The sequence below is a fragment of the Dendropsophus ebraccatus genome, chromosome 11, assembly GCF_027789765.1.
Source record: "Dendropsophus ebraccatus isolate aDenEbr1 chromosome 11, aDenEbr1.pat, whole genome shotgun sequence".
Lineage (NCBI taxonomy): Eukaryota > Metazoa > Chordata > Amphibia > Anura > Hylidae > Dendropsophus > Dendropsophus ebraccatus.
The window spans coordinates 59,717,690-59,825,268 of NC_091464.1; the positions used below are offsets into that span (position 1 = coordinate 59,717,690).

Sequence of the window (107,579 nt, forward strand, 5' to 3'; positions counted from 1 at the left end):
TATTCTGCATGTGGAGCTAAGCAGAATCAGAGAGCGAGGAGCTGTGAGTTATGGACGGAGGTCATCACTTCCCGCTCCTCCTGAATTAATCAGGGCTCCCTCGCTTTCTCATGAGTCAATAAGTGTTTAAATCAGTCTGACGAGGAAGCTGCACAAACCAGTGAAATACTGCAAAGAATTTTTATTTACTATTTACCATGTAATTGCCCCTAATGGAAACTGACTGGAGAGGGCTTCTGTGCAACAAGTGTATGTGGGCTCCCTTAAAGGCGGAACTTCCATCGAGAGCCAAAATGCACGGGGCATAACTAAGAGAATGCAGAGGGTCTGTCCACTGAGGGCCCCATGCTCTCAAAAAGGGACCCCAAAAGCTCTATTTGTCTCTTATCTTTACTCCATAGAGAATGAATTGAGCAGCAGCATGCACATGTGACCTGTAGCTCCATTCAGGTCCCCTTTCTTGGGATTGCAGGAGTCTGACCACTGGAGTCCCTTAGGTGTGCCCTATCCTGTACACACTGTGGATAGGACATAATTACCCCAGATGAGAATACCCATTTAAAGGGTAACTATCATTTCAGGACCACAGCAGCATACACTAAAAAACTCCTGCATGTGGGCAGTCATTTTATGACGCGAACAGGGAACTACCGGAGGCGTCTTTGACTGCATTCAGTATTTCAGAGACCACATAAAAATCACCCGGCTGCCACATGCTCCACACGCCAAACGCAATATAACAAAAGGTCATCTTTCTGCGATGCTTGAAGAACACAGTGCTGCTCCCCACCATGTTACACATGGTCATCTGCCATGAAGCTGACACTTGACTCACTCTAATAAAACGTCAAACTTATTAAGTCAAGGAAATCTACCAAATGACCCCAGGCAAAAGTGGCTACTATATCAGTAACTGGGACCTCGTACTACCCTAGGAGGACACTAAGGGCATACGGCGGTCAGATCGGAGGGATCTATGCGTGAGTACGAGTATCTTCTCTTCTCCTCTGTTACGCTATCCCTACGGACTAGGACTACGAACAAACTTCGGACATTATCGTGTTTAAGGTATCAGACTCTGGTCTGTCATTTTGCACCTGTAACCACACACCAGGTTACCTTTGGGTTACTCAAACTTCAAGGGCAGTGTCTGCTTTTCCAGGAGAGGGTTCCAACGCCCCTCAAGGCTACCGTGACAAGTAACTACGTGACCCTACATCCACAGAGCTGCCACAACACCGCACAAGCCTGGCATACGGCTCAGAGACCTAGTAGAATCCTTTAAGACTAAAGAATTTTCATCCTGGTACCTGTCTCCTACACCAATGCTGGTAAACCCCATTGCAGAAAAGATATGCCGCCCCCTCCTTTACATTGTAATCTCCCACCACAACAGCTAGTGCCTCCTATTAGGGACCTTTTATTTCTGGCCACATCGCAAAGAGTCATTCCCCCTAAAGGGGTTATCCAGGCTTATAAAAACATGTCCACTTTCCTCCAGAAACAGTACCATTCCTGTTCTCAGTTCGATTGTGGGCTTTGCAGTACAGTTCCATTAAAGTGAATAGAGCTAAAATGTCACACCACACACGACCTTAGGACTGGAGTGGTGCTGTTTTTGCAAGAAGGTAGCTGTGCCTTTTATATTCCTGGATAACCCCTTTATTTTTGGTAAAAAATAGCTCTTCCCAAAGTACAATATCTTGTGTTTGCAGTTATGATATGTTAGACACTTTTGCCTGGTGTCATCCGGTTAATTTCCTTGACTTCATAAGTTTGACGTTTGATCAGAGTGAGACAAGCGTCAGCTTCATGGCAGATGACTATGGGTAACGTGGCGAGGAGCAGCACTGTGTTCTCCAAGCATTGCAGAAAGATGACCTTTTGTTATATTGCATTTGGCATGCGGAGGATGTGGCAGCCGGGTGATTTTTATGTGGTCTCTGAAATACTGAAAAATCTCTTTCTCTTAAACCATATAGAAATCTGTAAAACCAATAGTGTCCACACACACACATATATAGCTTAACAAAAAATAAAGGGGAACTTTATATTTTAATTTTACTATTAAAATGACAGTACCCAATAAAACACATTTTACTGTACTGTATTTGTGTCATCAGTGGAGTCAACACAACGGCTAACCTGAAACTGTCTGACATTACTCAATAAGCCGTTGTAAAATGAGTAATCGTCTTACACATACAGTATGTCTAAACGAGATATCACACATTTCATGAAGATGAGGAAATTAGAATCATAGTGATCAGGAAGACGTTAGATTATTGGTAGCCTGCCCCTGATATCTATCAGAGAACATCCATCCTCTAATGATAATAAGAGGTCAAAGACGTCCCGATAATTAAAAAGCAATCTGATTAAATGAAAAACCCCGGTCAATACAAGAAATTGTCAGCGACAGACAAGTATCTATTGTGCAGGTCAATGGTGTGCTGAGATACAGACATGTGGAGTGGTCGTGTAAATCTGATCACTTAAATGTGAATCATGGATGGAAACACAGAGGTTAAGAAAGAACAAAAAAACATAAAAATAATCCTGAAGAAGCAACAGTGATAATGCTGTTTCCCAATATCTGCGTCCCAGCTGCTGTAGTATATAGTCATTGCCATTTTTGTGTACACTGTTAAGGGCGGGCAAGGGTTAATACTTAACGATGTGCAAAGGGCATATTAAGGTGGTGCAAGGGTTAATACTTTGCTTTTTGCTGCCACCACTGGTGAGCTAAGTTTGTAAAGGATATGTGAAACATTGGTCACATGACCTTTCTTCAGCCCAGCTTCTGCTAGAAGAGTTGTTGGAAGGAGGAGTCTTTTAGGTTCAACTCTATTTCCTAGGTTAGATTTAATCACTGCAACCAAGTCTAATTTACACAGAGAGATTTATCTGACAGATTTTTAAAGCCAAAGCAAGGAACAGACTAATAACAGAGAACAGGTCATAAAGGAAAGACTGAGAATTCTCCTCTTTTCAAATCCGTTCCTGGCTTTGGCAACAAAAATCTGTCAGATAAATCCGTCTAAAAATTCTTGTCAGTCCTCGTGAGACCAGGGAAGGAGTAGGATGTGTAAGATCTAGTCTAGTTAAAGTCTGGTCCTGGCCAGAAAACTCTTAAGCTCTAGATAGACTAGTTAGTATGCCCTGTGAGGAGGAAAGGATTTAGGCTTATGGTGCGTTTACACAGAGAAATTTATCTGACAGATTTTTTAAGCCAAAGCCAGGAACAGAGTATAAACAGAGTGCAGGTCATAAAGGAAAGACTGAGATTCCCTGTCTTTTCAAGTCCATTCCTGACTTTGGCTTCCAAAATTGGTCAGATAAATCTGCCTGTGTAAATGCACCATTAGTCCAGTCTCTACAATCCTGTTCTTGCTCCAAGGAGGAATTGGCTGTGCAAGGACTCTTCTGCCAACACTTAAAGGGGTACTCCAGCATGGGGGCACTTTTGCGCTGGGACCGGGGACGAGGTGGCCGAGGGAAAAGATCACCTCGTCCCCGTTCCTAGTGCAAAAGTGCCCCTACGCTGGAGTACCGCTTTAACACTTACATACGTGTACAGACCCGCAGTTACACAAGGTTGTATGGGTCCATAAGGGGCTATATGAGGTTGGCCAACCATAAAGTCTCCCTGCCTATATTAGAGACTTTGTGGTACTCTAAGCTGCCCTGGATCATCCCACCCATCTTCTTCATGGGCACCACACTGCTAATGACTTCAATATCTATTAATCTGTAAAGACCCAGTAGGTGTGGGCCTGCTGTATTACCTTACCGGTTTGACTTTGGGCCAAACTCAGGAGCAGAATTAAGCATCTTCCAGGTTTTCATCCTTTATCCCACTCCTGGATGTGGAAGCTGGAGCTTCCATTGGGGAGGGTACTAGGAACACTTTGAGTCGTGTGTTGGAATCTAGGGGGAGTAAGCTACCACTCAGGCCCCGTGACAAGTGTTGCAGCAGTACCACAACACCTATAGTTCCTACATTCAATGCTTGCAGCCCCCTGGGTTACCACAATAGTGTGCCAGACCAGGGACACTACACTCTCTTCCTACCTGGTACATAATATCCCATTACCACAAACAGATGTTCACCCCCTTAGTAAGATGTATATTTCAGGTTATTTAGGTTAATAAGAAGAGAAAGCACATGGAGTAAAGTCTTTTGGCTTTATTATCTCATTAATATTGAGGGCTGACATTTTCATTAGACGCGGTACACTCAGTAATCATCAGATAGGGGACGGCAGATAGAATCTATGAAGACATAAATACACATATTTGTCATCACATTGCGGTAACGACATCAATAACATAATTTGTTTCTTACTGTTAGATGAAAAATATACATATAAAAATCCAGTGCATGTGAACGAGGTGTTATACCCTGGAACGAAATGTTATTACAGTAATAAAGATTATATTATTATATTAAAGCTACACAAAAATGACTGGTGCGGTGTCTGGGGGGGAAGGACTAATAGACCGGGGAATGGTCGACCTTTATTCATAGCATGGTTCTATGGGAGTAGCAAACTGATGCTTGCTATTACAGAACAAAGCTCTAAGCACTTGGACACCTAGAACAATGACATTTTAAATGTACTGTGAAACCTTAATATGATCTTGAGGAATGGTACACAATCCCTTGAGGTACAAGAAAAATGACCCTGGGTGTCCTGTGTAACGACAGGAGTTGTGGATCCGCTGAACCACCGCTAGCAATGACGTAAGCTGCACTAGGGAGTCTAAGGGGCCACTGGTTTTCACCGGTGCCAATTGCAAGGTGGGCTGGGCTTGCTAGCAGAGGCGGGCGAGGTGCAGCTGGTGACATGTAGGCAGCAGGCAGGACTCACGGCTGGAAGCAGGGCTGGTACCATGAGCTGCAATCACTGTGCAGGAGCATTGGCGGCAGGAACCAAGGAAGAGCCGGGTTGACACGCTAGGAAGCATGCAGAGGCTCCAACAGAGGGGGTCAGGGAGGTGCAAGGATTTATAGGGGAGTGTTAGGTGCTGTAACCAATTAGGGACGTACTGTCCCTTTAAATCTGTGAAAGTCAGTGAAGGCACGATTTAAGAGGCGGGATGCGCACACCGGCCACTGTATGTGCAGGGGCCGAAGAAGCGGCGCTGGGCATGTGGGCTCCCGTGTCCGCAGGAGGAGAGGAGCCGGGAGAGCAGCCCTAACATCCTGTACATGCTTTATGTACAAAACCATTACCACTATTTTATATAATCACCTCGTAATTATTATTCATGTAATCAATGGAGCCGTCATAGAGGGGCATGGATTTCCTCCCACTGGGGGCGGGCCGGGCCGCCTCCAGTGCTTCAGCCTAATAGACCAGCACTGTATGCGGGAACTGAGCCACGGTTCAAAAAAAATTACCGCAGCACCGGCTTCCCCGTGCTGGCGCGGTTCTATTCATATGCAACACCCAAAGTACCTGATGGTCCTTTCACTTAAAAAAACTTTGTAAATCTGTTAGATGTTGGTGTTTTTGTGATTTTTCTGGTAAAGGTTGGTGTTATTATTGTCATTTTTAGTTTATAGTCACAATAAATGTGTATTTTTTCTTTATCTGGAGTCCAATGTGATTTGCACAGCTCAGAAAATTCCTGTCTCCATATCTGACCCCTGGTCTGGTCCATCGTGCTATACTTCATCCTTTAATATTGATGGCGGGGTCTATGTCAGGAAACTGATCCGGTATGTTATATAGGTCTGTTCTGTTGAATGTACATCACACGTGTGTGACATGTCTTATTGTTTTCAGTCGATTGTCCGTCCATTTCTGAGAAGGATCCTGCATGGAAAATAAAGATAAAAAAAAAGGTTTAAAAAAATAATCTATTGCTCCATAAAGGAAATAAAACTGCTTTTCTTTTAGTCTGTACAGCATTACACTTGTCAGGTTAAAATGTTGTGCTCCAGAGCTGCTCTTCCTACTTTACTGACTACAGTCAGCCATATTGAAGGCTACGGAGGGTTGTTTTTAGTCACTTAGCTACTCTGTAGTGTTCACTAAGCTTTATGCCACCTGGGTAAAGTAGTGTACCTCTGTCAGGTATCGCACAGAGACAGAGCTGCTGCTAAAGCTTACTCTAAGGCCTGGTCTGAGGGCCTTGGATTCCGTACAAGTCTTATCTCCCTAGCCATGTCAGGCTAGTGTCTAGAGGTGGTGAGGCCACAGTTAAGCGACAGAAGGGACTACCCTGTTTATGCTGGGGAACTACTCTCTCAGAAGCACTGCACAAGGTCTGCAGCAGGTACTCAAGAAGCATTGCACAGAGTCTTCAGGAGGTACTTTAACCGTGAGTTTATTCAGAACCCCACAAGATGTGTATACAGGAGACATGTGTATACAGCATACAGGAGACATGTGTATACAGCATACATTATATGTGAGAAAGGGGGCCATACAAGGAACTATATATATATACATATGTGGACCAGTGGGAGCAGTATCTGGGGTCACTATGTAGGGAGCATCATATGTGGCAGCATATGTGGGGTGGGGGTATAATAGGAGCAGTAAAAGAGGGGACCATAAGGAGCAGTATATGGGCGCGCCATAGGGAGCGGTGTATGGGGAAAATGGTGTCTTTCCAGGGGCGGATTAACTTTACCTTAGGACCCGGGCTGTTTACCAAGCCTGGACCCCCCCCACACACACCTCATTGTAACTTTGGCAGCACTAGCGCACTGTTCATAGTACAGGATAGATAATGTCATAATGCCCTGATATGTGCAAAATCGAGGTAAAAAAGCAGCGATTGTTTGCAAATCATGGCTACTGCCCAAAACGTACCTATTATAATCCGCTATTGGGTCTCTGAGGCTAACAGTGTTATTGGGTCTCTGAGGCTGGCACTATTAGTGGATCTCTCTATGACACCACCTCTGAGTCTACGGCTGGTACTAATATATGTGTGGTATATACACTTCTGTAGTGATAGGTGTGGGCGGGGGTGAACAGAAAAACCAAGAATCGGCCCTGTGTTTATTTATCTATCGACTATCTGTCTATCTATCTATCTATCTATCTATCTATCTATACAACTTTTTGGATTTGCATTTTGGATTGGTTGCTATGGTAACTGCTCCACTGCTCTTCTGCACAAGGTTTGATAAATTTCCCCCATTGTATGTATTATACCTATAGCCATGCCCCTACTATCTGCTTAACATTGTGCATTACAAAAAGCAATCGGGTAGGAGTGACAGCCACACTACAGACAATGCAAACCTCTCCACTATAATAGATGACACATTCTAAAACAAAACAGTCACTCTAGCACTATGATATTATAACCGGAAGACACTGAATATTTCGCCGATTCTGCAGTGAAGATCCATCTTATAGGATTTGGAAGCTGCAGCTGTTTATATTGGTGTGGAGGATGGATGGAAGGAATTATTTTTATATATGTTTGGCATAGACCGCCATTGTTCTGTTCTTCCTAAAATGATTGCAGTCAGGCAGATGAGAATAGCAGCAGGAAGGGAACATGAGGGGACAGAGGAAGTCAATAGATGTCGCAGAAGGATGGCATTACAAAGATAAGGGTTTATGATTACTGCAGAGTATCAGTCATAGATCGATCTATCTATCTATTATATATCTACTATCTATCTATCTATTATATATCTATTATATATCATCTATCTATCTATCTATCTATCTATGGGGAAGCTCTGCCCCCATTTCAGAATCTGTCTCCTGAGTGCCGGTAGAATGTAGGTTTTCTCCGATGGCATATGTCGGAGACCCACAGAGTCCACAGAAATTAAGTGCTCCATTGGTGCAATGTGACGAGGTGTAGAATTCTGTCTGAGGACAACAGAAGCTCAGGACAGCACATCGGCCTTGATGTTTTTCTGAAACTGATCAAGCAGGTCAAGCTTGACACCCTGTAGAAGATTGAACAGTTCCGTGATCAAGGGGTATTGATTCTTTAAAGTTATCCTGTGAAGGCCCCTATAGTTGATGCATGGCCAGAGGAAGCCATGTTTGTTTGCACCAAGAAGAACCATTACCAGCAGGAAAAGAGGATTTTCGAATAAAGGCTTTTTGTAAATTCTCCTTACTATAGGCCGACATAGCTTGTTTTTCATTTTTTGGCAAGTGGGTACACCCTTCCACGTGGAGGGCTGGTACCAGGCAGAAGGTCAATAGGACAATCATTAAGTCAATGAGGCGGAAGGGTTTTGCCCTGCCCTTTTCTGAAAAGACATCAGCGAAGTCCTTTTACATAGCAGATAAAGCTGGCAAAGGCTTAGAGGAGATCTGAGAAAAACTGGTTGGGCACGGAGCCTCAAAGCAGCGTGAATGGCAGACAGGGCCCCAATGAATTACCTTTTCCAAATTTCAGTCCAGCATGATGTTGCAACCTTAATAGACCCAGGAGAATAGTGGCGGAAGAATGAGACATAATGTAAAATATGACCTTTGCCGTAGAGAACTGTATAGACATGCTCAGTGGTTCCCCAGTGATTGAAGAAGATGACATTTTAAGTCCATTTCACAGGTTTTAAATGAAATTCAAGAGTAATCAGCAAACTGGATTAGCAAAGTCAGGCATGGAGAGGAGTTATTTACACCTAGAGAAGTCTCTCCTAAATTCACTAGGTGTAGAAGTTTTTCAGATGCTGTGGACGTAGAGGACAGTTCAAGCCGAAGTGCTCCGGGCTGGCCCAATACAGGCATAGATTCTACTCTCGACGTCTGGACCTTTCAGTCAAATCCTTGTCCATCTGCATGGGTTCCACAGTGCGAGGCTGTGGTTGTGGAGAAGGAGCCACTAAAACTTGGGAGCAGGGTGAAATGAATGGCTTAGACAAACCGTTTTGCATTCCTGGTGGAGCTCCTCCTCTCTCTATGAAAAATGGACATCAATACAAGTAGCTAGATGAATCAAGTCCAACAGGGATGAAGGAAGATCACAGCTGTATAGAACATCCTTCACCCGGCTGGCAAGGCCCTTATTGAAGGTGGCAACTAGCACAGTATTATTACAATCAAGTTCTATGGCCACAATACAAAACTGGACTGCATTATCCCCCATTGAGGAGTTCTCTTAATGCAAATTCATGTCTTTGAGGATAAGGCCCATGCAGTTTCTTCAAAGACCGATTAGAATTCAGACAGGAAGGCCTGGAGGTTAGCAGTAATGGGATCATCACAGTCCCAGAGAGGAGTGGCCCAGGCCAAGGCCCTGCCGGAGAGAGGACTTGGGACAAAAGCCACCTGAGAGTGTTGAGTCGAATGGAGTCTCCATGGAGGAGAAGATGGGGGTGGTAGTTGCAGCTGCATTAGGAGCTGTTGAGCGATCTGCTGTGTGAACACCTGGGAGACATCAGAGACGTCAGGCACCTTGGAGGGATCCATGGCCGGATATTACTGTTACGGTTTAGGATAGTGGATTGGCTTACCCTCCACAACAGATGGTGTAAGCCGCACCAAGGAGCAACGTCTAAGGGGCAACTGGTCTTCACCAGAGTCTGCCGCATCCCAATTCATCAGAAGTGAAGATCATCCAGCCATTCTGTGACACAGGAAACACTGGAAAAGGCATATATATATATATATATATATATATATATATATATATATATATATATATATATATATATATCAGTATACCAGTCCCCCATTAGTATAGGAGTGCACTGCTTTAAATCTAACAGAGCTGTCGAATGCACATCCTAGGAGGTGGGGACACATGCGCCGGCCCGAGGAAGAAGAGCAGGGAGCATGGACGCATGAGAAAGGGATGGTTTGCCAAGGACACACAGAGGAAAAGTGGAGGCACGAGTGCTCCCGTGGTTGGGGCTGCAGGTGTAGCCAGGGATACGGGCAACTGTGACAGAAATATAGCTCACCAAAAAGCCAGTTTCTCAGAGTCAAACGTATTCTAGATGATGATGCCATATTGGATGATGTGTTAGGTAAGACATCTAATAACTTTCTAAAAAGAGGATACGTTAACTCTCTGGTGTGTCAGAATCAGACTGATGATGTCCGTACTATAACCCGTTATGACCTTTTAGTCCCACAGAGACAAAGAGAGAATTCCATTTGTCTCCACACATTGCTCTGTGAGCCCTAAATTTTTAAGAAGCATTGGCTGGTCATTAAAAATAGTCCCCCTCAGACAGAGGAATTCCAAAGTCCTCTGCTGATGTCATATAGAAAAGCCAAGAATCTAAGGGATCCATCGTTTAGTTCTGAAGTAACCAATGTGTCTAATATAGGCTCTACCTTCCTAGGCTCACGTACTGTGGGATCATACTTTTGCCTGGAGAGCTTTTAACCCTTTAAGGACGGAGCCTTTTTTTGCTCTCTCATTTTCTCCTTGTGTTTAAAAAACCCCATAGCGCTTGCATTATTTCACCTACAGACCCATATGAGCCCTTATTATTTGTGACACTAATTGTAGTTTGCATTGACTGACTTAATTTTTCCATAAAATATGCTGCACAACCAGAAAAAAAAATTGTTTGTGCAGTGAAATTGAAAAAAAGGCATTTTCTTTTTTTATTGGGGGGGGGGGGGTTGTGTTGACACTGTCCGCCCCATCGTTAAACTAACATGTTATTTATGTTCCTTAAAGGACAACGCCTATGAAAAACTTTTTCCCAGTAATTAAAGCACATTACAAAGTTATATAACTATGTAATGTGCTTCAATCACCTATCTGCCCCTTCCCTATCTTTTCCCCCCTCAACCCCCCACCAGTAAGTGCAGGGAACTCACACAGACCTAATTACTGTTGTCACCAGGCTCTTATCTCAGCTCATTCTTGTGATGATGAGTCATCAGCACGAAGGCTGCTCTAGCTCCTGTTACACCAGCCTCCCCTGCCTTGTCAGGTGACTCTGCTTGCTCAGCTCCGAGTCATGTCACTTGCTTATCTTCCCTCCTTGACTGACTCCCAGCACATTGCCAGCTACAGGACCCCCCTCCTGCTGCCGAGTGGACTCAGTGAGTGAAGGTGTCACTTGTTTATCTTCCCTCCGTGACTGACTCCCGGTAGATGAGCTGCACAGACCCCGTCTTATCTCTCTCCTGCTGCCCTGACCTAATTAGGGACGGCCATCCTGCGAAGTGAAAGTATGTGTGTGCAGCTTCAGTGCAGGGGCTGACAACCTGTGAGATTATATAGCAGCCTGATTGAAGAGAGAGAGAGAGAGAGGGGGGGGTCATGTTTAGTGTATGATGGGAGTTGAAGTGAATGGAGGGGCAGGCACTTGCAACGTCACAGCAGCCAAAGTGCATCATGGGAAGCTGAAACCAGGAAGTAAGGAAGAAATGAAGACCAAGAATGGAAATCAGGGGGTATGCAGACGGTGGGAAATTCAAACAGTAACAGATCAGGAGGGATGATAAGTAAAAAAACTATGTTTCTGATTGTTTTTGTTTTTTTTTCTTAGCACGGGAGTTGTCCTTTAAATCGGTACTATTACAACGATATGTAACTTGTACAACTTTTGTTTTATTTGATGGCTTTTAAAAAATTAAAATCTTTAAGAAAGATTGCTCTACTCCCATCCTTATAGCACTTTTATTTTTTGGTCTATGGGGCTGTGTGAGGTGTCATTTTTTGCGCCATGATGTGTTCTTTCTATTGGTACCTTGATACCTGCATATATGGGACTTTTGGACAGCTTTTTATTACAATTTTTTGGGATTTGATGTGCCCAAAAATCATTAATTTTGCACTTAAGCAGTTTTTTGCACTTACTCCGTCTGCCGCCCGAGATTGGGAATGTGATAATTTAATATTTTGGGCAATTATGCACGCGGTGATATCAAATATGTATGTTTATTTATTTATTTTCATTTATAAATATGAAAAGGAGGGTGATTCAGACTTTTATTAGGGGAGGGGATTTCTTATTGATGAAAAAACCTTTTAGTAGTTTTTTTAACTTTAACTTTTAGTCCCCCTGGGGGACTTTTATTATTAGTGCAGTGATCTCTCATAGAGATCACTGCAGTGTACTTACAATACACTGAGATCAATAAGATCAGTGTTAGATTGCTTAGGGCTGCTATTGCCGAGCCGTGACGGGTAAGCAGAAGGGATTGCACCTCCGCGATCGCATTGCGGGGGGGGGAAGGGATCCCCACTAGACACCAGCGAAGGGGCTGCAACTATATTTAGATGCAGCTGTCAGCTTTGACAGCTGCATCTAATTAGCTAGTTCGCCGGACACCGAGATCGGCCGCGGCAGCTAATGCGTGCGGTTCCTGGCTGTACAAAACAGCCGGGTGCTGCGCGCTGAAGAGAGGGACATACAGGACATACAGCAGCTGATAAGTACTGGAAGACTTGAGATTTTTAAATACAAGTAAATTAAAAATCTATATAACTTTCTGACACCAGTTAATTTGAAAGAAAAAGGTTTTTGCTGCATAATTCCTTTAATTGCAGGTTCATGCATAAAGACACCAACTTTGTGCATCCGGATATGAGTAAATCTTATCAAACGGTACTTGACCTGTAACTCTGTATTTGTGGTATATGCCTTATAGTATCCTTGCAACTTTCTCTATGAAACTACATACAATGCCAAAACAAGATTAACCCTTTCCCGCACTAGGACGTAACTGTACGTCCTAGCGCGGGTGGGGGTGTTCGGAGCGGGGCCGCGCGGCGACCCTGCTCTGAACCGCCGTGGTCCCGGGTGCCGCATGTAGCCTGGGGCCGCGGCTATTACCTGTGTCCGCTAATTAAGTCTTCAGATGCAGCTGTCAAAGTTGACAGCTGCATCTGAAGACTTCAGAGCAGCTCTTCCCTGGTGTCTAGTGGGGAGATTGCTCCCCCGTGACGTTGTCACGGAGGAGCGATCTCCGTGACTGATGCCGGCCGGGGTCTCCGCCAAGATGGCGCTGATCCCAGCTCGGCATTCGGTTACTTCCGGCTGCAGCAGCCGGAAGCAAACGAGTGCCGATCTCATCGATCTATGCTGCATATCTATGCAGCATAGATCTGATTGAGAGATCAGTGCACTTATACTAGAAGTCCCCCAGGGGGGCTTCTAGTATAAGTGAAAAAGTAAAAAATAAAGTGTCATTATTAATAAAAAGCCCCCTCCCCTAATAAAAGTCAAAATCACCCCCCTTTTCCCATTTTATAAATAAAAATAAATAAATAAACATGTTTGGTATTGCCGCATGCGTAATTGCCTAAACTATTAATTTATCACAATCCCGATCTCGTACGGTAAACGGCGTAAGCGCCAAAAAATCCCAAAGTGCAAAATTGCGCATTTTTGGTAGCATCAAGTCCAGAAAAATTGTAATAAAAAGCGATCAAAAAGTCGTATATGCGCAATCAAGCTACCGATAGAAAGAACACATCATGGCGCAAAAAGTGACACCTCACACAGCCCCATAGACCTAAGGATAAAAGCGCTATAAGCCTGGGAATGGAGCGATTTTAAGGAACATACATTTGTTAACAATGGTTTGAATTTTTTACAGGCCATCAGATACAATAAAAGTTATACATATCATTGTAATCGTAATGACTTGAGGAACATACATAACATGTCAGTTTTTCCATAGGAGACACAGCGTAAAAACGAAGCCCCCCCCAAAGAAAAAGATATATTATTTTTTTTATTTCACCACGCATATAATTTTTTTCTGATTTCGCAGCATATTTAATGCAAAAATTCAGCCTGTCATTGTAAAGTACAATTAGTGATGCAAAAAATAAGGGCTCATGTGGGTCTGTAGGTGTAAAAATGCAAGTGCTATGGCCTATTAAGGACAAGGAGGAAAAAACGAAAACGCAGAAAAGAAAATTAGCCTGGTCTGGAAGGGGTTAAATCAATGCAGATACACTATACACATGAATGGATCTTTAGTCTCAAAACATTAAAACCTAATGGAGTAAATACAAGATACTCCCTAAATACAGCAATAACACTTACCATGTTCTGTTGGGTTGTGGTGGGGGTTCTTCCTTGATTGTGTCTCGGGTATTGGTTCTTTTCCTGTCAGAGAATGTGGGCATGAATACACTTGCTATATATATATATATATATATATCATTCCTAATAGTGATTTCTTCTACCTTAGATTCAAAGTATTCAAGCTACTGGTGGAGGCAAAAGATTGGAAATGATCTCTTTGAAGAGTCAACCTCTGTTTGTTGTAAAGACCAGGACTATATTCAGACCGATGTTGCTGACGTGTGGTATGTCCATTTTATTTATTTACAGTTATCAAAAATAATTTTATTAGGTTTACACATTGTTATATTTTTTTGTTTTACTTGCCATAGTTGGTGCACATGGTCCGGAGGAGTGTTACATTAGGCTTGTTGCTACACCCAACCACCACAGATTTAAGATCTGTTCCAGTCCTTGCTAGGCAGTGAGGTTAGATATGGACTTAGCCTATTGGGCCTTGAGGAGGAGCCTATACACGGACTCACTTCAGGTGCCTGTGTGCTGATATGTAGGCCAGTACAATTGTAATATGAATGCTTAAAGGGGTTGTCCGGCGCTAAAAAATTATTCACAGAATAACACACATTACAAAGTTATACAACTTTGTAATGTATGTTATGTCTGTGAATGGCCCCCTTCCCCGTGTCCCACCACCCCCACCCGTGTACCCGGAAGTGTGGTGCGCTATACATACCTGTCACGTGCCGACCACGGTCTCCGATCCTCAGCAGTGACGTCTTCTTCAGGCGGCCAGCGGATCTTCCCGAGTGCTGGCCGCCCTCTGCAGCGTCATCCGAAGCTCAGACGCGATTGGCTGAGCATAACTGTGCTCAGCCAATCGCAGCTGAGCAGCTGATGACGTGGCCTGAGCTTCGGATGACGCTGCAGAGGGCGGCCAGCACTCGGGAAGATCCGCTGGCTGCCCGAAGAAGACGTCACTGCTGAGGATCGGAGACCGTGGTCGGCACATGTCAGGTATGTATATCGCACCACACTTCCGGGTACACGGGTGGGGGTGGTGGGACACGGGAAGGGGGCCATTCACAGACATAACATACATTACAAAGTTGTATAACTTTGTAATGTGTGTTATTCTGTGAATAATTTTTTAGCGCCGGACAACCCCTTTAATACCTCAGATTTCCCTTGACCATTTTGATTAAGCTATGACTTGCTATGGTTTCCCCTGTCTGGTATATGCAATGTGTCAATTACACAACATCCACCACAGCAAGGATTACATCCTATGCATTCTCTTGTTGTTGTCCCACCTTCATATGCTGTGATCGGGCTGCTGCTACATAGTCCTTCCTCTTTACACATCAGCAATAGATCAGTGTCCTGCGCATTGCCTACTGGTTATCAATACATGCATATATCTCCTAATGTGTTACTGTCCAATCATACAGCTCCTTTAGGGGTATTTATTCTGTGTTAGAACTAGTTTGAGGGAGATTAATCGAAGTGCTTAGTCAAGAGAGTGTACAGAAGAGAGTTCCTAATGAGTAGCGCTTTCCAGGGCCTGGCCTGGAGACCAGGACCCACTTGTATAGACATTATATGAAAGACTATTCCTATTTCTTCAGCACCTCAATCCTAGCCATTTCAGGCTAGTGGCTTCTACAATGAGGCTGCAATAGGCCGGGAAAACAGGAATCCTAACCACGCTGGGGGGCTATTGTCTTGTCTTCTGAAAGTGTGCAAAAGTCTGCAAAAAGTACTACAAGAGCCAGCAGTTAGGTAACAGAAATTAAAGCCAAGATGACTGCTGCAGCGTGCTAGGTTTTCTTAGAGCATGGGTCTCGAACTCGCGGACGGCGAGCCAACTGCGGCCCTCGGGACACTAGTTTGCGGCCCCCACCTCAACGGTAAGTTTACTGTAAGTGCGGCCCGGGGGCGCTCCGGCAGAGAGGTGCACTGCACATGTAATTACAAATAGAAGATAGATGTGCCGTGTTATTGCCAGAGCGCCCCCTCCCCCGCCCTCCTCCCGCAGTGCTCAGCTCCAGCGCCGGAGTGTGTGGGGGAGGGCTGGGAGTGATAGTTCTGTGTGTGGGGAGGGCTGGGACTGATAGTTCTGTGGGGGGGGGGGGGGGAGTTCTGTGGGGTGGGAGGGCTTGGAGTGATAATTCTGTGTGTGGAGGAGAGCTGGGAGTTATAGTTCTGTGTGTGGAGGAGGACTGGGAGTAATAGTTTTGTGGGGGGGCTGGGAGTGATAGTTCTGTGGGAGGGGGAGGGCTGGGAGTGATAGTTCTGTGGGAGGGGGAGGGCTGGGAGTGATAGTTCTGTGTGTGTGGAGGGCTGGGAGTGATAGTTCTGTTGGGGGGGCTGGGAGTGATAGTTCTGTGTGTGGGGAGGGCTGGGAGTGATAGTTCTGTGGGGGGAGGGCTGGGAGTGATACTTCTGTGTGGAGGAGGGCTGGGAGTGATAGTTCTGTGTGTGGAGGAGGGCTGGGAGTGATAGTTCTGTGGGGGGGCTGGGAGTGATAGTTCTGTGGTAGGGGGAGGGCTGGGAGTGATAGTTCTGTGGGAGGGGAGGGCTGGGAGTGATAGTTCTGTGGTAGGGGGAGGGCTGGGAGTGATAGTTCTGGGGGGGGAGGGCTGGGAGTGATAGTTCTGTGTGGGGGAGGGCTGGGAGTGATAGTTCTGAGTATGGGGAAGGGCTAGGGGTTTTAACAGATGAAAAAATAAAAACATTTGATGACATTGGAATGTTTTTGTAAGAGCTTTTCTTGTGGAAAACCTAATGCGGCCCAGCCTCACCCAGACTCTACCTCCAGCGGCCCCCGGTTAAATTGAGTTTGAGACCCCTGTCTTAGAGGGTCTTTCCTGATATCTAGCTTAACCCACTAGGTGGGGCCTGTGTTCCTGGATCTGTGTCACTTGGTGCCCTTGGAACAGAAAAAAAGGAAAAATTGGCCGCACATCTATGACTATTCACACTGCAGGTTGCACGCTGCTCGTGGCTTAAGTACAGACAAAAAAAACAGAAGGTGCAGCAACAACCCACAGGTGCAAGGGCTTACCGTATATACTCCTCCCATCGTACACGCGGTAAACACCTGCTCTGTAGATATTGAAAAATGAGGATCTTAGCAAACTATTTGATCAAACAGAGTGTACCATGTCGTTAAGGCGTCCTCGAGACATGGTCCCTACTCTAGCATTTTCACACTAGCAATGGCCTCTCCTGGGCTGAATAAGCCTACAACTGGGCAGATAGGAGCCAAATGATCTCTTTTATAGCACCGTTGGGACATGGGTGGAGTGCAGGCCAACAGGAGGCAGCCACACCCCCCACATTCAACATAAAAAAAAGGAAAAATTGGCCGCACATCTATGACTCTATTCACATTGCAGGTGCAAGGGCCTACCGTATATACTCCTCCCAGCGTACACACGGTAAACACCTGCTCTGTAGATATGTGGGGTGTGTGCTCTGTTGAATGTGGGGGGGGTGGCTACCTCCTGTTGGCCTGCACTCCACCCATGTCCCAAGGGTGCTTTAAAAGAGATCATTGGCTCCTATCTGCCCAATTGTAGGCTTATTCAGCCCAGGAGAGGCCATTGCTAGTGTGAAAATGCTAGAGTAGGGACCATGTCTTAAGGACGTCTTAACGTGGCGACATGGTACACTCTGTTTGATCAAATAGTTTGCCCACCTTGACAAGTGCCTAAGTGGTACACTAACTTCTGCCCAGGCTAACACCACCTGTCTGTCTATCTATTTATCTATCTTCTCTCTATCTACTTATATCCATCTATCTATATCCATTTGACTGGGGGGTAGCATATCATATTGGTAAACCTAGTCTTACCTTGATGCTAAAATTGGTTGAGGTAGATAAATCATCATAGTTAACCGAGTTGCTACCACTATAGGAGCCATAACCTAGGGAAGATACAAAGGACACATATTTCATTAAATCAGAAATATTCACATTTATTACAAAAGGGTTAGTAATCGCTGGTCTGCTGGATACATGGCTCTACACAGCTACATCATCGAGCAGCCCTTGCTCTTGAATTTTTTTACATGTTAAAAGACTGCGATCAGTGAGCGAGTAAAGTAAAGTGGTGATGAAGTAGTGATAGAGTTTCGCCACTAGATGTTGCTATCACAGATGTTTGTACACAGATGCTGCACGGCTGAAGTATGGAAAGGGTTATTGTTTGTGTGTCACATGGATCTGTGAACCTATAGGAGTCTCTTCTTCTTCTGTCCTATCATCTCTCACTTTACATCTTCTTACGCACTCTTCACCCACTCACAGCGCCTCTTAAATACGCTGGAGATAGGAAGTCACATGGGTGACAGGAAGTGTAGGTCTTTCGTGTTTTACGTTGTAGGGGAAGAACACAAGCTAAAATGCTCCCTACAGTGGTCCCTTTGGGCCCTGGCCCTCAACCAGGTCCCCTCACGCTAAAGGGTCAGTCTTAGTCAGGTCCCCGTATGGGTAGGAAGCAAGACAAGACACAGCTAACAGTTTCTCCTAAGTTTACTCTACACAACACTGTGCAGTGTAAAACTCCTACAGGAGAGGACAAGTCAGAGATCGTCTCGGCCCACGCCGTGGACTAGGAGAATCACAGCAGGAAAGTATCCACAGACAGCAAAAAGCTAGGAACTGATCCAGATAGAGCAAAGTTGCTAAGAGCCTAGGAACTCTATCTTGCAGCGTGGTTATCAGCAGGGAACCTTCAGCATTTTGCTCATACCAGATAACAGGGTCTGGGGCTTGTGTCAACCTCATAGGACGGGTTACCTGACACTGGTGGGCAAAAGGTGGTGCAAAGACCCAAAGGTCAAAACACAGGCACAAGTATTCTCTTCTTCTTCTAAAGTATTCTTTTATCTCATCCTCCAACATCTCGGAAGAGCACAGTACTACTTGGGTCGGGACTCTCATGACATCCTCCTCTCTGCTCCTCTGATTCTTTGTATCTCTCAGCATGCTACTCAGTCAGCACGACTATACTCTCCACTATACTCCTATCACAGAACTGCATCCTGTTTTACCAAGGGTGCTACCGAGTGTATTATCAAGTGTATTAGCAAGTGTTTTATCAAGAAAAACCTAGCCTGTCAATACACAGCTGCATACTCTGCTGTACACCAGAAGTTTCAAAGTAAACAAGACTCTGTGATTCTTTGCCCCACACCAAAACTGTGTACACTACATCCTTGAGACATTTCCCCTTTCTGTGGGTGGCAGTACCGATAGTCCAGGAGGGTCACTACACCACTCCGGCCCACCATGATAACAACCCATGGGACCCTGTAGCAACCCGGCAGGTCACTGACCACAGGGGAACAAGGTGTAACCGACCCTTTAAATTAAAAGCAGGTGGGCCACCATACCTGTGTGCCCAACCGGCACTGGCATCACGACACATCTCAGGGTCTGGCTACATCTCGGCAAACCACGACCGAAGTGGTGTCACACCTCAAAATCTAGCAAGTAATCGGCTGTTCCTCCGCCATAACACCTCTGGAGGTCACCACAATCAGCTCAACTTACTTTGCTGTAGTGACACAGGCTCGGGTGTATATGCATAGTTTTTTTCTCCAAGGCTGGTTTTGTTAACAGTGCTGAGATTATTGTTGTCCTTCATATCTGGGGCCTTCCTAGTTAAAAAAAAAAAAAAAAAAATGGTAGTAATGATGCCCCTTTTAATTTTATAGATACAATATGATTTTGTCAAAATGTGTCACCCGGTGATTCTCCACCACTGTAGTACTCAACAAGTGCAGAAACATCTCCTGTATACAAACTCACAAAAATATTCCATATAAAAACTCAAGAAAAAGTGTGTGAACCCTCTAAAATTACCTTCTTAACCCTAATTACCCTGACAGTTATCTACAGCAGATAACAGATAATATCACTGAACAGATAACCCACAGATAGTTGTACTGTTCTTGTTTTTTTATTGAGCACACTGAGTTAGGGCCCTATTACACCAACAGATTATCTGACAGATTTTTTTAAGACAAAATCAGGAATTGATTTGAAAAGAGGAGAAATCTCAGTCTTTCCTTTTTTACCTGTTCTCTGTTTATAGTCCATTCCTGGCTTTGGCTCAAAAAAATCTGTCAGATAATCTGTTGGTGTAATAGGGCCCTAAGGCTGCCTTTGCACTGAGAGATTTATTTGGGAGATTTTTGAAGCCAAAGCCAGGAATGGATTTGAAAAGAGGCAAAATCTTTCAATATGACCTGTTCACTGTTTATAGTCTGTTCCTGGCTTTGGCTTCAAAAATCTGTCAGATAAATCTTTTGTGTAAAGGAACTCTTAGGGCCCTATTACACACACAGATATCGGCCTGGTTCCTGCATACAGCCTCATTCTATTCCCGGGGTGAAGCACTAGAGCAGGGGTACTCAACAACTTTTAGTCAAGGTCCACTTACCGGGGTCTATTGTCAGGTGAAAGTACGAGCTGAACATCAGTAGGAAACGTGTTTTGTTAATTTTCACAAACGTTCAACTATTTACATACAGAATTGCTGCTTATTAGCGGGAAAACTGTCATTTTTTCTCTCTCACCAGCACTTTGATATTAGGTACAAAGGGGGTGACTGCCCTGGTAATATATAACCCCCCCGTTGCTCCCCCAGTAGTATATAGCCCCCCTGTAAGCTCTCCCCCAGCAGTATATAGCCCCCTGTTGCTCCCCCAGTGGTATATAGCCCCCCTGTGCGCTCTCCCCCAGTAGTATATAGCCCCCCTGTGCGCTCTCCCCCAGTAGTATATAGCCCCCTGTGCGCTCTCCCCCAGTAGTATATAGCCCCCCTGTGCGCTCTTCCTCTGTAGTATATAGCCCCCTGTGAGCTCCCCCCAGTAGTATATAGCCCCCTGTGAGCTACCCCAGTAGTATATAGCCCCCTGTGAGCTACCCCCAGTAGTATATAGCCACCCTGTGAGCTTCCCCCAGTAGTATATAGCCACCCTGTGAGCTTCCCCCAGTAGTATATAGCCCCCCCTGTGAGGTCCCCCCAGTATATAGTCCCCCTGTGCTCTCCCCCTGTAGTATATAGCCCCCTGTGAGCTCCCCCCAGTAGTATATAGCCCCCTGTGAGCTGCCCCCAGTAGTATATAGCCCCCTGTAGTATATAGCCCCCTGTGAGCTTCCCCCAGTAGTATATAGCCCCCCCATGCTCTCCCCAAGTAGTATATAGCCCCCCCTGTGAGGTCCCTCCAGTAGTATATAGCCCCCCTGTGAGCTCCCCCCAGTAGTATATAGCCCCCCTGTGCGCTTCCCACAGTAGTATATAGCCCCCCAGTAGTATATAGCCCCCCTGTGCACTGTCCCCCTGTAGTATATAGCCCCCTGTGAGCTCCCCCCAGTAGTATATAGCCCCCTGTGCTCTCCCCCTGTAGTATATAGCTCCCTGTGAGCTTCCCCCATGAGTATATAGCCCCCCAGTGCGCTCTACCCTTATAGATAGCCCCCAGACAAAAAAACAAACAACCCACAACTCACCTAGCACCTCGCTCCCCTGCCGCGCCTGTCTTCTTTTCTCCTGTCGTCCATCCCCCGGCTGATACGCGCTCTGTAGAGATGTCCCGGGGATTCCCCAGCAGAGCGCGCACCAGTGACCTCAGTATACGCCGCTGGCCTGAACTTCCGGTAGAGCAGGCAGATGACGTACACTGAGGTCACTGATGCGCGCTCTGCTGGGGAATCCCCGGGACATCCCTACAGAGCGCGTATCAGCCGGGGGCCGGACCGACACTACCCCCAGCCCCACAGGCGTACTGACATCTAAGGACAGTACGCCTATGGGGCGCAGGGGCGCTGGGCCCCCCTAACCCACTGTAACTATGGCGGCACTAGCCATAGTACAGTATAGATAATGTCATGATGTCCTGATTAGTGCAAAATTGCCATAAAAAAACTGTGATTTTTTGCAAATCATGGCGGAAGTGTAGCCAGGAGACAGTACACCACTGAAAGTATAAGTCTTTTTGGGTGGTCATGGGCCCCCCAGAAGCTCAGGGCCCCGGGCTGCCGCCCGGAATGCCCCTATTATAATCCACTACTGATGTGGCGGGAGGCATTGCGGTGGGGAGCGGGACCTCCTAACTGGCCTGGATCCGGTCCGTCCCGGGCGGTTAGGAGGTCTGACCAGGGGTCCGGACAGCTGGCCTCCGCCAGTTGAGGACCCCTGCACTAGAGGCTGACCGGCTCCCTCCCAGTGGGAGGACAACCTCCCTGGAATACTCACCACCAGCCGTGGTTCAGGTGTGCGGCAGGTCAGGCGTGCAGTGGCATCGGCGGGTCAGCATGGGATCAGGTGTGCAGCGGGTCAGGCGTACCATGGAGGTAGCAGGTCAGGTGTGCGGCGGAACACGTGAAGGACGTGGGGGCCATGGACCAGGCTGTCTGTAGTGCCAGTTTCGGAGGTCCACCAGGGGATTAGATGAGTCCTGGGTGGCGGCGGGGTTGGTAATACTTTTAAAGGGCCCCTTACTTTTGGGGGTGCCCTAGTTTAGAGTAGGGGGTGCCTTACTTTAAGGGGGATGCCTTACTTTAGTTTAGAGGGTAAAGTAGGTGGGGTGTCTTATTTTAGGAGAGTGTTTTATTTTCAGGGAAACACGGTAACACATCCTCACTAGTATATCCCATATAACACATAGTCAATAGTGTAGGCCATATATATAACACATAATCACTAGTATATTCCATGTAGCACAAGGTCACTATTATATTCCATATAACATAGTCACTTCGATATTCCGTATAACACATGATCACTAGTATATCCCAAAGAACACATACTGTAGTCACTAGTATATCCCATATAAAACAAAATCACTAGTATATTCTATTTAACACATAGAGGGACATTTATTAAGGAGTCTAATAAGTGCAACTATTCTAATGGGGATTGGTGTGTATTTTGTTCTAATATCTTGTGACTGATTCATTAACATGTAGCACTGCCATAGTAAATGCATCTAAATAAAAAGGCGCAAAAAAGGTGCAACCATGAGAAAATTGTGCAGTTTTATTCACCTGGTTCTGACCAGACGTAAGCTTGCGCCTGTTTATGCGACTTTTTAAAAAGTCGCAAATGATAAATTGGGCGCTAATCCTGGATTATGTGAACTTTTAGGTGAATACTTAAAACAGGCAGATTAAAAAAAAGTTGCATCTAAAAATATTTACCTGTCGAATACTGGTTCATAAATAGAACTTAGACCAAAAATGGGTGAAAAATGCAATTATTCACCAAAAATTTGGCGCAAACCCCTTGATAAATGTCCCCCCTAGTCACTAGTGTATCCCATATAACATATAGTCATTAGTATATTCCTTATAACACATAGGGGGAGATTTATGAAAGGGTGCAAATATATACCGGGTGTAAACTGCCCACAGCAACCAATCACAGCTCAGCTTTTAGCTCTGGTAGAAAAAAAGAGGAGCTGTGATTGGTTGCTGTGGACAGTTTACACCAGGTGTATATTTACACCCTTTCATAAATCTCCCCCATAGTGACTACGATATTCCATATAACACAGTCACTACAATATTCCATATAACACATAATCACTAGTATATCTCATATAACACATCGGGGGACATTTATCAAGGGGTTTGCGCCTAATTTTTGGTGAATAATTGCATTTTTCACCCATTTTTGGTCTAAGTTCTATTTATGAACCAGTATTTGACAGGTAAATATTTTTAGCTGCAACTTTTTTGTAAACTGCCTGTTTTAAGTATTCACCCAAAAGTTTGCATAATCCGGGGATTAGCGCCCAATTTATCATTTGCGACTTTTCCAATAATTTCCAATAATAATAATTTCCAATCTAATGTGTTTATTCAAATTTATGTAAATTGTCTAATAGCATAGTAAATGTGTCTTAAAAATAATGGTCTTTTAATTAATCTAATAAATTCACCTGGTTCGGAGCAGACGTAGCGATGCGCCAATATATGCGACTTTTTTAAAAAAATTGCGCAGTTAATAAATTTAGCTAAAAAAGAATTCTGGCGCACTTTCGATCTAATTAACAACAAAAAATCTCATTCAAAAAGTCGCATCTAATTTGGATAGTCTTGTCTAAAAAAGCTTCATAAATTCATATTAGACTTATTTTGATAAATGTCCCCCATAGTCTTTAGTATATCCCACATAACACATCTACACCCCTGCAGCTTTTCACATGGATTGGAAATCTCTAGACCACAATAAAAGTGAACCCCGGATTACCCCATGCATCATGAATAACATCAGCTAATATTTTATATTGAGGACATATATCTCACAGTAAATTACGGCAGTGTGATCTACCGCTCTCTGCCGGATGGTGATAGATGACTTACCACGCATCGCTCCGGTAGCCGCTCTCTGTGAAGAGGAGGAAAGAAAATGTCAGGAGAGCAGTAAAATGTATGGAAATAATAATTTATGCTAGATAGATACGATGGATAAAAGACAAAGATCACAGGGCGATGGGCGACGCCGCACATACAGCCTGAAGAGAATTAGTCTCCATGAAGCTGAAAGAGGCATAAATTAGGTGCAACTAAATATTTACACAACGCATTTCCTTCTTTGTTAGATGTTCAGTAATAAAGCGGCAGCTCTGCGGGATCTATAAAAATCTATTTTTGACTCTTTGATCCGGCACGGTTGCTATTTTGTTATTCTGGAAAAGAAAATCACTGGCAGCTCTGCAGTGCTAAAACCCAATCAAACAGCCCCTTATATCTCAGCATCCTGGACTCCTGTGGGACATTAAAGCACAACTTAAAAAAGCTGAATAATTTGGGGATTATATATTCTATATAGAAGCAATGCACTGATTGGTGTTCTATAGTGATATAAGATATGGGCACAGATTAGTGTAGAACACATCTCCTGAAGTATCTGCATCGCAAGTGGTGTATAGTCTAGATCAGACAGCCCCCTAACAAAACCAGATCAGACCAGATAAGTAAATACGGACCCCAGATCAGACCCTCCTAAACAAATGCAAAATCAGATCATACCCCTAAACTAATATAAATGACACACCAGACACCCAAAACAAATACAGCAACCAGACTAGATTCCTTGAATAAATGCAGACCACTAGAATACTAATGCCAAACCAGACTACCTAAATAAATGCAGACACCAGATCAGACCTGCTAAATAAATACAGACCCCAGATCAGACCTGCTAAATAAATACAGACCCTTGATCAGACCTGCTAAATAAATACAGAACCCAGATCAGACCCGCTAAATAGATACAGACCCCAGATCAGACCTGCTAAATAAATACAGACCCTTGATCAGACCTGCTAAATAAATACAGAACCCAGATCAGACCCGCTAAATAGATACAGACCCCAGATCAGACCTGCTAAATAAATACAGACCCCAGATCAGACCTGCTAAATAGATACAGACCCCAGATCAGACCTGCTAAATAAATACAGACCCCAGATCAGACCTGCTAAATAAATACAGACCCCAGATCAGACCTGCTAAATAAATACAGACCCCTGATCAGACCCTCTAAAAAAATGAAAACCCCCAGATCTGACCCACTAAATAAATATAGACCCCAGACTAAATTCCCTAAATAGAAATCCAAGTCCAGACCCCCTAAACAAATATAGAACCCAGATTAGACTAGACAGATTAGACCCTTTAAAAATGTAAAAACTTAGACCAGACCCCTCTAAACAAATACAGACCCCCAGTTCAGACCCTCTAAATAAATATTAACCCCCAGACTCCAAAACCCAAATCAGACCCTCTAAAAAATTAAAAACCCTGACCAAACCATCTAAACAAATACAGACCTCAGGCTGTTCCACCTCTAGATAAATGCGGAGACACTAGACAAGACCAAATATAGACCCCAGAACAGACAACTAAAGCCCCTATTACACCGGGCGACGGAGAGGAGCAAATGAGCGCTATCAGCTATTAGATGTGTCAGCAGCGAGCGGGTGAGTAGAGTGTGGGCCACGGAGAGCTGCGGGGGGGGGGGGGGGGCTTCCCGGGTGATTGCTAGATTGTCCGGGCAGCCCATTGCAGATAGCAGTGGTCTGCTGCCGCCACTCCAATTCCACGGAGCACTGCTATATTAGTCGTTTGTCTTTCAACAAACGACGGCGGGATTCTGACGGCGATATCTCGGCAACGGGAGCGGGTCCATGAGCGGAACTTCATGCACGGGGTAAGTCTCCACCGGGGGGTCAGCTGGGCTCTGCCCCGTCACAGGGAGTGAAAGGTTCCCTTTAAGTCGTCTCTGTGCACCAGCATGCCCAGTTTACAGACTGACAGCTGGGGTATGCTAATAAAAATTACAGATTGGTATCTTATATATTGATAACTTTAAAGGCATTTTACACAGGCAGATTATTGGGCAGGAGATTTGCAAGAAACCCTCCTGCAGCCGATAATTGGCTGAATGTGTCTTTTGAGCAAGCTGGCTGTATTGGCTGTATCCGATTGTGTTTTAAGGCCCCGCCTCCTTTGGAATGATTGACAGTCAGAGGAGGCGGGGCCTGAAGATTTAGCTGGCAGCCAGAGGGCTGGAGAGGCCACATGCCAGATCACAAGCAGCGTGGTAAGTATAAACTGCTTGTGATATGATAACTGACAGAACAGATATATACAGGGCTGCACAAATAATACAGTGACCATTCCTGAGCCTAGGCACTCGATTTCTCATGGCGTGAGAAAGTTCTGCAGTCCCCCTGCAGCCGAGACATTGTGACATGTAAAAGGACCCTTAGGGGTGAAGGAGGTTAGAGGTGACAGAGTCTCTTTAAACAAATACAGACGCAAGATCACAGTTCCATCCCATAATGGTTTCCTAAAATAATCCCCTGCCTGGAGTCAAACATCTTATTTTGTGCCATTACGCTTCACTGTGGATTCTTTATTTACCTGCTTTCTTCTTTTTCCTTTTTTTACAACAATATAAGATGAGTATGATGATGGCGATGAGGAGCAGTAACCCTCCAAGAGACGCGAAGACAGCGATGAGGATGATGTCTGTCTGACTAAGTGAAGAGCTGCTACCTAATTGGGACATAAATACCACATTATTTTCATGTTCTGGATAACATATAAATTCTGATGATCTGTATAAATCCATATGCAGAGAGCTCCCCCTAATGGTGGCAGTTTGCAGCCAAACTTTTATTAATTTAACTACGACTTTTATGGTTGGGCCCATCATGCAGAGCAAATAAGAATGGGGGACCAGCCTAAAGCCCCTATTACACCGGGCGACTGTAAGGAGTGGCGGGTGAGAGCCGGGGGGCCGCGGAGAGGTGCGGGGGGGATTGGGGGAGCTGCCCGGGTAGATCGTCCGGACTGCCCATAGCATGTAGCAGCGGTCTCATATTCCACAGAGCGACGGCAGCAGATCGCTGCTATATGAGTTGTTTGTCTTTCAACATGTTGAAAGACAAACGACTACAACGATTAGCTGTCATTGTTCATGTTGGCTGAGCGTTGTGTTCTATTACACAGCTGAATATGGCCAATAATACTTCTGTGTAATAGGGCCTTAAGGATGATGTGACCCTGGTAAGTAGGTCTCAGTCATCACCTGGAGGATGATAAATATAAGGGCCACACTTACCTGGTATATGTTCCTGGACTGTAATGTTGACTGTCACTGACTGTGGTTGGGTCAGAGTCTGTAGTGAGGCCAAACAGGTGAGGCTGACATCAAATTGTGGAGTAATTGTGAAAGTGCTCAGAGCCGTCACATAGTTATTGGCGTCTGTGGAGTATGTAGTGGAGTAATATAAAGTATCTGCAGCGGTATTATTCATCTGCCAGGTGATGGATGGCGCTGGATACCACTGTGCCGCTTCGCAGATCATGCTGACTGTGGAGTTTGGAGTCACAGTGACACCTCCAGTTGTTATTCGAAGAGAACCGCTCACTGAGAAGACAGTACGATTTAGTTTAGATAGATGGATATGTTTTGGATAGATAGATCTAAGATAGATAGATAGATATTGGATAGATAGATAGATAGATAGATAGATAGATAGATAGATAGATAGATAGATAGATAGATAGATAATGAAAGAGTGAGAGAGAGAGATGACATACATATATAGATGGATAAGGATAGACAGACCTTTGGCTGTGATAGAGCAGATTTTTACCAATACCACCTATGTGGGTAGTCATATGTATATATGCACTACTTAGTATTATAATAATATATACTATACACACCCTGTACAGACAGGTAGCCATCTTTAAATGATGATGAGAGGCTGCTGCACCTGACCACTCCGGAGTTGCTCTTGTTGACGTTGATGATGGTGATCTCTGAGGTGAAGGCCCCGTTGATGGAGTTTGTGCTGTTCTGTACTATGATGGTGTGATCTTTGGTGGTTGTGGTGTCACTGGGGGTTATACCCACGATGAGGACGTCCTGTAAGTACCATGTGATGATTGTCCACCCCGATGCCACCGTGCACTGGAAGCTAGCGTTAGAACCAGTGAGCACGGTGACATTTTGCGGACCTTCAATGATGTTTGTACAAGACGCAAAACCTGAGAAGACAGAGAAAGACATTTAGTTAACGTTTTTCTGTAAACACTTTGACATGGTAACACCTAACGCCCAGGGCCATATTTACCACTAGGCACCCGGATCCAGTGCCTAGGGCAGCACCTTGCAGGGGGAAAGATACAGTTTTTTTTTTGGCCTCCCACCTCCTGGGGGTGGGGTGTTGGTGGTATTGGTCAGGTCTGGTATGGCGTTGTTATCCAGTCACAGTATGGCAATGTTATGCAGTCGTAGTATGGCAGAATTTTTCAGGTCTGCTGTGGAGGTGTTATCCAGTCACAGTATGGGGGTGTTGTCCAGGTCTAGTATGGCGATGTTATACAGTCACAGTATGGCGGTGTTGGTCAGGTCTAGTATGGCTGTGTTATGCAGTCACAGTATGGTGGTATTGGTAAGGTCTAGTATGGCGGTGTTATCCAGTCACAGTATAGGGGTATTGGTCAGGTCTGGTATGGCAAAGGTCACAGAGCACGCCCAGAGAACTTTCCCATTTATGTCAATAGGACGATCCTTGCTATAGTTGCCTATGTCCATGAGGCTTACTGTAAAGCACAGCACTAAGTGCTGTTAAAAACAACTTAGGCAGCCCCATAGTAATGTAGAGAAAAAAAAAATTAAAAATAGTTACAACTAAAAAATGGAAACAGATTAGAAAAATAGTTAATCTAGGTGATACATTTAATTTAAGTTGGCCTTAGATAGCAGATGTTGACATATAAGTGATATAAAAGGAGTAGTATGAACTTAACTAATGGAAAGGTAAGGAAGGACACATCTGTAATTCCAACTGCATTCAGTCACCACTAGGGGAACTCTGCATATATGCAGCTATTATTTTAAGGGAACTTTAAAGGGCACTCATTATGAAAATGAGAAGCGATGATTCCAATGGAAATCACTGTTTCCTATGGACATTGGACTCATGTCTTCTCATTTGCATATTGGGCATACAGACGAGCGGGTGGCGCTTTCTCCACAGTGGGTCAGGCATTGGGACTGGCTGAAGGGGGTAAGTATTGGAGGCTCTATCGGGGGGGTCGGGTGGTTTCTGCCCCGGGTGCTGGGCTGACAGATTCCCTTTAATAAGAACTGTAATTTGTATAAATTGAGCTCCCCTAGTGGCAGCAACAGGAATTGCAGCATTAGTTTTCTCATGGTTTTTATTACATTTGCTGATTTATTTCTGCATTGACAAGAGTTAACTGTTCTGCTATTGCTTCCTGCCAGTCTCATTTTCCTTGTTTTTCTGTTTTCCTTTTTATATTTTTCACTGTCAGGGGTTCAGCATTTAGCACAATGTCACACCGTCAAATTTCTATTTCCTAGAGGGACAGGAGGCTAAGGCTCAGAATGATCCTAATATATCAAAGTCTGAAAATAATGACAAGAAACCCAATGGTTATTGTATTGCTGAGGCGTGTTACTAAGTGCAATGGGTAAGCTTCTCTGGAATTTGGACACATTTTAACAACTAAATTAATAAATAAACAAATAACATTCTATTATTTATAAGGCCCACCCACCATCCTTAGTATGTGCTAGTCCTCACGATTCCCTAGTCAAACCAATAATACATCTGTAGCTGGGATGGGAAACCTTCAGCCCTCCAGCTGTTTCAAAACCACAATGCCCATCATGCCTGGAAAGCCAAAGTGGTCTAGGCATGATGGGAAACCAGATGAAAGTAAGCCATCCCTGATCAATGTATAGCACAACTGAAGGAGGAAAACATGGGGTGGAGGGGGTCTTAGTTTAGCCCTTATAATACACTGTGTCTATGGCATAATCAATATTTATTATCTTACTTTGTATCAGCAACAGAATGGTGATCCACACAAAGTGTGTCCTGTATTCCTCCATCACTTCTCCTGTCTCTTACTTCTGGGAACAAGAATTGATTTGTGATTAAAAATAACATTACATGGTCGGAATTCATGTCTTATAATTTAGATTTGTTAAAAATCTAAGTTCATTAAAAGAAACTAATTTGTATATCATACAGTAGATGTGCAACAGTGTGGAGATGACCTGAGACATGACCAAGGCAGTCATGTACTTATTATTTAGTCATGTATTAGATGATTATACTGTAATTTACACCCTATGGCTGGGTTCACACTACGTATATTTCAGTCAGTATTGTGGTCCTCATATTGCAACCAAAACCAGGAGTGGATTAAAAACACAAAAAGGATCTGTTCACACAATGTTGAAATTGAGTGGATGGCCGCCATTTAATGGCAAATATTTGCTGTTATTGTAAAACAACGGCTGTTATATTGAAATAATGGCCATTATTTACTGTTATATGACGGCCATCCAATCAATTTTACCATTGTGTGAACAGAGCCTTTCTGTGTTTTTAATCCACTCCTGGTTTTGGTTGCAATATGAGGACCACAATACTGACTGAAATATACGTAGTGTGAACCCAGCTTAAAAATACACATGTATTGAGCTACATCCTGTATTATACCCCAGAGCTGCACTCACTATTCTGCTGGTGGGGTCACTGTGTACATACATTACATTACTTATCCTGTAATAATACTTCTTTACATCCTGTATTATACTCCAGAGCTGCACTGACTATTCTGCTGGTGGGGTCACTGTATACATACATTACCTATCCTGTACTGATCCTGAGTTACATCCTGTATTATACTCCAGAGCTGCACTGACTATTCTGCTGGTGGGGTCACTGTGTACATACATTACATTACTTATCCTGTACTGGTCCTGTATTATACTCCAGAGCTGCACTCAATATTCTGCTGGTCGAGTCACTGTATACATATATTACATGGTGGGGTCACTGCGTACATACATTACATTACTTATCCTGTACTAATCCTTAGTTACATCCTGTATTATCCTCCAAAGCTGCACTTACTATTCTGCTGGTGGTGTCACTGTGTACATACATTACATTACTTATCCTGTAGTGATCCTGAGTTACATCCTGTATTATACTCCAGAGCTGCACTCACTATTCTGCTGGGGGTGTCACTGTGTACATACATTACATTACTTATCCTGTACTAATCCTTAGTTACTGTACATCTTGTATTATCCTCCAAAGCTGCACTCACTATTCTGCTGGTGGGGTCACTGTGTACATACATTACATTACTTATCCTGTACTGATACTGAGTTACATCCTGTATTATACTCCAGAGCTGCACTCACTATTCTGCTGGTGGAGTCACTGTGTACATACATTACATTACTTATCCTGTACTGATCCTGAGTTACATCCTGTAATTCTTTTATTAGAAAAATATAAAAATTAACAAACAAGGCATATCTCGCCATAACTTAAACATATCAGTAAATTACATAATTAAATGACATTAAATAACCATTATTACAGTATAAAAGCAAAACAAAATCACCATTACATTTTTGCCACCAAGCCAGCCCAGCATTAATAGTAACTATTCATACATAAAAAAAAAAAAAAAAAAAAAAAAAAAAAGTCAATCCAGACAATTTAAGCCATAAAACGTAAACTACAAAGCCATCCTCGGCTGTAATCTTAAATAAAGAGAAGCCGCCCTGGCTAGAGAAAGAACAAAACCAAAACTCCCAAACCTGGGTTAAAAGTAAATAAACAAAACTATACATATATACACACACATACTGTATATACACACACAAAAAAAAAAAAAAAAAAAAAAGCCATCCAGGCGTAACCAAATAAAGCACATAACATATAATCATATAACCACAGATATTGTAAAAACATAAATCAATAAGGGGGGGGGGGGGGACAAAAAAAAAAAAAAAAAAACTAACTAACTGGTTACTCCAGCACAACACATGAGCCCGGCTGCCCTGTAAAATTAACACAGAACCTATACAACACTAATAACAGCAAAACAGAACACACAACTCTTATCTATTACCCACGTGCCCCACCACCTACCCTTAGACCCCAGTGTGAGCTCAGTTCATGGAGTCAAAGTTCAGTCCATTTTTAACATCAGCTCCATTCAGTTCTCAGCTGCCCACAGACCCCCTCCCCCCATACCCCCCCTCCCAACCTATTCTGTATCCCCTCATATATACAATATATACAATGACTATAATGTCAATAAAGTTCATATGACTTATTCAGCCATAACCCTGCCAACACTTATCACATAACATATATAAACATATATAAACATAAACATAGCACACCATAATAACATAACAATACACAATTATAATAAGGCCCAAGTTCAGTAGCCTGTAAGCCCTTTATACCTACTGCTGACCAGAAAAACAAAACAAAAATCTAAAGTGGCATGTACCAACCCTCCACCGGGATCGGAGGATGGCAGACCGGGTACAAGAAATTTATAAACTATCCCTTACTATCTTACCCTGCTCTCCCCCTACCTCTAACCCTAAGTTTAAACTGACCCTACAAGCTTTCCCTACGGCTGTCCCTACCTAATCTCTCCCTAACCATAATTATTGTCCCTCACCCAGTGGGCTCAGTACCTAGGGCACAGCGAAAGAAAAACCTCTCCACAGGAGAGAAGCCCTACTGGTACCCAGCCTGCCATACTCCAAAGACCTGATCTTCCCGAGGTCACCAGTGATGTTCCTACAGACCTCCACCTCGGAGAGGACTCTACGCTGTGTAGATACTAGACACCGTGCGTTCCACGTGTGGTACCTAACTACTATGCTGACTAAAAATAACGTGCAGCGATCTCGGCCACCCAGGTTCCTGAATACTCCATAAGCCCACTCCGGATAGGTGAGGCTGACTAACTGACTCCAACCTATGGAGGCGCCCACCCTGGTGTAAACCCCTATATTGAAGGGACAATGAAGCAGGAAATGATCCATGCTTTCCAGCGTATTACCACACTCCTCACGGGGACACCCCCGATCATCGGAGCTCCTGCACTTCAAGTTGTCCCTCACATATAGCTTCCCCTGGAAGCAGCGCCAGGCCAAATCCCAAAACTTCTGAGGGATCCGTTTCGAATTTAAAAGACTAAGCCCAACCTCTAGATCCCGACCTGGGCAATCCCTGAGCGCCAAGGGCTTCTGGAAATGGGTCAACAGAACCCTTTGGTCAAGGAATTTCCTCGACTGAGTCCTGATTTCCCACATTCCCAGACCCCATCGGCGTATCATCTTCAGAGTCGGGGTAGCGTAAGCCGGAAGATACCCATGGGGTGTACGAAGGTCCTTCACTCGCCCTCCTGTCTCCCATTCCTGGAAGAAAGGCCGAAACCATTCCCTGCAGGAGAGTACCCACGGAGGAGCCCTCTCTTTCCAGAGGTTTGCGATGTTAGCTTTCAAGAAGGTGTTCACTAAGAACACCACTGGGTTCACCATAGACAAACCCCCAAGTCTCCTCGTACGGTACGTAACCTCTCTCTTGACCAGGTTCAGCCTATTCCCCCATAACAGCTGGAAGAACAGGCTGTAGATCCTAGTATAGGAAGCCTCTGGCAAGATACATACACTGCCCAGGTAGATGAACAAAGGGAGCAGGTACGATTTGATCAGGTGTACCCTTTCCCTGAGGGTCAAAGACCAACCCTTCCACTGGTCCACCTTCTGAGCGGCATTCTGGAGCCTACTATCCCAGTTTTTAGTGGGGTAATCACCCTGACCGAATGTAATGCCTAGGATTTTTGCAGAGTCTTGGGGCCCTGGAAGGGTGTCCGGGAGATCAAACTCGGGATCTCCCCCTCCCAGCCAGAGACTTTCACACTTATCCGGGTTGATGCTGGACCCAGATGCCTCTGAGTAGCGGTCCACCTCCGACATCACCACATCGACCTCCTCTCTCGAGGATACGAAGATAGTGACATCATCAGCGTACGCTACCACTCTCAGGGTGGCTTCTGGCTCCTCCAGGCTCATCCCGACCCCTGCCAATGGTCCACAACCAACCCTCCTAATGAAAGGGTCGATCGCGAACACATACAACAGTGGGCTCAAAGGACAGCCCTGGCGAACACCAGACCCAACCTCAAAAGAGCGGCCAGACCAACCGTTCACCAGCGGGAAACTCTCTGCCCCTGCATACAAGGTCTTAAGCCAATTGACAAAAGTATCTGGTAGGCCATATCTCAGAAGGACAGACCAGAGGTACTTGTGGTTCACCCGATCAAATGCCTTGGCCTGATCCAGGGACAGCAAGTACCCCTTCCAAAGACCCGCACTACTCCGCTCCACTGCCTCCCTGACACTAAGGACAGCACTTAAGGTGCTTCGGCCTGGAACAGAGCAGTGCTGAGCCCCCGAAAGGAGCCGGGGTGCAAACTTCACCAGCCGATTAAACAGTATCTTGGCCAGAATCTTCCTGTCCGTATTGAGAAGAGCTATGGGCCTCCAATTCTCAATACGGCTCGAATCTTTACCCTTTGACAGAAGAATCAGGGCTGACCTCCTCATTGACCTCGGCAGAGTGCCCGAGGAAAGACACTCATTGAAGACCTCGGTCAAGAGGGGAACCAAGAGGTCCCTGAAGGTCTTATACCACTCAGATGTTAAGCCATCTGGACCTGGCGACTTCTTCAGGGCAAGCCCTTCAATCGCCAGTCTAACTTCCTCTTCCCTGATCTCTTCTGCCAAAACATCAAGAGAGGGGTCTACCCCTGGCTCAGGAATGGCTTCAGCCAGGAAACCCGACATCACATCCCGATCTAGATCCTTCCTCCCCAAGAGGTGTGAGTAAAAGGATCTGACGACCTCCAGGATCCCTGATCTGGACCGGTTCAGAGATCCCGTACTATCAACCAGTCCAGTCACGATCTTACTACTCACTGACATCTTACAGTTTCTGTAGGGGTCGGGCGAGCGGTACCTCCCGAAATCCCTCTCAAAAACTAAAGATGCGTGCCTATCATACTGACACCTCATGAGCAAGGCTTTCACTCTGGAGATCTCCTCTCTACTACCTCCAGTCGAGACGAGATGCTCGAGTTTCCTCCTCAAGCCCTGATACACCCGATACCTATTCAGGGACCTGAGGCTTGAGAGCTGGCGGAAGAACCTCGCAACCCGCTTCTTGAATATCTCCCACCACTCTGACTTACTACTACATAGGCCCAGCAGAGGTACCTGACTCTGAAGAAAATCCTCAAAGGACTGTCTTACCTCTGCTTCTTCCAGGAGGGACGAATTCAGCCTCCAGTAGCCTCTACCCATCCGGGGGGTCTCTGAAACATTCAGGGAAAACAAAATTAAACAGTGATCGGAGAACTCCACCTCAACCACGGACACTGCGGAAGAGACAGCTTCCTCCTTTAAATAAAACCTGTCTAATCTAGACCTGCAGCTACCTCGATGATAGGTGAAACCCGCGTGGCCTGAGGGGGTCCGGATGTGGGCATCCTCTAGGCGAGCTTCCCTAACTATACTAATCAGGGCCATGCTATCATAAGCCAGCTTGTCTTTGGCGCCTCTCCTGTCCTGAGACCTTGTGATAGTATTGAAGTCTCCACCAAAGACCACCTGCCGACTCGTAAAAAGAAAGGGCTTAATCCTCATAAAAAGGCTTTTACGGTCCCACTTAGTCTGTGGGGCATAGATGTTAATGAGCCTGAGCTCTTGCCCCTTCATGAGGACATCCAAGATCAGGCACCTCCCCATTTCCAACTCAATAACCCGTCTGCATTCTACAGGAGCGGTAAAAAGGACCGCCACCCCACTATACGGCTCAGCCGCAAGAGACCAGTGTGAAGGTCCATGCCTCCACTCTCGCTTAGCTTTTACTAGCAAGGCTTGATCTGTCAACCTGGTCTCCTGCAAAAACAAAATGTCGGCGTTAATACGACCGAGAAAATCAAAGGCTGCAAATCTAGCCGTATCAGACTTAATGCTGGCACAGTTAATGGATGCCAGCGTCAATGGGGTGAGTGCCGCCATCATGGGTCATCGAGTTGGATGGCCTAACTCACCTATTTCTTTCCCTTCTTCCCTCCCCCTTCTAAATCAGAGGAAGACCCCTTAGCTTCTTCTTTAGACCTCTTTAGTGTAGCAGTCATATCCATACTCTGATCCTCATCTCCAGACCCAGGGGCCACCTGCCCCCTCAAAGAACCAGCCTCAACAGGGGCAGGCTCAACGTCTCCTGGAGGCTCTACCGCCTCCCCTCCCTCCTCTGAAGAAGAAAAGGAAGGGGAACCATCAAGGGACTGATACCTATTAGAGAGAACAATCAGAGGGGGATTGGCCGGGGTTTCCTTTGACATTTGGCCTGTAACACCGGGTTTAGAGGGTAAAGTTGCCTTAGGCCTCTTCCCACTCTTCCCTTTGCTGCCCTTTTTCTCTTTTGGCCACTTCCTCCCACCTTCATCCAGACTCTCATACTGGGAAGAACTAGAGGAAATGGCATCCTGACCTTCCTCTCGGTGAAGTCTCCTGATCTCCTCATTTAACTCAGTGTCCTCCAGAGCCTCAGCCTGACCATCTGAGCCAGCGCCAGCAGCAGGACCCTGAACTACTACTGCCACCTGGGAACTTCCAGGGTCCCTGCTACTTCTGCGCCTTTCCTCTCGCTTTAGTTGAGAGGGGCTCTTATGCTTTTTCTTCACTGGCCCCGATGCCCCTTCACCTTTGCTGGTCCCCTCCCCCGTGGCAACCTCACGGCTCTCCCCAGCCTGGGCGGCTACAGCATTGGAGAAGGAACGTGGACACCGGCTAAATGGGTGACCTAAGTCACCACACAGGTTACACCTAATCCGGCCACAGGAGGCAGCCAGATGACCCTCCTCACCACACAGTGCACACACCAGCTTGGTACAGTTTGCACTAAAGTGTGTGGGATCGCCGCACCTGTGGCACAGCTTCGGTTGCCCCTGGTAGAAAACCTGGATCCTATCACGGCCAAGAAAGGCAGCTGATGGTATGTGGGCGACCGTGTTCCCTGAACGTTTGAGACGAACGGAAAACGTCCAGGCCCCAGACCAAATGCCATGCTCATCACAGTTTTTTCGGGGGACGTCCGTCACCTCCCCGTACCTGCTCAGCCAGGTCATTATGTCATAACAAGAAAGTGACTCGTTACGTGTGAGAACGGTCACTTTCTTCACAGCACTTTGGCGAGATACCGCCTTTACGGCAAAATCTCGCCATCCGGGCGCATCTTTCACCAACTCGTAGTTAGACCAGAACACCTCCAGCCCCTCTGGTCTAACAAAGCTGATGTCAAATTCGGAGGTGCCGTAGGGGTGAATCAGGGCAAAGATGTCACTCGCCCTGAAGCCCATCTGGAAGAGAAGCTCCACCACCTTCCCTCTCTGTGGGCACGCATCACTGCCTCTCCATACCAGACGGGCCACATTCCTACGGCCAGTCTCCTGCCCGGGTGTTTGGAGGGACCAGACCACCCCTCCATTATGCTCTCGGAAGGCCCCTAAACCATGTCTCTCTATGTAGAAAGACAGGTCGACCTCCCTTCCCTCTACTTGGAGTGTTCTCTCTCCTCTCCGCAATGCCTCCAGGAGGCGCCGTTGCAAGTGACCTTCCCCATTTGGGCCTGGAGGTGAGGATCTCCCCGATGCCCCAGCCGCCACACTTGCATAACTCCTAGTAGCAGCTGGGGGAGCAGCCGGACCAGTCCCTGCCTCACTAGCAACATTACCCACAGTATTCCCAACATTACTGCCATTAACCATGGTACCATCAGCATTTACAGAAATACAGGGACTACCATTCTCATCCTGCAAACCATCATTCTGATCATGCACAACACCACCCCTCCCAACTTGCATACTACTACTACCACCTCCATGCACACCACTACTACCACCTCCATGCACACCACTACTACCACCTCCATGCACACCACTACTACCACCTCCATCCACACCACTACTACCACCTCCATCCACACCACTACTACCACCTCCATCCACACCACTACTACCACCTTCATGCACACCACTACCACCTCTCTCATCAGCCATCACCACTTCCATAGCTTCTGCAGTATTAGCTGGGCTGGGCTTGTACACCAGGATGGCTGGTTTTAAAATGTCTTTAGCAGATTTTGATGTATTTACAGTCTTATTGTCTTTCCTCTTAGAGGTGGGCACAACAACAGACGCAACTTCTAGTGCCACCTCTTCTCTTATGCCACCTGCAGGATCAGCAGGGGCACAGGCATCCACACCGGACATGTGTCCTGACACAGCAGAGCCCGCTGCCCTGCCACTGCTCGGCCGCCCGAGCCCTTCACCAGCCTCCAGTGCCCGGACGTGCCCCACAGAGGAGCGTCCCCCAACACTGGAGCTTCTCGAATCGCCCTGCACCTTCATGTTCGGCCCCTTACTTGCTTTACTAACACTGCTCCCACTACAGATACCAGTGGAAGCGATGCCCGCCACCATCTTGCCATCTATCTCTCCTCTTTGCTGGCCCCGCTCCACATCAGAAACGGGGACTGGCAGGTTAGAGGAGCCAGCAGACTGGACTGACTTCTCAGCCCCCCCAGACTGCTGGAAAGGAGAAAATACAAAGCTTACTTGCTCCTCTTTACTTTTCTTCCTCTTCTTCCTCTTTTTCTTCCTTCCAGAGGAGTCTTCCCCCAGCTCCTCTCCAAAGGAGAAATTCTCCAGTCTTGTTGGAGACTCCTGCTGGATAATGGCTTTCAGCAGGCCTCCATCCATCTCCTCCTCAGACTCAGCAGACTCAGGTAGGGCCACCTGAGCAGCCTGAATGTAGTCACTCGCCTGGCTCTCTGGAACGCTGCTCTCATGCACAGTCATTTTCCTGGGTGCAGTCTCCTGGCTTTGGGACCTCTCTGTATCTCCCGCCTCAGCCATCTCCTCACCCGCACTCCTGGAAGACATCACTGGGGGATCCTGGGAAGCGCTTTGGGAAACGCACTGCGACATTTCTGCCACTTCTCCCGCTTCAGCTTCTTCCTCTCCCTCACTCTCTTCATCACTTGCCTCATAGTCCAGATTAGCACTCTTTCTTCTCATCTGCTCAAACCTTTCCTCATTGAGCATTTTCTCTTGGAAAGGCCCAGCACCTTCCAGAAGGATCTGCCTCTCACCTTCCAGCCTCTGGATCTCAGCTCTCAGGGCCTGTATACGCTGGGAGAGCACAGGCTTGCTCCTCTTGCTGGCTGTACCTGCATTGCTTCTCAGGAACCTGTGCTCCACCCGCAGCTCTCTCAGCTGTTTCCCCAGGTGCTGGTATTCCTGGAGCTTGGCCACAATCCTGGAAGTGAAGGTGTCCATAGACTCCTTGGGGCCTGAAACCCCCCACTCCACAACACTTGCTTGGGCCCTAGATGGATTAGGGCCACATGGCTCATCTTTCTTCCTCCCTCCTTTACTTTGTGAAGCCTTTTGGCTTCTGACTGGTGCCGACGGAGCCAGACCCACATTGCTGGGAGTGCGGCTAGATCTTCTTACCGAAGGCACCTCAGGAGCACTGGCTGGTAATGGATGATTCTCCCCACTCTCCGCCAGCCTGGACCGGAGAGTGGGAGTCCGGGACTCCATAGTGGGGGCTCCCTCCCAGGAACCTGCCACCTTCCTGGGAAAGGCAGATGGAATTCACCCTCTCTGCTCTGCTCTGGTTCTCAGGAGCTCACACAGGTACGTCTGCTCACCACGCCCTCCAGAGCTGCACTCACTATTCTGCTGGTGGAGTCACTGTGTACATACATTACATTACTTATCCTGTACTGATCCTGAGTTACATCCTGTATTATACTCCAGAGCTGCACTCACTATTCTGCTGGTGGGGTCACTTTGTACATACATTACATTACTTATCCTGTACTAATCCTTAGTTACATCTTGTATTATACTCCAGAGCTGCACTCAGTATTCTGCTGGTGGGGTCACTGTGTACATACATTACATTACTTATCCTGTACTAATCCTTAGTTACATCTTGTATTATCCTCCAAAGCTGCACTTACTATTCTGCTGGTGGAGTCAAATAGGCACAGAAAATCCTTTTAAATACACAGTTGTAGAAAACAACACCTTACCATGAGAACAGATGAAGCAGAGCTGAGTTTGCCATACAGAAACACTCTCCAGATGTCACTGCAGCTCAATATTAGTAAAAAAATAAACATAGTTAAATAACTAATTCAGCTCTGCTACATCTACACACTGAGTTTCAGCTGGAAAATACATAGAAAAGGACCTCAGGTTCACATGTAGGAGGCTGTTCCTGTAGCCGGCACTGACACTGCAGGGGGTGACCTTCCCAAGATCACAGCCCTGAATCTGGGCCGTCATCCAAGGTTTACAGTGCGGAATAGAAGAGTTCAGAGAAATTGGTCATTTTGTATTAAAACAGTAAAGATAGCGCAGATGGTGGAGGCTGATGGGGGTCATTGGTCTGCGGAGGATGGGCACTCACTCATCTTCTCACTTCTTAGTGCTAAAGGGCAACTCCAGTCAGCTATGAAAAGGCTTGGGGCAGCTCCGATTCATGTTCTTGACACCAGGGGGCAGTAATGTAGTAGTTGCTGCTGGTAAAGTTCGAACATTCTTCTTAGGCTGCAATCTGTTCAATGTATCCGTTTTTAATTGGTTCCTTTTAACGGATAGAAAAACGAAGTCAACACTACTTTTGTGTCCGTTAAAAAAAAAACGCATCCTTTTTTTTTTTTTTAAATGAAGGTCAATGGATAAACAGATCCAAATGGATGACATACAATTGCATCCGTTTTTCCATCCATTTTTTGCATCCGTTTTTTTCCATAAAACATATACGTTAAACAGATTGCAAAAACGCAGTGTGAACCCAGCCTTAGTTGGTCAAAATAAGCTAAATGGTCCTCTTAGCAGCTTGTACTAAATGTATATCTCACTAGGGGGCAACAGTGAGCAAAGATAGGTCCCAGGAAAAGAGGATGTGAAATATTTGCCCAATCCTGAGGCATGATAGAAGTGAGTCATAATAATTGGTATTTAGGACAATGGATAGACTATTAGGTGAATGGGCCCCATTATAACAGGCGGTGGTGACCAGACCCCCATGAGCAGCCCTGCGTCTAGCTGTCAGCAAAGGAAATGGCTTTTCTGAGCAGCTTCTGTAAAAGGAAACCTTAAATAACATGAAATTGAATGTAATATTTTCAGTGCTGCGGGCAGTCCTCAGCTGGACATCTATATACAGGTGTATAGTATACGATAGAGACATAATGTTCTGCCTCCGAGCTCCACTACATAATAGAGATAAAAACTTTTTTTTTAAAGATTCCTGTCAGTATAAGAAGAAACCCTCCCGGCTGCTATGGATCTGTGTGTCTGCGTCCCTTTTATTCGGTCTTGAGATTGGCCCCCCCATCAATCACAAAGTGAGGGCACATACTAGTGATAGCCATCACTTTATGAAAAGGCAGTGACTCTTTAAAGAACACATTAGCAGTTAGTTGTCACTAATTAGGGGCTTCTTATTCTTGGACAATCCCTTTTACACAATTCCCATGCACAGTAGTTATTTCTTGTACATGTATATTTTGATAGGTAGTAGGCAGTGTGCATGCTGGACAGAGGCATTGGGAATGCCAATGTAAGTACATTAATTGTAAAGAAGTATTACTTGCTATTATACGGCAATATTCGGGTAAAAGATACACGTAAAGCAAAATTTTCCATAGCCATAGATACAATACTGCGGGAATGTGAAGCTCAGCGGATGCTCATGCTAAGACAGAGTGTGGAAATGGAGCTCCACCTAGTGTTAAAAAGTGGAACAACAACAAAAAAAGTTTTATAAAGTGATTTCAGTTGAAGTGAAATCTGTTGGTTATAGTGCTATAAGAGACAAGATGAGAAGTAGATAGAGGTACTGGATCTCAATAAGCTAAATATATGAAGTCAAGGTTAAACTAACATGGTCTGTTGGGTCTGTTGGTGTCAAAGAGATGGAGATTATTATTCTCTGGGCCGTAGCGCCATTATGCCCCCGCAGTGGATCGTCAGCTCTCACAGACCCCGCCATCTTCCTGCAACTTCTGTTCCTGGAATGTCATGTCCCGAATGAGAAATGCCAGTTAAAGGGGAACTCCGGATAAGAAACAAAATTCAATTAAAATTAAATTAAAAGTTATATACTGTAGATGTGTCTATACAATGTATTTGCACAACTCAATTAGGTGAGTGCTTTTCCGTTGTAATTACGTGTGCTATCATCATCCCTTACTACACCAGGAGGCGCCCCTGTCCCTCTTCTTTTTCCCTATACAATGTATTACCATATCTGTGCGGTTCTGCCACACTGGTAGCTGATAGACATCCTGGAAGTGAAGAAAAATGGCCCCTGTGCCAATCCACATTGTCTCCTGCTCCCACTGCTCTCCCCCCTCAGAAGCATATATGCATATATGCAGAAGCATATAGCATTACTTACCTGTCTATCCCAGTTTTGAAACTACCAAAAATCTATTTGTTTTGGGGAGAAGGAGGTGTTCTGTATTGTGTTTCTGTACTTCCTGGTTGAGCAGTTCCCAGAATGCAGTACTGGTTCCAGAATGCATTGCTTTCCTTCAGCTGTTCATCACAGTCCACAGTCCTTGCAGCAACTCCTTCTGGCTGGTCAGAGATGGTGAATCACTCAGGGGATTGGGGGATCCAGCCAAGCCTCCTGTGACATCACACCCTGCCCCCTGTCTGCATCATCAGCCTGTGCTCAGCAAACACACACAATGTGAGACAGAGGCATGAAATATTTGTCTCCTGAGGTGGAAGAGCAGTGGGAGCAGGAGACAATGTGAATTGGCACAGAGGCCATTTTTCTTCACTTCCTATATTTTTATCAGCTACCAGTGTGGCAGAACCATACAGATACAGTAATACATTGTATAGACACATCTACAGTATATAACTTTTATTGTACTTTTAATAGAAAACAAATTTTCCTTATGTGGAGTTCCCCTTCAATGATTCTGACCAGCATCTGCAGCCTACACCTGAGCAGGCAAGGAGTGACAGAAGCAGCTCCTGCTGCAACTTAAGTTAGGGCTATGTTCACACATGTTGGAGTGTCATTGCAGTTCTGCAGCATTTTCACAAAGATGATGCAGTAACACAATTAAATGATGCTAAACGGCAGAGAGGATCAGAGCCGGCACTGCCAATCCCACCTGGAGAAAAACAAGTCATACACAGTATATCCCATGTAAGATAACATTGGATACAGTCCTTTATGTTTGGGCTTATAAAATCAGATGTGCACCAAATACATATATGTAAAGAACAATGCTTTTCTTTTTTGTCTTTTTTTGTAAAGTAATTTGCACTGTTCTTCTCCCTTATGGAGTTGATCACTTCCTGGTTTCCTCTCTGAACTGTATAATTGCTGTTGCCATGCAACAGTGCACTCTTTTCCCACAATCTCAAGTAATAAGCAGTTGACCTGAGCATGCTTTACCACAGGGGTGGGGAACCTTTTCTATTTCGAGGGCCGGTCGGGCATTAATAAAATCATTCGAGGGTCGCATACTGTGCGCAGCAGTTAGTTGCGTGGGTTAGCAGCACCCGGGGCAAGGCAAAGTATTGTTCCCCTAGTGCCCCTGCTATTGTAGTTAACCCTCTTTGATGCCCCTTGTACCTGATGTGAATCCTTATTGATGCCCTGTAACCAGAGTTAACCTCCAGTGATGCCCCTGGTAGCTGTAGTTAACCCCTTACTGATGTCCCTGGAAGTCTAGTTAACCCCCAGTGATGCCCCTTGTACTCTAGTTACCCCCAGTGATGCCCCTTGTAGTCTAGTTAACCCCCCAGTCATGCCCCTGGTAGCCTAGTTAACCCCCCAGTCATGTCCCTGGTGGCCTAGTTAACCCCCCCAGTCATGTCCCTGGTGGCCTAGTTAACCCCCCTCCCCAGTCATGCCCCTGGTAGCATAGTTAACCCCAGTGTCTGCCCAAAATAAAAAAATAAACATCCCACTCACCTTTCCTCTGCTCCCACGCTGCCCAGGTCCTCTTCTCTCCCCTCTATGACGCCATCGCGCGTAGCCCGCAGGAGAAGAAAGACGTGCAGCGCTCTAGTGGGGAAGGGGCCGGCACTCACAGCACCCTCCTGGCAGCTGTCACAGACACAGGAGGATGCGGTGGATGCCGGCTCCTTCCCCTTCAGAGCGCCGCATGTCACAGGGGAGCCGCGGGCAGCATCCGGAGGTGTTAGGAGCCGGATGCGGCCTGCGGGCCGGAGGTTCCCCACCCCTGCTTTACCAGTGGATGCCCTAAGATGGTCATAACCAAGAGGACAGAACTAAGCTGTTTATGTCAATGACACCATTTAATTTACCATATGATTCATTGAGAAACAAAAGAATAATGACTTGTGGGGTGAAATGGCATAAATAAATAAATTCTGCCATATATTTGTTTTTGTTCTTACAGCTTTTAACAATACACTGCAATACTAAAATATTCTATTGTTCTGTCATCTCATCAATCTCCTATTACATGTCGTACATCTCTGGCAGGGAGTATTAGAACCCTCTTTACTAGGCCTCTGGTTACCATGACAACCCACCGACACCCTGTGATTATGAAGCCATCTAAAAAATTAAATGGCTGGGATCACAGTTATCTTCACAGTTATCCCATAGAGGGGTACAACTTTTAGACCCGTGCCATATCATTCCCTACAGTGCACATCCACTATACAAATAAGGCAGATGATGCTAAGTGGTTAAGGCCATAGTTAAACCTGTATAGAAAAAGTATTCTCATACAAAGTACAGCTAAGCTAGAGATCGGATCTTGCGGCTCTCCAGCCATGGGGGATTCTGCACATCCAATAGAAACAGAAGTGCCACCCTCATAGCTGTGATGGTGTCTACATACATTTTACTGCCTGCAATAAACATGAATGGTTTCGGCAGGATGATTTGGTTTGAATTTATTGGTCTTGTAACTTTCTAACTTGACATTTATTGCCGTCTGCAACCTCCAATCTGTGGCCAATATCTAAGTCCCTTTACTAGAAAGATGAAATAACAGAATGGACATCTGCAGTGTCCCGCTACATGTTTTCTTTTCTTCTCTTACACCTTGGTAAAAGTGTATCACTCTAGTGTCACAGGTTAGGACAGGTTGGCCGCTGTTTCTTACTCCAACCACTAGATGTCACTCTTACACAGAACAGCTGCAAATAACACTTAGGTCTAGCTACACATACAATTCTTTTTCTTTAGTAACAACTTCCTTTAGTTACTTAGTTAGGCCCATCTATACGTGAGTACGAGGATTTCTTCAAACACTTCTCATCACTTCACCAAATCCCGGCTGAGTACAAAGAACATTAGTCAAGGGCCCTCCTATCCAGTCCCTATCTCCTATTGTTGTTTCCACTATCAACTTACCTATGTATTTGTTGGAGTATTGTTATTGACTATTTTTGCACTAAGTACTGTTTGTAACTGTTGCACTAAGATACCTTTTTCAAGTAAATTTTAGAAGTTGCTTAAGGTGGGATTCTGTCATCTCGCACCTACACTCCGCACCTCACACCTGTCCTAACCAAGGTTCGCTTGCCGTGTGTCTGGGGGGGGGGGTACAGATCTGGGCTACTATGACAAAAAGCCTCCAAAACACCAAATCGACCATCAGACCCAACATCAGTATCAGCAATCCGGGCCACGGCACCACTCCTCGTGGCGTCACAAACAGGATTCAACTGTTTTTGCACAAGTGGGACCTTCCTTTCAAAAGTGTATCAGAGACTTCCTTTATTAATTTCTGTTAAAATTTTGGTGTTTTGCAACTTTTGTGATGTGCGTTTTTGGTGCATTTCGGTGCGTTTTCTCTACCTAACCGCTCAACCAACTGCTGAGATCCTATACAGTGCTTTATGTTTGGTAGTAGTTCGACGACGCCAGTAAAAATGCAAGAAAGTATACATTCTACTGCAACTCATCCCAGAGCTGACTGCTGTACAGAGGCCTGGATTCAACTCATATAATGCTGAAATTGTTAAAATTCTCTAAAGTGGGGGAGCCCCCTGTTTCCAAAGAGACTTTGCTCAAGAGATTCTGCAAAAGATCCTTTCTGCTAAAAATTCTACAAACGTTGCTGTTGACTTTGCTATGTCACCAAGAGTTAACAGATCAACCGGGAAAACCAACGTGTGAAAAGCTACAAAAGTTCCCGCCAATCTACAAAAGTTCCCACAAAAGTACAGCGTTCCTGCCAAAGAGGCGGTGTTCCTACCAAACTGCAATAGAAGAATCCGCAGCACTCTTTTTCATGCAAAAGTGTTCAACAGTTTATTAACAGTGTGCAAAGGAATAGGCCAGGTGTGTATACAACATTAATCACCACACTGGTGAATATAGAATTATGAACTTTGTTTGGCGATTGGTTTAACATTTCGACCCTGCCAGGGTCTTTTTTAACTTTGCAGTAAGGCAGTATGTTCAAGAGTGTTCCTGGCACTCTCCTGGTGCGTGTCAAGCGCTGTGTGCCACGCATCAGGAGAGTGTCAGGAGCACTCCTGAACATACTGCCTTACTGCGACGTTAAAAAAGACCCTGGCAGGGTCGAAATGTCAAACCAGTCGCCAAACAAAGTTCATAATTCTATATTCACAAGTGTGGTGATTAATGTTGTATACATACCTGGCCTATTCCTTTGCATGCTGTTATTAAACTGTTGAACACTTTTTCATGAATAAGAGTGCTGCGGATTCTTCTATTACAGTATATTGGGGTAAAACCCGTCCGTAACAAGCACTGACTACCTTTACCCGTTGTGCACCTCTGTCTCTTCATACCTACCAAACTACGACACAGGTTCCTCATGGGAGGAGTAGGGAGTAAGTTTCCCCCCCCACACTGACATCACCAGTGGCGGCCATCTTGCTTTTTACCAACCTCATAGGAACACATGGGAGTTGTGAGAACCCAACCACCAGAAGTGACTGCCCCCTCTCACTTGCTCATAAGATGGGGGAGGAGAGACAGCAAACGGCAGCGGTTACAGCCAAAGCCCTACAAGAAATCACTGCAGCACTCTTGCAGTGGGCCCTCAATGCCACCTTGACGTCTACAGACATCGACCCCCCGCCACCACCATATCTGCTCATGGCCCTGCAGCAGATCAGAGCCAAGGATCCACCACTCCTGCCCCTGTGGACAAGCGGGCCACAAATGTACTTTGTTTTCACTACCTCCAATGAAGACAAGAGGAAAAACCATCTGGTGCCTGATGCTTCCGATTTTCCTCTGGCAGCTGGATACAGGTACCCTCTTACCAGACCCCCTATTACCATACCGTTGCCTTGGCCATTAGACACTGAAACACTACGAGAGCTGCCAGCGAAGTACAAGTTTGATGGGGGCCTTCCTGTCAACTTGTGGCTGAGAATGAGACCTGTGCACACCTCCGCCCTGCATCACCAATGATTGGACTCTTATTGACCTCTAGCCATATTTAAAAAGACTCCCCGGCATCTGCAGCTTTGTTGCTGTTATTGCACTAAGGATAACCTCCTACACCAGAGCCTCCACTGTACTGTGTTGTGGGCCACTCTACTGCTGGAGATTAGACTCCTCTGGGTGCCTGTTGTTCAGCTTCATCAAGGACTGTGTACCAGCAGAGCCTTCATAGGATGGTGTGGCTGGCCGCCATCTGGCTGCACCATCTTGCTGGGGAAAGACTCTACCTGAACCTACAGCCTGGTGTAGTTCCTGTGTTTTTCCCCTTTGTCAATTGTGTACCCTACTATGGACGATCTTACCATTGCCTAGTAGGGATGTTCTCTATTACTATGGACGATTTTCTTATTGCCTGGTTTCTAAGCTACTTACTTGCATTATGGACAATGGTTTAATTGCCTTTTGCATGCTGAAACTCTATATTGTATATATTGATGAGGTGTATGCAAAACTTTGCTGTGCCACTTTCCTTTTCCACTTTTCCCCAGGTGTTGCGCTGGAGACAGCTTTTCTTTAAGTGGGGGAGTATTTAGTATCCAACATGACAAGTAGCCACCAAAACACCAAACCCAGCAGGAGCCCCAACATCAGTACCAGAAACTCGGGCCACGACACATTGGGCAATAAGCTGAAGGGAACCAGTGTGAACGTGGCAGAAAGCTGAAACCACAGAAACCTTGTATGGGCCTGACTACTCTCACTCTGATTTCATACCTATTTAGTGTCCCAGTACAGGTTGTTCACTAAGTTTTATATTGCTTTTGTGAAAGTACCTCTGTCAGGTGCCACACCAAGGGCTAGGAGCTGTGATTACCTCAACCACTGTTTATTTTGCACTAGCACCTGTGAGCGGTTCTGTTACTGTACTTTATTGTATTGCAGTGAAATTATCCACAGTAAAGTTACAACTCCTGTTTAAGTGCTGGACTCTGTCTGTTTACTTGCGCCACACCTGCACCTGCACCCACACCTAGTGCTAAACCTTCAAGCGCAGTGCGTGTGTGTGTCTGGGGGTGGTATCGCCACTCCTCGCCACCATGACAAGGTTACCCCAAAGCCTACCAGCTGCCACAACACCTGATTTCAGTGCCAGGGCCACGGCACCTAGATGAGTTACACCAACATGGCTGCCACAATGCCTCCCTCAATCTCCCCTCAAAGAGGTTGTCCTATTACAGATGAATAGGAGCCACTTAAGCACCAAAGCAGGAAATGTACTATTACTAGTCAGTCATGCAGGTAATGCATCCAATTGATACAGGGATGGGAAACTTCTGGCCATCCATCTGTTGCAAAACTACATTTCCCATTGTGCCTGGACAGCCATAGCTAAAGCTTTGTCTGTCCAGGTATGATGGGAAATGTAGTTTTGCAACGGCTGGAGGGCCAAAGGTTTCCCATCTCTGTGATATAAGGATGACTCAGTTCTGCATGGGTGGGATCTCTATGTGACTCAGAGGAGGGTCTTCCAGCAGACACCCCCTTCCATATGCATGCATTGTTCATATTCCCTATAGTTGGGCACAAAAGTTTTGAGCAGCTTTGATTCAGAAGTCTTCTTGACTGAATAGTTACAATTACAGACTGTTTTTAACCTTATTTTCCCTTTATAGTCCTAATGGTAGGTGATAACAGAGAGTGTCTGACGTTACACTGTGTGCTTTATGATGTGTGATAAAGATAATAACTCTGCAATGCAAATCTACAAATAGAACCATACCCAACAAGGCATAAAATACACTTACATACAGTAGAAAATACCAATTTACAGATGTATTACACTGTCAGGAACATAATGGGCATAAAAAATGTTTGGCTATGTTATTATTATTATTATTATTATTATTATTATTATTATTATTCCTAGTATTATTATTATTATTATTATTATTATTATTATTATTTGTATCTAATCCTGAATTAGAATCCTTTACCTACCAGAAACCTACAAAGTATTTGACGTTTTGTTATTTCTTGATAGGATCCTAAAGGGGTGCTCCGGGCCGGGGGTATTTTGGTGGATCGCTGGGGAGGGGGTCGAAATTGAAGCCGGAGGTCACTTACCTCCTCCGTTCCAGCGCCAGTGCCCGGATTGCAACTACACAGGGCCCGTATCCTCACAAGGGCCACCTGGAGTGTCAGTGAAACATAGCCCTGCACTGCAAAGTATTTCCCTTGGCCTATACTTAGCACAGAGCTGGGATGTTTATTATATACAATCACCAGCAGGGGACACTGTGAGGGGGAGTAATATACTTACCTTTCTCCCTCAGATCCGTGCACTGACGGCGGTGACAAAGCCCTATGCATAAGGCGCTGGAATGGAACTGAAAGTGGCATTAAGGCAGTGCAATCTCTAGTGCAATGTCATGTGAAGGTGAACTATCAACACATTAAGACAAATCTACCTAATCTACCTGCTGATAGCTCCCTAGAGGACATGTGGCACTGACCATAAGGTATGTCTCTTACCTTCATCCTCCGTGCCAAACCGATGCTGTCAGTTGTGCCAAGTATATTCAAAAAATATATATCAGAGGGGTCAGCTGTAGCATTTAAACATTACAAAGAAGTCAACAAAACCTGTAAAAATGTAATAAAAGCAGCAAAAATTCACAATGAAAGGCAGGTAGCTATAGAAAGCAAAAGAAACCCCAAAAAATTCTTCAAATATATTAATGCAAAAAAACCAAGGTCAGAGCATGTAGGACCCCTTAAATAATGGCGACGGGGAATTAATAACTGGGGATCAGGAGAAAGCTGAGTTACTTAATGGGTTCTTCAGTTCTGTATATACAAAAGAGGATGGAGCTGTGGTGGGTGGGGCCAGTACTGAGGTGGGTGGGGCCAGTGCTGCTAACACATGTAATGTACTGAACTGGTTTACTATAGATATGGTCCAAGATAAATTAAACAAACTCAATGTAACCAAAGCTCCAGGGCCTGATGGATTGCACCCCAGAGTTCTTAGGGAACTCAGTTCTGTAATTTCACTACCCTTGTATGAAATATTCCGTGATTCTTTGCTTACTGGTATTGTGCCGAGGGACTGGCGTAAGGCAAATGTAGTGCCGATCTTCAAAAAGGGCTCTCGAACTTCCCCAGGTAACTATAGACCCGTAAGCTTAACGTCCATTGTGGGGAAACTATTTGAGGGGCTTATAAGGGACTACATCCAGGAATATGTAGTGGCTAATAGTATTATAAGTGATAACCAGCATGGTTTTACTAAGGACAGAAGCTGTCAAACCAACCTAATATGTTTCTATGAAGAGGTAAGTAGAAGCCTGGATGGCGGCGCGGCTGTGGATATCGTGTACCTGGATTTTGCAAAAGCGTTTGACACAGTTCCTCATGGACGTCTGATGGGTAAGTTAAAGTCTATCGGTTTGGAAAATTTAATGTGTAACTGGATTGAAAACTGGCTTAATAATCGTACCCAGAGAGTGGTGGTCAATGATTCCTACTCCGAATGGTCCCCGGTAATAAGTGGTGTACCCCAAGGGTCAGTACTGGGCCCTCTTCTGTTTAACTTGTTTATTAATGATATTGAGAATGGAATTAACAGCAATGTTTCTATCTTTGCAGATGACACCAAGCTTTGTAGTACAGTACAGTCTATGGAGGATGTGCAGATGTTACAGGATGACTTAGACACACTGAGTGTTTGGGCGTCCACTTGGCAAATGAGGTTCAATGTGGATAAATGTAAAGTTATGCACCTGGGTACTAATAACCCGCATGCATCATATGTCCTGGGGGGAGTTACTCTGGGAGAGTCGCTGATGGAGAAGGATCTGGGTGTACTTGTAGATAATAGACTACAGAACAGCACACAATGTCAGTCAGTGGCTTCTAAGGCCAGCAGGATATTGTCATGCATTAAAACAGGCATGGACTCTCGGGACAGGGATATAATATTACCGCTTTATAAAGCTTTGGTGCGGCCTCATCTGGAGTATGCCGTCCAGTTTTGGAACCCGATTCATAAAAAGGATGTTCTAGAGCTGGAGAGGGTACAAAGACGGGCAACTAAACTAATAAGGGGAATGGAGCATCTTAGTTATGAGGAGAGATTAAAAGAATTACATTTGTTTAGTCTGGAGAAGAGACGTTTAAGGGGAGATATGATTAACTTATTTAAATATATAAATGGCCCCTACAAGAGATATGGGGAAAAGATGTTCCAGGTAAAACCCCCTCAAAGGACAAGGGGGCATTGCCTCCGCCTGGAGAAAAAAAGGTTCAATCTCCGGAGGCGACAAGCCTTCTTTACCATGAGAACTGTGAATCTGTGGAACAGTCTACCACAGGATCTGGTCACAGCAAAAACAGTAGAGGGCTTCAAAACAGGGCTAGACAAGTTCTTAGACCAAAATAATATAAATGCATATGTATAGAACATATCACCCCTCCCCCTTCCCTGTATCTATCCCCTCCTTGGTTGAACTTGATGGACATGTGTCTTTTTTCAACCGTATTGACTATGTAACTATGTAACTATGTAACTATGTAAGTAAGCCATTAGGACACTAGGGGTTTGGCTACCACCCCTCTGAACACCAATATGGTCTGCCCTCTCCATTGATAATAATTAGAGGGGTGGACCAGCCGGGGCCGTAGTCATCCCCCTCATGGTAGAGGATTTAACAATTACAAGCAAGGGAACGCCACCAAGGATAAATGTAACAGACATACCTTCACCACTTCTCCCCCCACCGCTGCTTCGACTTTGAATTTGACTGTAGTAGTCCGGGTAACATTTCTGGCATCATGTGACTCCCCACTTCTCCCCCCACCGCTGTTTTGAGTTTGAATTTGACTTTGAATTTGACTGTAGCAGTTGGGGAAACTTTCCCTGTTTGACTTGCGTAAATGCGCACAGATGTGGTGCACCTTGGTGAGCAAGTCAGCCAAATTTGGGTAGGTTTTAAAGAACGGCAGCAACACTAGGTTGAAGACATGGGCCAGGCATGGTACATGTGTGAGGCTGCCGAGTTGCAGAGCCGCCACCAGATTCCGCCCCTTGTCACACGCAACCAAGCTCACTAATAATTACACAGGGTAATTAGCAGTGAGCTTGGATATGGCTTCAATAAGAGATAAATAAGTTAAAAAAATGAATAAACGTCGGCCTGTCAGCGCTGTCAGTTGACAGGCGGGTGCGCTTATTAGTGACTGATGATGCCACCAGCTGCATTGAAGACCCGCTCTGACAACACGCTAGGGACAGGGCAGCCCAGTACCTCCAAGTCAAACTCAAATTTAAAATCCAATCAGCGTTGGGGAGAAGTGGTGAGTCACATCCAAGCTCACTGCTAATTGCCCTGTGAAAGATGGTGGTGGCATATACTATATACTATATAGCTGCAGTTACCCACAGATTGTACAGTCATGGCCAAAAGTTTTGAGAATTATACAAATAATAATTTTTATAAAGTCTACTGCTTCAGTTTTTAAAATGGCAATTTGCATATACTCCAGAATGTTAAAAAAAGAGTGATCAGCTTAACAGCAATTACTTGCAAAGTCAATATTTGCCTAGAAAATGAACTTTATCCCCCAAACACATTTCAACATCATAGCAGCCCTGCCTTAAAAGGACCAGCTAACATCGTTTCAGTGATTGCTCCATTAACACAGGTGTGGGTGTTGATAAGAACAGGGCTGGACATCAATCTGTCATGATTAAGTAAGAATGACACCACTGGACACTTTAAAGGAGGCTGGTGCTTGGCATCATTGTTTCTCTTCTGTTAACCATGGTTATCTCTAAATAAACACGTGTAGTCATCATTGCACTGCACAAAAATGGCCTAACAGGGAAGAGTATCGCAGCTAGAAAGATTGCAACAATCAATCTATCGCATCATCAAGAACTTCAAGGAGAGAGGTTCCATTGTTGCCAAAAAGGCTCCAGGGCACTCAAGAAAGACCAGCAAGCACCAGGACCGTCTCTTAAAAGTGTTTCAGCTGCGGGATCGGGCTACCAACAGTGCAGAGCTTGCTCATTTTCTGCTGATGGATCCCCTTTCCGATTGTTTGGGACATGTGGAAAACAGCTTATTCAGAGAAGACGAGGTGAGCGCTACCACCAGTCTTGTCTCATGCCAACTGTAAAGCATCCTGAAACCATTCATGTGTGGGGTCAAGAGACGGGTGGACAAACAAAAAACAGCAAATTCTGACAAAATGCAAGCATTGATTGTGCAAGAATGGACTGCTATCAGTCAGGATTTGGTCCAGAAGTTGATTGAGAGCTTGCCAGGGAGAATTGCAGAAGTCCTGAAGAAAAAGGGTTAACACTGCAAATATTGACTTGCTGCATTAACTTGATTGCAATTATATTTCTGTATGTGATAACAACATCTGACAAACACACAGAAAAACAGAGGGCAGCAGATCATTTAAAAATATAACATTTGTGTTATTCTCAAAACTTTTGGCCCTGACTGTATACAACAACCTCCAGAAACTAGTGTGACCTGTATATTTTCCTATTTTTCATTTATGACTGCAGTCACATCAAAGCTCACTGCTAATTGCCCTGTGAAAGATGGTGGTATATACTATATTAAAGTAGTAATAATAATATAATACTACTGAGGACTTCTTAGGGGTCTGTATGCAACACCTGCTGTCCCCTTTCTGCCAGCAGCCGATCACCACAGTGTGCTGCTAAAATCTTGGTAGCTGCACTGCATGTCCCAGCCAGCAGTCTGGAGTCTGACTTTGAGCATAGTGTACCAGCAGGGATATCTGGCTATTCCCCTGTTTTGAGACTCGTAACTGAGACTCCACAAACCCTTCTTTTGCATATTTAAATTTATAGGGGGCAATGCATCAGTGGAGACTCTTCAGTGAGTACTCCATTTGATTTTTTTGTCACTGGTCTCCCTGAGCTCAGTGATTGCTGTGTTTTGTTGGTCTATTTTTCATTGCCCCTGTTAGCCAAAATCCTACTCCACACTGACGAAGGGCAACTACCCTGAAACGATCGTCTGTGGATGGATGCCTGCCTTGGTAAACCCTTGTCATGTCGCAATACTCGGCACAGAGTTAGACTTTGATGTAAAAAGGGTCACCCTGGTATTTCCCTATTTATGTTCCAATACTCGCAACCGAGTGGGACTTAAGGGGCTACGTATCAGGGTGGTTTGGTGTTCTCCCCACTGGGAGGCACCCCCTTGGCAATAGGCTTCCCTCACCTGGAGGGATATCTGGTTATTCCCGTGTTTTGAGACTCGTAACTGAGACTCCACGGACCCTTATTTTGCATATTTGATCATAGTGTAGGTGAAGGGGTGGATGTAGGGTGGGAGGTGCTCGTGCCTGGGGCCTGGGCGGGGGGACTGACAGAGCCAGTATGTGACACAGGGGAAGGAGCACTAACTAAGTCAACGGCCTTGGTTCAACTGAGTGGGATGTTTAGCACTCTTATGCCTACGCATGCTGGTAGTGGTTAGCCTGGTAGTGGTGGCTCCCCTGCTGATCCTGGCTTGGCACAGTTCGCACACTACAGTCCGTCGGTCATCCGCAGTTTCTTTAAAAAACCTCCCAGACTTGCTGATCTACTTGCTCTGGCCCTGCTTCTCCCTCTGCCCACCCCTCTTCCTCTTCCAACGTGTCCTGTGGCTGAACTTGACTCCTCCTCAGAACTGTCACTAGGCTTATCCACCCAGCTAGGATCAGTCACCTAGTCCTCATCCACCACCAGCCCTTCCTCCAATTCTGAATCCCTATTTTCCCTGGAGGGACCAGGCTGTGGGGAAGGAGGCTGAACTTCTAGAGCAAGGGTTCCACTCCCTTGGGTAGCATGGGTGGACTGCGTGCAAGACTGGGTGGTGAATAAGTTACTGGACACATTATCCGCTATCCATGTCAGCATGGCCTCTGCCCACTGAATCACTTGCACTACAGATCACAGCAAGCCAAGAAAATATATTACTCAGACTACTGTTGGAGGTAGTCGTATTGAGTCTTTGTGTAAGTGCTGCTATATGGTGTATAGCAGCAATTACACAGGGCAATTAGCAGTGAGTTTAGATATTCCCACAGTAAGAAATACAGAAATAAGAAAATTTACTGGTGGTCAGGTCCCACTAGTTTTTGTGAGGCTATGGTATACAATCTGTTGGTGGCTGCACCTATACACACTCTGTGACACCCCCTTTACACTGTGCAAGCAGTACTGAACTTAGATATGCCTTGCGTAAGAAATAGAGAAATCAGAAAATATAGTAGAGGGGCCACTAGTTTTTAGGGGGCTGTGGAATACAATCTGTTGGTGGCTGCACCTATACACACTCTGTGACACCCCCTTTACAATAAGAAATACAGAAATCAGAAAATATAGTAGAGGGCCCAATAAAATAGTACTAAGCACTTCTTAGAGGGTCTGTATGCAACACCTAATGTCCCCTTTCTGCCAGCAGCCGATCACCACAGTGTGCTGCTGAAATCGTGGTAGCTGCACTGCAAGTCCCAGCCAGCAGTCTGTAGTAATACAATTTAAAAACGATATTTGAAGCCCTTACAAGGGCTGTTTGATTGTTTCACTAGTATTCTCTGCCTACTGGAACGCTAATTCACTCCCTAACTCTTTCCCTGACCAGCAGCAGCTCTCTCTCTAATCTTTTCCAGCATGCATGTGAGCCGAGCCTCGGCAGCCGAGATTTTTATATGGCAGGGTCATCTGATCTGGCCAACCAATCGCTGCTATTGACATGTATGGGTCCTCCGTGATCGCAGGATGTACCAACGAGTCTCCTGCATGTTTATTGGCTGAGAAATAGCGCCCAAGCTTACAGGAAACGGATGATGAGATTTTCTTGAGTATCGCGAGATGCTCGCCCGAGTAACAAGTACCATCGAGTACCCTAATACTCGATCGAGTACCAACCTCGGACGATTATGCTCGCTCATCCCTATTAATAACTAAATACTTATTTTCCACTATAATTTGCAAATAAATTCTTTCGAAACCAGACAATGTGATTTTGTGGATTTGTTTTCTCATTTTGTCTCTCATAGTTGAGGTCTACCTATGACGTTAGTTACATAGGCCTCTCTCATCTTTTTAAGTGGAAGAACTTGCACAATTGGGGGCTGATTAAATGCTTTTTTCCCCCACTTTAGATAGATAGATAGATAGATAGATAGATAGATAGATAGATAGATAGGAGATAGATAGGAGATAGATAGGAGATAGATAGGAGATAGATAGGAGATAGATAGATAGATAGATAGATGATAGATAGATAGATAGATAGATAGATAGGAGATAGATAGATAGATAGATAGATAGATAGGAGATAGATTTAATAAATTAGCCATGACAACATCATGTGACAGAGAGTTCCATAGTCTTACCGCTCTTAGGCTATGTTCACATTACGTGAACACCCGGCCGTTCCGTGACCTTCCGGTACTTTACCGGGGTAGATAGATAGATAGTTAGATAGATAGATAGATAGATAGATAGATAGATAGGAGATAGATAGATAGATGATAGATAGATAGATAGATAGATAGATAGATAGTTAGATAGATAGATAGATAGATATGAGAGAGAGAGACAGATAGATAGAAGAATAGCGGATATACAGTATACTCTGACACCACAGTATAAGAGTAAAACTCCTGTGATAATATTCTCACAGAAAAAAAACAGCTCTATGGCCACCTGATAATCCAAAACATTTGATTATCCAGAACATCTGAATATCCCACTCCTATTAGGCCTTATCATGCTGTATAGTTATACTATTCTTTTTTCACTTATTCCATAAGATAGATCAGCGTTCCATCCTTATGGTAATCTTCTCTGTATTGCTCCAGTCATAAAAAAAAATATTAAGGGCGTATTTGTTTATCCCAGGCTGGTATTTAGAGATATGAGATATAACTTTTACTATATTTAATTTACGTAATAGAAAAATGTAAGTTTTTAGGGAAGTCAGCTGTTTATTACCTTATGATCCGGTATTTGGAATATTCTCTTTCCATATAGACGATAACCAGGTGTCCATTGTATCCACACCTGCGTGCCCTCTTATGCCATGCTCAGGGCTGGGCACAGCACACCCTGACACATTGGTCTGTGCGGCTTATTAAGTCCTTTATATGTCTTGTTAATGAACCAGCCAAGCTTCTTAATGTCAAGTTTTCCTGGAGAAGGAAGGGCTGTGTCCCTGACTAATGGAGTGGCGGTTTCTGTAGATAAGAGTGGGTAGAGTCCACATGTCACCGCTCAGTCCACCAGCAATCATTAACCAGGGGCTCCATTCACTTTATTTCAGATCACATCTTCTGAACTTGGAGTGTATACACAATGCTGGGAAAGTTATTTCTAATTATAGATGCTTATTCGATGGACAGAGCCCCTAGTGGACTGCACTGGTATAACTTTTTGTTTTGGCTAGATCAGTGGCCAAGGGACATGACAACATTATTTCTGGATCTCCTGGATCTCCTCTCACCTCCAACTGCACTTTTAGTGTCTCCCACACCACCTGCTCTCCTCGTCCCCTCACTGTTGGTGTCCCCCAAGGCTCTGTCCTCAGGAGCCTTCTATTCTACATCTACACTTTTTGCCTGGGAAACATCATAAAATCCCATGGCTTCAAGTACCACCTCTATGACGACTATACTCAAATCTACCTCTCTGCCCTGGATGTCAACTTTCTGCTATCCAGAATCCCACAGTGTCTATCGGTTATATCTTCCTCCATCTTCTCCTGCTTTCTAAAACTCAACATGGACAAAACAAAACTAATTATATTTCCCCCATCTTGTTCCACTCCTCCATCTAATCTCTTTCTCACAGTCAATGGCTGCACTCTGTCCCCCATCCCCCAAGTCCACTGTCTTATGGTCACTTTTGACCCTTTTATACCACATATTCAGGCCCTGACACCTCTTGCCACCTTCACTTCAAAACATTTCCCTGATGCGCTCTTTTTTCAACCCTGACTCAACCATATTCGGTGGATAAGTGTCCCGTGGAATAGAAGGCAACAATCAGCCGACGTCATTCATGTTGGCTGATCGTTGCGTTATTTATATATTAAGCATGTTGAAAAACAAACGACTGGGATAGCAGCGATCTGCTGCCGTCGCTCTGCAGAACAGAAGCGGCGTCAGCAAAGCACCACTATCCTCTATGTGCTGCCCGTACGATCTAGCGATCACCCGGGCAGCCCTCTTGCAGTTCCCCGTGGCCCCTCCCGCACTCACCCGCTTGCTGCTGCTGCCGCCTGCAATAGCGGTGGCAGCAAGCAGGGAACGAGAATCAAACTAGCGCTAATAGCGCTCGTTTGCTCCTTGTAGTCACCCCGTGAAATAGGGGCTTAACTCCCCCACTCTCCTCCAGTTTATCCGTAACTCTGCTGCCTGACTACTCCTCCTCTCCCCTCACTTTGCCTGTGCCTCTCCCCTCTGCCAATACATTTGCTGGCTCCCCATTTCCCAACAAATGTATTTTAAACTATTGACCATGACAACCTGTCCCTTCCGTACATCTCTGACCTGATATCCTGCTACCGTCCCTCACGCAACCTCCAATCTTCCAATGATCTCTTTTTGTGCTCCCCCCTTGTTTGTGGCTCACACAACCACCTCCAAGATTTTGCCCAAGCCTCCCCTATACTCTGGAACTTACTACACCAACATATCCAGCTCTCATCCTCTATAAACACCTTCAAAAGCACCTTCTTTAAACTAGGCTATAATTTATAATAACTCTGCACCATACTTTGACTAGCTGCCCCCTTATCTACTGTCTCCCTCTCCTTACGGTGTAGATTGTAAGCCCTCGCGAGCAGGGTCCTCTATCCTTATGTACAAATCTGCCATTTGCCTTCATGAAATGTGTTTTGATTTTGTAATGTTCTGCTTGTTATTCCTTGTTGTTTGTATAGCGCTCTGGAGTCAAGTGTGCTTTAAAAATAATTAATATTCCACTACAGGAATGACCCTTTACCTTACTCATTTAGCTCACAAATATAACACCCTTCTTTTTACCTGGAAATAAAGACGATCATATTCAGGAGACATTAGGGATAGCAATGTGTGGTGTGGTACCCCTTGGGTTAGTGTAGTCACAGATGGCCGGAGTGGTGTAGTGACCCTCCTGGACTATGGGAACTGCCACCCACAGAAAGGGGAAGATTGTGGTGTTTACTGTGTCGGTGTGAGGCGAAGAATCACAGAGTCTCTTTATCATAAATAAGCCCGTCTTTACTAAAAAAGAAGGTTATTGCCTTGACAGTAGACATTTCTCTTGATAAAGCACTTGATAAAGCACTTGATAATACTTGTAGACAAATACTGGACAATACAGCGACCAGATCTGCGATAGGAATATAGTAGAGAGCGTACAGCCGTGCTGACTGAGTAGCGTGTTGAGAGATAAAAAGAATCAGAGTAGCAGAGAGAAGGATGTCGTATGAGTCTCAACCCAAGTAGTACTGTGCTCTGCCGGGATGTTGGAGGATGAGGTAGAAGAATACTTAAACGAAGAAGAAGAGAATACTTGTGTCCGTGTATTGACTTTTGGGTCTTCACACCACCTTATGCCTACCAGTGTCGGCTGATCATCCTATGAGGGTGACACAAGGCCCCAGACCTTGTTACCTGGGATGAGCAGAATGCTGAGTGTTCTCTGCTGACAACCGTGCTGCGAGATAGAGTTCCTAGGCCTTAGTAACTTTGCTCTATCTGGATCAGTTCCTAGCTTACTGCTGTCTGTGGATACTGTCCTGCTCTGTGACTCTCCTAGACCACGGTGTGGGTTGAGGTTGTCTCTGACTTGTCCTCTCCTGTGAGGGTTTTAGCACTGCATAGTGTTGTGTAGCATTACTGAGAAGAAAATGGTTAGCTGTGTATTGTCTTGCTCCCTACCCATGCAGGGTTCTAAGACTGAACTTGAGTAGGGGACCTGGCAGAGGGCCAAGGCCCAAAGAGGACCACTCTAGAGCAGTGCTTCTCAATTCCAGTCCTCAGGCCTCACCAACAGGTCATGTTTTCAGGATTTCCTTAGTATTTCACAAGTGATATAATTATACTCAGTGCATCAGGTATTATCACAGCTGGTCTTTGTATGGGAAATCCTCAAAACATGACCTGTTGGTGAGGCCTGAGGACTGTAATTGAGAAGCACTGCTCTAAAGAGCTGTCTAGCTTGCATCCTTCTTTTATAATGTCCAACACGAAAGACCTACACACTTGTCTACCCATGTGACCTCCTTCCTCAGCATATCTAAAGTGCGCTGTGAGTGGGTGAAGAGTGCAATAGAAGAAGTAAGAAGATAGGTGCTAGGAAAGAAGAAGAACAGATTCTATAGGTCCACAGATTCATGTGACATACAGACAAACAATAACCCTTTACATACTTCAGCCGTGTAGCATCTGAATATACATATCTAATACAGCGACATCTAGTGGCAAAACTTTATCATTACCTTCATTGCCACTTTTACACGATAAGTACAGGCTTTTATGAAGGGTGTAACCAACAGCCACACCCGTGGTGGGACACCACTTATGCTATTTTTAGGGAACATGGCTATATTCAGGAGGCACGTTGTGTAGCATAGTTAAATACAGGAGGAACATAGCACAATTTAGCACAGTTTTATTTAGGAGACACCATCTGTAGCTCTGTTATATTCAGGGGCACAGTCCGTGGCATTTATCTGTATTATTTGACACATTTTTTAGAGGCTACAATTTATGATATGATTTTCAGGGGTTGCAGTGTCCTGTGTCATCAAGGTCAGATGGAGAAGAAAATAAAAGAGAACAACTTTATTCATAGACGAGATATAAATATATATAAAGGTTCTGAGCTTGGTCCTGGTACTATATTTATTGAGAATGGTATTTGTGCTCTAAGTTTAGTTCTGGAACTGTATTTATGTAATGTGCTTTGTTCTGAGTACTGAGCTTGTGTCATGATTGTACCTGATAAACCCTTAGTTTCAAGCTCTGGCCGCCAGCTTTGGCCGTTGCGGCAACATTTACATGTACTGTGCTTTTATCTGGTAAGGTATTTATTAGGATTGGCCCTAATACTGGATATAAGTACTGAACTTAGCTCTGAAACTGCATTTATGTAATAAGCTTAGTTCTGGTACTGTATTTACTTACATTGGTCCTTGTACTGGATATAAGTACTGGGCTTGGTTCTGATACTGTATTTATGCAATGATCTTAGTTCTGGTGTTTATAAACCGGACTTAATGCTAATCCTAATGCTAATAATTCGATCCCATTATAGTCTATGGGAAAAAAAATTGTGGCACGTGGAAATGAAAATTCGACCACTTGGAGGTCACCAAGTCCCCCATGAAACCTCCCTAAACGATGCAAACACCTCCGGAATGACACTAGGACATTAGGGGGAGCATGCCTGGGTGCACCCAACACCCCAAAATCGCAGTATAATGCCACTCTCTGCAGTTGCGAAGGAAAAATATTTGCGAACGCTTTACGAACATTTATGGCAATGTTCACACATTTTGTTTGTATTACTTGCGCAGTGTTACATACATGATTCCAAGGTGCGTCATGTTATTCGCACGTATCACGCGTAATGCTGTATGAACGTTACTGGAACAGTATGTATGACGCGCCTTTTACTGGGCTACTGGAACAATATGTATCACGTGCCTTTTACTGGGCATTTGAAACAGTACATATCAGGTGCCCTTAGTGGCCTACTGGAACAGTATGTATAACGTGCCCTTAGTGGCCTACTGGAACAGTATGTATAACGTGCCCTTAGTGGTGTTAAACAGGGACACTATAAGTCACTTGTACACACTGGTACTGGAATGAATACACCTGCTAATGCTGCTGCTGCTGTTATATCATCTATGTCTTAGCACTGAGAAGAGCTTTTGATTCAGAGATGACTTTTTCGCTGGATCTTAGCCCTGAAAAGGACTTTTGGGTTCTGTAGTAAGCCTGACTAACCAAAACGCTACTAAAACCTTTCCCTGGCTAGGTTGAAAGCTCATCTGCGGTCGAGAGGTGGGAGCCAAGTATTTAAGATTCGAGGTCATGTGGTTTCGCCATCCAATAAGGGTAGACGTTGTTTTCGCGCTGCGTGCGTACTCCCAGGGTCCCTCACGGCCTCCCTGCATGGTCATTGGATTAAAAAAAGCTCCAACTGCGATGGGAGGGCTTTTGAATGTTTCCCGCGTATTCGCCTCACTACTCGATTGAATTCGAATCTTTCGAATACAGCAATATTCGATCGAATACCTACTCGATCGAATCATATTTGCTCATCTCTACTAACTACTATATTGTGGCACAAAGGGGTGCCAAAATTGAGGTCCCAAATTGGGCACCACTAAAGTGTGGAGCAATATACAGGTGTATATATATATATATATATATATATATATATATATATACTTATATATGTACAATGCATTTGAAAAGTCTTCAGACCCTTTAACTTTTTTACACTTTTTTAGGTTGCGGCCACCATCTTTCTGCCTTCAGTACTCCATAATAATAAGTGAGAACAGAATCATAAAAATCTTTGCTAATGTATTGAAAAGGTAAACTTACAATCTCCATCACCATCAGTATTAAAGAGGACCTCCGACACGGGGGGTGACAGGCTCCCGACCCCCTGTTAGATCCCCCTATACTCACGTGATCCCGCCGGGTCCCGCTTCCTGAGCCGGTCGGGTGACGGAGATTTCAGCGCCCGAAGCCCGGCGCGCGCGCTGAGAGATGAGTCCGATGCCCATAGAGAATGACGGAGCATCGGACTCCCCATTCATTCTCTATGAGCATCTGACTCTGCTGTCAGCGTGCGCGCCGGGCTTCGGGCGCTGATATCTCCGTGACCCGACCGGCTCAGGAAGTGGGACCCGGCGGGATCACGTGAGTATAGGGGGATCTAACAGGGGGTCGGGAGCCTGTCACCTCGGCATGGGGGGTGACAGGTGTCCTTTAAGAAAAGTGGGGGGTGTTGATTCCGTGTCTGTTAATAGCACATATTCCCTTGGCGAGGTGTAGTTTAAGAAAACCAGACAAGCGTTGTGGTACTTTACTAAAAGTTGGCTGGAGTTCTCAAGGTACAGTTCTTGTCATAAAGATGATATGGCTGAAAGTCTCAGATGGGTTATTGTACAGTGTGTGCTGAAATCACTAAGGGTCCTATTACACAGAGCGATTTTTAACAATTAACGACTAACGATAAACGATTGCAAACGAGATTGTTTATTGTTAACCTGAAATTGTTCACCATATTACACAGAACGATGGTCGTTAGTTACGATCGTTACTGCGATCGTTACTATGATCGTTTATTCCCTCTGATCCCAGCAAAACAATGAACAATGTGCAATTACACTGAATGATTAGTGAACAAATGCAGAACTTCAGCGAATGTACAGTATGTGGAATTACAGCGAACAATTAGCAAACGATTAACGATAATTTTAGGTTCATATCTAAATCAATGATCAATGACATACAAACGTACAAAAAATTTTTGATCGTTGTCTGCAATTACACAGTACAGGCGTACAAGACGACCCCCGACTTCTGACAAGATTTTTCGGGGTTGAAAAGTCATCTTATCCGCCGGAAAATGCAGTATATACCCCAGTATCAGGTCTCCAGCATATTATAGACCACAGTATCAGGTCCCCAGCATATTATAGAACCCAGTATCAGATTTCCAGCTCATTATATACCTCAGTATCATATTACAGCATGTGTGTAGCATATTACACATCCCAGTAACAGAGCACCATCATATTACCGACCCCAGTATCAGATCCCCAGCATCTTTCACACCCCAATATCAGATCCCCAGCATATTTCACGCCCTAGTATCAGGTCTACAGCATATTACACATCCCAATAACAGACCTCCAGGATATTACACATACCAGTTTCACACCTCCACATATTATAGACCCCATTATCAGGCCCCCAGCATATTATAGACCCAACTATCAGACCCTCAGCATATTATAGACCCCACTATAGGCCCCAGCATGTTAGAGACCCCAATATCAGCACCATCCTCACTTTTATACAAACTCCCCATCTACACTCACCGGCCACATTATTAGGTACACCTGTCCAACTGCACGTTACCACTTAATTTCTAATCAGCCAATCACTTGGCGGAACTCAGTGCATTTAGGCATGTAGACATGGTCAAGACTATCTCCTGCAGTTCAAACCGAGCATCAGTATGGGGAAGAAAGGGGATTTGAGTGCCTTTGAACGTGGCATGGTTGTTGGTGCCAGAAGGGCTGGTCTGAGTATTTCAGAAACTGCTGATCTACTGGGATTTTCACGCACAACCATCTCTAGGGTTTACAGAGAATGGTCCGAAAAAGAAAAAACATCCAGTGAGCGGCAGTTCTGTGGGCGGAAATGCCTTGTTGATGCCAGAGGTCAGAGGAGAATGGGCAGACTGGTTCGAGCTGATAGAAAGGCAACAGTGACTCAAATAGCCAACCGTTACAACCAAGGTAGGCAGAAGAGCATCTCTGAACGCACAGTACGTCCAACTTTGAGGCAGATGGGCTACAGCAGCAGAAGACCACACCGGGTGCCACTCCTTTCAGCTAAGAACAGGAAACTGAGGCTACAATTTGCACACGCTCATCGAAATTGGACAGTAGAAGATTGGAAAAACGTTGCCTGGTCTGATGAGTCTCGATTTCTGCTTGAACATAACAATGAGTTCACTGTACTCAAATGGCCTCCACAGTCACCAGATCTCAATCCAATAGAGCATCTTTGTGATGTGGTGGAACGGGAGATTCGCATCATGGATGTGCAGCCGACAAATCTGCGGCAACTGTGTGATGCCATCATGTCAATATGGACCAAAATCTCTGAGGAATGCTTCCAGCACCTTGTTGAATCTATGCCACAGCTGTATGCAGCAGGCTAGTTGTGATCCAGGGTGATCAGATCCGATCGCCACTTGTGGGGTCAGGAAGGATTTTTTTTCCCCCCTGAGGTAGAACTCTCTGGGGGGTTTCTTCGCCTTCCCCTGGATCTTTAGGTCCGGTGACTCTCAGACCAGGATAATAGAGGACGGGTGGGAATGACTGCGGCACGTTCTGTGGTCTCCACCAGACCTGACCTGGGAGTCACCGGATCAACTATTCAAGAGTCGGTAATATTTCATTACAATGTTGCATATTGAATAAAGAATTTGAACTTATGTTTGTGTTGCTTCGTTTTTTGTCTGCATTTCTATTTACTATACTGACCATGATCAGAGAGATCGCTGCCTCTCCGCTTCAGAATAAGTACAATAAACTGGATTTAGATTATGATGATTTATATTATTATTATTATTATTATTATTATTATTATTATTATTATTATTATTATTATTAATAATAATAATAATAATAATAATAATAATAAATGATATTTTTAAGTTTTTTAGGTTTTTTTATGTATGAATATACTCATGTACAGATTAAGGCTATGTTCACACGTTGTAAGAGACCAGCCGTTCCGTGACCTGGCCCGCATCAGAACTCCCCACAGCACACGATGGAGTGAGCGGCCAGAGCCGCTCGCTCTATAGTGTGCACTGACATGGTTTCCTACCTGACATGTCAGGTAATATGAGAGGTAACGTATATTTTCGTAATAATCACGGCCACGATTTTAAGAAAATATACGTTGTGTGAACATAGGCTTATACTATTAAAAAATAAAAATCAACTATCAACTATACCCCCTTAACCTGGGCCACAGGTTGAGAAACACTGAACTAGATCATAATAATTAGGAGCATCACTTAGGAGAAGGATCATCTTGTTAAGAGGAAAAGTACTGTATCAAAGGTGTTTGAAGAGCAACATCTGGGGAAGACTAGGATGATCATCTAAGGACAAGGAAGGTTATCAAGAGAAAAGGATTAGGACTGTAATGAGTGATAAGGAACACTTCTTAGGAGAATAAACATCTTGGGTATATGTGGACCTCTATTTTAGGAAAACCAGAATCATCATCTCTTAGGGCAGGGATGGGAAATCTGCGACTTTCTCCAGCTGTTGCAGAACTACTATTTTAGAAGAAAAAGGGGACTCCGCTATACAGGACCATGATGAAAGATGATGATGAGCCATGATAGGTTGTTCAGAAAGTCCCACAAGAATCACAGAACAATGACATAAGATAGAAATCAAATTTATTAGTACTGTACAGACAATATAGACAACATATACATATTACATCCAGATCTGCTTCAGCAGAGCTTACAGTGCATTAACCCTACAGCCCCCTTATTACACACAGGCATGGCTTGTATTCTAGATGTATACTCAGAGTCTGTGCGATTCATCACTGTTTTCTCGGAAAGATACACAGAAAACCTACTCCAGCTCTGAGTTGGCGTAGGTTTTCTTCCGTGCGCACAGTTACGCAGTCCGCCTCTACATAAATCTCCGTAGTACCGGAGCTGCGGGGACATTTTTAAGTCTGGAGCAGAAAACGCCGGACTTAATAAATGTCCCCCTAAGTGAAGACCCTACGGGGCAGGATATAACTTGCTACACCCTCTCAGCCCAACACTTGGCATAAGACAGTCTATCAGTTTCTTTACACCTTGTTTACATAAGACTCTGCATCCACATGAAAGTAACAGAATCTCTGTAGACCCTTTGGGGGAGATTTATCAAAGGGTGTAAAATTTAGACTGGTGCAAACTGCCCACAGCAACCAATCACAGCTCAGCTTTAGGCAGTGCTGAAAGGAAAGCTAAGCTGTGATTGGTTGCTGTGGGCAGTTTGCACCCTTTGATAAATCTCCCTCTTTGTTTTCCATCACAGTACATTTTTTATATTGGTGAAACCACTACTAGAAAATGTGCCCCCAAATGTGAGGGGTGATTATTATATTATTGGTTAGTCCACAGTCATGTAACAATTAGGTTCCAACCAGGGTTCTTTGGAAAAGAGGTACCATCGGACATGACTGAAAAATAGTGGATCTGTACATGTCCTCATTTCTCAGGGGAGTCGCCAATGTATTAGTGCAACATCAAGAAACCAGTAAAGGCACAAAACTTTAAAGTCCTGATTTCTTTGTCGTGGGTAATACAGACCCAGAGTTCTCAAAAATATAAAGCAAATACTATTCATCGACAGAGTTCCCCTCCCGCTCGCTGTAATGCTTCCCAATACAGCACAATCTCTTGGGGCTGGACCTCATGTGAAGTCACAATGTTTCGGTACTTACATACCGAGAATGGAAGTTTTGACGCAAAGAATATTTCCTTGCTATGAAGTTCTTGCAACGGGATCTTGAGTCTTTCCAGGCACATGCCTATATACACATCCTCCAGCTTGAAGAAGGGCACGCTCATCGATATGTTGTAAATCTTGTGGGCCACGTCTGTGGAGAACACATAGCCTGTCCCTGAACAAAACGGTGGGTATTTCTGCCCCCCGTACTCTCGCTTACTTATGTACCACTTGCTGAAGATGTTGCGGATGGGGCTGTCATCCGGCTTCAGTATGCCGGTGAAGAAGTTAGAACTCTGATTTTTCTTTAGAAGAAGCTCAACTAGATAAAATGTATTGATGAACATGTCCGTGTCTGTCTTCATGATGTAGGAGGCCTGAGGGCAGTGGTGCGTAACCCACTCTAGACCCATCAAGGTTTTTATGGTCAAATTGTAATAAGTGTCTACAAAGTTTCGTTGGATGATATCTCTATGGATGATATTTTCCTGAGCCAAGTTGACCTTCTCTCTTGCACTCTCAGTTTCCCTCGTACCCAGAAGAAAGAAAGTGACCACCCTCTTACCTTGGATCAGTCTCTCCTTGCCCCATGTGTGGCGAATGGCACTTCGAGCCTCTTTCTGGCCATACGTGGTGGTGACTAGAAAAACCAAAAATGGGGGTGAATCTTTGCAGTCCACGTCGGGAAGTTTCATAAAGATTTTGTTACCATAGTCAAAACCATAATTCAAATAGCTTTCAGTGCAGCTCAAGCAGAAATACCAGATTTCGTATTCCTGAACTTTGATGAACAACCCAACCATGAGCAAAGCTGGGAACATCAGCAGGGAGGCGAAGATGACCTTTTTACGAGCCATCTGAAATGAAAAGGAGAAAGATATTGTTAGTGGCCTTTTTATGCCTACTTGGACTACTATACTAGGGGGAAGCTCTCCTACACAGAGTATCCATTGGCAGGCCACATTCAGGAGCACATGCGTAACATAGTCTCAAATGTAATGTGTATGTTTATGGGTAGCTACTGATACATTCTGTGGTCACATTGTAGGTTACAGACGGCCTAAGAGAGTGAGGGAACTCCGTCTGTGTTTCCTCCTACTGTCAAACAACTTAGATGATACAATCACTATTGACCACAACATCTAAGAAGTTAAACTGTCAACATCAGTGTTATCTCCGATCTAAGGATGGTCCGAACCTGCCGAGGTCATCAGTATCCCGCTCGTCATCAGATTCCCGCTGTCTGGCCGCTCCGTGCAGCGGGTGGATACAGCGGGAGGACCGCTTGAAAAACTGGGATACAGACTATGGCTTTGGCTGTATCCCAGTTTTCCAGGCGGTCCTCCCTCTGGAATCAGCATCTGCATGCACATCTCAGAAGAGCTCTGAAGTAGGATTATAGACCTTTTTATTGTCCTGACCCCGTTCCTTATTGTGCAGACTCCCTGGGTACAGCTGCCCTGATGTCATTTCTTTCCTATATGAATAAAGATCTCTTAACTGCCACCTACTTAAGATCAAATTTCTGTCAGAGAGGGGACAGACCTTTTGTTCTTCACCTTCCCTGCCTATGCTGATTTCTTGGCGCTTCTATGGATGCTGGCAGTGGCAGCAGCCTTGTTGTTTTAAATGAAGATCTGTTACTTCACCTTTAGAGATGAGCAGGGCTTGAACATGCTGAAGTCCTATCATTCAGCATTTGAATACCGTTGACTGAAGAAGTTGGATGCAACCCTAGGGAGTAGAGATGAGCGAACCTCAAGCATGCTCGAGTCGATCCGAACCCGAACGTTCGGTATTTGAGTAGCTGGGGCTGCTGAACTTGGATAAAGCTCTAAGGTTTTCTGGAACACATGGATACAGCCAATGACTATATCCATGTTTTCAACATAGCCTTAGGGCTTTATCCAAGTTCAGCAGCCACCGCTAATCAAATGCAGAATGTTTAGGTTCGGATGGACTCGAGCATGCTCGAGGTTCGCTCATCTCTACTAGGGAGTCCTTCAAAACATATATGCAACCTATGGCTGTAACCATATTTTACAGGACTCCCTAGGGATTTATTCAACTTTTTCAGCAATGCCCTGGTACTTATATCCCAGCTACTTTAAAGTTAAAGTTGCTGTGAGGAATATCTTGCAAGGTGTCTTAAAGGGACTATATCCTTAGGTCCTGGCATACTAACCTGCAAGAGAAGGCTGAATGGTAGAGATGAGGGAACCATATCTGTTTTACTTTGTGTAAAGCAAAACTGATCTGTGCTCGTATCCCTCAGGCTCCATACAAAGGGAAGATACCACCCGGGGACTACCTGGAAAATGCTTGGAAAACATGGATGTAGCTATGGTTATCATATCACCCATGCAGGTTAGTATGCCAGAACCTAATGATAGATTCCCTTTAAACTATTGCTGGATATTGTAAGGTACATATATGTACTGCAATTTTATTTGTCACACATGCCGAAACTGCATACTTTGAGGTACAGAAAAACATGGAACATTTTAGTTGGTCATGGCATGACCAGATTAGTGACAATACCTATCCATGTCTCCACCAGTTTGCTAGGCCTCACAGCAAGTCTTAGGCTGCATTCACATGTCTGCGATATACGGTATGTAAGCTGACTGTATATGACAGACTGAACTCTTGAACTCCTGGCTTTATAATTTATCCATGTTGTATTTATATTTTCCAGGCGGTCCATGGGCTGTCACCACCTTCTTCACGGAGCAGGCAGACAGCAGGATTTAAAACCCAATCGTTTCGTTTTGTACAAGGCTAGACAAAGCCCGCTTCACTCTAGAGACATCTAAACTAGCAACACTAATGCTAAGTTTACACAAGGCGATTATTGGGCCGATCATACGAATAACGATTTTGAAGTAACGATTTTTTTTTTATAACGATCAGCGTTTAGACGGTACGGAAAAATCGTTTTGCGATCATTTTGCAATTGCGCGCCCGCAGCCTGGCCCGCCCGCAGCCCGCCCTCCCCGCTCAACCGCAGCCCCCTATGCCGCCCTGATCGCCACCCCCGCTGCTCCGATCGCCACCCCCGCCGCTCCAATCGCCACCCCGCTGCCGCTCCGATCGCCACCCCCGCTGCTGCCGCTCCGATCGCCACCCCCCCGCCCCCGTCGCCCCGTTCGCGAGCATACGTTACCTGCTCCGTGTAGCAGGTCTTTTAATCCCCGGCTCCCCTCTTCAGCGCATTGATTGGCTGAAGAGATGAGCCTGGAATTTCAAACGGCTCCTCTTCAGCCAATCGGTGCTCCTCTTCAGCACTGATTGGCTGACGGGGAGCCGTTTGAAATTCCCGGCTCCCCTCTTCAGCCAATCAATGCAAGGCATTGCAAGGAGCCTTTGGGGGCGGCCGGACTATCGCGCGACGGCGGAACGATCGGCAAATTTTTTGCGAACTACGAACGACGATTTATGAACATGTTAAAAGATAAAAATGAACGATTTATCAATCGTTCACCGCGTTTACACGTACGATTATCGTTTGAATTCGATCGTTATCGCAAAAATTCGCCCGATAATCGCTCCGTATAAACTTAGCATAAGGGTCCGTTTACACACACAGATTATCTGACAGATTTTTGCAGCCAAAACCAGAAATGGATTTGAAAAAAAGAGAAATCTCAGTCTTTCCTTTATGACCTGTTCCTTGTTTATAGTCCATTCCTGGCTTTGGCTGCAAAAATCTGTCAGATAATCTGTGTGTTTAAACGGACCCTAAGCTGCATACATTCCTGCTAGAAAGTGCTTAAAGTGCTCAAGAGCATTCAGAGACTTTAGTAAAAATGCTTCAAAAGGGTTATCTAGGCTTAGAAACCTATGTCCGCATCCTTTCAGACACAGCACCACTCTTGTTTATAGTTTGGGTGGGGTTTGCAATTAGGCGTATTTACTTCAATGGAGTTGCAAAACGCCACCCAAAATAGAGACAAGAGTGGCGCTGTTTCTGGAAGAAAACAACTATGATTTTATAAGCCTGGATAACCCCTTTAAGAGCAACTGCTGAAGGGAACTAGGACTGAACTGTAAAATATCAGAAATAGGCAGAGTAGAGGTGGGGTATAGGGACAGTATAGGGTATATAACAGTCCGTGGCGTCTTATGCTCCTCTCAGCTGGTGGTAGGTAGAAATGTATTAGGCTGCTTTTTCCAGGGTGGGCTCCTCCCCTTGCAGGATGGAGAGTTTTCTCTCCTCATCTATGGAGATGAAATCCGGGATGAGAGTGGAGAGTATCTGGATTTAAGTAATCCTGTTGGATGAATATTTGCTGCAGTGTAGCAGGACATGGGCCTTGTCCTCTAGGGCCCAAACAGCTGGAAAGCAACAGTTCAGGGAACACTGTCCACCATGCTTTTTATTTTCCCTATAATAAAGCGTAAAGAGCTGCGTTTCCAGCCTCTTAATGGCTTATACAAATTTTCCAAGCCGGGTCTCCCAGGAAACAACAAACCTACTAGCGGCAATAATTATCTCCTACCTGGTAATCCACAGGGGATGAAATCCAAATGCAGATTGGTCGGTCCAAGAGTCTTAATTTGATAGCAAGTCATGAAGAAACGTGTTTCCATCCTGCCCCTGTGTGCAACAAACAGTGATTTAGAAACTCCACAAATATCCAAACAATGTCTAAAACAAGTTCATACAAAGCGTTATCCACCCCTGCCCTAAACACCCAGCACTACTGCTAAGGGGGTCCAAGGGATGACTTGGCAGGTTGAGGAGTGGGAGATCATGTAGCATAGGTGTAAAATTTACTTTAAGGGTGCCTTCACACTTACCGGATCCGCAGCGGATTTCACGATGCGAGCTTGCAGCAATATCCTGGTATAGTGAAGGCCTATGGGGTCACATACCTGCAGCGGAATTTTCATTCCGCTGCAGATATGTGACCCGCCCCCTTTAACCCCCAGCCACCCGCAGCCTGAAGCCCCAGCCCGAAGCATACATTTCCTGCTCTGCACCGTGGCCGGTCTACATGATTTTCTACAACCGTCAGATAGATGAGCTCTGGACATGCTCTGCCCTCTGCCCTGTGCCTGCAGAAAATGCAGCTGACCACAAGTTTTTAAGCATCCCCCTATATTTGCAAGAATGGGGCAGCACCTGCCAGAGTAGGATGCAGAAGGCAGAAGTGAACTTTTTCTGACATGAATACATTTACACATATGTTAGCACATATGTCGAGTTATTGCCAAGTATCTCTTACTATGGTCCCTTACTTCCAGGAATCATCTTAATGTGTAATGTGCAGAACAGCATAGTATTCATATTATACATTTATAACAGCCTGATGAGCATTATTAGACATCTAGATACATAACTGTTCTCTACCTGTACACTATATATATGTGTATATATATATATATATATATATATATAGTATTGCTCCACCTGTACTTCTACTGACTGTACTGCTCTACCATCTGTGCTGCATGTACTGTACTGCCTTCTACCAATGATACATGTCCTGTACTGCTATTTACCTAGACTACATGTACTATACTGCCCTCTACCTATACTACATGTACTGTTTTACTCTCTACCTCAACTACATGTACTGTACTGCTCTCTACCTGTATTACATGCGCTGTACTTCTCTCTACCTGTACTACATGTTCTGTACTTCTTTCTCAGACTCGGACACCTAGCTACACCCAGATAACCACGGCTGGGACTTGTGCAACCCTACTGTGACGGGTTCGACGATACTAGGGGGCAGAAGGTGTTAAGACTTAGTCTATACACAAGTACAAATAACTCTTCACTACAAAAATATCTTCAGGTTCCAGCAGAGTACATAGCTACATTCTGTGAATCGTGTACTGTTAAATTAAAAATCCTGACAGTAAAACTGTTATACTGCTTCTACCTTTACTACATGTTCTGCATATGTAGTATACTGTTATCTAACTTTGCTACATGTATTGTACTGCTCTCTATCTGTACTACATGTATTGTATTGCTTCTATCTGTACTACATGTACTGTTCTGCTTTTTACCTGTACTGCATATCCTGTACTGTTTTCTACCTGTGCTGTATGTTCAGCACTGCTCTCTACCTGTACAACATGTGCTATACTGTTTTCTACCAGTACTACATGTACTGTACTGCTCTCTACCTGTACAAGATGTACTGAACCCCTGTCTCATTCTACTACATGCAATGTACTGCTCTCTACATGTACTACATGTCCTATACTGCTCTCTACCTGTACTACATGTGCTGTACTGCTCTCTACCTGTACTTTGACATGTAATGCTCTCTACCTGTACTAACTATATTCACTGTACTGCTTCTACCTGTACTACATGTTCTGTACTGTTATCTACTTATCTTGTTATATTGGATACAATAATCCTCCAGATCTCAATGCGGACAACACAAAGCAGGTTCTGATGCAAGCATTGTGATCTTCCTTTAATCCTCTATGTGGATTATTTAGAAAATCATGATATTATTATAATCATTTAGAATGGGTATTTATCCTAACATAACAGTAACTTACATACATGAGGGTTATTGGAGGTCTTCGGTTGTTGTCATAAATCCAAGCAATGTTAATCCATGTGTATAAAGGAAATTAGGTTTTAATTACATAATAAAAAACATATATTAAAGAGAATCTGTCAGCACCTGGGCCCTACCCGAGGTGCAGACAGTGTGCTGTAGTTGGGAGTACCCTAGTGAGCATGTTGCCTTTTGGTAATTTATCTGTGGAGTGATTAATGTGCAATTTTTAGGTCTCCTATTGTAGTGAAGAGTCAAAGAGGAGTTGTGGCTTATTGCTTGCGCCTCTTTCTAGCGAAGCTTACCACTCACTTCCTGCTCCCTCTTCTTCATGAATAATCAATGCTGCCAGGACTCCTGCTGGCTCACCCAGTCAGTCAGTGTCTGCCAACATAAGACTGATCTGCAATCAGATATAATTGAATCTCCTTACCTGTGTTGGAGCTGTGGTCTAGGGTAAACCACTTGTCCAGAGACCAGCAACAGTTTTTTCTTTGGATCGATTCTTCAGATGGAAATAAAATCTAGATATTTATTTTTCTTTTTTCTCATTATTGTATCATTTTTAAAAGTGCAAAGAATTTCCAATCAGGTCTAAATTAGGTTTAAAATTCAATTTTACTATACAATGATGAGAAAAATTTAAAAATAAATATCTATATTTCATTTCCATCAGGGAAATCGAACCCAGGGAGAAAAAAAAACTGTTATTGGCCACTAAGCAATATGGTTTACCCCTAGACTACATCTCCAACACAGCTAGGACAGGAGATTCAACTATATGCAGGTCGGTCCTCAAAGACACTGGATTACAGCAAGAATGAGCAGGAGGCCGGGCAGCAGAGATTATTTATATAGGATAGGGAGGAGGAAGCAGTGGTGAGGCACGCTTTGACTCTTCATTAACAGTAGGAGACCCCAGATTGTGCATAATCCACTCCATGGACAAATTACCAAAAGGTACCATGCTCACTAGAGGATTGGCAACTACAGCACACTGTCGGGTTCATGCACATATACATTTGCATGCAGGAAGGGGTTAAAGTAGATGTTTAGTATTACAAAAACAGCACCACACCTGCCCATAGGTTGTGTGTGGTATTTCAACTTAACTCCATTCACTTTAATGCTGCTGACCTGTAATACAAAACACAACCAGTGCAGTGATGTGGTGCTGCTTGTGAAAGAGATTGGCCATATTTCTCTAGTCTCATCCAATCCAAGATTCTGCCTAAAATTACATAAAAATGTGATTATTTGACTAAACCAACTCCACTTACTGTAAGATCTTGGCAAATAAGGTTTTATTATTGCCTTCTATAGAAAAGCTTAGAAAAGAATCACGTCACACAGATCAATTTGTGCTATTGCATAACATTGATCAGTTAGATTGGTGCTCTGCTGGTAGAGCCTGCCTGAGGCAGACTGTATCACCAGAACTACTATGGCAGGCAATGAGGCCTAGTAAAGGATCTCGGCTCCCATAGTAACTGTTTGGCACCCCGTGAAAGTTTCGCCAGGGTACCAACTGGACACCACACACACACACACACCTGACAGTTTAGTGAGCCTTTAAAATGCCATGGCCACTATTAATCACAGCACTTATATGTTTAAATGACCAACATCAGTATGATCAAAGATATCAGGAGGAATAGCGGTATCAATTTCAGATATTTTAGATGAGGGTGAACTCCTACCTTCTGAATCTCTGACCTCTGCATTTCATACACACAAACACACATCTTAGCACCTGCAACTAATTTACTGCTTGGTTACCTTCTCCTGCTAACTCCCTTGAAGGAAGGTTTAATTGTGTATTAATGGAGTCGCATCTAATGTGTACATGAAACCTGGATTTCAAAATTAGGGATCCCTTACTATTTCCATATTGAACTATGGAAGGAGAATAGCTCTTTCAATAACCTCTAGTCTCCAAAAGTATCTACCTGCTATTTGCAGATGGCATCTCTCTGTAATGACCGACCTTGTAAATCAATTCAAAGCCGGTCATTTACTAAATGCCACAATCAATAGTGATTGCAACATCAAAACAGTTTCTGCCTGCTTAATGGGTGGTTTCGGGGTGCCGACTAGTTGTCATGGCAGTTCGAGGTCTATACTAGGACTTGGTGCCTACCATGACTAATGTGCTGCTATAGCAGAGCACTGATCTAACAGATCAGTGTAATCCACATGCATTTGCAGTGTTTCCACAGAGCCAGTGTCCACTGATTTATTTTAGCATATGTAGGCCAGTACATATCTAGCTAGAAAAGACTTGTGCGGCTACGAGAGGTAGGGGGAAAGCTTGTCTACACTGAGGGGTTGTTATAGCACTCTGCAGGACATATTTTAAACCAGTCAGCAAAGCACATTTCAAGCCAAGAACTCTGCTCCCGGCGCTAGCATTTCTAAGAGGTCACCCCGATTGCTAGCTTACCCAGAAGTGGGGCCTACATTCCTGACCTTGTGACACTCTGTGCCCACAAGATAACAAAGGGCAGATGTTCATCACGGGAGATGCAGATACTGTTCATCACCACTCACACAAGGTGGTCAGAGTCCCTCCAGTTGAGAACCTTAGGGTATCTTATAAGCACCGGCTGTTAAGTAGAAGTTCTCTATTACCAAGTATATCCAAAGATACCCAGCTCAAGGGCTCTCAGTCAGCAAAAGTTTACTGTATTGAATCTTTATTGATTCTAGAGACTGTGACTGTATTCAGGGCCGGCCTTTGGGGTGTGCGACCTGTGCGCTTGCACAGGGCGCCTCACTCCCGGCCAGCTAGGGGGCGCTCTGGCAGACAGATTGCTGCTCTGCACATCTATGGAAGTTAGATGTGCTGCCTGTGTGTCGGGGCGCCCCCCCTGCTGGCCGCCTGCCTCTTCCATGCAGCAGAGGTGAAGAACGTTGAGGGAGAAGCAGAGAGGGAGAACTGGGACCGAGAAGGAGGCACAGACAGAAGGTGGGAGAAACAGCAGCTGCCCGGGGGAGGGCAGACACACAGGAAGTGCTGCAGGAGACACACAGGAAGTGCTGCAGGAGACACGGCCCTCCGGGAACAGGCAGGTGAGAGCTGTGGTGCCGCTGGTATAGAACACAATCACCAGCACTAAGGAGAGGAGAAGGGCTGTCACCTGGGAATGCTGCTCTTAGCTGGGGGGAAAGGTGAGCGCTGTGCTTCCTGTACATAAAGAATGACTGCAGCTGTACACACCACACACTGGCATGTATACACTGAGGGGGCAGCCATAGTGTGTGATGAGGAGCCCTGTATACACTGAGGAGGCTGCCATAGTGTGTGATGAGGAGCCCTGTATACACTGAGGAGGCTGCCATAGTGTGTGATGAGGAGCCCTGTATACACTGAGGAGGCTGCCATAGTGTGTGATGAGAAGCCCTGTATACACTGAGGAGGCTGCCATAGTGTGTGATGAGGAGCCCTGTATACACTGAGGAGGCTGCCATAGTGTGTGATGAGGAGCCCTGTATACACTGAGGGGGCTGCCATAGTGTGTGATGAGGAGCCCTGTATACACTGAGGAGGCTGCCATAGTGTGTGGTGAGGAGCCCTGTATACACTGAGGAGGCTGCCATAGTGTGTGATGAGGAGCCCTGTATACACTGAGGAGGCTGCCATAGTGTGTGATGAGGAGCCCTGTATACACTGAGGAGGCTGCCATAGTGTGTGATGAGGAGCCCTGTATACACTGAGGGGGCAGCTATAGTGTATGATGAGGAGCCCTGTATACACTGAGGAGGCTGCCATAGTGTGTGATGAGGAGCCCTGTATACACTGAGGAGGCTGCCATAGTGTGTGATGAGGAGCCCTGTATACACAGAGGGGGCAGCCATAGTGTGTGATGAGGAGCCCTGTATACACTGAGGGGGCTGCCATAGTGTGTGATGAGGAGCCCTGTATACACTGGAGGCTGCCATAGTGTGTGATGAGGAGCCCTGTATACACTGAGGAGGCTGCCATAGTGTGTGATGAGGAGCCCTGTATACACTGGAGGCTGCCATAGTGTGTGATGAGGAGCCCTGTATACACTGAGGAGGCTGCCATAGTGTGTGATGAGGTGCCCTGTATACACTGAGGGGGCTGCCATAGTGTGTGATGAGGAGCCCTGTATACACTGAGGAGGCTGCCATAGTGTGTGATGAGGAGACCTGTATACACTGAGGAGGCTGCCATAGTGTGTGATGAGGAGCCCTGTATACACTGGAAGCTGCCATAGTGTGTGATGAGGAGGAGCCCTGTATACACTGGAGGCTGCCATAGTGTGTGATGAGGAGCCCTGTATACACTGAGGAGGCTGCCATAGTGTGTGATGAGGAGCCCTGTATACACTGAGGGGGCTGATATAGTGTGTGATGAGGAGCCCTGTATACAGTGGAGGCTGCCATAGTGTGTGATGAGGAGCCCTGTATACACTAAGGAGGCAGCCATAGTGTGTGATGAGGATCCCTGTATACACTGGAGGCTGCCATAGTGTGTGATGAGGAGCCCTGTATACACTGAGGAGGCTGCCATAGTGTGTGATGAGGAGCCCTGTATACACTGAGGGGGCTCCCATAGTGTGTGATGAGGAGCCCTGTATACACTGAGGAGGCTGCCATAGTGTGTGATGAGGAGCCCTGTATACACTGAGGAGGCTGCCATAGTGTGTGATGAGGAGCCCTGTATACACTGGAGGCTGCTATAGTGTGTGATGAGGAGCCCTGTATACACTGGAGGAGGCTGCCATAGTGTGTGATGAGGAGCCCTGTATACACTGAGGAGGCTGCCATAGTGTGTGATGAGGAGCCCTGTATACACTGAGGAGGCTGCCATAGTGTGTGATGAGGAGCCCTGTATACACTGAGGAGGCTGCCATAGTGTGTGATGAGGAGCCCTGTATACACTGAGGAGGCTGCCATAGTGTGTGATGAGGAGCCCTGTATACACTGAGGAGGCTGCCATAGTGTGTGATGAGGAGCCCTGTATACACTGAGGGGGCAGCCATAGTGTGTGATGAGGAGCCCTGTATACACTGGAGGCTGCCATAGTGTGTGATGAGGAGCCCTGTATACACTGGAGGCTGCCATAGTGTGTGATGAGGAGCCCTGTATACACTGGAGGCTGCCATAGTGTGTGATGAGGAGCCCTGTATACACTGAGGAGGCAGCTATAGTGTGATGAGGAGCCCTGTATACACTGGAGGCTGCCATAGTGTGTGATGAGGAGCCCTGTATACACTGAGGAGGCTGCCATAGTGTGTGATGAGGAGCCCTGTATACACTGAGGGGGCAGCCATAGTGTGTGATGAGGAGCCCTGTATACACTGGAGGCTGCCATAGTGTGTGATGAGGAGCCCTGTATACACTGGAGGCTGCCATAGTGTGTGATGAGGAGCCCTGTATACACTGAGGAGGCAGCCATAGTGTGTGATGAGGAGCCCTGTATACACTGAGGAGGCTGCCATAGTGTGTGATGAGGAGCCCTGTATACACTGAGGAGGCTGCCATAGTGTGTGATGAGGAGCCCTGTATACACTGAGGAGGCTGCCATAGTGTGTGATGAGGAGCCCTGTATACACTGGAGGCTGCCATAGTGTGTGATGAGGAGCCCTGTATACACTGAGGAGGCTGCCATAGTGTGTGATGAGGAGCCCTGTATACACTGGAGGAGGCTGCCATAGTGTGTGATGAGGAGCCCTGTATACACTGAGGAGGCTGCCATAGTGTGTGATGAGGAGCCCTGTATACACTGGAGGCTGCCATAGTGTGTGATGAGGAGCCCTGTATACACTGGAGGCTGCTATAGTGTGTGATGAGGAGCCCTGTATACACTGAGGAGGCTGCCATAGTGTGTGATGAGGAGCCCTGTATACACTGAGGAGGCTGCCATAGTGTGTGATGAGGAGCCCTGTATACACTGGAGGCTGCCATAGTGTGTGATGAGGAGCCCTGTATACACTGAGGAGGCTGCCATAGTGTGTGATGAGGAGCCCTGTATACACTGGAGGAGGCTGCCATAGTGTGTGATGAGGAGCCCTGTATACACTGAGGAGGCTGCCATAGTGTGTGATGAGGAGCCCTGTATACACTGAGGAGGCTGCCATAGTGTGTGATGAGGAGCCCTGTATACACTGAGGAGGCAGCTATAGTGTGATGAGGAGCCCTGTATACACTGGAGGCTGCCATAGTGTGTGATGAGGAGCCCTGTATACACTGAGGAGGCTGCCATAGTGTGTGATGAGGAGCCCTGTATACACTGAGGGGGCAGCCATAGTGTGTGATGAGGAGCCCTGTATACACTGGAGGCTGCCATAGTGTGTGATGAGGAGCCCTGTATACACTGGAGGCTGCCATAGTGTGTGATGAGGAGCCCTGTATACACTGAGGAGGCAGCCATAGTGTGTGATGAGGAGCCCTGTATACACTGAGGGGGCTGCCATAGTGTGTGATGAGGAGCCCTGTATACACTGAGGAGGCTGCCATAGTGTGTGATGAGGAGCCCTGTATACACTGAGGAGGCTGCCATAGTGTGTGATGAGGAGCCCTGTATACACTGAGGAGGCTGCCATAGTGTGTGATGAGGAGCCCTGTATACACTGAGGAGGCTGCCATAGTGTGTGATGAGGAGCCCTGTATACACTGAGGAGGCTGCCATAGTGTGTGATGAGGAGCCCTGTATACACTGAGGGGGCAGCTATAGTGTATGATGAGGAGCCCTGTATACACTGAGGAGGCTGCCATAGTGTGTGATGAGGAGCCCTGTATACACTGAGGAGGCTGCCATAGTGTGTGATGAGGAGCCCTGTATACACTGAGGAGGCTGCCATAGTGTGTGATGAGGAGCCCTGTATACACTGGAGGCTGCCATAGTGTGTGATGAGGAGCCCTGTATACACTGAGGAGGCTGACATAGTGTGTGATGAGGTGCCCTGTATACACTGAGGGGGCTGCCATAGTGTGTGATGAGGAGCCCTGTATACACTGAGGAGGCTGCCATAGTGTGTGATGAGGAGACCTGTATACACTGAGGAGGCTGCCATAGTGTGTGATGAGGAGCCCTGTATACACTGGAAGCTGCCATAGTGTGTGATGAGGAGGAGCCCTGTATACACTGGAGGCTGCCATAGTGTGTGATGAGGAGCCCTGTATACACTGAGGAGGCTGCCATAGTGTGTGATGAGGAGCCCTGTATACACTGAGGGGGCTGATATAGTGTGTGATGAGGAGCCCTGTATACACTGGAGGCTGCTATAGTGTGTGATGAGGTGCCCTGTATACACTGAGGAGGCAGCCATAGTGTGTGATGAGGAGCCCTGTATACACTGGAGGCTGCCATTGTGTGATGAGGAGCCCTGTATACACTGGAGGCTGCCATAGTGTGTGATGAGGAGCCCTGTATACACTGAGGAGGCTGCCATAGTGTGTGATGAGGAGCCCTGTATACACTGAGGAGGCTGCCATAGTGTGTGATGAGGAGCCCTGTATACACTGAGGAGGCTGCCATAGTGTGTGATGAGGAGCCCTGTATACACTGAGGGGGCTGATATAGTGTGTGATGAGGAGCCCTGTATACAGTGGAGGCTGCCATAGTGTGTGATGAGGAGCCCTGTATACACTGAGGAGGCTGCCATAGTGTGTGATGAGGAGCCCTGTATACACTGAGGAGGCTGCCATAGTGTGTGATGAGGAGCCCTGTATACACTGAGGAGGCAGCCATAGTGTGTGATGAGGAGCCCTGTATACACTGAGGAGGCTGCCATAGTGTGTGATGAGGAGCCCTGTATACACTGAGGAGGCTGCCATAGTGTATGATGAGGAGCCCTGTATACACTGGAGGAGGCTGCCATAGTGTGTGATGAGGAGCCCTGTATACACTGAGGAGGCTGCCATAGTGTGTGATGAGGAGCCCTGTATACACTGAGGAGGCTGCCATAGTGTGTGATGAGGAGCCCTGTGTACACTGAGGAGGCTGCCATAGTGTGTGATGAGGAGCCCTGTATACACTGAGGAGGCTGCCATAGTGTGTGATGAGGAGCCCTGTATACACTGAGGAGGCTGCCATAGTGTGTGATGAGGAGCCCTGTATACACTGAGGAGGCTGCCATAGTGTGTGATGAGGAGCCCTGTATACACTGAGGAGGCTGCCGTAGTGTGTGATGAGGAGCCCTTTATACACTGAGGGGGCTGCCATAGTGTGTGATGAGGAGCCCTGTATACACTGAGGAGGCTGCCATAGTGTGTGATGAGGAGCCCTGTATACACTGAGGGGGCAGCTATAGTGTATGATGAGGAGCCCTGTATACACTGAGGGGGCAGCTATAGTGTATGATGAGGAGCCCTGTATACACTGAGGAGGCTGCCATAGTGTGTGATGAGGAGCCCTGTATACACTGGAGGAGGCTGCCATAGTGTGTGATGAGGAGCCCTATATACACTGGAGGCTGCCATTGTGTGATGAGGAGCCCTGTATACACTGGAGGCTGCCATAGTGTGTGATGAGAAGCCCTGTATACACTGAGGAGGCTGCCATAGTGTGTAATGAGGAGCCCTGTATACACTGGAGGCTGCCATAGTGTGTGATGAGGAGCCCTGTATACACTGGAGGCTGCCATAGTGTGTGATGAGGAGCCCTGTATACACTGAGGAGGCTGCCATAGTGTGTGATGAGGAGCCCTGTATACACTGAGGAGGCTGCCATAGTGTGTGATGAGGAGCCCTGTATACACTGGAGGCTGCTATAGTGTGTGATGAGGTGCCCTGTATACACTGAGGAGGCAGCCATAGTGTGTGATGAGGAGCCCTGTATACACTGGAGGCTGCCATTGTGTGATGAGGAGCCCTGTATACACTGGAGGCTGCCATAGTGTGTGATGAGGAGCCCTGTATACACTGAGGAGGCTGCCATAGTGTGTGATGAGGAGCCCTGTATACACTGAGGAGGCTGCCATAGTGTGTGATGAGGAGCCCTGTATACACTGAGGAGGCTGCCATAGTGTGTGATGAGGAGCCCTGTATACACTGAGGGGGCTGATATAGTGTGTGATGAGGAGCCCTGTATACAGTGGAGGCTGCCATAGTGTGTGATGAGGAGCCCTGTATACACTGAGGAGGCTGCCATAGTGTGTGATGAGGAGCCCTGTATACACTGAGGAGGCTGCCATAGTGTGTGATGAGGAGCCCTGTATACACTGAGGAGGCAGCCATAGTGTGTGATGAGGAGCCCTGTATACACTGAGGAGGCTGCCATAGTGTGTGATGAGGAGCCCTGTATACACTGAGGAGGCTGCCATAGTGTATGATGAGGAGCCCTGTATACACTGGAGGAGGCTGCCATAGTGTGTGATGAGGAGCCCTGTATACACTGAGGAGGCTGCCATAGTGTGTGATGAGGAGCCCTGTATACACTGAGGAGGCTGCCATAGTGTGTGATGAGGAGCCCTGTATACACTGAGGAGGCTGCCATAGTGTGTGATGTGGAGCCCTGTATACACTGAGGAGGCTGCCATAGTGTGTGATGAGGAGCCCTGTATACACTGAGGAGGCTGCCATAGTGTGTGATGAGGAGCCCTGTATACACTGAGGAGGCTGCTATAGTGTGTGATGAGGAGCCCTGTATACACTGAGGAGGCTGCCATAGTGTGTGATGAGGAGCCCTGTATACACTGAGGAGGCTGCCATAGTGTGTGATGAGGAGCCCTGTATACACTGAGGAGGCTGCCATAGTGTGTGATGAGGAGCCCTGTATACACTGAGGAGGCTGCCATAGTGTGTGATGAGGAGCCCTGTATACACTGGAGGCTGCCATAGTGTGTGATGAGGAGCCCTGTATACACTGAGGGGGCAGCCATAGTGTGTGATGAGGAGCCCTGTATACACTGAGGGGGCAGCCATAGTGTGTGATGAGGAGCCCTGTATACACTGGAGGCTGCCATAGTGTGTGATGAGGAGCCCTGTATACACTGAGGGGGCTGCCATAGTGTGTGATGAGGAGCCCTGTATACACTGAGGAGGCTGCCATAGTGTGTGATGAGGAGCCCTGTATACACTGAGGGGGCAGCCATAGTGTGTGATGAGGAGCCCTGTATACAGTGGAGGCTGCCATAGTGTGTGATGAGGAGCCCTGTATACACTGGAGGCTGCCATAGTGTGTGATGAGGAGCCCTGTATACACTGGAGGCTGCCATAGTGTGTGATGAGGAGCCCTGTATACACTGGAGGCTGCCATAGTGTGTGATGAGGAGCCCTATATACACTGAGGGGGCAGCTATAGTGTGTGATGAGGAGCCCTGTATACACTGAGGAGGCTGCCATAGTGTGTGATGAGGAGCCCTGTATACACTGGAGAAGGCTGCCATAGTGTGTGATGAGGAGCCCTGTATACACTGAGGAGGCTGCCATAGTGTGTGATGAGGAGCCCTGTATACACTGGAGGAGGCTGCCATAGTGTGTGATGAGGAGCCCTGTATACACTGAGGGGGCAGCCATAGTGTGTGATGAGGAGCCCTGTATACACTGGAGGAGGCTGCCATAGTGTGTGATGAGGAGCCCTGTATACACTGAGGAGGCTGCTATAGTGTGTGATGAGGAGCCCTGTATACACTGAGGAGGCTGCCATAGTGTGTGATGAGGAGCCCTGTATACACTGAGGAGGCTGCTATAGTGTGTGATGAGGATCCCTAGTGTGTACATAGCTCTGTCATGTGTCTGTCTGAGTTTGTGTACATAGCTCTGTCATGTGTCTGTGTGTGTACATAGCTCTGTCGTGTGTGTGTGTGTGTGTACATAGCTCTGTCGTGTGTGTGTACATAGCTCTGTCGTGTGTGTGTGTGTGTACATAGCTTTGTCGTGTGTGTGTGTGTGTACATAGCTTTGTCGTGTGTGTGTGTGTACATAGCTCTGTCATGTGTGCGTGTGTGTGTACATAGCTCTGTCATGTGTGCGTGTGTGTGTACATAGCTCTGTCATGTGTGTGTGTGTGTGTACATAGCTCTGTCATGTGTCTGTGTGTGTACATAGCTCTGTCGTGTGTGTGTGTCTGTCTGAGTGTCTGTGTTTGGGGAGCTGGGTGTGGTAGTTGTGTGGAGGGCTGGGGGTGGTAGTTGTGTGTATGGCTGGGGGGTAGTTTGGTGAATGGATCTGGGGGTAGTTGTGTGTATGGCTGGGGGGTAGTTTGGTGAATGGATCTGGGGTAGTTGTGTGTATGGCCAGGGGGGTTGGTTGTTGTAGATGTGTGAATGGTGGAGGGGTAGTTGCATGTATGGCCGGGGGGGGTAGGGTAGTTGTGTGTATGGCTGAGGGGTAAGGTAGTTGTGTGTTTTGCGGGGCTAGTTGTGTGAATGGCTGGGGGTAGTTGTGTGTATGGTCGGGTCATGGGTGTTGTCTGGAGGGCTTGGAGGCTGAAGGAGCTTTATGTTACCTTTAAAGGTGTGTGTGTTTGGGGGGGCGCCCAAAAAAAGGTTCGCACAGGGCGCCATTTACCCTAAGGCCGGCCCTGACTGTATTACTGTGCCTTTTAAAGAGTTTCAAGTAAACATTTTTCCTGGTTAAGTTAACTTCTGGACTTTGTGGTTCTTCACACTACACCTGCACATATTCTATTTAATGAGTGTATGTCAGTACATTCAGGGGTGGCCACTGTGACAAGTGCCTGAGGGGTACACCACCATCTTGCCCCCAGCTAATGCACATTACAATGATATGCATAAGGAATCAAGCGATACTCCCCTACAGAGATTAGAAAAGTGTACAAAAGTGTTAGAATTAGATGAGCGAACTTTTCAAAAGTTCAGCTTAGCAGGTTCACAGAACTTCTGAGTAAAGTTCAGGTTTGTCCAAAACAAACCTTAAACAAAACGCACTAAATCAGCTTAACATTTGCAGGCTTTTAGCTGTTTTCATGCGGTTCATTAAGTTTGCTTATCAATACTTACCTGTCCACACTCCCCCAGTGACCACCATGCAATGCCCTGACCCGTGGGGGCCACTCCGCAGTGCAGGTGTTACTAGCAGGCAGAAACCGGGGCAGCTGCAGGGTATAGAGTTGTCACGGTAATGGCACGAGGGTGGCACAGCTGGGGACCGGTCTGCGGTACTATGCGGGACACTGGGCATGAGATTCTTCGCTGTACCTAGTCGGGGCACCAGTAAACGGACACCAATGCCAGGGTTCAGTAACAGCGGTGGTTACAAGTTTATTATAACTGAGGTAACTGGTAGCAACAGTCTCTTCCGGAGGCAACCGGGTATATAGCAGACTTGTACAAGTAGAGCAAGGGTGGTGCTGCATAGGTTGAGGTGAAGCGTGCCGGATGATGGGAGTAGTAGTGATAGAGGAATAGAGAGGCTGGATGGATTAGAGTACTTGCGGTGAATATCTTGAGTTGATGAGTAGATAGAGAGCAGGAACGACACCCAGATGAGAGGATACTCCAGGCACTTGAGCAGGCGGACAGCCAGGAACTGCTACAGCAGAGCACCGAGTCCACCTTTCTGAAGGTAAAGAGGGACACACACGCACGACCTCCTTGCTTGGGAGCAGGGGTCAGAACTGCACACCAGGGGAAAGTCACATGGTACCCCTGGCCAAAGCTCGACGGCCATTGGAGGAACCATGGTTACGGGGCACGGTCACGTGATCACCAGCCTTTGCATACCACTGCACATAGTTATGCACACAAGATACACATGAACCTGAGAGCAATAGGGACTACACAGTAAACAGTTGCAGTGCATATAGTTTCCAGGACAGGCATGGCTATAGTAATAAAAGTAAACTTAAAGTGAGAAACAGACAGCCTGTTCTGGGACACTGCAACCACCTCCGGTCTCCAATGTCTCCTACAGCCGCCTCCAGCTTGCTCAGCTATTCATTGACTGAGACATGACAGCACTCCTGAGACAAGAGTGAGAGCCTGTTTAACCAATCACTGGCTGCGACGCTGTCCAGTCTGGTCTGGAGACGCTACAATCAGCAGGAGACACCAGAGACCTTAAAAAGGACATTGAGGGAATAATGTGTAGTAATGTGTTTTTATGTGTATTAAACTGTGTGGCCACCATTAGAAATATGATGAATTCTGATTATCAGCAAATCAGGCGTTTAATGGTTTACGATTTGCAAATTTGCCTGATTCGCTTCACAAATTTGCTAAACATGGAGGCCGCAATAGCTATCGCACATGTTAGTTTACACTTATGCAGTTGCAAATATTATGAAGTTGCGTACATCACAAGATAAAAGTTGGCATGCTCGAAAATGATTGTTATAACCACTTCGAACACGAACAATTAGTGACATGTTCGCTCCCCACTATTTTTAATGAAATTCGTTTGTATGCAATTTACGAATATTTGTGAATCTGTGCGAATATTTGCAAACTTATTTGCAAACTTGAGTGATTCGCTCATCTTTAGCCGCCATCTTTACAAACTGTCGAAACAATAGCAAATCCCCATAGAAAACCTCCCCTGCTTTGGACAGTTCCTGAAATGGACATAGGTGGCAGTAGGAAGCACTGTGTCAGACTGGAAAGAATCCACCACTACCTGCAGGGCATACAGCAGTTGATAAGTACTGAAAGACTTGATATTTTTATTAAACAGATGTAATTTACAAATCTGTATAACTTTCTGACCCCAGTTGATCTACAAACTATTCTATTGTAATTTATATTTAGAGCCCCACCAAGGTGAGCCAACACTAAGTTCTGTACAATGCTGCAGAATACATTGGAGACACATTGTCATAATTTTATTTTTGTAACTGTAACCTCTTTGCTGCTGCTTCCTTCTTTATCCTACAGGAGGAGCTGTTGTCCCTATGCTGCCAGATGCTTGGTCCGGATGGTGGATAACGGATTTTGGCAAGTAATTAATCAGCAAGCAATTAACAATGAACTAATTGTAAGTCAGCGAGCCCCCACCCCTCTGCTCTCCCACTCTCATCATGTGCCGAATGGCCAATCCCTATTAACATGGTGATTATGTGCATGAGAAGCTGCCAGGGACAATGTAGCACGAACTCCATAGACCAAGCAATCAGTTATGTAATCACAAGACTCTCCATCCATTCTATTCATTTCTGGAAAAGTAGGACAACATTTACTGTATTATGGTCTCCATTATCTACCAAAGAAGCTATCACTTCTTGGCACCAATGATAAAGTTAGAGGTAGGTGGCGGGTCCTTAAAAATGATTTCAGGGACTTAGGCAGGAAGCTTAAAACTAGGACCTCCAAGGTGATTTTTTCCAAAATATTACCTGTACCACGAGCCACACCTGAGAGACAGCGGGAGATTAGGGAGGTAAATTAGTGGCTCAAGAGCTGGTGTAGGATAGAGGGGTTTGGGTTCATGGAGAACTAGGCCGACTTCTCGGTCGGTTAAAGGCTCTACGGTAGGGACGGGCTGCATCTCAATGGGGAGGGTGCAGCCGTGCTGGGGGAGAAGATGGCTAAGAGGTTGGAGGAGTGTTTAAACTAGGGACCGGGGGGGAGGGCAACTACAATATAGTAAGTAAAGACAGAGTAGATGGAGAGCTGGGCCTAGATTATGGAACTGAGGGTGGAGCGGCGGGAGGGGTTAGAACAGTCACTAGTGACAAGAGGAAAGGGAATATGGACAAATATATTAAATGTATGTATACTAATGCTCGAAGCCTCACTAATAAAGCTGAGGAATTAGAACTCATAATGGTTGAAGAGAAATATGATATAGTGGGGATAAGCGAGACATGGCTGGACGAGACCTATGACTGGGCCGTTAATATCCAGGGTTATAGTCTATTCAGAAATGACCGTAAAAATAAGAAAGGGGGAGGGGTCTGTCTATATGTTAAATCCTGCCTTAAGCCTATTCTGCGGGAGGATATATGTGATGATAATGTGGAGTCTCTTTGGGTAGAAATAAGGGGAGGGACGAAGAATAATAAAATTCTTATAGGAGTGAGTTATAAACCTCCAAGTATAGTGGAAGAATCAGAAAATCTTCTTATAAGACAAATAGATGCGGCAGCGAAGCAGGGGGAAGTCATTATTATGGGGGACTTTAACTACCCAAATATCAACTGGAAAGCAGAAACCTGCAGCTCCAGGAAGGGAAGCGTGTTTTTGGAAATAGTAAAAGATAATTACCTTTCCCAACTAGTAGAGGAACCAACAAGAGGGGGGGCCCTTCTGGACCTGATCTTAACCAATAGGCCAGACAGAATATCAAAAATAGAGGTGGGGGTCACCTAGGTAATAGTGAGCATAACATAGTAAGTTTTCAATTATCCTTCAATAAAATGATTAGCAGAGGGGCTACAAAAACATTAAATTTCAGGAAGGCTAATTTCCAAAAACTAAGAGAGGACCTTGGGAACATAGACTGGGACAATGCCTTCAGAAATAAAAGTACACAAGAGAAATGGGAGATATTTAAGAGCATCCTGGGTAAATCGTGTGAACGACACATACCATATGGGAATAAACGTAGTAGAAATAAGAGAAATCCAATGTGGTTAACTACAGCTGTAAGGGGTGCAATAAATGATAAGAAACAAGCATTCAGACAACTAAAACAAGAAGGTAGTGGGGAAGCATTGAGCAACTATAGACAGAAGAATAGAATGTGTAAAACGCAAATAAAAGAAGCAAAAATAGCAACAGAAAGAAGGATAGCCACAGAAAGTAAAACAAATCCCAACATGTTCTTCACCTATATAAATAACAAAAGACTTAAAACCGAAAATGTTGGTCCCCTCAAAAATAATCTGGGTGTAATGGTGGAGGGGGAAGAGGAAAAGGCCAATCTACTAAATACATTCTTCTCTACTGTATTCACAGAGGAGAATCCCATAACAGACGATATGACTAGGGATAATGTTAATCCTCCCATAAATCTCACCTGCCTAACACAACAAGAAGTGGGGAAACGCCTTAAAAACATTAAAATCCATAAGTCACCGGGCCCAGAAGGTATCCATCCTAGAGTTTTGCAAAAATTAAATACTGTGTTAGACACACCGTTATTCCTAATATTTAAAGATTCTATTACGACAGGGATTGTTCCACAGGACTGGCGCATAGCTAATGTAGTACCAATATTCAAGAAGGGGTCAAGGAGTGATCCTGGAAACTACAGGCCTGTAAGTCTAACATCTATAGTAGGTAAAGTATTTGAGGGGATTGTAAGAGATGCTATACTGGAGTATCTTAATGAAAATAATCTTATGACGCAGCACCAGCATGGATTTATGAGGGATCGGTCCTGTCAGACTAATCTGATCGGCTTCTATGAAGAGGTAAGTTATAGACTGGACCTGGGGGAGGCTGTGGATGTTGTGTATCTGGACTTTTCAAAGGCATTTGATACTGTGCCGCATGAAAGGTTGGTCTACAAAATGAGGATACTGGGACTCGGGGAAAACGTATGCAAATGGGTAAGTAACTGGTTGTGTGATAGAAGACAGAGGGTGGTCATTGATGGAACATATTCAGATGGGGTTTTAGTTACTAGTGGGGTACCACAGGGGTCAGTGTTGGGTCCACTCCTTTTTAATATTTTTATTAATGATTTTGTAGAGGGGCTACAGAGTAGAATCTCCATTTTTGCAGATGATACTAAACTGGGTAAAGTAATCAGTACAGAGGAGGATAATATCATATTACAGAGGGATTTGGAGAAGCTAGAGGCTTGGGCGGAGAAATGGCAAATGAAGTTTAATGTGGATAAATGTAAGGTTATGCATTTGGGCCATAGAAATAATAAGTACAGTTATGTGCTAAATAATAAAACACTGGGTAAAACTACTTCCGAAAAGGACCTGGGGGTATTGGTGGACAGTAAACTCAACTTTAGTGATCAGTGCCAGGCAGCAGCTGCCAAGGCTAATAAAATAATGGGGTGCATCAAAAGAGGTATAGATGCTAAAGATGAGAACATAGTTTTGCCTCTTTATAAATCACTGGTCAGACCACACATGGAATACTATGTACAGTTTTGGGCACCGGTATATAAGAAGGACACAGCTGAACTAGAGCGGGTGCAGAGGAGGGCAACAAAGGTCATTAAGGGAATGGGTGGGTTACAGTACCAGGACAGGTTATCACGCTTGGGGTTATTTACGCTAGAAAAAAGACGTCTTAGGGGCGATCTGATCACAATGTACAAATATATGAATGGACAGTACAGAGATTTTTGTAGTGGTCTTTTTACTCCTAGGTCTGTAACCATGACAAGGGGGCATCCTCTACGTCTAGAGGAAAGAAGATTTCATCATCAGCATCGACGCGGGTTCTTTACTGTACGAGCCCATACCAGCTTCTCAATTCCAGTCCTCATGGCCACTAACAGGTCTTGATTTGAGGATAGCCTTCATATTTTACAGGTGATATAATTATAGTCAATGCATCAGGTATTATCTCAGGTGTTCTTCGTATGGCATATCCTCAAAACATGACCTGTTGGTGAGGCCTGAGGGCTGGAATTGAGAAGCACTTAAGTATACCATAAAATATCAGATATAATTTCATTAAACAACATTGCAGTTTTGCAATCACAGCCATTATTTAATGAAAATGATTAGATTGAAGTCTATACACTCTATATACACTCCTGCCGGGATTCCAAGCGGCTTCACAAAAAACTGACATGTCATTGACTGACAGAGGCAATGCACAAGACTGACAGAGCAGACAATGTAAAGTCTGGCTCTGGCCGTACTTTACATTGTCAGTTATGGTGCTTTCGAATGCGGGCACACTGGAACATGCCCGCATTCCAAATCAAAAGAAATGAGGTTCATCTTGCCGGTACTGTAGTACCGGCCAGGATGAACTTCACTGACACCAACCGTTCTGTGACAGGGCCGTACTGATCCTGAGTTACATCTGTATTATACTCCAGAGCTGCACTCACTAGTCTGCTGGTGGGGTCACCATGTACATACATTACATTACTGATCCTGTACTGATCCTGAGTTACATCTGTATTATACTGCAGAGCTGCACTCACTTTTCTACCAGTCCCAGAGCAATATACAGCAGTATCATAGGGCACATATATCCTTAGTTTCCATGCAAATACAGGGAAACACATTTTAAAAAATAGAAGTCAGTGGCCATTTGGCCATTAAAACCCTATTACAGAGGTATATGGCTTTGGTTGTATACAAAGAATGAGATGTGAACAGACCCTTATCCTCAGATATGTAGCCTGCAGGTGTTGGTTCCATGGTAAAGTCCCTGGAGCTCAGTGTAATCCTCTTCCCTCCTCCCTATTGGAATGTAGTTGTTCACCTCTTTGTAATGTATTATATTTATTCTTCATTATGTTCTTCATGCTGTTTAATCCCATGGTAACCCCACATTTACCTTCCCATTCATTGCATATTCCTTTCCTTTTCAGTAGCAGCTTGGATCAGATTTAGCGCCTGGCACAGCTCTATCAGCCGAAAGCCAAGAAACGGCCTTTAAGAAATCACTAAACCCAGACTAAAAAAGTGAAATCAAAGGCATATCCCGTCCGGGCCCCCCTTTTTTCACAAAACTCAGGGAGGGGGTGGATGAAAATAATATGGCATTGTGAATAAAGTGGTCCTGGCCAGAGTACCCCTTTAAGTTTTTGTTTTTTTTTTAAATATAACAAACTAAAAAATTTAACCCTCCCCCTCATTTGTCACATAAAATAATAAACAATGAAAACATTTGTACACAACTGATATTACTGTGTTTGTTGCGTGTTGTGGTTGTGTAAACAATGTATTGCTATGCTAATTTTTTTTATTTACAAACTAAAACGATTTGAATTTTTTCTGTAAAATTTTTACTTTTTCAATTTTTTTTTTAGATCCTATTTTTTAAAACTATATATCTTGCACATTTTGTCTTTGTGGGATATTGTGTGTGTGTACCAGTACATAATGTGAACAGAGGTCCTTTGTCAAAGTGGCGCACATACTTGATCACCATTTCATTCACATACTATAATGATGCCAAAGATAACCAGGCGGCTAAGTTTGGTAGTGTGAGAATGGGGCAGCAGTGTGGATTGTTGACTGCCACTTTACTTACTCAGGGGAACAAGGGCCCCCTATTTTTGGGGGGTTCCAGTGATTGGTTCCCCCCCAGATTACCTCTTTAAGGTCTTGTACTATGTTCATGAAAAGCACCTTAAATGGAAATGGGTTCACACCATCTTAGTAAATATTGTCTGCAATTAAAGGGGTTATCCAGTGTCAGAAAAACATGTCCGCTTTCTTCCAGATACAGCACAACTCTTGTCTCCAGCTCAGGTGGGATGTGCAATTAAGCTCCATTGACTTCAATTGAGTTGCAAAACCTACACCCAAACTGGAGTCAAGAGTGTAGCTGTCTTTGGAAGAAAGTGGCCATGTTTTTCTAACACTAGATAACCCCTTTAACTCCAAACCTCAATACATACATGGTCAATTATTGAAGAATCCACCTTCCCTTATCGGTATTTCCATGGCTATAGTCTACAGTATGTCTATAATTAATATTCTCTCAAGAGTGTTTGTAAAGTTCATATCAGGTCTTAGGAATAGTCTCTATGGATGGTGGAGCTGTATATCAAGAAATGTGACCAAGAAAAGTGCCATAAGGGAAGCAACAAGTTGCTAAGCCGAGAAGAAATTTTATTAAAAATGGGTTTGATTTCTGCACCCCTTCACTGTTCAGCTGATTAAAGGGATTGTGTTGCCCTGACAAGCTGCATGTCCCCTTTACTGTTTACCAAGCATAGTGCCGTACATAGTGCTATAGTGTTATACTGCTACCACATAGTGCACTATACATTCAGATAACAATTTCCCTCCATTCCCTTGATCAGTGGATGTCTCAGTGTCCTCACCAATCAGCTGTTATTCCCTAATCTGTGGATAGGGGGGTAACTTTTAGGGGGAGAATTATCAAACATGGTGTGAAGTGAAACTGGCTCAGTAGTCGCCTGCAAATAGGATACAATTTTTTTTCACCATAGTTAGGGCAGGCTACTAGAAAGGGAGAAAGCTGTTCTATATAGGGCAGTGCTGTCTGGCCATATGGATTATCACTGTATTGTTTGAGTGGCCATTTCACTTTATTGCTGTCTGATATTGATTAAATTTGCTGCCACAAAAAAGATGTGCTCAGCCGAGGATTGGGTGTTTTCCGCCTCCTTGGCTGATCACTTACAATTTTACACGGGCCGATCATTGGTCGAAGGAGCTTTTCTAGCTACACTCCTTGCCAGAGGCATAACTAGAAATGGCTGGGCCCCATAGCAAATTTTGATTGGGCCCCCCCCTTCCCGACTGACCACTAAGCCTTCAAGTCTAGTCATAACTGCAAGTGGTGGTCAGGAGTGCTTGCAGTTAAAGGGACATTTGGAGAAGCCATAGGGCTTGTTTGACCAGCTGGTGCTGCCAATGATGACAGTTCAGGGGGCCCATTGTATTGATAAGGGGGCAATGGGGCCCCCTTATGCAGCGGGCCCCATAGCAGCTGCTATGGCTGCTACAGGGGTAGTTACACCTCTGCTCCTTGCTGATAATCAGCCTGTGTAAAAGGCCCCCTTAAAGCAACTTTGCACTGACCCCAGAAATCTAACCACATCCATATGGCTCTTTTGGTAAGTTGACTATAATGATTATGAAGTTATGTGACCTATCCCTGTAAATTTTAATTTTTCCCATTTTTTTTCTCCTTTCCTTCTAAGAGCCATATTTATTTTTCCATTTTTTTGTTATGTATTTGAATTTGAAACAGCAACTTAGAAGCAGGAAAAAAATTGTTACGTGAAATAGGAAAAAAAGGCTGGGGGGTTCTGTTTTTGGATGGTTGACTGTACGGTAATATTGACATGGTATCTGCATTCCTCAGATTGGAGATATTACTACCATACCCAATTTGTTTACTGTCCAGCATGTTTTACTACTTAAAAAAAAAAAAACTCTTTCTAAAAAATATTATAATATGCCATATTCTGACCCTTTTATAACTTTTTTTTCCCAGTCTACGGAACTGTATCAGGGTTAATTTTTGCACCATAACCTGTATATATTTTAATACTTTAAACATTTCCACATATTTTTGGGGATATGCAAATGAGGGACACCCAAATGTAAACAAAGACCCTCTAGAGTGTGACAAACAACTGTACCAAACAACTCATTTGTTACATACAAATAAAGTTTTACTTCTGAGCTGAAGTTTTAGCAAACTAGGATTCATAGACATGTCAGAGATAGAAGTGTTTGCATGTGTGTGTGTGTGTGTGTGTGTGTGTGTGTGTGTGTGTATATATATATATATATATATATATATATATATATATATATAATGAAAAAGTAAATAAGCGGCAATCCTACTTACTGAAATACAACATATTAACATACATCATCTAGAGATGTAACTGCATAATGATGGACTATGAAAACTATAATAAAAATATAAAATAAGAATCATAGAAAAAGTAGAATAAGAGTAATGAGTATACAAAATAATACAAGTAAAATGTAAATATTGTAAAACTTTAAAAATATAATAAAAGTATAATCAGGCAACAAAAAGTAGAACTATAATATTTATTTATAAATACATGAATAGATATTCAAAAAAATAATAATAATTAATTATGCAAAAATATATAATATATTAAAAATAATAAAAGGAATAATAGAAACTATAAAAAATATTAAATAACAATTATTATTATTATCATCATCATTATTATTATTATCATCATTATTATCATTATTATTATTATTTAAACATTTTAAATTTTTTTATTATTATTATATTTAGTGATAAAATAGTTGAAAAATGTTTGAATAATAATACTATAATATTGTGTAAAAATTTTTTGGGGACAACCCAGATGTGCCCCACTTTCCGATGATAGTTGTCGTTATTCCCACTTTGTATTTATTACGGATTGTTATGCTATTTATAGTGTTTTTCCCATTATGTGCATATAATAGGAGCACCTTCTATACTGTATGCTCACACTGCACATCCCAGCCTTTTCCCCCAGGTCCATTGTATTGTAGTGTTATCATATATAACATCCTGGATAGGAATAGGTGGAATGGCTCCTACCTTGTAGATCCTGCGACCCTCCTGCTCCATCATGGAGGACAGACGTCACCTTAGTGTTTGCAATCAATGACAATAAGGACTAGAAACAAACAGGGATAAATGCCGCAGGGCGTCCTTCCCCTAGAGGTAAAGGGAGTTAAGGGACTGTGTATAAAGTGACACCACACAATGAAGCTGTGCCAGGGGGAGGGAGAACTTCTCACGCTTGGCTTGTGAGCCACAGAAGATAAAATTATTGGCATCATTCATATTGTGCATTGTGTTCACCTAATTTTAGTAATTCTTGAGAAGTTCTTAATAGTATGAGTTGCTGGTGACACCTATATATATATGTCCTACAGGGGTTGTCACCCAGCTCACTCATCAAGGGATCAAGAACTCAAGAAGAAGCAGATGAAAAGATCTGCATCCCAGGACTCTAGGAGAGCTGGGTGACAATTCCTGTAGGATATGTTTAGGTGCCACCCAGCTCCCCTAGGGTCCTGGGATGCAAATCTGCTTTTCTACTCCTCGAGTTCTGGATTCCATTTAGGATGTTTAACTGGAGCAAAAATCTATGTTGGCTTTTGAGATTTTTAGGTTAGCACACACATTAGACCAAAGTATGGGCATGTTCCAACTTTTATTCCAACAGAAGATGGTGGAGAAATGAAGGATCGAGCTGTTAGATTTCAACATCCAGGATCTTTTGAACTCAGAAGAGATAAGCCGCTGCAACAGCCTGGAAGGGTCTTACTTCCCTCTCCCTTTTCATGGCACATGCATGCTCAACCAAGCCAAGCGTGCACGTGTATGGAAAAGATCAGAAGAAATAACTGTCAGCTGAAAAACCACAGCGCCATGCATTGTTTTATATATAGAATAGAAAATGTACCCGGCGCTGCCCGGGTATAAAGTGTCAGTGTGTTAATTAGATTTGTTCTAAGGTGCCCAGGAGGCCAAGCTAAAGGTATTGTTTCATCTGAGTTAATCAGTGGAATTAGTGTATACCTGTAGTGCATAGTTGGAGGGGTTCTGTATACCCACAATGTATAGTTTTTAGGGGTCTCGCATATCTGTAGTGCATAGTTGGGGGGGCTGTATACCTATAGTGTATAGTTGAGGGAGGTCCTGTATACCTGCAGTGTACAGTTGGGGAAGGTCCTGTATACCTATACTGTATAGTTCGGGGGTCCTGTATACCTGTAGTATATAGTTGGTGCTGTATACCTGTAATGTATAGTTGGTGGAGGTCTTGTATACCTGTAGTTTATAGTTTGAGGGTCCTGGATACCTGTAGTGTATAATTGGTGGAGGTCTTGTATACCTGTAGTATATAGTTTGGGGGTCCTGTATACCTGTAGTATATAGTTTGGGGGTCCTGTATACCTGTAGTAAATAGTTTGAGGGTCCTGTATAACTATAGTATAGAGTTGGTGGAGGTCCTGTATACCTGTAGTGTATAGTTTGGAGTCCGATATACCTGTAGTATATAGCTGATGGAGTTCCTGTATACCTATAGTATATTTGGGGTCCTGTATACTTGTAGTATAGAGTTGGTGAAGGTGCTGTATACCTGTATTATAGAGTTGGTGTAGGTCCTGTATACCTGTAGTGTATAGTTTGGGGTCCTGTATACCTGTAGTGTATAGTTGGTGGAGGTCCTGTATACCTGAAGTATATAGTTGGTGGAGGTCCTGTATACCTGTAGTATATAGTTTTGGGGTCCTGTATACCTGTAGTGTAAAGTTTGGGGTCCTGTATACCTGTAGTATATAGTTTTGTGGAGGTCCCGTGCACTTGTAGTGTATAGTTTTGGGGTCCTGTGTACCTGTAATGTCCTGTATACCTGCAGGGTTGTATTTACCCGTATGGCAGTGTTATTCAGTCACAGAGTGTCGGTATTGGTCATGTCTGGTATGGGGGTGTTATCCAGTCACAGTATGGCGGTATTGGTCAGGTCTGGTGTGGCGGTGTTATCCAGTCACGGTATGGTGGTATTGGTCAGGTCTAGTATAGCAGTGTTATCCAGTCACAGTATGGCAGTATCGGTCAGGTCTGATATGATGGTGTTATCCAGTCACAGTATGGTGGTATTGGTCAGGACTGGTGTGGCGGTGTTACCCAGTCACAGTTTGCCGGTATTGGTCAGGTCTGGTATGGCAGTGTTATCCAGTCACAGTATGGCGGTATTGGTCAGGTCTGGTATGACAGTGTTATCCAGCACAGTATGGCGGTATTGGTCAGGTCTGGTATGGCAGTGTTATCCAGTCACAGTATGGCGGTATTGGTCAGGTCTTATATGACAGTGTTATCCAGTCACAGTATGGCGGTATTGGTCAGGTCTGGTATGTCAGTGTTATCCAGTCACAGTATGGCGGTATTGGTCAGGTCTGGTGTGGCAGTGTTATCCAGTCACAGTATGGCGGTATTGGTCAGGTCTGGTGTGGCAGTGTTATCCAGTCACAGTATGGCGGTATTGGTCAGGTCTGGTGTGGCAGTGTTATCCAGTCATAGTATGGTGGTATTGGTCAGGTCTGGTGTGGCGGTGTTATCCAGTCACAGTATGGCGGTATTGGTCAGGTCTGGCAGTGTTATCCAGTCACAGTATGGCGGTATTGGTCAGGTCTGGTATGACAGTGTTATCCAGCACAGTATGGCGGTATTGGTCAGGTCTGGTGTAGCAGTGTTACCCAGTCACAGTTTGGTATATCTGTTGTGCCCTGTATATACATGTACTGTATGGATGGAGTAGGGGGTCCTGTATATACATGTACTGTATAGATGGAGTAGGGGGTCCTGTATATACATGTTCTGTATAGATGGAGTAGGGGGCCCTGTATATACATGTACTGTATAGATGGAGTAGGGGGTCCTGTATATACATGTACTGTATAGATGGAGTAGGGGGTCCTGTATATACATGTCCTGTATAGTTGGAGTAGGGGGTCCTGTATATACATGTCCTGTATAGTTGGAGTAGGGGGTCCTGTATATACATGTCCTGTATAGTTGGAGTAGGGGGTCCTGTATATACATGTACTGTATAGATGGAGTAGGAGGTCCTGTATATACATGTACTGTATAGATGGAGTAGGGGGTCCTGTATACATGTACTGTATAGATTGAGTAGGGGGTCCTGTATATATATGTACTGTATAGATGGAGTAGGGGGCCCTGTATATACATGTACTGTATAGATGGAGTAGGGGGTCCTGTATATACATGTACTGTATAGATGGAGTAGGGGGTCCTGTATATACATGTACTGTATAGATGGAGTAGGGGGTCCTGTATATACATGTACTGTATAGATGGAGTAGGGCGTCTACCAGTTATTACTGTGGATGTTGTGAGGCAGCTTCCCTAGCAACCATTGCTCCCTGTGAAAATGAAAGCAGTAATCCTATTGGTTGCTAAGGCTCCAACTGCCGTGTTTGCTGCAGCTAATTATATCACCTGTGTGTGCAGTGAGGAGATTTTCCCATTCATCTCTATGAGGCGCCTCTCTTTCCCCTCCCCCTCCCCTCCTGTACATCTGGCGAGGACGGGACCTTCGCAATAACCTTCCCGGGCACCCAATGTATCTGTGTGCCAAATTTGGGGTCAAACGGTTCAGGCGTTTGGAAGTCTATAGAGGACAGACAGACAGACAGAAGGACAGACAGGAGGACAGACAGACTTTGATTTTTATGATATAGATAGATAGATAGATAGATAGATAGATAGATAGATAGATAGATAGATAGATAGATAAACGTCCAGTATGAAGTGCACTCTGTTCAGACCGGTGCAAGGGTGCCAGCAGCTGGAGACCGAATCCACGTCTCCCCGTAAATAATCAAAGAATTCCGCAGCACAACCATGTGGTGAAAAAATCCAAAATTGTGTTTATTCCATATCAGTAGAAAATTCCATGCAACGTTTCTGTCTCTTCTCGAGACCTTTCTCAAGCATAAACATAGTGAGTAACACATCCATTTTATACACACGTGAAGTCAGCTGCAGTTGATTGTCAATCAATGTGACGTCATAGTAAAAGTGAAATCGTTCACAATATAGGGTCCAAAAGGACAAAGTGTACATTGGTATACAATTACTTGTGCATTTATATATACATATCACACAAAATCATAGTGAAAAGTGCTACATTTAAAATAATATGTAGTTTGCTGGGCGGAGTCAGCCACCACTCTCCACTGCTATTGGTTCTTCATTCACATCTCAGGACGTCATCTCCCTGGTGTAAAACAACCTCTCAATGCAGGTGTGTGCAGACTCTCACTCTGCCCGTCCCTGTGGGTGGATACATGGGAGGACCTGTGGGGGCTCGCTTCTGTAGCTCCAATCTCAGTAGGTAAATATGTTATTATACGATCATACTAAAACTCAGTAGAACATCTGTGATCTTCAAGGAGCAGGGGCCATAATAAGTACAACTTGCAAATCCAAACGGACTGTCACTATTCGGAACTCCATCCATCAAACTTCGGGTTATCCGGCCTGACGCTCTTAGCTACGTGTTCACACACAGCGCTAGAGCGAAAGTGTACCTGGGTATCTCAACCACCCTCCAAACAGAGTGGGAGATTCCCATACCTGCCCAAACCCAATAATAAGTTGTGAAAAAGTCCTATTGTACTATATCAGTGTACTAACCCCATAGTTGGAATTAACCCCATCCTGATGTTACTGGTTAGCAGTGGGTTGTGGTGGATTCCTCGCGCTCAGTCTTGATAATTCTAAAAAAATTAAGAGAGAAAGAATGTGATTACTCAAAATTATCAAGGTACAAGACCATCATGTTGGGGTACGCTCAGGACAAATCACCCCCCAAAAAAATTCACTTATACATATACGTATTAATTTTAAACTCCACATTAAGACCCTTTGGTTGTAGGGTATCCAACCGAAAGATCCATAGTAATTCCCTTTTCTTCAGTGCTGTCACACGATCACCTCCCCTAGATAATGGGGGAATATGATCTATGATCATAAATCTTAAATCCCTCTCACTGTGTTTCAATTCGGTAAAATGTTTCGAGACAGGGAGATCTTCTCTCCTCTGTCTGATGGAATATCGGTGCTGATTAAGTCGAGTGCGCATCTCGCAAGTGGTCTCACCCACATATAGTAGCTGGCATGGGCACCAGAGTACGTAGATTATCCATTTGGACGTGCAGGTAAGATAAAACTTAATATCATATTTTTTATTTGTATGTGGATGTACAAATTCATTCCCTTTGTGCATATAGGTGCAGGTAATGCACTGTCTGCATGGAAATGACCCCTTATTTTTAACCACAGCAGAAGAATCGGAAGTTTTTTTAGGACAGCGTTCAGACGGCCAACTAGAAGGGGAGGACGCAGACGACACAGGAGCCACAAAAAAGACAAGGACATACAAGAACAACAAGGCAGCAACACCGAGAACAATCAGCTTGAGGAGGGAGACTCCAAAAGCGTGGTAAATATCTCCTCTACTATACTAAATACTGCCCAAATGTCTGTCTTGAAGAAAGGTTTAAGTTTTTGTCCTAGTGCACCTGTAGATTGGTTCCAGTTAGAACTAGACTTATCACAGTTTTTCAGAAGAATTAATTTAAAGGTGTGGTTCTCTGCTAAACCTGATGTCACTGAGAAAATTGGTGAAACTAGTAAAAGTGTATTTTCTGCTAAGGAATTAAACCTGTACAATGCTAGTGATTTTCAACCTCCTATTATGTCTGCGGCGATAGAAACGTATATTTCTTTGGTTAAGAAAGATATTGCAACATTGAGAGAAACATATGACAAACATAACATTTTGGTTCCAAACATGTCTACTAGTGATAAAATGGCTTTGGATTCCCTTGTCCATGACCACGATCTGGTTGTTAAACCCGCTGATAAAGGGGGTGCGATCGTGGTCATGGACAGGGTCAAATATGTGAAAGAGGCATATAGACAATTGGGGGATAGGGAAGTGTATGAAATTTTACCTAGAGATCCCAAACAAGCAATAGAGGAACAACTTACCAGGATTTTGTCCAAGGGGGTTGATGAGGGGTTGATAGATGAAGGATTGTCTGAGTTTTTGAAAGTAAAACATGCAGTAACACCAATTATTTATTTTTTACCAAAAATTCACAAGTGCCTTCAGAACCCACCGGGGAGACCAATAGTCTCCAGCAGGGATTCTGTTATGCAGCACACATCGATATTCTTAGACAAAGTACTCAGACCCCTGGCTACCAATACAAAATCGTACATAAAAGACACAGGTGATTTTTTGGAAAAAATCAAGGGACTCACCTTACCCCCACAATGTATCTTGGCCTCATTTGATATTGTTAGCTTATACACTTCGATCACACATGAACTTGGCATGACAGCGGTAAGACGCAATTTACACAAACTTAAAATACCGGATGCAGCACACAGTTTTATTTTGGAACTGTTAGAACTGACTTTGAGGAACAATTATTTCACATTTGAGGGCACACTGTACCTACAAAAGAGGGGCGTGGCAATGGGGGCTAATGTAGCCCCCACTTTTGCAAACATCTGTATAGCCACGATGGAGGAGGATGTCGTCTTTGAATCCCATCACTCCAGACATGTTCTGGGGTGGTGGAGATTCATTGATGACATCTTCCTCCTATGGACAGGGGGAGAGGATTCCCTTAAGGAGTTTCATATGTTTTTGAACAGCATTGACAGCAATATTCAGTTTACACTGACACAGTCTTACAAGGAGATCAATTTCTTGGATGTAAAACTTACACTAGAAGACAATCTACTGAGAACAAACCTATATAGAAAGGAGACAGATACCAATATGTGTCTCCATTTTTCTAGCTGTCACCCTAGGCCAATGGTCCGCAGCCTACCCTATAGCCAAATGATAAGGGCTAAAAGAATTACAGACTCACCTGATAGACTGGAGTCCGCACTGCGGGAGATGGTGGGGGATTTCCAGGAGAGGGGATACCCCAGAGACCTGTTGATGAGACACAGGGATAGAATATATGAGTTGGACAGTACACATACAAGGGAGAAAAGGAATAGAATACCGTTTGTATCCTCTTACAATGACTTATCCCCCAAAATAACTAACATCATTAGACATCACTGGGGAATTGTGAGTAACAGTTTCCAAATGATTGAAGAATTTCAATGCCCACCACTTATGTCTTACAGAAGAAGTGGTAATCTGAGAGATAAGTTGGTTAAATCGGATTTACAAAAAAAAAGAGAAAACAGGACAGGGATTCCTTATGGTTAAAAATAAGGGGTCATTTCCATGCAGACAGTGCATTACCTGCACCTATATGCACAAAGGGAATGAATTTGTACATCCACATACAAATAAAAAATATGATATTAAGTTTTATCTTACCTGCACGTCCAAATGGATAATCTACGTACTCTGGTGCCCATGCCAGCTACTATATGTGGGTAAGACCAATTGCGAGATGCGCACTCGACTTAATCAGCACCGATATTCCATCAGACAGAGGAGAGAAGATCTCCCTGTCTCGAAACATTTTACCGAATTGAAACACAGTGAGAGGGATTTAAGATTTATGATCATAGATCATATTCCCCCATTATCTAGGGGAGGTGATCGTGTGACAGCACTGAAGAAAAGGGAATTACTATGGATCTTTCGGTTGGATACCCTACAACCAAAGGGTCTTAATGTGGAGTTTAAAATTAATACGTATATGTATAAGTGAATTTTTTTGGGGGGTGATTTGTCCTGAGCGTACCCCAACATGATGGTCTTGTACCTTGATAATTTTGAGTAATCACATTCTTTCTCTCTTAATTTTTTTAGAATTATCAAGACTGAGCGCGAGGAATCCACCACAACCCACTGCTAACCAGTAACATCAGGATGGGGTTAATTCCAACTATGGGGTTAGTACACTGATATAGTACAATAGGACTTTTTCACAACTTATTATTGGGTTTGGGCAGGTATGGGAATCTCCCACTCTGTTTGGAGGGTGGTTGAGATACCCAGGTACACTTTCGCTCTAGCGCTGTGTGTGAACACGTAGCTAAGAGCGTCAGGCCGGATAACCCGAAGTTTGATGGATGGAGTTCCGAATAGTGACAGTCCGTTTGGATTTGCAAGTTGTACTTATTATGGCCCCTGCTCCTTGAAGATCACAGATGTTCTACTGAGTTTTAGTATGATCGTATAATAACATATTTACCTACTGAGATTGGAGCTACAGAAGCGAGCCCCCACAGGTCCTCCCATGTATCCACCCACAGGGACGGGCAGAGTGAGAGTCTGCACACACCTGCATTGAGAGGTTGTTTTACACCAGGGAGATGACGTCCTGAGATGTGAATGAAGAACCAATAGCAGTGGAGAGTGGTGGCTGACTCCGCCCAGCAAACTACATATTATTTTAAATGTAGCACTTTTCACTATGATTTTGTGTGATATGTATATATAAATGCACAAGTAATTGTATACCAATGTACACTTTGTCCTTTTGGACCCTATATTGTGAACGATTTCACTTTTACTATGACGTCACATTGATTGACAATCAACTGCAGCTGACTTCACGTGTGTATAAAATGGATGTGTTACTCACTATGTTTATGCTTGAGAAAGGTCTCGAGAAGAGACAGAAACGTTGCATGGAATTTTCTACTGATATGGAATAAACACAATTTTGGATTTTTTCACCACATGGTTGTGCTGCGGAATTCTTTGATTAGATAGATAGATAGATAGATAGATAAAGTAGTTTACAGTTGTTAAAAAGCCTGGACCCCTACAAGGTCCCGAGATTCTCCCACAATTCTCATCTGTATATGCGTCACCTACTAATTGGATTACTGCTGGTAAACAATACCACTATAAATTACAAATGTGTGTTCTCACCATGCATCAGATAGCCCTATATTACTATGGACATCTGGGAAGCACCACACACAGGCTGTAGAGAGGGAGGAGAGCATACATGGAGGACAGTCCACACACACCCTATAGAGGGAGGAGAGCATACATGGAGGGCAGCTCACACAGGTTGAAGAAAGAAAGAGGAGAACATATATGGAGGGCAGCTCAAGCAGGCTGTAGAGAGGGATGAGAGCATATATGGAGGGAAGTTCACACAAGCTGTAGAGAGGGAGGTGAGCATACATGGAGGACAGCCCACACAGTCCCTAGAGAAGGCCGAGAGCATACATGGAGGGCAGCTCACACAGGCTGCAAAGAGGAAGGAGAGCATACATGGAGGGCAGCTCACACAGGCTGGAGAGAGAAAGAGGAGAACATATATGGAGGGCAGCTCAAGCAGGCTGTAGAGAGGGAGGAGAGCATATATGGAGGGAAGTTCACACAGGATGTAGAGAGGGAGGAGAGCATACATGGAGGAACGCTCACAGAGACTGTAAAGAGGAAAGGCAGATACCAGGAGGGAAGCTTACACAGGCTGTAAAGAGAAAGGAGAACATATATCGAGGTAGCTTACACAGGCTGTAGAGAGGGAAGAGGGCATGCATGGACGGCAGCTCACACAGGCTGTAGAAAGGAAGGGGAGCATACATGGAGGGAAGCTCACAAAGGCTGTTAAGACAGAGAAAAGCATACATGGAGGGCAGCTAACACAGGCTGTAAAGAGAAAGAAGAGCATATATGGAGGGTCATTCACACGGGCTGTAAAGAGGGAGGAGAGCATACATGGAGGGCAGCTCCCACAGGCTGTAAAGAGAGAAAAGAGCATACATGGAGGGCAGCTCACACAATCTGTGGAGGGGGTAGGTGAGCATATATAGAGGGCGGCTCACACAGGCTGTAGAGAGGGAGGAGAGCATACATGGGGGGAAGCTCACATCGGCTGTAAAGAGGAAGAAGAGCATAAACGGAGGATAGCTCACACAGGGTTTAGAGAGAAAGAAGAGCATACATGGAGGGCAGTTCACACAGGCTGTAGAGAGGTAGGAAAGCATACATGGAGGGCAGCTCATACAGGCTATAGAAAGGGAGGAAAGGCTTATACTGCAACACAAGATCAGTCTTCAATCCTATGTTCTAGAGCTTTCTTCAGTGAGTTTCCGGTGCTTCTAGTAGAGTGAAAAATTATAGAAAAGCTAGGCCCAAAAATAAAACCTTACCTCTGAACTTGCAAAACAGGAGTCCGAGGAGCCTCGGTTGCGAGTCTCAAAACACGGGATAGCCAGATATCTCTAGCCTGTTGCCACGGGGTGCCTCCATGATAGGGAGAGCACCACACCACCCTGATAAATAGCCCCTTAAGTCCCACTCGGTTGCGAGTATTGGAACATAAATAGGGAAACACCAGGGTGGCCCCTTTTTGTCAATGTCTAACTCAAGGTGCGAGTATTGCGATCATGACAAGGGCTTGCCAAGGCAGGCTTCCATCCACAGACAGCCGTTTCGGGGTTTTTGCTCCTCGTCAGTGTGGAGTAGGATTCTGGCTAGTTGGGGCAATAGCAAATCGACCAACAAAACACAGTTATCACTGAACTCAAGGAGAACAGTGAAAAAAATTCCAATGAAGTACTCAATCAAGAGTCTCCACTGATGCCCCCAAAAATTTAAATATGCAAAACAGGAGTCCGTGGAGCCTCGGTTGCGAGTCTCAAAACACGGGATAGCCAGATATCTCTAGCCTGTTGCCACGGGGTGCCTCCATGATAGGGAGAGCACCACACCACCCTGATAAATAGCCCCTTAAGTCCCACTCGGTTGCGAGTATTGGAACATAAATAGGGAAACACCAGGGTGGCCCCTTTTTGTCAATGTCTAACTCAAG

The 107,579-nt window shown here is 45.0% G+C and overlaps 2 protein-coding genes and 1 long non-coding RNA gene across 3 annotated transcripts; all 3 read right to left on the reverse strand.

Annotated features, from left to right (window-relative positions):
• Positions 1–4,174: 4,174 nt before the first annotated feature.
• LOC138767563 (uncharacterized) lies at positions 4,175–14,037 on the reverse strand. The gene is made up of 2 exons (XR_011358814.1): positions 13,967–14,037; positions 4,175–5,825 (listed from the first exon to the last, which is right to left on the reverse strand). It is a non-coding gene; the product is annotated as an uncharacterized lncRNA (long non-coding RNA).
• A 2,971-nt stretch (positions 14,038–17,008) lies between these two features.
• Positions 17,009–58,136, reverse strand: IGSF5 (immunoglobulin superfamily member 5). The gene is made up of 9 exons (XM_069944916.1): positions 57,911–58,136; positions 30,357–30,432; positions 28,212–28,535; positions 27,601–27,909; positions 26,898–27,032; positions 24,330–24,354; positions 19,509–19,615; positions 17,805–17,878; positions 17,009–17,053 (listed from the first exon to the last, which is right to left on the reverse strand). The coding sequence occupies exons 2-9, from the start codon at positions 30,409–30,411 to the stop codon at positions 17,009–17,011; spliced, it is 1,074 nt and encodes a 357-aa protein (XP_069801017.1). The 5' UTR covers positions 30,412–30,432; positions 57,911–58,136.
• A 9,589-nt stretch (positions 58,137–67,725) lies between these two features.
• Positions 67,726–96,860, reverse strand: B3GALT5 (beta-1,3-galactosyltransferase 5). The gene is made up of 3 exons (XM_069945386.1): positions 96,811–96,860; positions 72,698–72,795; positions 67,726–69,052 (listed from the first exon to the last, which is right to left on the reverse strand). Exon 3 carries the CDS (start codon positions 69,050–69,052, stop codon positions 68,090–68,092), a length of 963 nt encoding a protein of 320 aa, XP_069801487.1. The 5' UTR covers positions 72,698–72,795; positions 96,811–96,860; the 3' UTR covers positions 67,726–68,089.
• Positions 96,861–107,579: the final 10,719 nt, after the last annotated feature.

Excerpts from the sequence above, each read along its gene's own strand:
- IGSF5 (XM_069944916.1), bottom strand. The coding sequence starts at position 30,411 with ATGGAGGAATACAGGACACACTTTGTGTGGATCACCATTCTGTTGCTG. Across the intron at positions 24,355-26,897 it reads AAGGAAAAAGAAGAAAGCAG|AGAGCGGCTACCGGAGCGAT; the intron begins GTAAATAAAGAA and ends TCCTCTTCACAG. Across the intron at positions 19,616-24,329 it reads GGCTACCGGAGCGATGCGTG|GAAGGCCCCAGATATGAAGG; the intron begins GTAAGTCATCTA and ends TTTTTTAACTAG.
- B3GALT5 (XM_069945386.1), bottom strand. The coding sequence starts at position 69,052 with ATGGCTCGTAAAAAGGTCATCTTCGCCTCCCTGCTGATGTTCCCAGCT.